Here is a 144179-nt window from a genome sequence, read left to right on the forward strand (position 1 = left end):
TTCTTCCCTCAAAGGGATCCTCTTCTCCTTGTTTGACTATTCTCGAGCCATATACTAACTTCCACATTTGAGTGGATTTCTTGACAACATCCTCTATATTATTTTGGAGGGTGTTGAATGCTCTATATTTTGGTGCAAATTTGCCACCATACTTCTTATTTTCCTTGACAATTTGACCTTTGGTCCAATCTAGCATTACCTAGGCTAGTGTGGATTCTCTTATTTGTTTATCTAGGTTGAGGTAGTAATGCCACTTATTTTTAACAATTGTATACAAATCCTTTGGCATGGTATTGTCTAGTTCAAGTGGAGTATTCTTGAACTTATACATCATTGCATAAATTGATTCTTCAATCAAATTTTTCTCTATTCTATTAAGTTTTCCAAAATCAATATTCTTCAAACCTGTCATATCTACAATATCCTTAATATTATCACAGATGTTTTCAAGATCAGATTTAGGTGTATGACTTAATAATCTAAATTGACTTGTACCTTCATATTTTATCTTTTCATCATCTAATTCAGGTTGTGCAATGTACTTTCTCCTTTGTTTCTTTTGTACTTGGCCCTCTTTCTCAGTAGCCTTTATTTTCTCTTTTGCTTGTTCTTTGGCCTTGTGAGCAATATCCCTTGTACTTTCCCTATTTGTTGGTGTTGTTGGCTTTTCTGGGTTGGGCTTCATTGTTTTCTTTGCCTTTGGTTTGGCCACATGCTGAGCATTGGCCTTTCTCTTCTTTGGTGTAGATTGAGCTAGTGCTTCTTTGATTTCCTCTTCCTCCTTGGCACCTTCTTCTTCTTGGTCCTCTCCCATGCCTTGGGTCAAAGCTAGAGGTTCTTGAGCTTGAACCTCTTCTTCTTCTTCATTGTCTTCTTCCTCACCAAATTGAGCCTCGAGTTTCCTTACTAGTTTGTCCTTCTTATTTAATGTAGAAGTTGTCTTTAGCTCCATTTCAACCTCAGACATCATTACATCATAGCTACCAAATATTTTAGCACCTTTACCAATCTCCTCTACTTGGAGTGTAGTAATGGTAGTCGAGGCTTCATCAACATTTATTTTGTATCCTAGGGGTCTTAACCATCTAACCCTAGGTACTATTGCCTAAATATAAGTGTAGTCAATGTCCCAAAGAAAATATATATCATTGTAGTGTTGTTCTACTAAGGAAATAGGTATCCTTAGTCTCTTCTTTGTAGACTTCTTAAAGTCTTCAAAATAGCTTGTCATAATTGACTCAAAGTTCTCTCCCATTTTCTCAATATATTCATTGATTTGGATAGCCACAAATCTATTTTTCTTCCATCCAATTTTGCATTACATTGTCTTACATTGTGCACTTTTTCTCTTTTTGATGGCACCTAGGTTTTCATTGATCTATTGCAATTGAAGTTCTACAAGATCATAGGTGTGATATTTCTTAACAATTTTGCAACCAACATCCACTACTATGCAGGGCATACTGTTTAACCTGCTTGATTAATAGAACTTGTGGGAAATAACTCTAACAGAAAAAGCAAGTAAAGGATCTATAATGGTATCTATGGTCATACGATACTTGTTCTATTTAGCACTTGTATTTTTCTCTATTGCCTCTTTGGAGTCGCTACATAGGGTCTTTGGTTGACCTAGGGTTGGAAAACCTATTACCCTATGGACAATCTTTTTTGAAATCTTGATCAACACACCCTCTAACCATAGACATCCATCATGAATTCTAGTCAAAACTATTTTGATCCATTCAGTTTTGAAAATAGTGGGAAAATCTAGGGCACGGTTCAAACCCTTTCTCTCCACAATCTTGAATTCTCCCTTTAGGACTCTATTTTCACATAATTTATCATATTCTGTCCTTATCTCCATTTCACCTATGGCTCCTACTTTGTAGTTGTAACATTTCCTCACATCTTATACCATTATTACTTTAGGCGGGATCATGAATAATGCTCCTATTGGGTCTTGTTTATACACAACTTCTGGAATAGCTTTGAAATCTAGTTGTTTAACTTCATTGCTAAGTAATTGAACATCAAATACCTCTTTCTCTTTCACAATTTTTGAACTAGAAGCCATTCTGAAAAACTAGGGTTTACCAAATTTAAAATTAGGCAACTTGGCTTATGAAGAATACCTTTAAGATTTGATGAATTGTTTCTTGATTGTTATTGGAATCCTTGCAAATTCTTAGAACTAGTTTTTGAATTGCTTATTTTCTCTTCTCATTATCACTTTGAATTTGTAATGACAAAAAATAAGGTAAAAATTGACCTTATATCCTTAAAAACTCTGCAATTAATGCTTGGTCATGTACAACTGTAAAACTCAACATCAACACAATTACTATTTCATTTGGCATCTTCAAATATTTCTATTCACTTGGCCTCTACTACTGACTTGGCTCTAACTGTCTTTGATCAGCAGCTCAACATTAACTATTTTTTCACTAGGCATACACAGAATACTTTTTATGTTTGGCAACATCATGAAAACTTGAAAATTTAACCTTGATTTTTCCATAACTCTTTGCATCTTAATTTATGTTGATGTAATCATTTTAGTACTAATCTCTTTTGGAACTGATGTATAATGCAACACTTTAAGTATCAGTCCCACATACCTCTTCTTCGCTTAGTTTGATGAAGTGTGACCACTTGACCCATTGGGTGAAGTGATCACTTCTCCATTTGATGTACTATCAACATCTTTCTTCTTCCATGTCTTATTCATTTTGTTCCTGATGTGCTCAACATCTATGTTGCCTTTACCTTTGTCAAATTTAGAATTGGGTTCCTTTGACCTAGTTGGACAATGCTTGCTAATGTGACCAGTCTTGTGACAACTAAAATATGTGGTTTGACTCAACCATCTCTTGTAGCTACCACTGAAGTGTGTTCTAATGCAATTCTCAGGGATATATCCATATTCTTGATAGTAATGACAGCTATATCTTGTCTTTTAATCCCAGTTATAGGAGTTTTCATAGCTTCTTTCCTTTGTTGGCTTTCTTGATAACCATGTGGACTTGGATTTTCGTTCAAAGGCTCTATGTCCATACTTTTGACAATTGTAGCAGTTTCCTTCAAATTTTGATGGATGCATGGTTCTGGTTCTGCATTCATGTGCTTGATGACCTTATTTATTGCACTTGTGACAATGAGTCATGTTCTTAGACTTAGAATTCTGAGTTGCATTCTTGCTCCTGCAAACATTAGCCAAATGTCCTTTCTTACCACAATGATGATAAGTAGGTTTAGAGTTCTTATCTTTATTGTTCCTTTCCTTAGCAACTTTGGATGATTCTCCTTCTTTAGTGCTTGTGTATCCCAATCCTGATGTATCTCTACTAGATCTAGGGGATTTTAGTAGTTGCTCAAAGTAGTTGATGGCTTCATTTGGCTTGTTGAAACTTTCAGCAAATTCCTTTTCTCTTTTCAAGTCATTCTGCAGTTGTTCATTCTACAACTTCAAAGTGGTTATTTCAATGTCCTTGACATTCAACTCATGATGAGCATTCATCATTTGGATTAAGGTGTCCAATTGCATGTTTGAGATCCTAGATAGCTCTATTGATTTTTCTTCCAATCTATTTGCCAAAATTCTTTTGGCTTTGTCGTCCATAGCTTTCTTATTTTGTTCAATCACCTCACATAGCAGTATATCTTTTGATTCTTACTCCAACTTGAGATTTCTAATCTCTTCAGCTTGTGCTCTATTCTTTTCCATTAGATCTATAATTTCTACATCGAATTCACTGGATTTTCCATCAGAAAATATCTTTGTGGTGTCAATCTCTTTGTATTGTGTGTCATTTTCTGCTATAGCAATCTCTTTCTTTGTCTTCAGGGAACTCTTCAAAGCATCTCTAGCTTCATTCAATTGATGTAGTATGAGATGTATCTCAATCTCTTGGTTTTTAATGGTCTTTCCCAACTTGTAGACTTCCATTTCAAGATCTTTCCTCTAACCTACAAAGCTCCTTCTTTTGAGAACTTAGCTCTACTATCAATTGATGGAATTACAAGTATGAAAGATGAATTGTTGAGGAGGGCATGAATCAACAACTAAAACATGAACCCATAAAATTTTCCACCACTCATCCATCTCATGCATTCAATAGATAAACTTGAAATAACATGAAAAGCATAAACATGTAAAACATGTAAACACATAAGAAATCACACATTTGACACCTGATATGATTACCCAGAAATCGTCCAAATGAGAAGGTAAAATTGGGCTGGGGATGACACCCACAATTCTTCACTACTGTAGCAATAAAGTGTCACCAATTAAGGTTACAATGTGTTGACCATGAGACATGATCTACCTTATGAAAGGCCTCCCCCATTAAAGGCTTACAAGGATTGTTAAGTCCTACCTTGTTAGAGGATTTAAACACCCTGTTAGAAGTGTGCCTAGTTAAAGGACTTTAAAACATCCACTTGGAATGTCACCCTGTTAAAGGATCTACAACAGTCTGTTAGGACTACTCCACTTAGGAGGTTTAACCAAAATCACCTATTAGGATGTTTCAGCATAGATCTTGTGATTAGCTCTGGTAGCTTGATTAAAAATCAAATCCATACTGTGTCCTTCTTGATCCTCTCTGATCTTATATGTCAATGCTATATCCTCTATCTTTTGTTCTTCTCAAACTAATTCTACAATTCACTCTTTTACACCTTCTAAGTCTCCATGCAAACTTCGTTGTTCTCTTCTTTTAATTCCTTGCACACACATACGCATAATGAAGTTTAGGGGTTTTTCCTCCTTAAGAAGACTAGAAGACATAGGGTTAGGTATGAATCTATGACTGAGATTCATCCTTTTTTATGCTTAGTCCTTTCCTTTTTTTGATTGGCTGCATGTAATTACATGGAAAATCCGCATACAGATTCATCCTTATCTTAAAAAGATATTGTTTTATCTTTAGGTCAGCTGAAAAACAATTTACATAGTTGTTTGTGTAATCTCAAACAATTATGCCAAATCTGTGTTACTTGGAACTTAAGGTTACTGATGCTTGGCACATACTAAAATTCTATCTTTGACTCGACACTTGAACTGCTTGGCATCTACTGTTTGCTTGGCACTTGAATCACTCAGCATGTATTGTTTGCTCGACTCTTAAGTGACTTGGCACATGATTGACTTGGCACTCATTGGAACTCAGCATGTATTGCTTTTACATGTCATACTCGACATGTATTACTTAGTTCAATATGAACTTATTGAATGTTTTAAGTGTGTTGACACTCAATTGTCAAAAATAATCTGAGATCAAAAATGAGATCATATCTCATCTACAAGTACACCTAGCCACTGGAGCATATGTCTCCTCATAGTCTATTCTCTCCTTCTAAGAGAACCCCTTGGCCACAAACCTTGCCTTGTATTTCTCAATGCTACCATTTGTATCGTGCTTTATTTTATAGATCCAACGTGATCCAACTATAGCCCTATATGTTGGTCTATGAACTACCTCCCACACATCATTCTGCATAATTGAGTTATACTCCTCAACCATAGCATTCTTCCATACGTAATGTCATGTAGCCTCCTAATAACTAGAAGGTTCACTATCTACCAACTAACTAACTAATGCCACATAGTCTTTAAACCTTTTTGGTCGTCTTCGCTCTCTAGTACTCTTCCTAGGAGCTCCCACAAACTCCTGAGTATCCATTTGTGTCTCTTGAACCTCACGGTTCTTGATTTCAACTTTAGAGGATGAAATATCAACCTCTAAGTCTTCTAGATGCATTTTCTATTGCATCTATTACTCCATACTCTTTGAATCTTCACCACCTAAGCCTACACTTGTACTGGTAACTATACTTGTGCTTTGTTGCCCTTGAATAGGCCTTGGAGCTTCTATTGGATGCTCATTCTGATCATCTACTGGAAAATCTCTAGACCTTCTAAATGCCTTTTCCTCCATGAACTTTGCATCACGTCTGACAATAATTCTTCTAGTCCATAGAATAAAAATCCTATATGCCTTTGAGGTTTTACTGTACCCAACAAAGTACCCCCTCTTTGTAGTCTAATTTAACTTGGTACATGTATCACCTGGAATATGACAATATGCCAAACTCCCAAATATTCTGAACTGGCCAACATCTAGCTTCTTTCCTATGAAAGCTTCCTTTGCTGTCATCTTCCCTAGCACCTTGTGTGGAACCCTATTCTGAATGTAGACTTTTGTACTACATGCCTCTGCCCATAAATAGTGGGGCATGTCCTGGTCATGTAGTATAGGCCTTGTTACCTCTGATATAGAATAGTTCTTCCTCTCAGCAACTGCATTTTGTTGTGGATTGTAAGGAACAGTCCACTCTCTCTTGATTCCTTCTTTGGTATAGAAATCTTGGAAGTTATTTCCTTTTTTCTCATCTCCATTGTCTAGCCGAAGAACCTTCATCTTCCCTCCTATCAAGTTCTCTACAAGATCCTTGAACTCTTGGAATCAACTGAAAACCTCATCCTTGGTCTTCAAGAAGTATATCCAAGTCTTCTTGGAGAAATAATAAATTAAAGTGACATAGTAATAACATCCTCTAAGAGACTTTGTCAACATTGGTCCACATATATGTGAATGTTCTAGATCAAGAACACCCTCAGATCTAGTGTCACTCATTGGAAAAGATGTTTTTGCAAACTTCCCCAACATGCATCCTTTACATACATCATCATGATCCAGTTATTGATTCCCCTAAAGAATATGATCTAAGTAAGGTAGAATCTAGCATAACTACTGAAGTATAAATAGAGATTGAATTAGTTTATTTGTCAGCAAGGCATGATGAACCTATGAAAACAGAGCAAGTCAATAAAACCTAAGTAAGATTAACCACCCAAGAAAGTAAGACATGAATTCAAAGTTAGATGTTTCATATGCAACAAAGTTAGTCATATGAAAAGAAAATGCATAGGTTAGTCTTTTAAACCTATTACTAATTTCTATTGTTATAATTGTCATGGTTATGGAAGTAAATCAGTAGATTGTAAGAAACCTATGTTTGATGGTAATAATGCAAATAGTAGAATGTTTAGGAACACTAACCCTACATGTAATGAAAGAGGGAGATCATAGAGAAAATACAATAATCGAGAGAAACCTAATGGAGAAAAGAACCAATTTGTGTGTTACAAGTGTAACAAACCTAGACACATTGTAAGAAATTGTAGAGCACCTGAAAGTTAGAATAGAATCAATCGTAGAGCACCTGAAAGTTAGAATTGAACCAATCAAAGAAGAAATGCACCTATATGTCATTTATGTAATAACTTGTGAGACAACAAGATATTGTGGAATGGATAAAAGAAACTTCAATATCCTAACTACAAAAGGAACAATAATAGAAATGATAGAAGGAATGGAAATGGCAGTGATAACAGTTAGAAGAAAGAAGTCAAGGAATGTGTTGATGAATTCAAAGAGGCATTTGTGATAGCTAAGGATCCAGAAAGCTCTTATATAGTTTTGGAGGAATAGTATTTTGATGCACCTGATGAGAGATTGAAGTCACAGATTGTTTGTGACTCATGCTACCTTATTTAAGCAGTTTCAAAAGAGGCAAAGCATCAGTTGGTCAAAACTGATGTTAGAGAGTGAATTGGAAGTTGTGTAGTTAACAAGAGGTAGTTGACATAGAGAGGAAGCTATGGTCAAGTGCACAAGCTTAGATATTATCACATTAAGTGGGAATTCAGAAATCAAGGTTAGTGGTGAATAGAGATAGTATTTGAATTTGTAGTAGATACACATTTAATGCACAAACCAATTTGAAATTATTTAAGGATCGAGAATGAGATTGTGTGTACCATTTGTTCATGTGAAGTGTCTTGAGAAAATTGAAGAGCGATTTGATAGCAAAGTATAGTGCGAAGAAAGGTGTTTGAAGTAAAAAATTGTAGAAGCACTAAAACATGATTATAAGGTATTTTATGGACCTAAAACTAATTTTTTCAATGCATACAGTTGAATTGCAATGGCTAGTCAAACAGTTTATAATGTAAGTGAAAGGCCACAGTATGTATTCAAGAAACATCTATTTGTTTCATTATGGATGACCCGTTAGGGGCATTTTTGCAAGTTTCGTAGAATGTGCTTCATGTTGAGGACATCAAAAGCTATATATATTGTAAATTTGAGAGCATAGGTGATGAAGATATACACAAGGACTTAGGGACTACATGTAATAGTGATCTATCCTTGAAGTCTAAGTATGCATACCTAAACAAGTTGAATGTGGTAAAGTGTATGTTCTATATGGAGTTTGAAAATAATGATTGGACCCAAGTCATTCTAAGTAGGGTACATGATGATATGTTCCGGTTAGGTGATGTGCAAGTTGAAATTGATAATGACCTAATTCACAAGGTCACAAGATTGGGTAAAGAGGGATGCAATCCTATAAATGAGAAGAATGTCAACAAGATGGTTGAGACAAACCTAAATACAAGATTTTATGGAAGGAACATGAAGGTAGATCTAATTTACGAAAAAGGAGTGAAATTGTTGAGTAAGATATTAGGGTACAAGTTTAATCATGGTTCAAGGGTTAACTCAGTATAGCTAGATTTTTACATGCAGCTTATGTAATGGAAATTCAAGGAAGAAAAGTAAATTCATATGAGATTATCATATTGCAGTTGCTAGATAACATTGAAAAAAGTGAAGAAGACAAAGAGAGAAGTCTTCATATTTGAGTCCTTACTAGCTCATTTATTCTTTTATGCAATAAGGAAGTTCCCAGGAGTAACAAATTGGGATAGCAATGAGTGTGCAACTAAATTGGTGACTCAATACTATAGATCAAAGCTAGACAATGTCAGAGATGATGATATTAATAGATTGATGAAGAATTTCCAAATTGAAATGAAACAGAGGTACAAAATACCTCCATCCATGGTAGAGAAGCACAAGGATGATTTATGCTTCATGGTGGAGATAGACTACACATGCATTGAAGCTATAGAACCAAGAGTTAAGTTCATAGAGCCCATGGGATATGAGATGAGCGTAAAAATTCTAGAAGGGTATGTACAAATCATACTTCAATCTAAGAGGGACACAAAATGCCCTAGATGGGGAACCTATGATGAGACAATGAGAATAACTCATTCTGAACCACATAGCAAAGAAAGCAAGAAGAAAGTAGAGAGAGTAATTGATTCCATCCTTAAGGAATCAAGTATGACTCAAGAAGTGTTTAATGAGGTGAATAAAATTGCACTAGAGATGAAGACAAGTGGGCAGCCTAAAGTGCTAGTAGAAGATCCTATTGTTGTTGCAGGACCTTTAGAAGGTGTAACCATTTCACAACCATGTACACAAGCCTCTATTGTGTCATATGCAGTAGTTGCACAAGTGCGACCAATAAAGACAAGAAGTGAATAGGCTAGGAGGCAACCAGAGGTGGAAACACCTATTGCACAAATGAAATCAGAGAGATTGGTGAAGATTAAGAAAGAACCTACACCATCCACCAAGCAAAGGGTCAAGTAGACCACTAGCATACTCAGAAAGAGAAGAAAGACATTGCAAGTCAGTTATTCTAAAGAATCTAGGGATGAAGTTGAAGATAGGCCAATGGAGCAAGCAGTGCAGGAAGGAAAAACTCCAGCGGGCAAGAAAGCATGGAAGCCAAAGGTAGAAAACCTTAATATACAAATTATTAAAGATGAAAATTTTGTATAGTTGAACAAGTATTATATTTTGTGCAATAATATGGATAGAAGGTAGAGAATTCCATAGTAAGGAATATGATACTGTGGAATAAGAGGTTTGACAGTATACCGAATAGGATTCCAAAAGATCTACTTAATGGATTGTCAAATAGAAAGAAGAGAGTGTTGGAAGAAGACAGCAGCTTGAGAATAACAATGATAAAAAAGTTGTGTGAAGCCAACTCCAAAGAGGACTCTAACAAAATTTTGAAGGGTATTGAGCCCTTGTTGAGGAACAAAACAAGAGCAATTCTTCTAATGGGAGGCAATTATGAGGATGTTAGGAAAGAAACAGTGGTGGCAATTGTAAAATACATGACTACAATACCAGAGGTGAGTGTACAGTCCAAATCCATGAGCCCAATTTATGTGTAGGCAAGCACACCTTCCAATGATGATGAAGTAGAAGAGACATAGTAGGTGTAGAACCAGAATCAGTATGCAAAGAACATTAACAAATAAAGTAAACATTCACAAACCAAAAACTAAATTCACATATATGCTTAGACTAAGAAAGAAAATAAGAAGTGCAAACCTCACGAGAGAAAACACTCCATGCTTTCTTGATTCTGTAGATGTGTCATTTTGCTGTGGATGTATGCTCAAGATGCTCAAAAGTTGCTTCAATGGAGATGGGTAATGGCAAATTGGTAGCTTTGTGAGCTCTCAATTTGGCATTATAAGGGTATGGTTGATGGCTTTGGTTCTCAAAATAGCATGGTAACTTTAGCTCAAAGATTGTTGATGAAATGGCTTGGGATGGGATTCAATTTATAGGCTAAGGGGTAGAGGGATGGAGGGCTTAGATGCAAGGATGGATGAAGGCTTAAGGAGGGCTAAGATGCACTCAAAGGGGAGCACATGGATTGTGCTTGTTTAGCACCAATGGGAAGGTGACACTTGTCACAAGGAGGATGAGTGTGAGAGGGTAGGGTTAAGGGTTGGTTAAGGGCATGATGAGTGGGGTTGAGTATGTAAGAGGGATGTAAGAGGAATGAGTGTGGAAGAGGGAAGAGTGTGGAAGATGGGTGTAAGAGTCATGAGTGGGCTTGTAAGAGTCTTTATGTTTTGTAAGAGCACTCATGACTTAGTGGTTGGGTTTTTTTGAGGGGAGACTTTGGTTTGGATTAGGAAAGTCTTAAACTTGTTTAAGGAATGTGACAACATTAGGGGGTGGATTAGGCTTGGGTTTAGGATTAGATTAGGGATGTTAGAGATGTGCAAGTGGATGGCATTAATGAGGGTGGGTGAGTTAGTGGCTAAGCTTGGTTAGTATGGGTGGATGGGGTGGATTAGGCTAAATGGAGGATTAGAGATAGGTTAGGGTTTTTTTGAATTTGAGGATTTCATTTATCAAATAGATTTATTTAATAAATGGGGATTTTTGGAATTAGATAGGAGAAAAGGATTTAATTGATAAATAATAGATTATTTGATTTATCAATTAGGACTATAGATGATTAATTAAATTAATCAACTAGGGGATGACAAAGGATTAATTAAATAAGAATTTAATTAATGATGCCTTTAGAGATGGCTAAATTAGATTACCAAAGTAGTGTAATCAAATTTAGGTGTCTACATTTTGCCCCTCTTTGACATAGTGTCGAGACAACACTATTTCAAAGAAGTTTGAATGAAGACAACATGAGGAAGATGTTTTAGCAACAATGTTGCCCCAGTCTTGGATAAGAAGAGGAGAGACTAGACTTAGATGATGCCCCCTCAAGAAGGCGGCAGGGAGAGAAATGAGGCTTGATGACTTCTTGAAAAGTACAAGAAATTGAGATGAGCTGAGACGCTGGTTGGCGAAGAGAAGGGGCTGAATTAGCTCAAACTCTCACTACGGGAGAATGATAAAGGGAAATCAGAGGCACAATAGTAAAGCAAGCTTAAGACTTTCCAAGATTGGGGGGGGGGAGATGGAGGAGCGGAGCGCTATAAAAGGAATCCATTGAAGCTTTTTGAGCGGGGGGATACTTCAAAGAGAAGTACCACCATGTAGTTGAGCACTAGATTTGCTATAGGACTGTTGGTTAATTGCCAAGGTTACCAAGAACATCAAGGCCTTTTCACCAACCGTCCAGAGGACTAACGAACTGACTCAAAACAAACACACAAGGATTGCCCCAGTATCACACATGAATCCCAGAGGAGGTAGCGTGGAAATGACACTAGGTAACCCACAAGCAGAAAAAGAAAACAAGCAAAAGACCTGATCAAGACCTTACGCTCTAAATGCCCCATTCGCAGCATACCATGATATGGAAGATCATGGCAACCTTGAGGAGGGAACAAGGAGATTGCTTGGAAAAGATATTTCAAGACCCAAAAGGGAAGATCCCAAATCAAAAGAAAGTGAAAATCCAAAAGAGAACTGTTTGCCAACGAGATGGGTAGGACGAGGTACTAACGGACCAAGATCAGACATGAGGAAAGCTATATCCTGCAAAAATCTATCAGAGAGCACCTAAGCTGATGGATCTGGATGAGTGATGCGTCTGGCAAGCTGAACTAAGAAGGATAACACTTTGGTGATAGGAGATCTAGCTAAAGGATGCATTGGAATATCTAACCAAGGTGTACGATGTGTGCAAGATGTTGACCAAGGATGAACTAACACGAAAGCCGGATAGATACAATGATACTAAGCTAAAGAGGATGTACAAGCTGACAGACCAAGATATGTTACAAATGTACAAGTTTGTTCATGTTTTGGTTTTTTGTGAGATGGAAATGTTTGTGAAGGATGGGGTGTCTATAATAGTTGATAGGTGGATAGGTAGATGGTTTGTGAAAAGCTTAAGGAAAATGGGATTCTGTGTGTGCATGTGATAGGATACAAGCTAGGATACAAGATCATTTACAAGATGGAATATGGTACAAGCTTTGGACAAGAGAAGGCAGCAAAAAGGTTATCTAGTCTTAGAGAAACCTTGTCTCCAAAGATTAGCATTTTGTAGAGGCAACTAGAGGAATGTCTTTCAACAAAGACGTCTTGTGACAAGTTTTCTTATATTGACTTGAGTGCAGTTGAAGTGGCATCCTATGCACTATGTTCTCTACTAATTATCTCTAATACGATAAAGGAGAACTAGAAGAAGGAACTAGATAGGCTAAAACTTGTATATGCATATTTTTTTCAAGAATAACAAGTTGATCAGTAGCAGGCCACCCAATTTTTCATACAGTTTTTGACACCTTTGTCATTGGTGTCAAAGGGAAAGTAATATGTAAAGGAAAATTGTATGTATATATTGTATATGTAAGGGGGAGTACACTTATGTATCAATGTAAAGGAGTGATAAGGAATGTAATGATCCATCAAAACATTGATAAAATTATTATGTTTTGAAGGCAATTTTGTGTAGTTACTTTTATTTATTTTTGTTATGTATGACATCATTTTGGGACTAAGCCAATTTTTTCAAATGTTTCCATCAATGCCAAAAGGGTAGATTGTTGGCAATATGGTCATATAGATATCCTGAGAGTTGTCATTTATGGCAACATGTATTCAGTATTTCATTTATGCATTTAGAGTTAGAAAATTGTCTAAGTGTTAGACAGTTTGTAGCAGCACAAAGACAGATGAGATGTGTACAAACAAATCATTGAGAGTTAGCTTATGTGTAGTTGATAAAAGATCTATGACAATTTCATGATGACATATACTAGTGTGCAGATGTGTATGGATAGAATGACACGAGTTATGATTGAAATACCAGTACGAGTATTTGATAGAGCATGGTAGAGAATTGAGTTGTACAACCTCAAGAATTATTTTGGTTACAAAATAATTAATAAGTCATGATGAGTCAACTTTGTGGGTTTTATTCCATAAGTTATTTTATATTATGTCAAGCATGTGAAGCCATGAAGGCCGACTAAGCAAAGATTTACTAATATAAAGGTATAAGTAAAGATCTTGTCTTGCGAAGATAAGTGTGTGACATATGTGTGATCTATGCGATATTTGTGATAGATGTGAAGTCGATGAGATGATATGCGAACTATATATGATGTATGATCAGAGAAAGTGTGAATTCAGCAATCAAAAAGTATTGTATGAATATCTATTCTTGTGAATAACTTTATTGTATAAATGCATGTTAGGGCAGTGAGCTCTTCTTGCATACATTGTATTTGATCTACCAACTCTTAATAGGGTTGAGGCTTCTAACAAGGCCTAGTCCTCTAACAAGGACTCAGGACACTATATGTATTTCATAGACTCCTAACAAGGTCAATATCCTTAACAAGATTCTTTTGTTTAGTGGATCATCTAGTGGGTATCATCCCCACTAGGGTTTTCCCTTGGCCAAGGTTTCCCTAATTTACAAATAATGGTGTTATGAGTTCTCTATGTGCATGGTTATATTTATTGTTCAGCATTGCTAGTTTACTTTCATATACCAGTTATAAAGTAATTAACAATATTTAGTTGTGGAAAAAAGTTTGTAAAATATTGATTCACACCCCCCCCCCCCCCCTAGTATTATCTATTTCTAACAATTATTGTTGCTCATGAGTGCCTTAGGATATCAAAATGCAACCTATAAAGATAGTCACTCTTAACTCCAATAGTTATGGGTGATTTCAAATCCTTATGCTTAATCAACACATGTGTCCCTCTAAAGAGTACATTATACCCCCCTATCCTAAAGAACAGATACAAAAATCAAATTCATACCTAAGCCTGGCACATGCAACACATCATGAAGTGGACTTATCTTTCCATTCTCCCTCTGAAATTGAACAGTTCATTTCGCAACTGGTTTGAGTTTGGACAAGTTTCTCATAGAGATTTGGATATTGGTTCATCCTTATAATTAGAGAAGTACTCTCTAAATCCTATCATATGAAATGAAACCTCACTATCTATATACCAAACACACTGTGAGGTTGAGCTAACCATACAAGCTATGAGTGCAAACTCATCTTCCATTCTACTGGAGAGTTCTTCTGCACTTGTTGAAGCTGCCAAATGCTTCTTTGGCTTTCTTCCTTTCTAGGCAATCACTGACATAGCGACTATACTCGTGACAACCAAAGCACTTGACCTTAGAAAGGTCCTCCTTATTATCGCTTTGCGAATTTGATCCTTTCCTAGACCCCTTCTATGCTTTCTCTTTCCCCACCAAGGAAACATTTCCTATTCCACCTCACTTTTCTGACTCTTATTGGCCCCATTAATAAGACTTGGTCTAAAATCCTCCTGAGTGAAATCAATCCATAGTCGACCCCAAATCGATAAGGTGTCTCTTCCATTGACAACTTGAACAAAGACACTCCACTTCTTAGTAAACCCATTTAGGGCTATTCTTACTAGCTTGTCATCACTAGGGGTATCTCCAATAGTTGCTAACTCTTTCTTGACAATTCTAAGCTCGTTGAGGTAACTTGTGACGTCTTCTCCTTGGTTCATCTATGTATTCTTCAATTTCTCTCTAAGAATCATCTTCCTGTTGGTGGTAGCATTTTGGTATAGATTCAGAATGGCATCTCGCATCTTCTTTGATGTATCTAGCTCTGAGATATGTGGAACAATATGATCCTTAACACCATCAAGGATTATCCTCCTCACCTTGGCATCTTCCTTCTTGTATGTTGCAAGATGTGTCGCATCTCTAGGTACAACTACAATAGTGGTAACATAATCCTTGATACCATTCTCTTCCAAAAAAAAAAAAGTCAGGCATTCCAAACACCAAAATTCAAGGCACTGTCCAATATGTCCTGATCTCTCAAACTAGCTAAATCCATCTCAAGGGATTTAAAGAAAAATTAATCTAAACAAATCAATCTAGGTTTTAATAAACCCTTAATTTCTTTCCTAGGGCAAAACTATTCTACCCTCAACATCGTTATGATACCATGTGAAAATTCCTATTGCAGTCAATGATTATTAATCTCCTATCTTAAATGATAATTCAACTACTGAAAATAAATTCACAGCTAATATCAAAAAATAACACAATTGCAACTTCACCAATAAAATAAGAAAAGAAATAAGCAACACAAAGAACACAATATTTTCAAACAAATTGTATGTAAGAAAACTCCTAAGGGAAAACCAATTCTACAGATGAGGAATTATATTAACTTCAACAAATCAAGAGATGCAAGATTCCTTGCCTCTTACTGGCAGAACTCTGACAACCTCCCAATTTCTCCCACTGATATTCCATCGTTGTTATCCCCAACGCTATCACTGCGCCCTTGCCAACACTACAAGATAGGTTGTTATCACTGCAAATGCTTCTACAAACTTGTTCACTCCAAATGACCCCTCTGATCTCTTTTTATACTATTCTTGTTGGAAAACCAATAGCCAAGATTGATTCTCAATCAACAGTCAAGATTAAAATAACTTAACAACCCTAATCAAGTCAGTTTCTAGTTGCTTCTAAAAGTGGCCAATTAAATAACACATATTTGTCCCAACTCTAACTATCTAGTAAGTAAAATAATTATTTGCTAAATAATAGCATATGGATGAACACTTGTCCAAGCTACCCAAAAAAAAACATAGTAGACCAAGATTTTGGGTTAATGGATGGAGTTGCTACATGGACCAAGGATGAAGAGGCATTGCAAACAATTTAGGGCCAGAGGTACTAGATGCTACTAGATATTTATTCTACAGAAGAGTTAGATAAAGTAGATGATTGGATTGAGAAGAGAGTGGCAGGAAATGGGGTGATAATTGGGTTGTACGAGGATATTCAAGATGTAAAGAATAGAGCCTTGGATCAAATTTTGGAAGTTGATAAGATTTATAGTGTGGTCAGTCTAGACATTTTTGAACATGACTCTAGGACTCAATTGTGTTTGAGTAAAGAAGTGGTGCAATAGTTCAAAGCTTTATTTGAGACTACATCCTCATAAGATGATGTTAGGCATATTTTTAGAATTGAGGTGGCACTCACAGAATTAGACTCCAAATTGAAGGATTTTGTAGAGATCAAGCAAGAGTTTAGCATTTATTGTCGAGAAATGAGAACGAAGTATGAACCTTTGAACTTGTTGAATACCCTCAAAATCATTGCTATTATTCAAAATTTCAAAGTGGCACACCTAGACATCATTTTGGTACAAGGATCACAAAACCCAGATGCTAGAAATTGAAATTTTGACACTAGCAAAATTTTTGTAAAGTTTAGTCATGCTACCTAAAGGTGTGTGAGTGCAAAGGTGTACAAAACACATAGGTGCACTTTTCATAAGGTGCACCGAAAATTTTGATCAGTTACAATGGCCTCAACAATTAATTGACAGTTCTTATTTTTGAGCATTCCATGCACCGAAATTGTGTTTTGACGACAATTTAACTCCTAGAAACACCTAGAGAAGGTCAATCTTGTATTTTTTTGAAGCTCCAATAAATCCTAGATCATCTCTTGACTTCTCTCTTCTTATCTTCTATTATTTTTTTACGTAATGTAAAGCCTCATGCACCCATTAATTGATATAAATAAGGGTGGAGACCTATTTAGCACCATTTATAGAGTCATTTTGTATATAACTAGCTTTATTTTATCAGTTTTTAGCATTATGTTTGCATTAGAAGATCTCTCACTCCTAACACAAAATAAAGAGAGGCTTTCATATAAATACCGAGATGTAATATGTGTTTCAAGCTGATATTTTGATGCAATAATAAATGGTATTGGTGTTTTCATTCTGAGTATAGTAAATCTTGCCAGAGTCTGTTATTTTGTATGAGTTTACATTCATGAATAGTAATGGAGCCAATGGTTTTATTGTGTTATGATAATTTTGTGATCTTTAGTTCTATTATTTGCCTTGTGTTAACAAATTTTTTTGTTGTGATGTTGGAGAAAGGATCACTATTGTCCTTGCATAGTGTTTTGTCTCGTGTGTGCACACTTTCTGTGGCTGTGTGTAATTGTGAAACATCTTTTAGTTTTCATTAAAGTTCTCATTGACGATTGCATTAGTGGAGTTAAGGAAGCGTTGCTCCTAATTTCATTGGTTTCCTACCAGGGCCTTTTGATAATTTAATTTGTAGACATGTTGTTGATTTGTCCTATGTCTGTTAGGAATTCCTTTCAGTGATTTTCTTTAATCTCTCATTACTCTATCTTTGTTATTTCATTTTTCAAACATGTATAGGAATTTATATAGTTGCATTGATTAGAATCTCCATTCATCATAAAGTGGAAAATACAAAAATACATTGGTTTTGTGGTTATGTTTCATCAAAGTTGTGTAGAATTAACAGATATCGGCAAAGGTCTCCTTGTGAACATCCACATTTATCTTCGATTGAGCTACCCAACGGGTTGAAAAATAGTCATCCAAAATCTTGAAGTCAGTCATTGATCATCTTTTCAAGAGAGAGATTCATGAGAATTTCTACCATTGGCCTCGTGAGAAACGACCAGTCAATAGATTATCAATAATATGAGATGAAGAGATGATTATGTTCTGATATTTGTCTCGAGTGTCAAATCCATTTGAAGAGGAACACTTGTATATTATTAGATGATTATCGCATCCATGCATCTCATGTTGTTCAATGGACAAATTGTGTGAATCGGGAAAATCTTCATGTGCAACATAATCATTCATGTACATAGTGGTGTTATAATGAGTACCAAATAAACTTATGTGTTCAATAATAGGTTATTCATCAAGCTATGTAATTGCTTCTATTTCAATATCTTTACATTTCTCATACAAAGGATTTGTGTATGCTCGTATATTTCCCCATTGCAATTCCATACAAAATTCTTGATCAATATTCTCACTCTAATCAAACAGATGATTAATCATGTCAACATCTATTTCCAATTCCTAATCCATTTCATCATCAAGTAGAGAGTCTAAGTCATAGTCACTTTCAATTCTAGTGTCTTTGTGGTCATTCACTTATGTCGTGGAAGCAGGAGACAACTTCTTCTTTATTATGAGTCATGGGAGAACAAGGGTTGATATATATGTGAGGGATCTCTATACTCATTGTATAGGTAATTCACATTAATCCAAGCCATAAAATGATTTTGTGATTCCTTCATCACATTTGAATTTCATCACTCAGCCATACTTTTCAACCTTTCAATATTACTATAAATTTTAAATACTTCACACTGTAATCACCTAAAAATGGTCATCTAGACTATTAGCCCCCTTTTCAACATTTTGGCTAAATTAATTTAATCATTTATCTAGACCAAATTGCTAATAATCAATTTATTTGATTATAACCTATAGTTTGACTATGTTATCCTAAGTTCATTATTTGATTAAAAGAACATGTCCCCTTTTAATTAAATAAAAGACCCCATTCTTCTAACCCACTTAAAGTGCACACATAAAGTCCTTTTTCTATTTTGCAATTAAAAGAAAAGGCTTTGTGACTTTTGTCTTATATGACAAGTCAACTTATATTCTATTGGTTGATTTGTGTGTGCACATGGATCACTCCTCTTTTCAAATTACACCGTTGATCATCCACCATCTTCATCTTGATCTCCATTGTTCGTACATCTTTAAAGGAAGAGAGCTTTCCCCCTCAATCCATCTTTTAAATATTGTCATGCTACAGGTTTTCTAACAGGTTTCCTTGGAGCTTTGTGGAGAACTTCTTTTCCTTGTCTCATTCTCTCATTTCCTTCATATTAGTCTTAAGATCATATTGCATGATAGTGTAGTTTCCTTTGCAAATAATTAGATCACATAGATTAATATTTGGATTTGTAACATTCCCATCTCATTTTTAGCATAGCTTGCATTGTGCATCTCATCCTAATTTAGTTTCATTTTTGCATTGCATGATCCAAGAGTTCTTTGACACTAGCACTCTTGCTCTTGTCTAAAGAATCTCCCATTTTGTGGTTTACTAGCAAGGGCTGTATTTCTAAGGCTCAGCTGAGAGCTCCTATATGCTCATTTGTATGCCCCTTGCACTCCATGACTAGGATTATAACACTCTCATCCATGCTTAGAATAGCTGCACTTTTCATATTCATTCTAGTTTAATCTTTAGTTGCATTGCATTCTTGAGGAACTCCTTGGGACATTTGCATTCTTGCATCTTGTCTTTGGAACCTCCCATTGCATGGTTTACTAGCAAGAAGAGTATCTCTAAGGCTCATCTAAGAGCCTTATTATTCTTGAAATATACTCTCTTGCACTCCATGGATAGGGAGCTCTAAGCCGGCATCCAAGCATTCCCAACTCATGGAATCGTTTGGATAGAAGGGTTTAGAATGTGACACTTTCGAGTGTGCATTTTTGGCGCCCACCATGGGGCTTGAATCAAGTTCTAGCTCCATTTGCTTTCATTTTTTATCTCTAGTTTTTTACAGCAGAATATTGGATCTAATCAAATGCTTTTGTAGAATAATCACTTTGGTTTAAGGCCAACCCATAAGTAGATTGGTTTGAAGGCCAAAAACTTAGTTGGTTTAAAGATTTGATCATATCTTTTAAACCGCTTGGATTTTGGTTCTAAAATTATTTTTTCAAGTTGGGTATGTGCTCAAAATGTCTCAGTCCGATTTTTAGAGCATTTTGATGTGATTTTTGAGAGTTATGAGTTTTTCTTTATTTTTCATAAAAAGTTGTTTTTGATCACAAATCAGTGCATTTTTTGGAAAAACTTACATTTTCAAAAAAATTTTTGAATTCTAATAGGGGCTTTTTCTTTGTGTTTTGAATTTTGAGGTCGTATTAAGGACCAAAAACTCGATTTGATAAATTTGGCCTATTTTGACAAAATCGATCTCTAGGGAGCAAATGAAGAGATTTTTTTGAATTTCTTACATTTTTGGAAAGCTCTCTGATTTTTAGTAGGGGTCTCTTCTTTTCATTTCTGTTTTTGGATCCGAAATCATAGCAAACAAGTACAATCTTGTTGACTAGGTCAAAACCAAAGAGTAAAAATGAGAGCATTTGTGATTAACTTGCACTTTCTTTGCATGTACTTGGTTGGAAGATAAATTGGATTTTTGAGGAAACTCACCACTTTTTATTGCAGATTTTTATGTTATTTCACACTAACTTTTGGTGCTAACAAGTTGTGATTACAGGTTGCCATCCTTATGAAGAAAAAAAAAAAAATTTGAAACATTGCATAAAAAGAACTCATGTCAAAGCTTCAAATGCACAAGGGCTACTAACGATTGTTTGCAGGGCTGCCCAATGCATAAAAACCCAAATTTTCTTGTTCTTTACTTTTACATGTGCGACACATACTAGTTGTTTATTTTTGGGCACATTAAAACTTACAATTGGGATCTTTTGGTGATAGGAGAGTATGCTCTTCACCCTTGTGGTGAATCAGAAAACTTGACTTACAATTTGGTTTCAAGAGTAAGAGGCAACTAAATCTTCTTGGCATGTTTTGGAGAAAACAATTGGAATAGGAGAGTATGCTCTTCACCCTTGTGGTGAATCAGAAATCTTGACTTCCAAAAGTTGATCCACTCTTTGTGTAGTTTAGAATCCTTTAGAGGGCCTGCTCTCAGACAACCTGAGAGGAACGACCCAAGTGGGGACAAGCCGATTACCTGGCTCTTCCAACCCACTATAAACTCAAGGCTACCAAGGACACAAAACTTTGGTAGACGTAGTGTTTGTCTTCGCCTAGTGTGATTGCTTATGGGATTTCGACCATAGGGAGATCACTAGGCAAGAATGCTTAAGGTACTCTTGTGATCGCGAGATCGGTTACTCATCGCAAGGTGAGGTGTCCTGTAATTGGGAGCAAGAGGAACACTATGAACGGAAGCCTGATCTAAAAACTCTAAGTTAGTAACTACCTTTTTTTAGCCGCTCAACTTCTTGGTGCAAGGATCGATCCTAGTGGACTACCCGGATCACCCCAAGATTTTACACTCACCATCTGTGTTCCCTTGGTTATGCTTATGGCATTTCCATGACAAAGCCAATATCTCTTGTGGGAAACCACTTGGTGTGAGGAAAAGGAGCATCAATCGTGGGCCAAGTTGTTGAGTAATGAACCATGTCCTTTAGGTAGATATTGCTTGATGTGTTCTTGAATGTGGAGACCTATGAAAATCTTTTGAACATACACATGACGATAGTTCTAGGGATTTCTTTTAAGACCTCACATATGCTTGTATCATGCAAGGTTGCTTTGTCTCTTGCTTGATTATTTGAATACTACTCCATGTGTCACTATCTTGCTTGGAAAGAAATTGCTTTTGAACATCAAACTTTCTATGCTATCAACTATTGTCAAACTTTGTCAACCAACTCAAAGCATCAAGTCTTAACATTTTTCTTGTGTTACTTGCTAAGGGGGGTCTCATCATTTGACTTTGATTTGCTATGTCTCTAGTTTTTAAACATGCTTAAAGTGGCTCTTTGGTCTTGGTGCTCTTGGTCTTTCTATCTTCATGGTCTATGTTTGCTTGCTAGTTATCTTTTTGCTGAAATGGTTACCTTGATTTCTTGACTACACTCTTGGGTTGGGAAAGTTGTTCACTTGTCACCCTGCTTGCTCTATTTATTTGGCTATTTGGGCATCTTGCCTAGCTATTGACTTGAGTCATTCATGTTGTAAGTTTCTTGGACATATTGTTTGACAAGTCACTTTAATCTCTCTCTACTATCTTGGCAAGTGAACACTCTACCTCCTATAGTTTCAACATCAAGTTATTTTCTAGACTATTTTATGCTTGGCTTTGCATCTAAAACTATGGGATCTAAAACTTGTGCTACCAAACTTCAACCAAATCTAGATGATCATGATATCCTCCATGTCACTAAAGAGTTTCAAGTTCTATATGCACAATACAAAGAACTAGAAGAGACAAATGATCTTTCTTACCTTCATCTTTCTAAGCGCATGATAGAAATGAAGTCTAAACTTGAGAAAAGGTTAGAGGAGAAGATTGCATCATTACATGAATCTTCCTTAAGGTCTTTACATGCATGTGAGTCACCTTCTTTGAGGTCATCCTCTTCTTCTAGGTCTACATGCTCTACTTCAAGACATCAAATGTCTTCATCTTCTAGATCTAAAGACCTCTTTAGAGGTCAAGCAAGTGATACCTACTTTGAGCCTATTCCAAAATTTCATGATGGACCTATCTTTGACCAAGATAATGATGAAGACATGAATGCATTCTATTCACTTGAGAAACAACAAGAAGATCCTAGACATACTTCTAATAGAACTTTTGCTCCCTTGGAAGATTCTTATGATGACACTTTGCAAAAACTTCTTGGCAATAAGATCATCATGTTACCTAAGTCTAGCTCATATGGAAATCCATTCTTGGATACCTATTGTGCCTATCATCAATCTAATGACCATGCTACTTTTGATTGTATAGAGCTGAAACATAAAATCCAAGATCTCATTGATGATGAGATTGTTGATCTTGGAACCTATAGTGACTCATGTGGTGAAGATACTTCTCTTGAGCAAGATTACATTGATGAACCTATGTCTAGTAGTGGCTCCATTACATCTTCCACTTCTTCCAACACTCATGCATCTCCCAACACTTCAAAGCTTTCCAACATGCCTCCATCAAACAAAAAACCTAGTGCTTTTCATATGCAATATGTGTACCCTCAAGGGCTACCTCTAAAAGAAACTCAAGCTAACCTTCACTTGGTTGCAAACCTTTTCCATGCTACTAATCCTAAACATCCTCAACCTTCATGCACTACTATGCCTAATCCAAACACTACTCCATTCACTCTTCATTCTCCCTTGTCCTTAGAAGTGGCTCCATGTCAAGAGGACTCTCAAAAAGAAAAATCTATAAATGTTAAGAAAGATCAAGATCAAGCACCCTTTCATCTCTTTCAAGATTTTTCCCCTCCATATCATATATCTTGCCCACCTCCTAAGTATGATGAAGATACCACTTCCATTTCCCTTGAGCTTAGTGAAAATTATGAGAAAAGTTCTCTTCATATGCTATCCAAGGCTACTTGTCAAGATCAAAGCATCCCCTCATGTTCTACTTCTCCATATCCACTTCAAAATTGTGCTCAAGCTTCAAGTGCTATTATTAAAAATGTTGTTCCTATCAAAGGTAATCATGAGTCTATTGATGGCTTTGACCATGTTGCTCATTCTAAAGATGTTGATATCCCTTCCCACTATCCCTTTGCATCTTCTAAATCTATCCTTGGTCCTTATCCATCTAGGCTAAAGCATTCAAACCTTCCATCCATATTGGGACCTTATGTTCCTCCATCTCCTACATTCACTCCTAGCTCATCCCCTAGCTCTCCTATATTACCTCAAGATCAACAAAGACACTCATCCTTGATGACTTTTCACCCATCTATACATCTAAACCAGTCATATCATCCTTATTCATCCACAAATCCCAAGTCCCTTGGAAGTGAGAATAAACATAAGAATCCATTGAAAAAGAAAGATCACTATGTCCCATCTAATCGACATGTGAATGCTAAGAAGGAAAATGCACAAAAGAGACTACAAAGGTCCACTATTAAGAGAGCTAAATCAAAGAAAATGTGGGTTCCTAAATCCATCATTGAAGAAATGCACTCTCAAGCACCCAAAGAACAAGGAAAATCTAAAGCTATGTGGATTCCCAAGTCTCTTTTAAAAGACTTGAATATTGAAAATACTTCAAAGTTGATATTCAAGCTTCCAAAGGCTTCCATTCCATCTTCTTCCAAAAATCTTTCTAAAAATATTCCAAAGCCTTCCACTCCACTTTTTTCCAAATCTCTTCTACCAGCTCATACATCTAAATCTCAAGCTATTTCATCCATGATTCCTCCATCATTCCAATACCCTTCAAGGTGTGTGTCAATGTTGATCTTGTCCAATATTTCAACTATCCTCATGAAATCCTCTAAAGCTTACACTTACTTTCCATACATGAACTCTTATCCTCCATATATTCTTCCTACTACCATTTCCCTTTCATCACCCTATCAACATCTTTGAGCATACCTTTCTATGGTCTTGGCTTATCATGGCTTGTCTTTTCTATAGGAGCATTATCTACATTCAAAGCTTGAGCTCTTTCTAAAAATTCAAAAAAGAAAAAGAAAAAAGAAAAAGAAAAAATGAAAATGTGCCTTGGTGAAAACTACTTCTTGTGGCACCTTGGTAGCAAAAATAAAGAGAAATAAATTTATCCTATGGTGAAAACTACTTCTTGTGGCACCTTGGATAAGTACCATGATGAAAACTTGGCAAACAGGCATCATGCGTAATTCTTCCATCATCCATCTATCCCCTCTTCTCTCTTTGATCTTGACAATGTTGAGCTATCTTTGCATATTGGTTATCTTATCCATGAGAGTTTTTATTGTGCTCTCCCATTCACTCATAGCCTCTATCTTGAGCTTTATTCTTATTGCTCTATCCCATTGCTATACTATCTAGTTGACCCCTTGGTCTTGATCACGATAAATCAAACATGGTTCTCATAGGCCTCTTGACATGTCTACTCTCTTGGATTGCACGCTTTCATGCTATCTTACTTATAGGCTTCCATCGCTTATCTTATATGCTATCGCACTTGTTGGCTTCACCGCTTATCCTACACACTATCTTGCTCATTTCTTCCATTGCTTATCCAAAACATGTTTCATATGACTATTTCACCTCTTTCCCTTGCTTGGGTACTCTTGAGGAGTCAGTCCTTGAGGATCACTTTTACTTGCTTCATACTCCTTTCTTATCCATTGGCTTGTTTCTCCATCGTGTCCTATACCTTGCTAGACATTGAGAGAAAATGATGTGATCTTGCTTGAGAACTAGTGATCTCTAAATTATTCTAAAAAATTCCAAAAAAAATCATATATGATCTTGAAAAATCCTAAAAATCAAAAAATGTCCTGAAAAAAGATCATCTTAGTGAAAACCTAGCAATAGACACTTTGATGTATCACCAAAAAAATCAAAAATACAAAAATACAAAAAAAAAAAAAAAGTCCTGAAAAAATCTGTCAAGTGGTGAAAATCTGGAAACAGGCGCTACTTGAAACCCTTGCACCTATGTCTATCAAACTCAATCACCTATTTTGCTACACATTTCTTAGCTTGAAATTGTTTCTTGTCCTCATCTTGGGGGCATAGTTACTTAGCCTATTGAGGTATTCTTGTGCATTAGGGTTTCTTTGACAACTCACAAAATAGTGTTTCTCAACACTTCCCCCACCTTGACATCAAGTGTTTTTCAACACTTTTCAGATAGTTTACCTATGGTCTCCAATGTCACAATATTTCTCACTATCAGAATCAAGTCTTGAAGAAATGGCCAAGTGACTTGCACACATGCACTTTAACACTTAAATGACTGAGCTATGCTAATATTTATCTACTTTCTGTGTTGTCTATGATGATTTCTTTGCCATGTGTTACCTCCCTAATAGTCTTTCGAGGATGTCATTGACTAGAAGACTGGGGGCATGGGGCATGTCTTCTTGATTTCTGCTTGTGGGTATACTTTGTTTGTCTATAGTGTTGTAAGCATTTATGCTGGTCCTATTCAACACGTTGACTTACAAATGTATCATCCTTGACTGTTTCGCAAGATCGCACTTGGGGTTTATCCTGGCACTTATGCCTTGATATAGGTGTAATCTTGCTAAATTAAACTTAGGGAATCTAATCACGTAGTTATCTTGACTTACATGTCTCTGATACTTAGATTGGATTTCCACATACCTATCTGATATCGATTATATTCATATTCTCATAGTTATACTAGTGATGCTTGTATGATCTCATGATGTCCCTAATAAATGCTCAATGATGAAATTAAGAGTCTAAATGTTATGCACTTCTTGCTGGTAAACCACTTTGCATATTAGCTTGCATTTTAGGTTCATTTTCTAGCTTAGTCTTGCATTCTTGCATATGGGGAGAGCTCTCTCTTCATCTTTTTGTGGACACATCAGCTAACTCCTTTCATATATTTCTTTACTTTCTTCTTGTTCATGTCTTTTCACCTTCTTAATCTTCCGCTTCATCTCTTTTCTATCTTGTCATCACATTATATAAAGTTTTGACCTCTTAAATAATTTTGACGTTCTAGATTCATTTTCAGGATCGAAATCCAAATTTGAGTTCATCTTGATGGTCAAAATTGTCTTTTAAAATTCTACTTTCTTCTGAGCAGTTAGCTGACCTTTTGAGGTCTAATCTCTGAATCATCACTGGGGCATCTTCATTTCTTCATGTCTTCATCAATTCCATACTTCATATCTACTTAAATTCACTATTTCATGTCTAAAATCACCTTTCTACTCATTTTGACCTTATTTTTATGCTATATCCTTCAAGGTCAACTCTAGTCAAACTGGGGCATTTTATCAATTTTTTTATATAGTCATTCTTTGGTTCTAATCATCTATCTGTCATCTTGGACATTGCTATATTCTAATTTTCTCATGTCTAGCCAATTTCTGCATCCCCTTACCTCATTTCAATTTCAATCCCGAGGGGGTAGAAATACTCTATTGCTGATTGTTACAGCTATCTATTTCTTAGGAGCATTTGTTTGACCTTATCACTTGCTCTCGATCTATTCGCTTTGCTAGGTGTTAGAATTCTTTTCGGATCCTAACATCATCTTCCTAGTGTTCAGTACTACCACTATCAGGTTGTACATTCAGGACTTGCTATCTATTTCTGCATTTCACTCTTCGGAATTAGACATCTATATCTATCATCGCCTACTTGGCTTCGATTTTCTTTGACATAATGTGTTCCCAGATCGATCACGCATTAGTCAAAGAGGGGCAAATGTAATCACCTAAAAATGGTCATCTAGACTATTAGCCCCCTTTTCAACATTTTGGCTAAATTAATTTAATCATTTATCTAGACCAAATTGCTAATAATCAATTTATTTGATTATAACCTATAGTTTGACTATGTTATCCTAAGTTCATTATTTGATTAAAAGAACATGTCCCCTTTTAATTAAATAAAAGACCCCATTCTTCTAACCCACTTAAAGTGCACACATAAAGTCCTTTTTCTATTTTGCAATTAAAAGAAAAGGCTTTGTGACTTTTGTCTTATATGACAAGTCAACTTATATTCTATTGGTTGATTTGTGTGTGCACATGGATCACTCCTCTTTTCAAATTACACCGTTGATCATCCACCATCTTCATCTTGATCTCCACCGTCCGTACATCTTTAAAAGGGAGAGAGCTTTCCCCCTCAATCCATCCTCATTTGAATATTGTTATGCTGCAAGTTTTCTAACAGGTTTCTTTGGAGCTTTGTGGAGAACTTCTATTTCTTGTCTACATTCTCTCATACCATAGCATTTTAGCTTAGATTCATGTTGCATGTTAGCTTAGCTTCTATTTTGCAATAATTTATCTCACATAGCTTAATATTTGGATTATAACACTCTCATCCATGCTTAGAATAGCTGCACTTTTCATATTCATTCTAGTTTAATCTTTAGTTGCATTGCATTCTTGAGGAACTCCTTGGGACATTTGCATTCTTGCATCTTGTCTTTGGAACCTCCCATTGTATGGTTTACTAGCAAGAAGAGTATCTCTAAGGCTCATCTAAGAGCCTTATTATTCTTGAAATATACTCTCTTGCACTCCATGGATAGGGAGCTCTAAGCCGGCATCCAAGCATTCCCAACTCATGAAATCGTTTGGATAGAAGGGTTTAGAGTGGGACACTTTCTAGTGTACACACACAAGTCTCTTGGGTCTTCCATTATTATTAAGGTGACTTGATGCATAGTAAATGTAGTTGCATATTGTACCATAAAGTGGTCACGGCAAGGATTGGCAGCTGGGGTAGTGGATAGGGTGGTGTAGTGGTAAATTGTCGTGCAGTCACCCTACTCTACACGCAAGGCAAACTCTTGTGTCTAGCTCAATCATTGTGCAATCATTGTGCACGTCTTAATAGATGCATCAAAATGGCAAGTTTTGTGGAGGTTCAACCAATCGTGCATGTGGCGAGGTATCTCAAAATGAGCTCAACTTTAATTTGGGGTTTCTTGGCCAAGGGGGGTAGCAATAAAATAATATTAGGTGGGGTCCACATGGCGATGCATGTGGACACCCAAAATTAGGGTGTGCACATTTTCTCCCCTAAACCGTGAGCTCCATTGAGAAAAAATCATCAAAAAATAACCTCTCATACCTTGAAATGATAATCCATTGGTATTCAATATTAAACAAAGGAGAGGAAGACTACTTAAACAAGAGTTGCATGCAATTAGAGTCTCTGCCTTAGATATGGAAGCAACAAGGCCGGTCATTTGGGTTTAGTATTGCACAAAAAAGTGATCAACATCACATAGTAACTGAAAAGAGTGTGAAAATGGTCTTAGAAGCGATTCAAATAGCAACTAAAAAGCAACTATGAGAATAGTCAAAGAAGTGAATATTGAAATATTTTTTACTTACTAGAGTCATTTTTTTTTAGATTGAAAAACTAGTAAACAAAAACATAGTTAATATTGCAGCATACGACTAGACGCACATTACACAATGGAACAAGTGAATCCGAACAATTATGCATGTTCACAGTAACAATAGTCAATCAGATTTAAAAGAAAAAGAAAAATAGATAAGTCTCTTGATATATGAATAAACATTAGGGTCTCAAAGGACAATGCTCTATGGCAGGTAAACGGTAATATATATACTAGATAAACATTTTGCAGAAAAGGAAGCAACTTACCCATCATTACTTAAGACTTTGAAAGGATTACTCCAACAAACATTCATTGAGATGTGGGCTTTCCTCTTAAGTGCTTTCTAAAGATCTTTTTCCAATTGAACTCATTTTTCATAGTATAAAACCTTTTTCCAAATATAAATGAAAACAATAGTTTTCATTGTTCTAATGTCTGTCAATAAAGAAAAAGTTGTACTCCACGAGATTTACAAGTGGCAAATTACTTGGCCATATTTACTATTAGATTTAGTTGCCCAATTGTAGTACATTTTTCAAAGTATTAAACTACTTTTAAATATAAATGCAAAAAGATGTTTTTCATTGTTTTGATCTCTGTCAAAATGGAAAAAGTAGTACTCATCTAGAACTATAGGTGGCAAATTAGTTGACTATATTTACTATCATATTTATCAAATTTCTACAACCTACTATGATTATTGATATTACGATTACGGATAATGATAGATTATAGGATCATAGAATTTGATCCCAAACATTTAAGGAAATAAATAATACATCGCATAATTCAAGAACACAAAATTACATTTAAAAACCTGCCAACTATAAACAAATCCACACATCTATTTTATAATATGGGAATAGGAAAGAATTCGAATTTGAAACACATGCAAGTTTTCAACTATCTAATGCTCAACATAATTACTTCTTGTAATTTGTCTACAATTTTACAGTGGTCTTGGCTTCTTAAAATGAGGACGATGAAATCAAGAGAATGGCAATAAAAAATTACAATCATGATATTGCTTTCACTTTTTCATGCTTGCTTCAGAGTTATTAATGAGCTTATAGTCTTTTGACCAAATAACAAAGAAATAGACGATATGGAAAGGATTAGTCGAATAGTAGGCACCTACCTTACATTAGGCTTTTTCTTTATGATCACCACCAAAAACCAAGACGATTCATCAGCTCAACAAATATTACCAAGTTGAGCCAGAGTCTTTTACGGAGAAGATAAACAATGTTTCAATCTTCAATATATTAAGGAATGGTCTTAAAGGTAATGATGACTTCTCTAAAGTCAATATTCATGTTTCTCAAATGGAACAAATCGGAATCGGTCCAAACCTTCTAAACTAATGCAATATGTATGTCAGGTCCAGGTTAGCCTGTAGATATGATATTGAAAAATAAAGTTATGCTCGTGGCTCAGCTGATATCATTAATGCAAATACTCCAATTAATGGTTTTTGCAAGGTAAGTGGAAAAGATGAGGCCACTAAACCACCATTCTCTCATTAATAGCCAATTTAATGATATCAAGCAATGTCTAGGGTGATCGTGCATGTTTAAATTAACCCAAAAGTATACGAGTATGGACCAATTTTTAGGGCAAAAAATAGAGATATGTGCTGATCACCCTCTACATTCAAAAGAGTTTAGACACTTTCCTAAAATGAGATTCCTTCAAAAAATGGTCATATTTGGAGATATGCTATTTGGATCACAGAGAGAATGTTAAGGAGGGTCCAGGGCATTGAAGAAAAGATATATAGTTAATGTTCAACTAAAGATAAAACATATATACCTTGAATAGCTCCTAGCCATGTAGAAAGAGTTTTTATTCATATTTATTATTCTATTACATCCATTAATTTAAAAGCCTCTAAAATCGATCGTTAAACCAGAAAAAATATGTAGGAAGGCATTTTTCAAAAACGGAGTTCTTGAAAATCATCAAAATACATTTATAAACATCTGGAAAATATTTGTCTACTTTATTTTGTTCATATTATTTCAAATAGTTTAATTAATAGATACAAATCTAAATGTAGGAGTTTCTATGAAGTTCAATTCTCTAGAATGAGACATAAAACCAACAATTCTTACAGCCAATAAACTTTTCTCCATCTCCTCACATGATGAATACTCTCCCAACTTTACATCAAATATCTAGTAGCAATGCTTACACAGCTAAATACTACATATTCTATTTTTCGAACTTTAAGATAAAAGACCGGTTGTCTCCATCAATAGAAATCAAATCACGTCAAAATTTGATTTCTACATCAATAGAAATCAAATCACCTCAAAATCAACTACAGGCAAAAGAAACTGGGTAAAAGGTGCAGCAACAACAATTTCTTTAAAATGCAGCACAACAAAGAGTAAACTGTAGAAATTATAAAAAATCACAAGGGAAGAAATATATTGATGCAAAATGAATATTGTATCTTTAAAATTTGTCAATGGATATCCCCTGATGTTGTCTTTCTATCACACAAAGAGGGCACAACCTTCAACTACAACTATCAAACATGAAAAGGGGGAATTTCACTATTTACCAAAAAGATTGTAAAAGACTAGCTTACTAGTGCTTTTTGCAAGGAACTAATAGATAGCTTCTAGAAGAGCATGATTTGGGAACAAAATTGTGGCTATTTTTTAAGGTCTAACAGTAGACCCCATCCACAATATTGATACAAATTAAATGGCATACAATGTCCCCATCTTACACCATTGATAATCCATATCACTATCAGGATAATGACGGATCTAAACAGAAAAGGCATCCTTCCAATGATATGGGTAAGGAATAAAGAATGGCTTATCTTAGTTTGAGTTTTCACTCAGATTTAAGACTTGATAATGCCAATGTTATAAGAGATTCACTAAATCTGAGACTTTAAGTAGGATTCCAAAAGAAAACCTGGGCTTTTCTGTGGTATCTATTGGGAATATCTAGTAGAGCTGGGGATATTTTTCACCTGGACAATTGTACTCCCAATTTTCTTTCTCATGGCTTCAACAATATTCATATCTACAAGATTTCCTCGGGCATTTGTAACTTTAAAAACATAACAAAGTAATTATGCATGTGCTAATTCTCCATGACTATATAATTGCTGGAGGTTGTAGCCCAAAGATGAATGGAAATGGTAGTACCAACCTGTTTCAAACAAGGTTCTCTCAAAAAGTAAAATCATGGGGTGACCAATACTTCACCAATGTCCGGCAATCAAATCAAGATAAAACAAGGTTTAGCATTACAAGTTTCTCTGCATAGGAGAAGTGGAAAACATGAGTCGAAAAAAAGTGATGTCCTCTAATAGTCTAAGCATGACAATACTGTAGATTTGTGGTTACATGCTGAAATGAACTGCATTCCTAATTCTCTGCTATAGTGCTACTTAAATGAGAAGAGGTATTTTGAGCATTATATAGCTATGTTTGTCAAAAAGCCAATCTTGGAAATTGTTTCTCTAGCGATGCTGAGATTATTGAGTATACTTATATATTTCTCGAATTTCAACATAAAACACATTTCTCAAAGCAAACATTTTATTTAACAATCTATGCATGCACTTTTAAGTGTTGCTGGGGGAAAAATTATTCAAGATGGATCTCCCAACAATCATTGGCCATAATAATTTCATGTTTATTACAATGGCATACCAAGTATCAATTGCAATTCTTGTGAATTTATCCTATTCTTGCATGCTTAACAGTAGTCTCAGTAGTCTCTATTTAAAAGATACCAATAAGCATCAGAGGATAACATTTGTCATAAGAATCTGGATGTGTTATGTGTGTAGAAGTAATTTTAAGAGATTAGCAATGATCAAAGAAGCAAATGAGAGATATTTAAGTAATAAATAAAAGTTTATTTTTCCATGGTTTATGTAAGCAGCATACTTTGAAGAGAGAAGTATGGTTGTTTTTCTGTCATTAGCCATGTCTTAGCTATGAGTTTATGACCATGTTTATTCTTATTGGAAAATATGACATTATATATTATTGTACAAAGTCATCAAAGTTCACCATTATGAAAATTGAATAGTTCACGCTCTTAGGATACCACATGGCTATATTTCGGAGTACAGCAGACAACAAAACATAAGAAAATAGTATAGCGAGCTATGAAATGAGCTTGGCCCCATCACTGGACTTTTTTTTAATAATCCAACATGGAAATCAATTATATTAAGAATCATACATCATAAACAAAGTTGTATCTACATACTGTTTAATAATCAAATATTCAGGCACTAGCAATATCAAAGTTTGGCATTTAAAGAAAACATATATGTATATATATAACAAAGATAAGCAGTGTGTAAATAACATGAATGCTGGAAAGATAAATAACATGAATGAGTTTTACACTTTTCATGCAGCTGGGCCCGTGGATGCTCCCAGATGCTTCTGGAAGCTCTGTGGATGCTGGCCGGAAGCCACCCGCAGGCTCCCGGATGCGTCTAGAAGCTGGATACTGGCTTCCAAACGCATCTGGGAGCCTACAGGTGGCTTCCGGCCAGCATCCACAAGGCTTCCAGAAGCATCCCGCATCCGTCCGCATCCGATGCGGAAGCCTCTGCATTTCCAGACGAATCGGTATCCTAGGAAATCATCATAGTAATGAAAACTTTTTCCTTCCTAGAATTGTTATTTAGCTATTCAAACAATTCCGTGACCTGTCATAGCAATGGCGAGTTTTTGTTCCTCAAATACTCATATACTGTTTGACTATTCAACCAATTCCTGTAAGGATAAATTGGTTATGATTTATAATATCTTCCACCTTTGGTAAAAGAATGTAGGTGTAAGTCATCCTAAGCTTGTATATAGAAATTTTCTCCTTGTCAGTGTTCTCAAAGAGATGTCTCAATTCTTGTTCAAAATCATCTACTTCACATATGCCAAAATATAATTACCTTCTTTCACAAAATTCCTCAAATCTACCAGCATTGTATCTTTTTACCGATTTGCATCCTCTTCTTCACTTTTCAATTATCTGTCGGACCCTGTAAATTTCCTGATTGTCCTGTAGGATTTGTTGTGAAGGCTAACCGAGTGACAACACCCTTGGTCTCGTTCAGTACATGCAGCGGTTGGTGACAAGGGCTTAACCGCCTCCTCGGTACTATAAGTCAAGTGGCTGTATTGGGCATTAACAAATCGGTCTTTTGATGCAACGACAACTCCACTATAACAAGTGGTATTAGAACGAGGTCACAGGTCCAAACACCATGCATGACCTGAGAGCGGGATTGTTGCAAAGGCTAACCAAGTGACGGCGCCCTTAGTTATAATGCTTGCCCGTTAAAGATTCAATATCTTACGTGGATGCCACAAATGGAACTTAGACTTATTTAGCGAGATGTGTGCCCTTTCTGCCTGCGTGTACAGATATTTTTAACCTTTCTCTATAGATACCTATCTTGGATGTGTGGGGCCCACAGATACTTATCCTTCGTCTCTCAGGTCAACTCAAAGTTAGTGTGTGTTGCATGTACAAATTGACTCCTGCAATGTATATCCTTTGCATTCCACATCCTATTAAACTTTCGTTGTTCTTTCTTGAATGTCATCCTCGGGTGATGACTAGGATGATTCCCAAAATCCTGTTTCCCTCCTTACTACGTAGGTTTGATGATGACTCACTTTCCTCCCTCTCTCTTTAATGCTGACTAGGATGTCTCGGTTTTTCTTGACCAAAGTATCTGCTTCTATTTTATAATTAAATATAGACTTACAGAATTGGTGTCCATGTGTACCATGAATTTCCCTTAGACCCAGTACATTTCTGTTGATCCTCCACAAAACTGAAATAGAAGTTTGGCATTTGAAATTAACAGAAAGGGATCCAACAGGAATGCAAGCAGAAAATGAACAAAATAGAATTCAAATCATCAAAATGGTGATGATAATCAAATTGTACTAAAGATTTTCTAAATCCATAAACAAAATATGCCTGAATTTCCCCAAAACCTTAAAGCTATTTCTATACGGAAATGGAAGTATATTATTAAAGTCGACAAAATTCAACTAAATTTAGTGTCTGCTCTGCAAGAAAGATAGCTCACCATTTTTCGCAGGAAAAGAATTGACATACATAAAAAAATTCAGAGATTCAAAAAGTCAAGGCTAAAAGGCCCTTCACAGTGACGAGCATACAAAAATATAATTTGAGGAGACCTTGTAGTACATATGTCCACCAGAGGAGGAGCTGTATTGTAACATGAACACCTGGGACCTGTTATTTGAAGAGTTACTTGTAACAGATGTTTGGAAGACATGTGAAACCACTTGCCACGACTCTCCCAAGTTTGATTTCCAGATAAATTTCCTGTGCGAGAAAATAAAAATAACACTGGGAAAGAATCAGTTGGGCCAATGAGAAATACCTGCACATGAAGGGAGAGCATTAATCTAATCATTAGGAAAATTAGCCCCAATGCCAGCTGGTTCCTGCACACTTGACTCGTCTGAAAGGCAGCTTCCATCTGCCCTAACATGCTATTTGCCAACTGGACGATGCTAAGTATTGCCACGACTCCCTAACTTTATGTCTAATTTTTTTTTGCCAAAAATTAAAAAGATTGCCAGGAAAAATTCATTTGGCGAATAAGAAAACAGGAAATTTGAAAATAGAAATTCAGATTAATACACAAAATTTTACAAACAATAGTATATAATGAATGCTGAATGATTTTTATGATTACCAAGACGGAGACTACTGCAAAATAAAGACTCGAAAACTTTAGTCCCTGCCTTAAATGGCAGGGACTAATAAACAACTACAAGAATTTATTTCCATAACCAATTGAGAACTAAAAACAGACCAAACAGCTAGACAACTTAAAAGAAAGTTGCGACCATTAAATTAAATATTACAATATTACTTTCATACAATTTAGTTTTATAAATGCTTACCAGTAAATTGGGAAAACCAAATTCAAAAAATTGGTTTTAGCTCAATGCTTCTCAAAACCTGTCACTTAACACCAAACTATTGAAGAGAATTATCTTATATATTATTACAAAAGTTCTACTCCAGTCTTATTAAAACTATTTTGGCCATCCAAAGACATTAATCAGTTCCAAATTGTCAATTTTCAGTTTTTCAATTCCATCAAAGTATTTTGGCCATCCACAGATATTATAATCAATTTCAAATTTTGTATTTTTCGTTCTTTCTGCAAGCAAATTAAGCATGGAGGCACAGAATCTTTAATCTTTAAAGCATAAGACTGATGGGATTGAAAAAATGGAAAGCTTACAGCCAAATCTCAGGACCCATTTACATCTGAGACTGCAAAATCTATATTTAGATCTGAAAACCAAAATGAAATTTTCCAATCATACGAACTTGTGTTACATGAATTATACACTTTTGCCAGACATCCTCTATACCATCAAAAGGTTGGTACAAATGTATGTTCAGATAGTTTGTCTTGAAAGAAAATGGGCAAATTATACATGTTTATGAAGGCAACAGTTTAATGCTACAGATTTTGGAATGATTAAAATGATAACTGCACAAGAAAATAATGGTAACAAGGAAGAAAGAAGTTATCACTCTAGACTAAAGATGCCTAAAGCATATCGCTCCATGGAAGTTTCAATTAAGATTTGAGCACTGGCACTCGTGAAAGATCACTATTAGATGATCACCTAATTGTACAGGAGATTCTGAACTGATCTAAGTTGATTCTGCTGCTCTCTTTGTGGCAAAGTACTCATTGGCACGGGCCAGGTTCTTAGCCACTGAAGGTTTGACCCACTTCTTCCTCCTTGGTAATGTTATCAAAGTACATCCGATACCTTCTAATTTCTCTTTTGCAGAAGCAGAAAAGGCTCCTGCTTTTATTATCAGCTTTGTGCTTAGCTCTCCATCGCCAAGGATCTGCTAACAGAATGCAAACATCAGGCCCATACCTTGCTTCATCTAAATCTACTTATTCATGAGACTAGAATTATGCTGGAACACGTAAAACTGTTTGTTCTTACCAAACCCATTCATGCAAAAAGGAAAGATATTGTAAAAGACCACCAAAACCAGAAGGGTGATTGTACATCTTTTCTTGCTTTAAAAAACTTAAATGTATATTCAAGTATAATCACTTAATTGTTTCGATTGTTTCTGATCCTGCATGTTAGGACATGCAACAGTGCTGTATTTTCCCCGTGGTTTGGATTGCAACAATTAGAATGATATTAAATCATGGAAAAAAATTCTCATAGCAAAATTTTAAGAGGACTAAATATCGTCTTAGCCACTATTATGAGCTTGAGTTTACTTTTCTTAATTGGAATGTAAACAACACTTGAATATCACATAAATAGGCTCTAATGTTTCCTGTTTACCATTGTAGTTGAACTTCATTTTCTCAAATAAGTATGCATTTAAATTTTAATCACACCTCTACTACAATTTTGTTTATAACTCAGAAGAGCCACTTTTAAATTTGGCCAATCCAAGTTCATCAAATTAATAGGGAAGAACTCGTGCTAATTCAAAAGCCCAGGGAAAAACATAGATACAGAAATAAAATCCTGCCTACAATAAATATATCAACTCAAGGTGTATTTTTGGTGCCTCCTGTTTAAGAGTATTTTATTACTTTCAGAAATTTTATCAAAACATGTGTTAGATAAATTAATATATACTTGTGTTTGGTGTTACCCACAAACAGATTATTGATATATGCATTTATAGCAAGTCATAAATAACAATATAAAGATTGTTAGTTAACAATAATGCATAGGCCGTGACAATATCACAATAGCTGTTATTCAGATTATTAGATGCTGATTATAACAAGTCCAAATCAGATAAGTGAGAGTCCCATCCCGTATGTGTCTGCTATTTATATGCTTCTGAATTGATTATTGTTCCTAGTTAGTTGATGGCAGTTCTTCTATTTGATACTGCTGTAGGTACTCTGACTGCTGTGAGGACAAATCTCATCTATATTTCTTTTTCTTCCTTTTGTCTGATGATTCTTAACCACTGAGGGTTTTGTCCATACATATTCCTTAGGAGGAATAGAAAGACATGTCTTTTGTGCCAATAGCCAAGTGAGGCGCCTCTTACATCTGTAGATAGCTCTTTGGAAACTGTATTATGGTTAATAGATGTTGTAGTTGCATCAAATAAAGGAGATGACAGTTCCTTGTATTAATTTATAAAGACCATGTTTCTAAAAGAGACAATCGTGAAATAAAGATAAAACATAGAAACTACCTAATATACTAAAGACTAAGATGACCATTAAAGAAACATTGTGATATTTTATTACCACCCCTTAATGGTCATCATCTAACTGCTGTCTTTTGGTCACAAATTCTTCAAAACATTCTGTTGTTGTTGAGACCCTCCCTGGATCTGCAAAATATTAATGACAAAGAAGCCAAATCTGTCCAGAAACCAACAGAGAAGGTTGCCCCCTTCTTCAGAAAGCTTTGCAAAAAGAGACAAGAGCCTACCACTTCCTTTGCCACTAACCCTCCAAGAATTAACAAAACAACTGACCATAAGTCATCACAAAACATCCAACCTGATGTTGGATAATAGAGTTGCTCTTCCCTAGAGACCAAGACAAACACTAAGAACAATTAGCACAATTTTGAGGAAAAATCGACAAACCCTCCAAACTTTGCAAATGAGCATGCCGCCCCAAAACAGATTGCAAAAAACCACAATTTTTTAAGAGAAAAATCGGGAAAACTAGACACAATTTTTGAGGTGAAAATTTGATCAAAACTAGACAATAGAATTCGAGACACGGATCAGACAATACAAAGCTTCATTTTTGAGGAAAAACAATAAAATCCAACATATAAATTTTTCGGAAAAAATTATAAACCCATAAAGGAATCTCATGCAACTTTGCAAATTACAAAATCCAATTTATTTTAATGGGAAAAATTATGAAAACTCATCAAAGAAACCTTCTCATTGCAAAACATGAGACTTTGCATGGTAAAACAGCAAATGCAAGTGCACGCAACTACAAGCAACCCTCGATATCTCATTGTGGCACCATGTCTGCTAATTGTCATCATATGGTGACTGGTTGTATTTGCTCGGATCTTGTCCAATGGATATGTAATATGTGGTCAAGTACTATTGTTATTTGGAGATTAATGCATTGGTGTCACTAGCATTTTGGCGACTATCTCTAGAGTTCTATCGTGTGTGCGGATATACTAAATAGTGTTGGCAAATATCATACATCTAGAAATCAATTGCTTCTTTAGGTGTGACCAGCCAGCTTTGTATTGCTACCATTCCTCACCGACGGTCCCCCTCCATTTAGCATCCACAAGCTGCCCCTACTAGCCGAAGAGCTAGACATCATGCCATTGTGCCAACATACGCCAATTCCTCCCAATCTCGACCATACAGAAACACCAAACTCATCCACCGTAGGCTGCTAGCATTAGCATCATTGTACAAACTGTTGGCTCTTGATTTAACAGTGTTTAAACAACCAAGTATGCAAGGCAAGAATGCGTCTATGGGCAGCTATCTCCAATAATGGACACACTTCACCAAGAACCTGAGCCAACTATAAGGCTACACTCCTTCTGCACTTCAGGCTCTGCAAAACCTAGGCAGGTGGACCTATAGATTCTTTAAATGGTACCAATTATCAAAGCATACACTGAATCTAATGTAAAGTAGATAAAAACCCCTAAATCTTCTATACTTAACCAGGAATCACAAGCATGAAATAGCTAAGAACATAACTCATGAAACTGGCAAGCTAAGTGCGGGTTAACATTGAATAGCTTTCAACATAAAAGGGAAAATTGATTTAATATGTTGATAACAAAAAGACCCAAGTATGAGCAACAGAACTTAATGATCCTATCTCTGACCAGTGCCTTATCTATTAGGTAATTAAAATGAATTACAACAGTACATCTCCTAGAAACCTCTGACATAATTCCTACATCAAGATCCCTGATCTATCTTTCACCTTGTGAATAGACATCTGCTTCATATTTGAATCTCATAGTCAGACAATCCTTTCATGAAATCAGTAAACCCTGTGATAAACACCAAGCAATTACATGGCTCTTTGTTCCATAAGCAAGGTACTTCAATCACATACATCACTAAATGAGATGCAACCTAATCTATGGTCTTTGATCACAAACTAGAAAAGATTACAGATCCACAAACAGGAGACAAGATTCAAATTGAATTTGAAACCATTCCTGCTCTTTATTTGCTTTCCTTGAAACCAAATACATGAAATGTATAGAAATTAACTCATAAATCACCTAACAAACCAGAACTATCTGCATAAAACTTAATTGATGTTCATACAAGAAAAAATGCTGAAGAATGGTATCACAGTCAAGGAAACACATCAAAACTGGAACCAGAATATGGTCTCACAGTAATGTGCCAATTTTCTCCCCAGAACTGGAACCTACTGGTTTCTCAGTCACAAAAAACTGGAACCCTTACAAAGAGAAGGAAAAAGATAGATATAGCAAGAAGGAATTCCCGAATTCAATCTGCAATTGACATCTGTCCACTCAAAAATCCTTTCCAAGAAGATCAAAAGCCTCTCTCTACCTTCTCTCTGTAACTGAAAATCAAATCCCATCATTCTAGCTCTACAAGGCATAAAGAATCTCAGATATTTGGTTCATCATCATAACCGCTTTTGATGCCAAGTTGAATTCATGGTAAAAAGTGAAAAACCAGTTGAATATGGCCTTCAAAATGCAATATAATCTTTCCCAGCTTATTTTTACCACATTCAAGCTCCAAAAAGTCATCAAATCCACCCTCTAACAAACTCTGATGATTAATGATCACATTTGCCTGTTCTGTTGCCAATGCCCTGGATTGTACAAATTGACCTATAGCTCAAACTGGTGAGCACCTGTGCATAAACCAACCTCAAATTTGGAAAGTTCGTCTCGTTCTGGTTCCGACGGCATATTGAAGTGTCCATTTTGGTTAAAAATTGCTCTAGTTATGCTCATTTGAAATTCAGGTCTCTGTTCATAGTTCCACATTAAAATGCCAAAAGATTGACAACTTTTTTTTAAAATACTATAGTCTGAACTATAGATTATTGATTTTTAAAACAAAATATTCTCAATTCTTAACTGAACGTGAGAAGAGGATATCATTATAAAAACATTACTTATTATTTCTTTTTTTTTTACTCTCATATCCCCTCAACCTCTCAGAAAGCTCCACTTATCAACCTCTAATTTGCTCTGACCATCCAACAGCGCCACGTGTCACGTCGTGATTGGCCGATGACCCTGTCCTTTCTTGCCACGTGTCGTCACCACATCAACCCTCACCATGTCACTATAGTTAACCATCATGCATCTTCCTATGACAAGATAGCGACATCCACACGATCTTACACGTGTCACAATCTCAACACTAGGATTCCACATCTCTTTCGTCATCTGCCAGTTGCCACATCTATGCCCGCTCATCGCCACGTCAGCTCCACCTACCTTGGTCGCTATGTCGCTATGGTTATCAAGCGAGCAACTTCCCTTGGCGACATAGCGACAGCCGCAGGATTGTCCACGTGTCAAAATCTCGTCGCCCGGATCCACATCATCGCACTTACGTTTTCGATTAAAATTTAGCATTGGTTTCCTCCTGCTAACGTCATCCACAACTGCCGTGCACAGGGCCCACTTACAAGCCGCGGCCTTTCAAAAGGCTCTTTCTTCAATTCACATTGAGTAGTGATTGCAATTGTAATTATAGTGCAAAAAGGCCTTCCCACTGGCCAATGTGGGATTTATGTCTTTCAGTGTTTTATCCCTTTTTACTGCGTCTCTTTGTGGTCTTTGACCGGCGGGAAGTCCCTTCTTCGTTTGTTATGACCCCTCTTCATATCTTCCATCTCTGTGTTTTCCTCTGACTTGCGTATGGAGGTAGGGTTTCTTTCTTAACGTGCAGTGCTTCTCCATTTCTAGCCCCTGCGGCTTCCTTTTTATTGCTAGGTTTCTCCATATGCCTTGCGTGAGCTCTATTTTTATGCTCTACTGATGCTCATCGCGTGGAGTGCTTCATATGTTGAATGCGTGGTTCCTCTGTGCACAGCGTGGAGTTTTATCTAATTGCACGCTTCTCTTATCCTAACTACCTAGTCTTCTTGTTTTACAATCTTTGAACGCTGGTCATCTCTTTGCTTGATTGATTGCATTTTTTATGGTAGCCGCCTCCTTCCTTCATATGCCGCCCATGTTGGATGCTCTCTGCCTTCTTGGAGTGGATATGGGCTCTGGCTTCTATGGGCTTCCTCTATGGCCTGCAAACTCTGTTTGCTTTGGCATCTTTAAAACTCACGGCTTCCCTTTTCTGTTTGGCGGTTCTTTCTTATCCTTAGCATCCCCTGTCACACATGGAGCTATGGCTATGGGTATAGATCTAAACCTCGATCCCGATCCCAAAACGATGACTCTTTATCTCGATCTTGAACAGTAGTTGTGAGGGATGCGTAGCAAAGTGCTGGTTATGCATGCAGAGTGATGCTGCTTACTTGGTCGCCTTAGCCATTGCTCTCTTAATTGACTTTGCTCCTGGATACGGGCGAAGGAAAGCTACTTGAGGATATGCATAAGATGGATTAACACTTGCATGTTCTGTTTCAAAAAGTTGATCCCTCTTTTTATAGGCAGCTCCTCCTTGTTTGTTGGTTGATCCCCTTTTTTAGTTCCAGATGAATTATGATATTGTAATACGTCTTTCAAAATGGACCTGACATCAACTTCAAAATAGTCTTTAAAGTAGCATCTGTTGCCTTTCATAGTCCATCATTCAAGGTATATCTCACTCACTTTAGTGTCATCAACTATTACCACTCTTTCAATATTTCCCTTTTCTACCAATTTACTTGCAATGATGCCCTCAGATCATAATATTCTAAACACCATATCAGTTTGACAGGATTAGTCGGGCCCCAAAGTGGGTCTGGTTAAAAAAAATTTCGTTTTCAAACACCTGAACTGTCCAACTGATCCATAGAACATCTGATACCGATTTGACAAAAAATTAATCAATTTGCATCATTTTTTAACCTTTTAAAACTTATTTCACCTCTTTCTGCAACTGTGATTTTTATGCCAGAAGGTTTGTTGATTGGCCTTAAAAACTGATCTAAACATCTGATAAGGCTCTAAAAACTGGCACACTGACTCTCTGTTCTGCATACTTGCACCCTGTCAAATCTCGTCTCATGACGAATTCGGAGTGAAAATATATTTTCTATCAAAGTTGACCTCTTAAAATCACCTGCAGATAAACACATCAGAAAACCATAAACTAAGTTCAGATTTGGCTTTGAAAACTGGGCAAATGGACACTTGGGAAAACGAAACTTGGGGCGTTGGTTCTCTGTCATGAGGACAATATGGATTTGCGATTTGGGCTCATGATGAATAACTGGGCGCAGATGGCGAGCAGTCAAAGTGAGCTACTCAGAATTTGCAGATTAAAAGCACTAACAAAATACATTTTTTGCAAATGGAATTGACCTGAAAAAGTGTGCATACGGATTCGTCAAGACTTAAAAACTGACACACTTGGAGTATTTTCAAAAAAAAATACAGTGGTACAATCCATTCGACTTGACCTATCACGGATCAGGGGATATAACATCATGAACAGGGCTACCGATCAATCTACAAATATTGATACCAGTAAAACTATAGAAATTGCGTTTGGAATCGCGTTTGAAAATTGATCAAACAGATTCGTCATGAGCTGAAACTTGAAACATAACAAGTCTCTGACGTCTACAATGCAACGCAAAAGGAATTTTAGCATTCGGGTCAACTGGTCAAAAGTTATAATACATCAAACAGGGCTTCCCAGTATTCAAAATTAATTGCAAAAGCATGAAAACAGTAACTGACCAACTTTGAGGGATTCAAAACCTAGACAAATGGACTCGAAACGACTCAAAATCTGAAACACAGGTTCTCAGGTATGGATATTAGGTACTCCCAAAGCGGAAAATTACAAAACATTGATGGGTGCGAGATATTCAATCGCAAACATGGCCTCCTGTTGCTTTTTGACACTTAGGGCAAAAACGCAGATTTAACAATTGCTTACAACAAGACTTCACGGGATGGCTCGAAATCTCAATTTAACTTCATGGAACAAGTGGACGCACTAAAAGGAAGGTGCTAGAAGCATTAAACACCTCTTGGGGCTCAAAGGTACAGTCGAGTACATAGGCATCAAAAAGCATTTATAGGGCTCAATTTTTCAAAACTGCTCAAAATTTGGGCTACAATTTTGAGCGCCAACACAAACTTTACATTGACTTCCCCACCATACGTCTTCTTCCTATTTAGTCGTATAGCCCACCTCCATTTTCCCCGTCACACTCAAACTGCACTAACCAAACACTGACCTCTATCTTAACCGTACGCTTGTTTTTGCCTAGATCGTACGTTAGACTATATCCACCTACTTGTCTATGCCCTAGTCGTACAACTTTTACCTACATTGGTCATAAAGCATTACCTTGTCCATACGCCAACAAAGAGACCTACAAAGGGATTCTTACAAGTAACTGAAGGACTTCAAAAAATCACAGTTAGGAACACCACAGTGATATCAAAACCAGTGATCTTGCCAGCCTATCGAGTATTGAGATAGAATCATGGCGTTGAGTGAAATGTTGAGAGATTTAAGAAGAGTTCAATGGAAGTTCCACAAAGGAAACAATCAACCTCTTGGCGGGCACAAGGCCTTGGGCAGAGCAACAGGAGGTGAGAACTCCCACTTTGGCCGAGTCACTGAAGCAAATCAAACAAGATTGGATTACTGGTGGATGGGAAAAGTACATCCCTCTAAAGATTTTATAGACTTGCAAATGAAGTATCTGTCATCTCAACACAATATACTCTTAAAGAATGGTTTGAAGCGGAAGATTGATAAGTGGCTATAGGATGAAGTCATAAGACGGAAGAGGATATGGACAATCAAAAGACTCTAATTGCCCCTTCCAATGGAGAACAAAAATCTCAAGACAATCAGAAGGTTCATGATGGAGAAATCATTGAGTTAAGGAAACAAGACAAAATAGGAGCTCTGAAACAGGATGATAACCAAGCCAATGTTGGTGTGGACCCTCGTAATACTGTTAGTATGTGGAAGGAAAGCAAGGCTACAAATCTTCAGGAGAGTTTGGGTAATGATCTAGAGTCACATAAACGGAATCATGAACCTAGAGGTGTAGGCATTACCAACACTTGTTTGCAAGAAAATTTATTGTTATTTGATTATGAAGTCTATCCTTTGGTGGCAATCAAGAAGGATTACATCAATGAATTTCAAGATTGGCACCTTTGGGATCCTAGTGACTACGAACACAACAGTGTTTATATCAGAGTGGTGCAGCATAAGTTTGTTGATAGTGTGACATGACAAAGGTTTAATGTCAATTCATTGGTCTTTCATTGGATTTGGGACCCTGGAGTTGTGGCCTTTCGTTTGATGACGAATTGTTGGAGGGCAAGCAATCTCTAGGCGGCAAGGATTTATCATGTCCCCAAATTTTAATGTAATAATTTAATTTAATTAATTAATTGGTCCCATAATCTGAATAATATAATAAAAGGACCTTTAATTAATCATTTTTAATTAATAAATATGGGGCCCAAATTCATAATTAATGTCAACCTGTTGTAAATCTCTAGATGCCTCTTGGAGGCCTTTATATGGAGATGGTTGGGCATTGTAAAAATCATCATGGATTGGATTTGATTTGACTTTATATTTCCGGAGGCTGAGGTTGAGGAAGTTGTGCGCAGTTTCGTAGGTGGAAGACCCTTCATACTCTGCCTGTTGCAGTTTTGGCAGTGCAACCCCACCCTATTCTGTCATTGGAGGCATCACTTAGAGATCTCACTGTGTACTAATTGTCATCATTTGGCGACTACTTGTATCTACCTAGATCTTGTCCAATGCATATGTAATATGTGATCAAGTACTATAATTATTTGGAGATTAATGTATTGGTGTCACTGGCATTTTGGCGACTATCTCTAGAGTTCCATTGTGTCTGCGGATATACTAAATCGAGTTAGCAAATATCATACATCTAGAAGTCAATTGATTCTTCAGGTATCACTGCTCCACAACCAGCGTTATACCACTACCATTCCTCACTAACGGCCCACTTCCAACTTAGCATCTGCAAGCTGCCCCTACTAGCCATATGACTACACATCACGCCATTCCCCCACCCTATCCTCACCGTATGACAACACCAAACTCATCCTGCTTCTTATTTGGTCATACAGCCCACCTCCATTTTCCTCTTTGCGCGTTGCATTGACCATACACTAGCCTCTATCTTAACCATACGCTTGTCTTTGCTTTGACCGTACGACTTGTCTCTGCCCTTGCCATATGGCTTTCACCTGCATTGGTCCTAGAGATTACCTTGTCTATACGCCAATAGGGAGACCTACGGGGGATTCTTATGAGTAAATGAAGGACTTCAAAGAATCGCAATTAGGAACACCACAGAGAAGAGGCATGGTTTTCAGAACCCAGTTGGGGCATCAGTTTGCAGCATGAGAGTCATGAGTTATCATTGATTTGCAATGAGGACAGCTACACTACATATTTGGATTTGTCAAATATTCCTTATGACATGGCAGCATTGGTACATGGTGATAGTAGTGATATAAAATTTTCATGTGATGATACTTCATGCTTGGCAATGGGACTTCATAGAGATATTGTTTCTGTAATGGCCCCTGCTGGGACTTAGATAATTTTCTATTAAGCTGGTTGCAGACTTATTTCATAAACGTTCTCCATATTTCTCCATATATCTCAGTATTTCTGATTTCCCAATGCCCCCTTCCTCAAAGTCAATATTATATATAGTTTTATTCTCAAAAGTCATGCCTTTTCATAATTGATAATATCTTGTTAACAATTATATTATATTAATAATAATGAAATTATCTTAATAACATATATTATATATATCAAATATATTTCTCATTATTAATATTATTTATTTAATTAGTTAATTTATATTATTATATAGGGCATAATATTTTAATTATCAATATTATAAATATTGATGACAACTTTATTAATATTATATTATTATTATTTTATTTATTTATTTATACCCTATTTTGATGGGGATATCACAGTTGCTGCAGATTCATTGGACTCTATGAATACTCATGTGAGGTCATATATGATCAACATTCATCATGGGAAACAGTCCATACATGTTAATGGCTTGCAGCTGAGTAGTGATCCATTGGATGATAGTTTATTTTTACAGACACTGTTGGGTGACTAATTCCATCCCTCCTTTGAAAGGTGGAATGGAGTTGGAGCTACGTTGCTTCTTAACTTGGCAAGTATTCGTTCCCTCATATGGAATAATGTATTTCACTGATTCAATGCTTGGTAATCTTGACTGATTTTGCACTCTTGTTACTGAATTTAAGATACGTGGGAATTCTTATAGGTTGTTATGGTATGTGGATTGATTTTGTGCAGTTCTATTATATGGGGTTCTTACAGTGTGCTTTGTAGTTTTTTGGCATTATCATGTTTACATGAGAGAAGCACAGCGGATTGGTGAAGCAGTGTTCCTGAGTTTGGCATGGGATCCAGACATTTGGTTTAGAATGTAGGTGCAAATTGCTAGAAGGCAAGCAATCCTAGGAAGGGAGGATTGTAATGTCCCCTTCTTTCAGTAATCACATGAGAGATTAATTAGTCTATTTTCTCAATTTGATAGGCTAATTGAAGACTTAGGGGATGCTATGATGGTCACATCATTTATTTTGATGGAGAAAAGGAAATTGGAATATTGATTTATGGGGTTAATATAATTAAAGTCACTTAATGTTATAAATAACATTATTAAAATAACCTTGTAAGGTAGAAATAAAAGTAAAGTGAGTTTTATCCAACATTGAGAAACAAAGGTTCATTGACCGCTTAAGAAGTCTTTATAAAGGAGCTTTGAATCCTCCATTGGCATGTTATGTGATTACTTGTTATTCAATATTTGTTTGTAGTTGCTGAACCAACTATGACAGCCATTTCCGAGGACAAAACCCCTTGGAAGTTTAAAGATTGTACGAAACCCTAGTCTTCCTTCAGAAGTGGATTCATATCAGTATTCACTGTTGAATTCATATTGCAGAAGTTCTGGAGTAAGGTTTGTTGGGATTGGCAAGAATTTTAATATTCGTATATTTGAATTTGGATTTATTCTCTCGTATATGCTGTTGAGTCAGATAGAGGGAGCCAGCATAAGTGCCCACGGCAAGGTATGAGTGGATTGCACAGCTGCAAGAGCCATGAGAAACATTCCTCCCATTGAATATCAATGCATAAGAAACTCCTCTCAGCGTGAACTAAGGAGATGTATCTGAAGAGAGATGAGGGTTATCATTGATGCAAGTCTGAACATTGAATGATGCACTTGGGATTTGAGGAGTAGAGGATGTGCGATCTGAGGTAGAAGAAACAAAGCTGCTGGAGTTTTCCAAACAAGCAATTCATATGGGTGTAATTGCAGCAGATACAAGAATGTGAGTCTTGAGAGACTATCGATCAACATAGTGAAATGTCCTTATAAAAATGGATTGCCTTTTAATGTTATTCACTCGCCGTATTTAAAACAAAAGGTGAAAGCAATTAGTGAGACTCCAAAACGAAACAAAGGCTTGGGTTTTGAGAAATTTGATAGCATATTATTAGGAAAGAGGGTGAATTTCATATGAATTTTGTAATGCCCCGCGGGGAGATCCTTCAAACAAGGATTCAATACAAGCCAAGATATTTTTATTTTTACAAGTATGAATGCACATGACATCATACAGGGATCACAAAGATCGCAACGGAAGACTTCACCAATAATCTCAGCAGCCAACGGGTCTTCAAACGCCACAACCTAACTGACACGACCAAACCGAAGAACAAAAGCCAAAGACAACATCATAACACAAAATCTTTGATCTGTCAAATAATGGAACCACAAGCAATCCTAAAGGGTACTCAAAAGTCCAAATTGCATTCTCCAAAAAACAACGGAGAGGCCCCCTGTTTTTCGCGCAAGAGAGTAACAATTGACAGTCTCACGCGAGAAAGTACAATGAGCCACACGAGGAAACACCATCTCGCGTGAGGACATGCTTGGCCCAGCAGCCAAAACACCCAAAACTGGTGTGGGGTTTCGCGCAAGGATTCACTATAAGTCGGGCGAGGAAACCCAGCACACCATGCAAATATTTGCATTCTTGCACGAGAAAGTACAATTTCGCACGAGGATACAAATCAGCAAGCTAAAAAACATAAAGGTAAAAAGCTAGGAAATAAATTTCCTCCACACCAGGGAGCACCAGATCCATGTAGATCGAGGAACAAACACTCAAGTGCATAAACAACAAGATGCCATGAAACAAGAAAGAGGAACATCTATCCCTCTAAACCATAGCAATAAAAGAACGTACTGAAAGCAACATTGCAGTGTACTGAAACAACATCGCAATGAACTAAACAACCAAACTAAGTACGCAGTTCCTCCCAACCGTTAATAGCATCATAAGACCATCATGGATCCTAGCCATCCCCTATGCATAACATCCCAAACCACGAACCAGATCACCGGAGCTATCTTATGAGGACGTTACTACTAAAATGTGCTACAACATAAGAATAAGAAAATCTAACATGTTAGAAGTAAAGCATAAGATAATCCAATAAATCAACCACATCATCCATCATATGCTAAACATCATACGAATAGGAAATCTAACATACTAAACCAATAAGCAATAGATATACCAACGAAGCAATTCACATCATTTAACCAAATGCTAAACATCATAATATAGGAATGTGTCAAATAAACTAACATCATCTAAACATGATATCCAAGCATTCTAGTGAAAGCATAAATCACAAGAAAGCATACTCCAAAACCCGAAGTATCAAGTGAAAACATCCAGCAACGATCGCACTAGGGAAAAAGACCATCTCTGTACACCAGTCCCCAGCAAGGGTGAAGATAGCTACGCCTCCCAACCACGTAGAACCCGTAGGTCCACTCCCGTCGTGCTGATGGAGATAATGACCCAACCACAAACACACATAAAGCAAAACATCCATGGCTAACGCTCACACCAGATAGTGATGATAAGGAATGAAACAATGCAAGTACAACAAGTCCTGGTCAGACACTGAATGGGCTACCAAGTAGGGGTTGATATCATGGAGAGTCGCTTGGCATCCAAAAGCCCAAGCCAGTATTGGCAGCTGAACTCCCCAACGGGAAATGCACACTTTGGACGGCAACTCTTCCCAATGGAAGGTGCACAATCCCAACTTTTTAATTATCTTAAGTTTTATTACCATTCACACACTTTTATTTAGTTATCACTTATATTAAACTTCCTCTGCCAACCAAAGGGAAATAGTCACCAGTGCGAGATAGAAGCCCCTCCATGTGCTACCCTACCCTACCCATGCTCATCTAACGATGAGTGCTTGTAGGCATGCATATTTCCAACCCAACCCCAATGATCATAACTCCCGGAAGTACCATGGAAGATCAGGTCTCCCAACTCGTCCAACAAATGCACGCGCACGTGCTCGTGTGTGGCACACCACCATCATGAAGATCATCGCACAAGGACTGGATGAGAAAACAATGCAAAAATACACTCAACCAAAAAAAGACTCGAGAGGACGGATTCTACACGAATCCCAAAGACAATAAAACCATACATCATGAATTCACTCAAACGGCCACAATCTAGGAGTATGGATTTTACACAAATCCCAACGATGCAACAGGACCAAACATCATGAACTCACACAACGGGCCTCAATCCAAGAGTATGGATTCTACACAAATCCTAGTGTCCACGAAACAATAACAAGGGTCCAAAAGAAACAATAACATCGAATATAATATCACTCAACCGAACACAAAGTCGAGAGTACAAATGCGACAGGCATTCCAATGCAAACATAAAAGTGCAACAATGTTCTGACTAAAATCCTATGGATAATCCAAGTCCACAACCAACATCGTGCCAAGAAAACCTGAGAAAATAGGGTGGCATGCAAAATGAGGTAAAAACCCCAAAAACTGGAAAACTTCAAAATTAAAACCCATTTGGTCTTTGGGCACAAAAACCCCAAAAATCCAATAAAATTTAGGTTCGAACATTGCATGCAAAAACGGCTAGCATAATGGCACAAAATCCCAAACTCCCATCCCAAAAACAAGGAAAAATGTTCATACCCAACCAACCGGGTAGAACCAACAAACAGAAACAGAGGGGAACACTAGTTCTCAGCCTCCTAACCAACGGCTACCAAAAACAGAAGCTAAAACGGAGCAGAAACAATAAGACAAGAGAGCACTACCTCACAGCCAAAAGGGCAAAATAGAAATCTGAACCATAAAATAAAAAGCCCGTAGAAGTAGCTGAAAATCATAGCAATCCAAAGTCTCCTCGAGCTAGATCCAACGAGACCAATCTCGCAACGATCCCACACCCGTAGCTCCCACAACGAACAAAACAGTAATTCCTCATGAAGAGGATTTTGGATTTTACTCAAACTTTCTAATTCAAAAGTGAGAATCCTTTTTCAATACTTATTCACTTTTCAAGTGAATAATCGATTAGGGCAAATAACTAGCCAACATAGTTAAACCCCGAATCGACCCAAACGAAAACAAGCTATTCCTAGAAATAGGAATTCATCTATGGAAAAATTGCCAGAAATTAAATTAAATAAAATTAAAAGCCCAAAAACCCAAAATCACCGAAATTTCCTTAACAACTTTCGCAACAATGCGAACCTCTAAATGCACAGACACGCTCACCGGTTTAATCACATAATGCAAATGAGTTTGGATTTAATAATCACCGAAAGGATTAATTAAACAATTAAAATAAGGATAAGTCGACCATACAGGGGCGACATTGGTGAAATATGAATAGTTGAATCACTAAATCCATGTGCCACTGCTAAGGATATAAATCCTGTACACTAAAACAAGTGATCAAGTGCAATCGCATATAATAACATAGCCAAAGCAATAAATGCATTAAATCGCCTAATTTAACCATTTATTCAATTATACTGAAATAATTTATTTACATCACTCACGTTCAAATACAGCATAATGAAGCAAGAATGAAGTTAAAAACCATAGCATTAAATCCATCACATAACAAGATCAGAGATATGTCCAAATACCGGATAACCAGATATCATCATAAACATAATGTCATCTCAAAATGGCATCATCATGCAAATATGATCAACTGAACAGCATAGTAGTCTAACGTCTATGATACTGAAATCAAAGTATAACATCTAACCCTCAGGTCATCTCAAATTTAAAACATAACATGAGTAACAAGTATATCACGAATCAAAATATAACAAGGTAAATGTCCGCAGCACATAACCAATGAATCCAACATGGATAATCCATTTCTAATTATTTAAGCATTTAATAATGGTTGTATAAACAACGTGAAAAGGCACTTAAAACACATAAGCGAACACAGTCATATACATGACTAACCACTGCTACAGGAACCTAGTCTAGTGTAGAAGGGTAGCAATACACAGTGCAATCTCTGCACACATCTTAGGGTAATCACAAAACAACATCATGATACCACCTCAATCCTACTAACCACTGGCACAAACCTCAATGAACCAAAAATCACATCATAATCTCAAAAACCAGCCATCAGCATAATCAAAGCAACTGATACAAAATAAAAATCTAAATCACCTCAAGGGTGTAGACCACTCATGGTCCCACACATGATCACTTTACACAAAAAGATCAACAAGGTTACATCCATCAGGATGACTTATAGAAATCAAATGGGAGAGGCACTACAAATTTCATAAGGAGTCATTGATGCTCGTAGGGGATTCATGATCAAGGTATGGATATCCATCATTTTTGAGGGATGAGGATGCAAGAAATCAACCGTTGATCAATGTTCTTGCAATATCCCAATAAGGGGCAACTTTTTAGAAAGCTAGGGGGGGGGATGGCGCACACTATGATGCATCTATTGCCAAATGGCAGCCATTGAGGAAGTGGGGTCTCAAACTTTTGTTCAAGTCAGAGTTATAGGACTCTCACCTAGACTTGGGGCTCACCTAGACTTGTCCAGACTCGACAAGTCCCAAGGCCAGCAAGGCTGAACAAATCCTACAGACTTGAGACCTAGGTTCAAACAAGTCTTTGAGGTGTAAAATTTATTGTGAGTGATAAAATTTATTTTGACAAATATGTTTCACTTTAATAAAATTTTGATTTTAATTTTAGTAAATCTTGATTTCATATAGGTTGTTAAGACTCATTATTCCTCCAATAAAATTGACTTGAAATGACTTCTGAATATTTTAGAGAATTTTCTAAAATGGTCATCAATCAAAACTCGTCCATGTGGAGGGAATCTAGCACTACACGGGCAGCAAATACTAAATGGGTAGTTGTAAAAGATATTTGGTGGGATTGTAATATATTGCTTCTCATTTACCGAACTCCTATTGAATACAATCCATTATAAAGACATGGATAGGCTTTGGGAGCATGATTGAGAAGAAGACCATAAATGGGAAAGAGCAAGATCCTAAAGAAGTGGACACAAGGCAACACATTGAGTCCAATATATTTTAGTTTTGGGTTCCTTTCTGTCTCAAGTTCTCAACAACCAAGGGTACGAGGCAACACTTCAAAAATTCTTCATTGATCCTATCATGTGATGCAAATTGGATTGAGTTCATAGATTTTGTAAGCTCCAATGACTTTCATATTGATGCTCTTCATGACAAGTTTAACATTGACGATATTTCCTTGGCCAGCCAATCATTTAAACACCTGCAACCTACTGCAATCAAGATTTCAATGCAAGTCTTACAAATATATTATTTTATCTTTTAAATTTCAGTTATAGTTTAGTTCATTTTAATCTGATAACTTTTAACTCTCTAATTTTGTCTTAAAAAGTTGCTTCTTCATCTGCAGCAGAGAGTTCATCCAGTCAATAAAGTGCAATCTACTACACTTTAAAAACATAGGGTAGTTAAGAACTCGGACTCAATTTTTTATTATGGAAATGCTTCAAGTAGTTGGTTTCATGCTTTCAGATTTGCTTTGGTTTCCAGTAGTTACTTTTTGTTTATGTCAACTTTTTAGTGATAGTTTGTTGGTCGTTCTTTCTAGTTTTTTTTTTTTTTTAAATTGTGGCCTACGTGCTACTTTTGGTATATTTGTGTAATTTGATTGTTTCAAGTATGAGGGTCCCTATGGTCGTCATCTTTTAGTATAGGAAAATACAATGCTGAATATGATGTTACTACTTTATGACATAATGATATTATCATAGTAATTTTCCAATAATATTGATAGGTGGGGTGTTACAAATTCTAGGTAATTTCTCTCTTCTATAATGTCTTGAACAGGAGTTGTTTTCAGTCAGCATAGCATTATTTTTGTCATTATTTTTGTTTGTGTTGTATTTTTTGGCCCTCAAGATATCTTGTTGGTTGGTAGAAAGCTACATTATTCTTTTTCATGGTGCCAAAAACTTCCGCAAAAAATGATTATTAGAACAGCATATTGACAGAGGTAACCAAAAATGTTCTACTTTAAAACTAACTCTGATATAGCTCTAATTAATCTTCTTCTCTAAAGTTTCAGATGCTCCATAGTGAGAATTTAAACAAAGTTTCCATAGCTTATGGGAAAAGTGTCCATAAAGGATTGACATATTGTGCCTCCAACCATGGATACCTAGCAAATTAACCCAAAGATTTTAACAAAATACATTTTAAAAGAAATTATTCTGAAATGTAATTTAATTATGAAAGAAAAATAGATAGTATACTTGCATGATAGATCCTTGCTAGAATTTACAACTAGTTTTCAGCCGATTTACATGATCATACACACCTTGAGTGGAAGTTTCCTCTCCCTTCCAGAAGGATTAATCAAACGTTTGCTCTTCAGACTCTCCATAGAAACCTCCTCACCTTCCTTAAAGCCAAGAGCTTCTATTTCACTTAAATTTATAGGGATATACTTTGGTAGTCCTGCACCCATACCTGAATACCAAGAATGAAGGTGGCATTAGATTGGATACACATGCTTTTCTTTGGGCTCAATCTTAGTTAAACTAAAATACTCTTTCTGTGTACTAGGCTAATGATTTCCTTGGTTTATAAATTATAATACATCTTATGAAAAGTCGGGTTCTTGGAGTTTGGAGAGAAAATTCATTTTGAATTACTCTTAAGTTCATTTTTATGTTTACTTTTTAACCCAAACCATGAAAGCCAAGTCCAGGTTCTTTGGAGGTTAATGAAATTGAGCAACTATTAATCTAGCATGCAAAAGTCAACAGCAATCCATACAGGAAACTACTTTATGTGGTGAAACAAACACATTCCTTACCTCCCTGAATAATTTCTATACAGGGCCATCTGTGAAGATCAAATACAAAGTCATGTGTTAATTTGTATATTTTAAATATTTCAGCTCTTGTTGTAGTCAAAAATATTTAAAAATTACATAATATTTGATGGGTCGTATTTTGAGAATCTTTTATGCCTTGTCTAGGTATATATAATACATAAAGTGCATCTATGTAGCCCTACTGAACATATGTTTTCTGTGCATTTAGCCGATGTGGTCTTTTCTATTAAGCAACATTTAAGTTTATAACATTTATTAACCACGACTTTGAATTGAAATGCTTAAAAGGCAGAAAATTACATATCCTTCATCTTCATAGATTCCATTTTATGTTTGTCATTTTTAATTTCCTTCATTTTTTCTCTCTGTTGTGTTCATTGAATGGATAACAGTGAGGTTATTAATTTGATGATTTATGTTTGTTATTCCCACTTTTTTTTTCTCTGTTGTGTTCAGTGAATGGATAATAGTGATTTAAGGAGGGTTGTTTATATGATGGATATGTGTTATGTAAGTTGTGGGGGATGACAAGAATAAGCATTGCTAGACTTTCTTGTAGTTTCCCAGCAACTAAGATAAGAAAAGGAGGATGCCAGGAATAAGTATTGAGTTTTGCCTGTGATTTCCCAGCTGCAAGGCAATCCGTACATAAAGTTAAGGTACATTTATAAATAAAAACTTGCAGAATGTCTAGAGCTCCACTTCCAAAAGAGTTGAAAACAATTATTATCTTTCATACTTCTTTTAATCTAAAGATTTTGTATGTATTGGAAGTTAAACTCCAGAGTGCATGAGTTTGTAACAGAACCATCACAAGTTCTATTTTTAATCTTGTTAAGATTCAACCATACAGATGACATTTTTCATTTACAATTCTTTCCGAGTTTGCATTATTTTTAATGAAGGGTTCTACTAGTTTAAATTATTTTTACCTAAGGGAATGAAGGATAATTTTTAATAGAATAAAGGATTTTATTCATGTACAGAATTTACAAAAGAAACCAGCAATCATAAAAGTATCGAAGAAGATTCAAGAACAAAGAGCTCACAAGCCATGTTTTGATAAATTACATACTAAATTCTCGGATCAGGTTTGGAGATCGGTTCAGATACGAGAACCCGGTATGTGGGTTCATGAATTTATTTTTCACTATGGTTTGTATGGGTTCATGTGTATACATATATATAAATATATATTATATATATGCATTATATATAAAAAAAAAAGAGAAATATACAAAATTGTAAAACTAAATCATTTCATATTATGACGCTTGATTATTGATAAATGCCAAGTGCTAAAGATAAAAATTAAAACACAGTCATAATTAAAATCATTACATTGAATTACTGAATTACAAAATGAAAATGTAGTTCATGAAAGTTTAAAAGTTGAAACATGATTCAATGTTTAATGTTCATGAATCATCAAATGGATTATCAAAATAATTATTGTCTATGGCATTTACAGCAGAAGCAAGTAGATCCTCATCATTGTTAGAATAAGTGAGAAAAATTGAAATAAAAGTGTGATGGAGGCTTCATAATGGATCATTTTTGAGTTATAATTTTATTTTTATTTTAAATGTATTTTTTTGTGTTTTTTTGGACCCACTTTATAAGCTGGACGTTGTGGGTTCTCTCAAGTCCGCACAGGTGCCTACTTGGTCCACCCAGGTTCGGGCTGGGTTTGGGCAAGGTTTGCACCCAGTCTTGTGGGTCCAACCAAGTCCGTGGGTCAGTGGACCCACTGGGCTTGCTGTGGACCCTGCCTAAACCTAGCCCAAACCCTTAAGCGTACCTAGACCTGGTTTGCACCCAAACCCAGTTCAAGGGTCCAGGGCGTGCAAACCCAGTAAACTAGATTACATACCAAGACTCTCCATTCCAATTGTCACAAGACAACCATCTTGCATAAAAAGTTAAAAACACATGGCACATAGACCACATTCTAAAACTCACTAACACAAGGATAAAAAGGGTAGGGAAGCTCAAACGAAAGGAAAAACTGCAAAGTAGACTGATGGTCTCATCAAAATCTGACTCAGGTAGCCAAAGGACACCCCCATTTATGAACAACTCCAGAACGTAAGTTTATAAATGTGCTAGTGTAATGGGTACCCTGGAAATGCCCAAAAAAATGAACCAACTGCTGATAGTGATTTTAATGTCTTTGCATAGATTTGAAACCACATAACATGAACAAGAAGGAATTTATGCAAAACTGAAGATTGAACTACTATTGAAATAATATTAGTTTTCAAGCTAATAAAATCAAATACTAGCAAACTTTCCAACTCACTAATTACTCCAGCATTATAACATGTTATTCCAGTCATGATTTCCCACTCGCTACTACAGTAATATGAATAGTGTCACACTATAGTGCTGGTACAGTAAAAACTGCCTTCAATCAGTCCATGGCCCTCATAAAAACATTCCTCCACAATGGCATAAGTATCGGACAAGGAATGAGAATGGAATGAGCAAACACCCAATCCGCCTATAGCTGGAAATGCGCTCAAGCTGCCTGTTAATGAAGCTAATAGCAATGAATTCCAAAGGCCAAACTCCAAGGGTATGACGTCTAGAATGTCACAAGAGAGGATAGACGTCCTCTAATGCCTAGAACACATCCATAACTCACGCATCCAATTTCTTCTCATATTCAACTTGCCTAACAATAGCTACAAGCTCTCCTTTATTCCTACTTCATAGGGTCAACCACTTTTCACAAGCAATGTGGGATAAATAAAATAAAATAAAAGGCTAACGGTCACACACAACCAGACAACTGCTAAAGTGGGGACATTACAATCCACCCCCTCGAAATTGCTTGTCCTCAAGCAATCTCAGTCCTGTTTGTTGTAACACCTGCTCACTCTCCCAAGTAGCATCTTCCTCTGGCAGGTCTCTCCATCTGACTAAATATTTTTTAATCACCCTGTTCCGCAGAGTCCTCTCCATGGTATCCAAAATAGCCTCAGGAATCAATATGAGCTTCCCCTCCTCATCTAATGGTGGTAAATCTGCAGAAAGCACAACTCTCTAACCGATGGCTTTCTTTAGCCTCGACACATGAAACACATTATGCAACCGACTGCCCTCTGGAAGCTCAATCTCATAGGCAACCTTGCCCACCCTACGAATCACTCTGTAGGGCCCATAAAACCTAGGCTTTAACTTCTATGCTCGGCTCTTCTTGAGTGATGACTATCTGTATGGTTATAGCCTCAAGTAAATCATATCTCCAACCTCAAAGCTGTGCTCTATCCAGTGCTGGTCAACATACAATTTCTGCAGATTTTGGGCTTCTTGTATATTCTCCTTAAGCACCCTCAAAATATCCTGACTATCCTGTAAGAAGTTTTTTGCTTTGGGCACTCTACTATCCCCCAAAACTAGATCCATGAAACTAGGTGCTTCATAACCGTACAGTGCCATAAATGGAGTCATCTTGATGGACATATGATAAGTGGTGTTATAACAGTACTCTCCCATATGTAGCCATTTGACCCAAGCACTCTGTTGTGCAGTCACATAGTTCCTCAAATATCCTTCCACCCATTTATTCACAATCTTTGTCTGCCCATTTGTCTACAGATGATAACTAGTGCTAGGTGTAAGATATGTACCACACAACCCAAACGATTCCTGCCAAAAAGAACTCATAAATTTACTATCCCGATCACTGACAATCAAACTAGGTAGCCCATGTAACCTGAATATCTCTTTGAAGAAAAGATCGGCCACCTGTGCTACTATGTAAGTGGATGGAATAGCAAAGAAGTGAGCAAACTTCGTCAACTGGTCAATTACCACATAGATGCAATCTCTCCCTTGTACTCGTGGTAACTCGATGATAAAGTCCATAGAAATACTTTCCCTTTTCCTATCTGAAATGGGCAAAGGTTGTAACAACCCTACAGGATATGTGTGCTCTCCCTTATTCTGTTGACAAACTGCACACTCCTTGACATGCTTCTGAACATCATCCGTGAGCCCTTTCCATGTGCACCACTCACGGATCTGCCTGTAGGTCTTAAAGACCCCTGGATGTCCAGCTGTAGGTGCATCATGAAATGCCTTCATTGTTACCTCCCTAAATTGCGATGAAGGAATCAAATATATCCTACCCTGGAACTTGATCAATCCGTCCATCACCACATAACGATCATCCTGTATGGTGCCTATAATCACTCTAGAAGCCCAAGTGTCCCTTGCATACTCTGTCATAATCTTATTTCTCCAATCTCCTGTAATCTCAGCTAGAGCACAAATACGAAGTCTCCTAGATAAAGCATCTACCACCACATTCTTCTTACCTTTGACAAACTCAATGTCAAAGTCATAAGCCTGCAACTTCGTAATCCACTTATGTTGTTTATCATTCAAATCATGCTGACTCATGAAGTATTTGATGTTGTTGTGATCAGTCTTGATAACAAACTTCCCCCCAATTAGATAGGACCGAAACTTGGCCAATGCATGCATAATAGCCAACATCTCCCGATCATAGATGGAATAGCTCCTCTCCACTCCACGGAGCTTCCTACTCTCAAAAGCAATGGGATGCTTCTCCTGCATCAAGACTGCCCCAATCCCATCACCTGACGCATCACAATGAAGCTCAAATGGCTTCATGAAGTCCGATAGAGCTAATACTGGACATGATGACATCACCTTCTTGAAATGATCAAAGCATCTCTAAGCTGCCCCTGTCCATGTGAAGGCCCCTTTCTTGGTAAGGTCTGTCAAGAGTGCAGCGATCTGTGAAAATCCCTTAATCTGCTATAAAACCCGCAAAGCCAAAGAACCCCTTAAGCTGTGTAAGGTTCGTAGTAGGCCAATAAAAAATAGCTCTAATCTTTTCGAGATCTACCCGAACTCCATCTACGCTGATGATATGCCCAAGGTATAGTAACTCAGTCAACCCAAACTCGCACTTAAATTCCTTGGCATATAGTGACTCTTTCTCCAAAATGGACAACACCATCTCAAGATGTTGAAAATGCTCCTCCCAAGTCTTACTAAAGACCAAAATGTCATCAAAGAAAATCAAGACAAATCTCCTAAGTTGCCCGCTAAATACCTAATTCATGCAACTCTGGAATGTAGCAAGGGCACTGGTTAGCCCAAATGGCATAACCAAAAACTTGAAGTGGCCATAGTGACACTGAAAAGTTGTCTTCTCAATGTCCTCCACCCTAATCTTGATCTAATGATACCCTGACCATAAATCAATCTTCGTAGAAAAGCATGCACCATGCAGCTCATCTATCTGTGGGATGGGATATTTGTTCTTAATGGTCTTCTTATTTAATGCCCTGTAATCGATGCACATGTGCATCGTTCCATACTTCTTCTTTACCAATATTTCCGCTAAAGCAAAGGGGCTCTTACTAGGCCTGATATGCCCCATCTCCAACAAATCCTTAATTGCCTTTTCTATCTCATCCTTGTGTTTCTTGGGATGACGATAGGGAGTAATCATAATTGGTTTGGCTCCCTCCTTGAGTTCAATAACATGCTCCATCCCTCTATCAGGAGGAACCCCATGCAGAATCTCACCAAAAACTTTAGCAAGCCTATTAAGTATCTCCTGGATATCTACTAGATGACTCTTCATCTGTGGTTCCTGTGAGGCTGGCATAGTAAAACATTTTGTCGCCCACTCCACATCATCATGCCGAAACAGTCTGCATTCTCCTCAAGGAGATTACTCTACAACTCCTATCTGAAAGTCCTCGAACTACAATAGTTCTGCCCTCATGCTGAAACCTCATCTCCAATTTTGCTAGGTTGAGTGTGAACTCGACTAGCAAGGCCATCCACGTTATGTCGAGGATGACATCATAGTCTCTCATGTCTACTACATAGAACTCATCCTCCAACTCATAGCCATCTCCAAACCTGATGTGAAGATTAGATATCTTCCGAGTGCATAATAATTTGTCACCATTAGCTACCATGACTCTAAACTCGGCGTGCTCCTCGATCTGTAAACCTCTCTTGGCTATCAATCGTGCATCTATGAAATTATGTGTAGCCCCAGTGTCAATGAGTGAGATCACTTTCTGCCCCTGGATAGTACCCCTAGCCTTAAATGTGATTGCCTTCTAAGCCCCCATTAATTGTGCCAACGACTTCTCATCCTCAAGAATGTTGCTCTTCTCTGTAGTGCTATCCTCGTCTAAGTCAGAGTGTTGATCCTCCCTCTCTGACTGTGACTCCTCTGCTGAGAAATACTCCATTTGAATTGCCTTAGACTTGAGAGAACACTTATAAGTCCCAAGGCTCTTTGCAATGAAAACATAGCTTCTTCTTCCTGAACTCATTCAAGGTGTCATTATCCAACTTATTATCCCTTTTTGGCTGAGCATCCTTGTGAAAAGATTTTTTGTCCTTCTTGTCCTTTTTCATATATGAATCCCTATGTTGAAATTTGCTCCTAAAAGAAGAAGATGCTACGTCACGAGCCTTCTTAGTAGTCTCCTATAATGTAGCTGGGTCATGCCCCTTGACCCAACCCCTCAAGGGATCTGAAAGTCCATCCATAAACAACACTACTAACCTCCTCTCTGAAATATCTGTAACCAACACAGCTAACCTATGAAATTCACTGATATACATCTCAATTGATCCCCACTGCTTGAGTTGTGCCAACTCCTTCAACTGTAACTCGACATCTTTGGTATCAAATCTCTCTATGAGTCTCTTACTGAACTCCTCGTAAGATGTGATCTGATTATGTCCCAAGGTTACCATGCCATGGTGCCACCAGTCATGCGCTGGACCAACCAAATGAATAGCCACATACTTGATAGCCTCCTCCTCAGGCATAGGATTCAATTGGAAGTACGTATCTACCTTCTGCACCCAAGCTCGTGCAGTCATCTTCCCTGAAGCATCATAATAAGGTAAAGAAAGTTTCCCAACTTTCTTTCTCAGCTTAAAGTTTTGATTTCTCCCTCCTGATCTGAGCATGTGTCTCATCCTCAAGTCCATATAATCTCTGAGAGAAATATCCACCTAAAACTCCGGTCCACTAGCCTCCCAATCCCTCCTGAACTGATCCTGTAACTCGGCAATCTGCGGTTCATTAACTAGTTGAACCGGATCTTTGAGTGCGAAGGTGGGTAGAAGAGGTCTCAAGCCCGCTGTTTGAGCTGGGCGTACAACATATCTAAAGTTATCATTGCCCCTATTGTCATCGTTTCCCCCATTGTTATTGTTTCCATTGTTGGCATCACCTGGATTAATATTGACGCCCATCTGTCTAGCCAGAAGCTGCAACATTGCATACGCTGCCCCTCCTCTAATGTACCCAGTAATTGTTTGAACATTACCTCCTCCTACTCTGGACTGGTATTCCTACCTCCTCCTAGTCCTGTATCCCTATCATCTCGATCACCCATACTGTTGTCTTGTTCAAAGACTATCTCCTCTATGTTTGTATGACTGGATTGTATGTCCCTCTGCACGGATGAACTAGATTGTTCGCTCTACAAGTCTGAACTCCTACTTTGTCTTGCTATGATATTGTGGAAATTATACAGCCCCTATTGCATGCTCAAACATAAATGCTTAGCCCTTTTAATTTCTGATTTTAGTGTTTTGACATTTTGTCAAACACTTTTCCCTCGATCCGGTTGTCCCAATTTCTCTATAAGACCTCCACAAGATGGCAGGACTTATAGCTCTGATACCACTGTAATGGACACCCTAGAAATGCCCAAAAAACCGAACCAATGACAAATAGTGATTTTAATGTCTTTGCATAGATTTGAAACCACATAACATGAACAAGAAGGAATTTATGTAAAACTGAAGATTGAACTACTATTGAAATAATATTAGTTTTCAAGCTAATAAAATCAAATACACAACAAACTCTCCAACTCACTAATTACTCCAGCATTATAACATGTTATTCCAGTCATGATTTCCCACTTGCTGCTACAGTAATATGAATAGTGTCGCGCTACAATGCTAGTACAGTAAAAACTGCCTTCAATTAGTCCAAGAGCCTCATAAAAACATTCCTCCACAATGGCATAAGTATTGGACAAGGAATGAGAATGATATGAGAAAACACCCAATCTGCCTATAACTGAAAATGTGACCAAGCTGCTTGTTAATGAAACTAATAGCAATGAATTCCAAAGGCCAAACCCCAAGGATATGACGTCTAGAATGTCACAAGAGAGGATAGAGATCCTCTAATGCCAAGAACAGATCCGTAACTCACGCATCCAATTTCTTCTCATATTCAACCTACCTAACAATAGCCACAAGCTCTCCTTTATTCCTACTTCATAGGGTCGACCACTTTTCACAAGCAATGTGGGATAAATAAAATAAAATAAAGTAAAATAAATGGCTAACGGACACACAACCAGACAACTACTAAAGTGGGGACATTACAGCTAGCCAAGCTGTCAACTTCTTTGTTGAGCTGTCATCAAACATTATATAATTCCACATGAGAAGATTGTTTAATACGAAAATGATTTGACCCTAACAATATGTCATTCCAGTCATTTTTTAGTACGTAGTGACCCTTGTTCTTGCATCAAGAATTATTTGGGAGTTCCGGAAAACCTTCAGGGCCTCAATCTTGTTCTCCTTAGCCAACAATAAACCCAGTTCAAAGGCTGAAATTCAGTTATATAAGTTGCAGAGGACCAAGTGCCCCCGCATATTTAAGGCAAGTTTCCCTATTATAATACAGAACTCCACCCCTAGCAGTACCTTGGTTTCCTTAGAAGACCCATCAAAGAAATATGCATATCCAATTAAAAGGGGGTTGAACATCTCGCTGAGAGAATTTCTTCTTGCTACATTTTCCATTGAACTGGTTGGCAGTTTGTTTAAAAAAGTTTGAATGTGTAGTTAGCAGTGCAGGTTCCAAAGGATCAAAGCATTCCTAATTCCCATATTCCCAAATATATTCCTGGGAATAAGAAAACTGACTTATGGAGACTAAGCAACACTATACAGAAGCCCCTGAGCATCGAGATCATGTCCATAGCATCCAGAAAAGAAGTAGACCTGCAAAGAATGATTGGGATTGGAAAGCATAAGCTTCCATACCTCTTTACCATTATCACGGTGAATAAAAAAGCTGCTAGATTGTTATGATTTGCCCTTCTCATGTTTTGAACCTTTGGCACTCGAACATAACAAAATCAGACTTGCTTTTGTAATTTTCTCCTTCTGTCAGGCACGCTTCAAGACTATTATTAGTATTTCAGGCTGCTAATGATAACTAGTTTTAGGTCATTATTTAGGCACAACGTTGGTCTTTAGATTTAGACACTGTTTTATTTTTATTTTTATTTTATTTTGGGCACTACAGGCTTGCCTTAAGTGGGTCTCTTTGTAATGAAGATACCTAAAAGTAAAGCATGATTTTTGTTTGGCCAAGTTGGAATATTGGTCAGACTTGTGATAAGTTGCTGATCTGATTTATTTTTAACTGATCCATTCAGTTTTAGGATGTTCCAGCAGCTAAAAACCATTGCCAGTCTCAATCTCAGAGAATGTGATGGCCTAGAAGTTGCTTCCAATTCTATCCATCGAAGTTCAAGTGGCAAATGCTATTGGAAGAAGTGAACCTTTGGGTTTATATAGAAATCATTCTTGTACTCCTCTTGATCTTGTTCCATTGGCTGAATATAACAAAGAGATGACCAAAGTAAAGTGTATCATCTTAATTTCTATGAAGGATCATTTGATTCCTGACATTGCATGAAAAAAAGAATCAGAAAAGAAAACATCTAATGCCTTGACCACCCTTTATAAGAGTATAAACAAGGTTTGCTAAAAGAACGAACTCAGTGCCACATGCAAAAGTAACACAAACATAATTGCCACATTCATAATAAAAATCACGTTAATATTGGTGTGAAGCTGGACAATTAAAAACTGGTGCCTATTGAAGAGCACACGATTATCAGTATAATAAAAACTATGCCAATTTAAAACTTCTATCCAAACAATTGCCTTTAATAACTTTAATTGCTGAAATCAGTAATTATGCACAAAAACACAAGAGCTCAAGATTTGCATGGAAACCCAATGCGGCAGAAAACCACAGCAAATAAATGCTTTATATAAAAACTTGTTCTTTAACAAATTGGTTTGTAGGCTCCAACCTACTAGAGGCTAAGACCTCTATGTTTATGAGCACCGACACACTGGAAGCTCCAACTCCCACACTTCATAGGCTCCAACCTACTGAAAGCATCAACCCCCGCTGCTGCCTTCATGAGCATCGATCCACGGCACACAAACTTCTTTTCCACCTTGATTGTGTTCCATACTCAACTGGTAATGGATATTTTTCTCCACAAATCTGAATACTTTTCCTACCTTTATCTAAAAGCTTATTGTATTCAAAGCACACTCTTCTCATACCCAATCTATTTTCTTCTATCTCAAATTTCCAATTTAATATATATAACCAGTGAAACAAGGGAATGCATCCCCCCGCCAAAACTAAGCGGCACCCAAGACGATGATGCACCCGAGACAAGGGGGCGTCGTCTCGATGTCTCGGGCGGCGCCACTCAAAGCGCCACCTCCATCGAAGACGGCAAGATGTCCTTGCGTCCCTTGTGGGTGCAGGGGGATGCAACCGCGTCCCCTTTGGGTGCGGGGGGGCGCCTGGACGTCTCCCACGGCAACAAGATGAGGCAAATTTAAAAATATTTTTAAAAAGGCATTATTTAAATTTTTTTTGTTTCTATTTTTGTTATAATGGGATGTGGGCCCCATTCTTTCTGCCTCCTTTATTCAAAAGCCTTCTAGTCTTCATTTTTTTCACATTTAAATTTCTCATTGTTTGCAACAGCAAGAATAAGAAGAGTGAAGAGCTGAGATAAGGGTTTGTGCAAGAGTGAAGAAAGTGTTTGCAAGTGAAAAAGGAGAGCCTAGGAGCAAGAAGAAGAGGAGGAAGATTTAGCATCTTGTTGGAGTTTTTCAAGCAAAAGATAGGTTTTTTAACTTGTTTTTCTAATTTTCAAATGCATGTTTATAAATTATTGTTCAATGTTTTTAGTTTTAAATGTGTGTTATTTCATTTTGTTATAGTTATTATTCATTCATTGAATCATTTATAAATAATAGATTAAGATTCTTGATGTTTCATTTCGCATATTATTATTATTTAGTTTCAAATTTTAGTAACTTTAAAGTAGGGCATAAGCTGAAAGTTTGTTTTTTCATTTTATGAAATACAATGTCAAAATGAGCTCCCACATTGATTCTCATAGTGATGATGAGATAAAAATTCATTCAGATAGTGGTAGTGAATCAGAATATGAACCTGAGCCTGAGGTTGGAGCTAAGCATGATAATGACACTGTTGAGAGGGGTCAGCATGAGAGTGACAATGGGGCTGGGCCAAATCAGCAAAGGGCCCAAACTAGTTCCACTTCCATGGGTAGTGCATCTGAACTACCTACTACTCCATCTACTAATTGCCCCTCCCCACGTTTGGCACAGTGGGCTAGAGGTAAGTTTGATCCAAAATCTCCTCTAAAACAATTTTCCACTAGAATAACAAGCGGATCAGCATCAGGTGGCACAAGAAAGTGGAGATGCAATCTTTGTGCTAATGAATGGTGTATGGTAGCATCACTAGAGTGAATGCACACCTCTTTTGGATAGGTAAAGGTGTTGGACCATGTAAGTTTTTTTGTGAACCCAAAAACATGCACTTGAGAGTTGAATTCAACAAGAATTGGGGGGTTCCAGAGGACTTCGGCATTCCAGTGCCTACTACCTTGGCTGGTGGGCAGCAAGTTCAAACTATACAGCAAGTGCATTAGCAACAAATACAGGGGCAGAAACACTAACACATGTCTTCTTCTAGACCACGGTATAGAGCTTCAGCTACTACATTGCTAGGGCAGCCTCTGCACCTTCCTCTACTTATAGCTCTATGGGTGTAGCAGAAGCCCAGTCGAGCAAGGGGAAACGCAAGGCACAGTCTAGTGACAACAACCCCATAGCAAATTTGTTTGCAGCCCAAATGAGAGAGAGGTTAGATGCATGCATTGGGAGAATGTTATTTGCCAATGGCATTCCACTTCATATTGCTCGGTCTCCTTATTTAAGGAGGCATTTCAGAATGTAGCAAAGGTGGGGTTACCCTCATATGTGGCACCAGGTGAGCACAAATTGAGGACTAAAATCTTGGATGATGAGTGTTCCAAGATTAGTGAGTCCATGGAGAGCATGAGGGTTGTTTGGGAGGATTCAGGGTGTAGCATTATCATGGATGGGTGAACAGACATTGGACACCGTCCACTCATCAATGTCATAGTCACATGCACAAAGGGCCCATTCTTTCTTAGGGCGATTGATTGTTCAAGGCATTGAAAGGATGCTGATTTTCAGTTTCAGATTCTTTGGGAAGCCATTGAGGAGATTGGGCCACAAAATGTGGTTCAACTAGTGACAGATGCAGCTCATGTGTGCAGAGCTGCAGGGAGGTTGAGGCCACATATCAGCATATTTGGTGGCCTCCTTGTTGTGTGCATGCTATGAACAATGCTCTAAAGGACATGGGGAAGATTACCTAGATAAAAGGAACGGTGAGTGATGCTAGAGATATGCAGATGTATATCTACAACCACCACACCTCACCAAGGAGTTCCTGAAGCCAATTGAGACACAGTATGCATCCTATTTCATTCTCTTGGAGAGAAGGATTGAGTTGCAAGAGCCACTACAACTAATGGTTATGACGAATGAATGGAATAGGTGGGATGGTTTTAGCTCAGAGTAGGGGATGAGGGTGAAGGAAATAGTTAAGAGTGATGTATTTTGGAGCGATGCAAAATACATTGTCTCTATCATCAAGCCACTCTACAAGTGCATTGATTCTATGCTTGGGCAGATGAGGGTAGTTGTGCAAGAGGACCCCACATTAGCCTTCTACAATGATCACATTCGGCCTATTATTCAGCGTAGATGGGACAGCCTTAACACACCCTTACACATGGTTGCATATGCAATGAATCCGAAGTGGTACATGACTAGGCCTAGTAGAGTTGCACCACTTCACGATGATGGGGTGATTATTATTATTATTATATAACACTACTCATTTTAATCATCTTTGTCTTAGACTCTTATTATTTTATAAATCATTTACATTACTAGCATCTTGATTCTTCTATTTGCTAATAATTTGTACTTAATTTTTTCAGGTGAAAGAAGGATTCTTCAAGTACATAGATAGGATGTATGACCCTAAGATAGCAGCTAAGGTTCGCACTGAGTGGACCAAATTTGTTACTCTTAGGGATTATACTCAAGCAGCAAAGGTGGATATCAAGACTAGCACAAAAGGATCTCATTTTGTGGTGGTCAGCTCACGGACCGAAATCTACAACCACCACAGTAGCTATTCGTTTGCTGTCCCAGGTACTTAGTTCCTCAACTTGAACCTATTTAAGTTTTCACTTCTCAAGTTTTCAATGATCATTGTTCAACTTCTAATTTCTTAGTCTCACATTGGCCAATTGTTTTTCATCTCAGGTTTCTAGTTATCAGCTTCTGAGAGGAATTGGTCTACAAATAGCTTCATCCACTCTCTTAAGAGGAATAGACTTACCTCTCAGAGAGCAGAGAAGCTAGTGCTTGTACACAGTGTGTTGCGTATTGATGACCAGAAGACACGTGTGTACAAGGAGAGCCCAGCATCACAATGGGATGTAGAGGCTAAGGAGCCCATCGTAGATTGATGAGGAGGATGCTTCAGATCAAGCCACAAGGCTAGTTTGTGTTCCCTTTTTGGCTCTTGATCTTGGAGACATTGATAGTTCCAGTGGCGATTGTACACTCGAAAGTGTCCCACTCTAAACCCTTCTATCCAAACGATTCCATGAGTTCGGAATGTTTGAATGCCGGTTTAGAGCTCCTTATCCACAGAGTGCAAAAAGGTATGTTTCAAGTTTGACGGCTCTCAACCAAGCCTTAGAGATACGCTTCTTGCTAGTAAACTATGCAACAGGAGGTTCTTTGAGACAAGAGCAAGAATGCAAGTGTCTACAATGAGTTCCTCAAGGATGTAATGCAAATGGAGATTTAGCTAGAATGAAATGCAAAGTGTAGCTATGCTAAGCATGTATGAGAGTGTTACAATCCAACTATTAGACTATATGATTTAAGCTAAATGTAAAAATGAAAGCGAAGCTAAGCTAGAATGCCATGGATGAGAGAATGTAGACAAGAAAGAGAAGTTCTTCACAAAGCTCCAAAGAAACTTGTTAGAAAATCTGCAGCATAACAATATTCAAATGAGGGTGGATCCTTTGAAGGGGAAAGCTCTCTCCCTTTTAAAGTCGTACGAACGGTAAAGATCAAGATGAAAATAGTGGATGATCAACAGTGGAACTCGAAAAGAGGAGTGATCCATGTGCACACACAAGTCAACCAATAGAGTATAAGTTGACTTGTCACATAAGACAAAAGTCTCACAAGCGATTTCTTTTAATTGTAAAATAGAAAAAGGACTTTATGTGTGCACTTTAAGTGGGTTAGAAGAATGGGGTCTTTTATTTAATTAAAAGGGGACATGTTCTTTTAATCAAATAATGAACTTAGGATAGCATAGTCAAATTAAAGGTTATAATCAAATAAATTGATTATTAGCAATTTGGTCTAGGTAAGTGATTAAATTAAATTAGCCAAAATGCTGAGAAGGGGGCTAATAGTCTAGATGAACATTTTTAGGTGATTACATTTGCCCCTCTTTGACTAATGAGTGATCGATCTGGGAACACATTATGTCAAAGAAAATTGAAGCCAAGTAGGCAGTGGTAGATATAGATGTCTGATTCCGAAGAATGAAATGTAGAAATAGATAGCAAGTCCTGAATGCACAGCCTGATAGCGGTAGTACTAAACACTAGGAAGATGATGTTAGGATCCGAAAAGAATTCTAACACCTAGCAAAGTGAATAGATCGAGAGCAAGTGATAAGGTCAAACAAATGCTCCTAAGAAATAAATAGCCGTAACAATCAACAATAGAGTATTTCTGCCCCCTCGGAATCGAAATCAAAATGAGGTAAGGGGATGCAGAAATCGGCTAGACATGAGAAAATTAGAATATAGCAATGTCCAAGATGACAAATAGATGATTAGAACCCAAGAATGACTATAAGGAATTGATAAAATGCCCCAGTTTGACTAGAGTTGACCATGAAGGACACAGGGTAAAATTAGGTCAAATCTAGTAGAAAGATGATTTTAGACATGAAAAGGTTGAATTTTAGTAGATATGAAGTATGGAAATGATGAAGACATGAAGAAATGAAGATGCCCCAGTGATGATTTGGAGATTAGACCTCAAAAGGTCAGCTAACTGCTCAGAAGAAAGTAAAATTTTAAAAAACAATTTTGACCATCAAGATGAACTCGAATTTGGATTTCGATCCTGAAAATGAATCCAGGACGTTGAAATTATTTAAGAGGTCAAAACTTTATATAATGTGAAGATAAGATAGAAAAGAGATGAAGCGAAAGATTAAGAGGGTGAAAAGACATGAACACGAAAAAAGTAAAGAAATATATGAAAGGAGTTAGCCGAAATGTCTACGAAAAGATGAAGAGAGAGCTCTCCCCATATGCAAGAATATAAGATTAAGCTAGAAAATGAACCTAAAATGCAAGCTAATATGTAAAGTGGTTTACTAGCAAGAAGCGCATAACATTTAGACTCTTAATTTCATCATTGAGCATTTATTAGGGACATCATGAGATCATACAACCATCACTAATATAACTATTAGGATATGAATATGATCAATATTAGATAGGTATGTGGAAATCCAATCTAAGCATCAGAGACATGTAAGTCAAGATAACTACGCGATTAGATTCCCAAAGTTTAATTTAGCAAGATTACACTTATATCAAGGCATAAGTGCCAGGATAAACCCTGAGTGCGGTCTTGCGAAACAATCAAGGATGATACATTTGTAAGTCAAAATGTTGAATAGGACAAGCATAAATGCTTACAACACTATAGACAAAGAAAGTATAACCACAACCAGAAATCAAGAAAATATGTCCCATGCCCCCAGTCTTCTAGTCAATGACATCCTTGAAAGACTATTAGGGATGGAACATAAAGAAATCATCATAGACAACACACGAAGTAGATAAAGATCAGCATAGCTCAGTCGTTTAAGTGTTAAAGTGCGTATGTGTAAGTCACTTGGCCATTTCTTCAAGACTTGATTCTGATAGTGAGAAATATCGCGACATCGGAGACCGTAGGTAAACTATCTAAAAAGTGTTAAAAAACACTTGATGTCAAGGTGGGGGAAGTGTTGAGAAACACTGTTTTGTGAGTTGTCAAAGAAACCCTAATGCACAAGAATACCTCAATAGGCTAAGTAGTTATGCCCCCGAGACAAGGACAAGAAACAATTCCAAGCCAAAAAATGTGTAGCGAAGTAGGTGATTGAGACTGATAGACATAGGTGCAAGGGTTTCAAGTAGTGCCTGTTTTTAGGTTTTCACCACTTGACAGATTTTTATTTTTATTTTAGGACTTCTTTCAAAAAAAATTTGTATGTTTGTATTTTTTTTTTTTTTTGGTGATACATCAAAGGACCAATTGCTAGGTTTTCACTAAAATGATCATTTTTTCAAGACATTTTCTGATTTTTAGGATTTTTTCAGGATCGTATATGATTTTTTGGATTTTTTAGAATAATTTAGAGATCACTAGTTCTCAAGCAAGATCACATCATTTTTTCCCAATGTCTAGCAAGATATAGGACACGATGGAGAAACAAGCCAATGGATAAGCAAAGATGCATAAGAAAGGAATGTGAAGCAAGTGAAAGTGATCCTCAAGAACTGACTCCTCAAGAGTACCCAAGCTAGGGAAAGAGGTGAAATAGTCATATGAAGCATATTTTGGATAAGCAATGGAAGTAATGAGAAAGATAGCATGTAGAATAAGCAATGAAGCCAACAAGTGAGATAGCATGAAGTGTGTAGTCCAAAAGAGTAGCCATGTCAAGAGACCTATGAGAACCATGTTTCATTTATTATGATCAAGACCAAGGGGTCAGCTAGATAGGATAGTGATGGGATAGAGAAATAAAAATAAAGCTCAAGATGGAGGCTATGAGGGAATGAGAAAGCACAAATAGAGAATCTCATGGATATGATAGCCAATATGCAAAGATAACTTAACATTGTGAAGATCAAAGAGAGAAGAGGGGATAGATGGATGGTGGAAGAATTACACATGATGCCTGTTTGTCAGGTTTTCATCATGGTACTTATCCAAGGTACCACAAGATGTAGTTTTCACCATAGGACACATTTATTTCTCTTTACATTTGCTACCAAGGTGCCACAAGAAGTGGTTTTCACCAAGGCACATTTTCATTTTTTTTTTTTGTTTTCTTTTTTGAATTTTTAGAAAGAGCTCAAGCTTTTTGAATGTAGATAATGCTCCTATAGGAAAGATAAGTCATGATAAGCCAAGACCATAGAAAGGTATGCTCAACGATGTTGATAGGGTGATGAAATAGAAATGGTAGTAGGAAGAATATATTGAGGACAAGAGTTCATGTATAGAAAGTAAGTGTAAGCTTTAGAAGATTTCATGAGGGTAGCTGAAATATTGGACAAGATCAACATTGACACACACCTTGAAGGGTATTGGAACAATGGAGGAATCATGGATGAAATAGCTTGAGATTTAGATGTATGAGGTGGTAGAAGAGATTTGGAAAAAAGTGGAGTGGAAGGCTTTGGAATATTTTTAAGAAGATTTTTGGAAGAAGATGGAATGGAAGCCTTTGGAAGCTTAAATGTCAACTTTGAAGTATTTTCAATATTCAAGTCTTCTAAAAGAGACTTGGGAATCCATATAGTTTTAGATTTTCTTTTGGATACTTCAAAACACAATTCTTTAATAATGGGTTTAGGAACCCATATTTTCTTTGATTTAGCTTTTTTAATAGTGGACCTTTGCGCTCTCTTTTGTGCATTCTCCTTTTTAGCATTCACATGTAGATTAGATGGGACATAGTGATCTTTCTTTTTTAGTGGATTCTTATGTTTATTCTCACTTCCAAAGGACTTGGGATTTGTGGATGAATAAGGATGATATGATTGGTTTAGATGTATAGATGGGTGAAAAGTCATCAAGGATGAGTGTCTTTGTTGAACTTGAGGTATTATAGGAGAGCTAGGGAATGAGCTAGGAGTGAATGTAGGAGATGGAGGAACATAAGGCCCCAATATGGATGGAAGGTTTGAATGCTTTAGCTTAGATGGATAAGGACCAAGGATAGATGCAAAGGGATAGTGGGAAGGGATATCAACATCTTTAGAGTGAGCAACATGGTCAAAGCCATCAATAGACTCATGAGTACCTTTGATAGGAACAACATTTTTAATAGAAGCACTTGAAGCTTGAGCACAATTTTGAAGTGGATGTGGAGAAGTAGAACATGAGGGGATGCTTTGATCTTGACAAGTAGCTTTGGATAGCATATGAAGAGAATTTTTCTCATAATTTTCAGTAAGCTCAAGGGAGATAATGGAAGTGGTATCTTCATCATACTAAGGAGGTGGACAAGATATAGGATATGGAGGGGAAAAATCTTGAAAGAGATGAAAGGGTGTTTGATCTTGATCTTTCTTGACATTTATAGCCTTTTCTTTTTGATAGTCCTCTTGACATGGAGCCACTTCTAAGGACAAGGGAGAATGAAGAGTGAATGGAGTAGTGCTTGGATTAGGCATAGTAGTGCATGAAGGTTGAGGATGTTTAGGATTAGTAGCATGGAAAATGTTTGCAGCCAAGTGAAGTTTAGCTTGAGTTTCTTTTAGAGGTAGCCCTTGAGGATACACATAGTCAATGTGGAAAGCATTAAGTTCTTTATTTGATGGAGGCATATTGGAAAGCTTTGAAGTGTTGGGAGATGCATGAGTGTTGGAAGAAGTGGAGGTATCAAGGAAACCATCACTAGACATAGGTTCATTAATATGATCTTTCTCAAGAAAAGTATCCTCATCACATGAGACATTAGAGGTTCCAATAATTCCATTATCAATAAGATCTTGGATTTTATGTTTCAGCTCAATGCAATCTGAAGTACTATGCTCATTATGTCGATGATAAGTACAATAGATATCCCATAATGGGTTTCCATATGAGCTAGACTTAGGTAACTTGATGAGCTTGGTGCTAAGAAGTGTTTGCAAAGTGTCATCATAAGAATCTTCCAAGGGAACAAAAGTTCTATCAAAATTATGTCTAGAGTCCTTTTTTTGTTTCTCAAGTGAATGGTATGCATCCATGTCTTCATCATTGTCTTGGTCAAAGATAGGTCCATCATGACATCTTGGAATAGGCTCAAAGTAGGTATCACTTTCTTTCTCTCTAAGGAGGTCTTTAGATCTAGAAGATGAAGACATTTGATGTCTTGGAGTAGAATATGTAGACCTTGAAGAAGAGGATGACCTCAAAGAAGGTGACTCACATGCATGTAAAGACCTTAAGGAAGATTCATGTAATGATGCAATCTTCTCCTCTAACCTTTTCTCAAGTTTAGATTTCATTTCTATCATGCGCTTAGAGAGATGAAGGTAAGAAAGATCATTTGTCTCTTCTAGTTCTTCGTATTGCACATATAGATCTTGAAACTCTTTAGTGACATGGAGGATATCATGATCATCTAGATTTGACTGAGGTTTGGTAGCACAAGCAGTGGTAGATAGATAATCAAGCATGAAGGAGACTAGAGGAAGCTAATAAGGTGACACAAGATAACTTGATGTCCAAACTAGAGAGGTAGATTATTCACTTGCCAATATAGTAAAGATAGAGTAAAGTGACTTGTCAAGAAAGTGTCCAAGTTACTTATGACACTAGTGACTCTAGTCAAGAGCTAGGCAAGAAGCCAATAGCCAAGTAGATAGAGCAAGTGAGGTAACAAGTGCACAACTTTCCCAACCGAAGAGTGTAGTCAAGAAATCAAGGTAACCATTTCAGCAAAAGGATAACTAGCAAGCAGACATAGACCATGAAGACAAAAAGACCAAGAGCACTAAGACCAAAGAGCCACTTTAATCATGTTCAAGAACTAGAGACATAGAAAATAAAAATCAAATGATAAGACTCCCCTTAGCAAGCAACACAAGAAAAATGTTAAGACTTGATGCTTTGACTTGGTTGACAAAGTTTGACAATAGTTGATAGCATAGCAAGTTTGATGTCCAAAAGCAATTTCTTTCCAAGCAAGATAGTGACACATGGAGTATTCTTCAAACAATCAAGCAAGGGACAAAGCAACCTTGCATGATACAAGCATATCTGAAGTCTTTAAAAGAAAGCCGGATAACTATCATCATGTGTATGTTCCAAAAATTTCCATAAGTCTAGCACATTCAAGAACACATCAAGCAATATCTACCTAAATGTCTTGGTTCATTACTCAACAACTTGGGCCACACTTGATGCTCCTTCGTCTCACACCAAGTGGTTGCCCACAAGAGATATTGGCTTTGTCATCAAAATGCCATAAGCATAACCAAGGGAACACAGATGGTGAGTGTAAAATCTTGGGGTGATCCAGGTAGTCCACTAAGACCGATCCTTGCACCAAGAAGTTGAGCGGCTAAGAAAGGTAGTTACTAACTTAGGGTGTTTAGATAGGGCTTCCGTTCATAGTGTTCCTCTTGCTCCCAATTACGGGACACCTCACCTTGCGATGAGTAACCGATCTCGCAACCACAAGAGTACCTTAAGCATTCTTGCCTAGTGATCTCCCTATGGTCGAAATCCCATAAGCGATCACACTAGGCGAAGACAAACACTACGTCTACCAAAGTTTTGTGTCCTTGATAGCCTTGAGTTTATAGTGGGTTGGAAGAGCCAGATAATCTGCTTGTCCCCACTTGGGTCGTTCCTCTCAAGTTGTCCGAGAGCAGGCCCGCTAAAGGATCCTAACTACCACAAAATGGATCCACTCTCAAGGGTCAAGATTTCTGATTCACCTCAAGGGTGAAGAGCATACTCTCCTACTTTGATTGCTTCCCCCAAACACACCAAGAAGATTCAATTGCCTCTTACTCTTGAAACCAAATGGTAAGTCAAGATTTCTGATTCACCATAAGGGTGAAGAGCATACTCTCCTATCACCAAAAGATCTCAATCATAAGTTTTAATGTGCCTAAAAACAAATAACTAGTATATGCTGCACATTTTAAAGTAAAGAACAAGCAAAATTGAGTTTTTATGCGTTGGGCAACCCTGCAAACAATCGTTAGTAGCCCTTGTGCATTTGAAGCTTTGACATGCGTTCTTTTTATGCAATGTTTCAATTTATTTTTTCACAAGGATGGCAACCTGAAATCACAACTTCTTAGCACCAAAAGTTAGTGTGAAATAATATAAAAATCTGCAATAAAAAGTGGTTACTTGCCTCAAAAATCCAATTTATCTTCCAACCAAGTGCATGCAAAGAAAATGCAAGTTAATCACAAATGCTCTCATTTTTACTTTTTGATTTTGACCTAGTCAACAAGATTAAACTTTTTTGCTATGATTTTGAATTCAAAAATAGAAATGAAAAGAAAAGACCCCTAATAAAAATCAGAGAGCTTTCCAAAAATGCAAGAAATTCAAAAAAATCTCTTCATTTGTGCCCTAAGGACCCATTTTGTCAAAACAGGCCAGATTTATCAAATTGGGTTTTTGATCCCTAATACGACCTCAAAAGTCAAAACACAAAGAAAGTACCCCCCTTAGAATTCAAAAAAACTTTTTGAAAATGTAAGTTTTTCCGAAAAAGATACTGATTTGTGATCAAAAACGACTTTTTATGAAAAATAGAGAAAAAATCATAACTTCCGCAAATCACATCAAAATGCTCTGAAAATCGGACTGAGACATATTAGACACATACCTAACCTGCAAAAAAAAATTTAGAACCAAACTCCAAGCGGTTTAAAAGATATGATCAAATCTTTAAACCAAGTAGATTTTTGGCCTTCAAACCAATCTACTTATGGGTTGGCCTTAAAACCAAAGTGATAATTCTATAAAAGCACTTGATTATATCCAATATGCTGCTGTAAAAAAATCAGAGATAAGAAATGAAAGCAAATGGAGCTAGAAACTTGATTCATGCCCCACGATGGGCGCCAAAAATGTACACTCGAAAGTGTCCCACTCTAAACCCTTCTATCCAAACGATTCCATGAGTTCGGAATGTTTGAATGCCGGCTTAGAGCTCCCTATCCACGAAGTGCAAGAAGGTATGTTTGAAGTTTGAAGGCTCTCAGCCGAGCCTTAGAGATACGCTTCTTGCTAGTAAACTATGCAACAGGAGGTTCTTTGAGACAAGAGCAAGAATGCAAGTGTCTACAATGAGTTCCTCAAGGATGCAATGCAAATGAAGATTAAGCTAGAATGAAATGCAAAGTGTAGCTATGCTAAGCATGTATGAGAGTGTTACAATCCAACTATTAGACTATATGATTCAAGCTAAATGTAAAAATGAAAGCTAAGCTAAGCTAGAATGCCATGGATGAGAGAATGTAGACAAGAAAGAGAAGTTCTCCACAAAGCTCCAAAGAAACCTGTTAGAAAATCTGCAGCATAACAATATTCAAACGAGGGTGGATCCTTTGAGGGGGAAAGCTCTCTCCCTTTTAAAGTCGTACGGACGGTAGAAATCAAGATGAAAATGGTGGATGATCAATGGTGGAACTCGAAAAGAGGAGTGATCCATGTGCACACACAAGTCAACCAACAAAAGTCTCACAAGCCTTTTCTTTAATTGTAAAATAGAAAAAGGACTTTATTTGTGCACTTTAAGTGGGTTAGAAGAATGGGGTCTTTTATTTAATTAAAAGGGGACATGTTCTTTTAATCAAATAATGAACTTAGGATAGCATAGTCAAACTATAAGTTATAATCAAATAAATTGATTATTAGCAATTTGGTGTAGGTAAGTGATTTAATTAAATTAGCCAAAATGCTGAGAGGGGGGCTAATAGTCTAGACGATCATTTTTAGGTGATTACAGCGATGAGTTTCAATTTCTAGGGGATGATCATTGATCATTCATTTGGCATTTTGATTTGGACTCTTGGAGACTTGTAGTTTTTGTTTGCATTATATACTTATTTTGATATCATGATTCATGGCACATGATACTTATTGTTATCATCTTTATGTCATGACTCAAATGATCATTGATTAGATAGCAGATACTCATACTAATCATCTGATATATATTATATAATTTGGACGCTCTTTCATTTGTTGATGTTTAATGTTCACTGTTTGATCATGAATCATGATGTTCCAGTTCAAAACTTCAATGCAATGTTCAATGTTCAAGTTTCTTACATCTTTATATCTTATATTGTAGTACATATTTTCATAACTAGAATTTTAAGTACCATATGTATAGTATATACACCCCTACTCCCCCCATCCCCCGCCGTTGTCCCCAAATCAAAGCCCTATGTCCCCCTCGTCTTGGAAACTTGTCCCCCTATCCCGCCATCCCTTGTCCCGCAAGGCGGTGTAACTATGTATAAAACAAATAAATAAATCCATATATATATATTTTTTACACTTTCTTCACAGTTTCTTCATTTCAATTCTTCTTCCCTCATACTCTATCGCTTTTCTTTTATTTTCACTCACTTCACTTCCATATCTTTTCATTTTCACTTCATTGCTTATATCTCCACACATTATTTCAAAAAGAACCAACTCTTGTTTATATTTGATAGTATTAAGAGACATGACTTCTCAGAATTGAGTCATGTTATTTCTTAACAAGTTTAAACAATACTTACAAATTGTATTTTGCTAAACACCAATTTAATTGTCTTATCAGTTTATATTTACCAATTTCCAAATGTTATAGTCTGTCTTCGATATAGTATAATTGTTTCAGTTTAACCTTCATGCCAGAATTATTTCTGTGAAAGTATAATGACGTGGTGGATAACACGATACAAATCATTCAAGCTTGATAAGTTTCGATTTAGACTTGGCTACATGCTCCCGAACATTGGGCAATGAAATCACTCACTCGGTAAAAAACATCCAAACTTTGGGTAGTATCAAATTTCTGCTTGTTCGATTATTAATGTATATAATCTCAGTCAACATTAAAATTGTGCTATCGATAATCATTTTTTAATGTCTGTCTTTATAAGCGTTGTCCATCATAATCACAATTGCTGGATATCAATTATTTAATTTCCATCATAGGTAATCGCCCAAACATCTGTCATGTGCCACCAATTATTGATGCAGTATTATTTCCATGGCAATTCCTGGTCTGACGTGTCTCTATCCTTAGTTTTTTATTGCTGACTGCGAATATTTGTTCAACCCTGCTTGCATAGCATTCATGTCTTCAATATGGTTTATACATATGCTGCTTTTGATACATCTTCACTCTATACTTTCGTAAGAATGGTTTTCATCTTTTTCTTTTGCTATTGCATGATATTCTATTGCTGTTTCTAAAATCCAGGACATATATATGTTCGATAACCCAAAGAACCCTTTGTCAAAGAGGTTGCACATAAATGGTCACCATATTTGTTTTCTTTCGCCATCTTATCATTTTATCGCTTTTATATATTTTCTTATTGATTCACATACCAAACACTACAAATTTGCAATCGAATAAAGATCATACCATTTAATTTTCTGTGCAGGCTTAGATGCCTATCGGGTTGCATAAACTTAATACTCTTGTCTTTTAATCTCAGAATAACGACACTTCTTGTTCCTTCTCGGTCACTCAATAGTTCAAACACATCTGACGCTGCCACCATTGAATTGTTGGTCTTACCAACTACTTTGTCTTGCCACTGAAGACTAACATAGCATCAATTTTATTTAATTATTTTTCCTTCTCTGACTGTGATAAACACCTTCCCTGCTGTAGAGTTAATAGTTGATGTTCTTGTTTGTAATATTCTTTCCTTGCATGATTAGATACTTTGCTAGTGATATCCATGGCTTCCAAAATGTATGTTTCATAAATGATATACTTCCACTTTAATTTAACATATTACTCATGATGAACTCGTGTATCAAATAATACACAGCCGCATGGATCATATTTTTGTTGATGTAAGTATATCACTGCATATATCACGATATGCACCATTATAATTGCAATCCATTATTCTTTAAGACTTTCATGATAGTCACTTGTCAACCATCCTAATAATCTCTACTGCCATGTTTCATTATCACTAGTTGCTGCTGTGTGTTTATAAGATGATATTATTCATTTGATGTCACAGCTATATTGCTGCACATAACTTCAATATTATTTCTGAATATTAAACCTGTTGTGTCTTCTAAACTTATTTATCTCACACACTCTTGACAAGTCTGAAATAATTTCCCTCATCTTATTACTATCTTCTTATTGAATCCGTATGCTTCCCATTGATTTGTATCTGGACTTCGTGTTACATCCCAAACTTTTGATCTTTTAAAATAATATTATAGTTGTAATGGTTGGTTAGAAAATCTCAAAGATATCATGTGAAATGGAAGTTATGATTAACTGAATTGATTCATATGTAAAGGACTTGTTACTTGATTATTGTTATTGCGACTAAAAATGAATACTTATATTTTAAGATAAAGGTTAGTGGTGGTTACCCGTTGTGACAGTTATCAGTTATTGTGTTTTCTTGATATTCCAATTTAAATCGAGGAATATATTATTATTGTGGAATATGCATTTTTGGTTGCAGAAGCAGACGACATCAGAGCATCAGGTATCGGCTCTACCTACCTTGATGAAGGATTTAATGACTAGACAATGAAGTATACCTTGGATAGTCATGAGCTCATTGGTCAATTTTTGTAACAAGAGAAATATTAAACATTTAATATGATGAGAATAACTATTACCTCTCTCTTATTTTGAGACTCTGGAAGTTATATATATATATATATATATATATATATATATATATATATATATATAATGTGTTGATGTGATTTTTGTATCACTTACATAACATATTAGCAATTGAACATTTGATACGGAGTATCAAACATACAATTCCTCTCTTGAAAAGTTATTACTCATGAAGACATAAGCAATAGCTCCAATGTTCCTTACACCATTGGATACTCACTCAATTTTATCGATGTGATTCGCTGATAATCATATAGGCGGCTTTACGTAAATTGTTGAGGATGACTTGAACTTTGGTGGGATGAAGATGATGGTGGCTCGGTTTGTGAAATGTGCGGAAGCAGATAATGTTGATGGTCGCGTTCATGGAGGGTGTGTCTACTGATGATGATGTTGATGGGAAAGCGATGGTTGTGGAAGGTGAATGGATGAGTTCTATCACTTGATCTACTCTAACTTTCTTCTCTCTAAACTTCAACTACCCAAATACTCATTGTTCTACTCCTACCCCTATGAATGGAAGGTTAGCAAACGGACGGGGATTGAACCTAATGAGAGCTAACCAGCGGCCTCACTTCCACAGGTGCAATGATTCGAAAGAATAATAGACTAGTTTACCACACAAAGCTTTCCAACCAGCCGCTAGGATGCTAGTGGCCTAGTATTGATCCCTATCAAACATTTACCAATGCTACCATACAACTATTCATCTACTTTAACTTCACTTAAACAACTTCAAATGCAACCAACTTTAACAACTTGAAAAAGAATCTAACTAAGTGGAAGTAGAAAACATGCAATAACACCCAATGTTCTTGATCAACATGCCAATCGCAACAATGAAAAAGAGAGCATTTTGGTATTATCTTCGCAACAATTTCTCCAACACTTTACAAATGAGAGAAAATGGCCTTTTATAGGGGCCAAAAATACAACAGGCGATGGAGATCAAAACAAGATCAATGATCCAGATTGGATACTCAAAACCCTAATTAGGGTTGCCACCCCATCGGCCAATGAGAAGCTGCCACCTCATCAATGGACCAATGAAAAAAGTGCAAAAAGTGGCAACCAATGAGAAGGCACCAAAATGGTGGCCAATCAGAAATAGACACTTGTCCTATTCTAGAAGAAAGGGAAATTGAAACTTGGGCTTACATCAAATGATCTTCTAATATAAATTTTCCCTTTTCTTTCATTTTCTTAGCTAAGGCAATGAACTTAGCTAGCCTTTCATTAACTTCTCCCATAGGAGGACAGGGTGTGTGCTTTGCCCTGAGTTCCACTGATTTCGCCACGCCACTTGCTGCTTGTAATATTCTTTCGTGATCCTTCTCATATTCTTTCTCAAATCCAATAAAAGCATTGAGAGAGGAAAGGGTGCCCAAATGCTTTTTCTTGATAGCAACCTTTCCCAACTCATCCAACTTCGATCCAAAATCTGTCTTGTTGACATCTTCTTTGCCAAGGGGGATTGTCCTTCCTTCAGTCTGTCCCTCATCCGTATCATGTCCACTGTACAGATATTGGTGTCGATTATTCACTTCATTTTCGAAAAGAAGGAAGTTTTCGGCGTCATATCCTCTTTGTCTTTCTTAGTGTTCCCCCACTTGGTATTCTTACTTGCACTATCATCCTCCATGCTCGTCACCCTCTTACGGGATGGTAGAGTGGTGGACCAAGAGGCAAGAAGAACCAAGCGGAGCAATCCTTAGATTAGAACGAAAGATGGATGTCAGCTTAAGCACTCCTTGCAACTCTAGATGATGAAAATTCACCTTAACTAGTAAACTTACAGCGACTTTTTGGAACCTAGGATATGACTTTCAAGAAGTTCAAATCCCTTTGCAAATTAGAAATCTATCATGCAATTCACCTCCAAATAAAATTTCCCAACCTAGGGCAAAAATCGCAGCCACTTGCAAAAATCAGAATTTTATCTCCCACAAATTTTGGCTCCCACAAATTTCGGCTCCCACAAAATTCGGCCTCCACAAATTTTAGCTCCCACAAATTTCGCCCTCCACAAAATTCACCAAGCAAGAAAAGTGCAGATTTGCTCTTGCAAAATCACCAACGCCTTGAGAAGGAGAAGTGAGAAGTGAAGAAAAAATGGGAGAGAGGCCTCCTCTTATACCCAACTTTCTTCTTGGACCCCGGGAGAAAAAAAAACAAATAATTAATGCAAAATTATGGCCCACAATTAAATACTTAACCAAAATTAATTTTGCCATGATGAAAATTAACTTTTAAAATTGCCAATTAGTGCTAAATTGCAAAAAGAAATTAAATGGTGCCTTGGAGATGTTAAATATTTCCATTTAATGGGGGTTTAGTAATTAATATGTCATTAAAATTGGATTTTGGCTAACCAAAGTCCATTTTTCAATATTAAATTACCAATTTCATTAAAGGCAAAAAGCTTTCAAGACAATTTTAATCTATTAAAATCATTTTTTTGCAATTTCTTACCCAAATCGATTTTGCTATGCCAATAAATTTTATTTATTTATTTCTTTATTTTTTTGACAAAAATAAAATAAAATTTCTTCTAAAGCCAAAAATCGATTTTTGCAATTTTATTTCACCATCACAAAAATTAATCTTTTTCACCAAAAATAATCAAGATTTTCCAAAAGACCAAATTTAACAAAATTTTCATTTTTGAAAATTATCCAAATTTACACAATTATATCCAAATTTTCAAAAGAAAAATGTCTAAGTACAAAATTTGCAATTTTATCCTACCAAGTGTTGCTCTTTAAAATTTGTTCGACTCAAGGATGAAATTGGTGGCTCTAGAAAATCAAGTTGAAACCGGGTGAAAATAAATCTAACCTCCTCCCCACTGGCCCTGAAGGTGTCCAAGGCTCAATTTTCAAAACTCAAAATTGTTGGACAATTCAAAAATTTGCCAAGGCGATTAGAAAAAAGGGGGTCCCCAAAAATTTTGGGGCGATGGTGTGAAAACTTCACAACATAACGCCACCACGATACTCTAATAATATCTATGAATTGCACAAATATTACCAATCAAAAAAAAAAATCTATGAATTGCACTTACATGTATATATACATATATATGTGCGTACCTAGAGAGAATATAATGATAAAAAGGAATTATACGTACTCTCAGAATTACACACACATATAGATATATGTATATGTAGCTACAATTATAGGTAGAAATCAATAGCATGATGACATAACATATATATATATATATATATATATATGTTTTAAACTATGAAAAAGTATGATCTTTATGCTTTAATATGACTCCAAATCGATGAACGTTTACCACCTTATCGGCATCAACTTTTAAAATTTGAAATTATAGAGTTCTTGTAACCGATATCAAGCTCCTTGTAACTGAAAGCCTAGGACGCTTTATCTCCCTTCCCCGCAGCTAAAGGATCATTCTCTTTTTCACTCCCTTCTTATTATGTGATTACTCTATGAACCCAAGTATCCTCTCTTTCTTTCCACCTGTATTTTAGAACATAGTACCATACTTAATCTGCAGTGTTGAGTCGTGCTGGTGGAAGCCATATCACGTGAGGTCGTTGCCCCAACGAATCACGTTAGCGATTGAATTGTTTATTTTTCTTAGGTCATGAAACATTTCGCAAGTTGTTGCCCCAAAGAGTCACATTAGTGATTGAATTGTTTATTTTTCTTAGGTCATGAAACATTTCGCAAGTCTATTCTTATTTCATGCTGTCTTTTTCAATGAAAACTTCTCTTTTTATATATATCACTGCCAAATCAAGGAGTATGATGATCGCAAGCTTGGCTATGTATCTGGGTCGTAACCAAGGCTCAAAAAGTAGTGAGAATTTTTTAGAAGCATTGGCCCTGCTCATTCTTTATTTATAACTAGTTCTTATCTATGCATATCGGGTGCATATCCATAGGGACTGAACTGTTATAATTCCCTTAAAACTGAATGCTCAGCCATTGTTTAATGCATAATATTTTATGGTGTACAAGGTTTGTTCTATCTTTTGGGTTGAAGTGTTTTTCTAACTTATACATTGGTATTTGCTATATACTAGGTGTGGTTATAATCAAAATAATATTCACAAAATCTGATTGATAAGAATCTCATAATTACCAATAATCTCCTAGGATGCACCCAAGGCTAGCAAAACCAAGTGTAAATAGGTGAAGAGGAGAGGTATTCCTACAAGAAGAATAAACTATTAATCAATGTCTTAATTACTTGAACATTTAAAAAAAGAAATTGTTTAGTCCAAGTCAGCTCATGATTGTTCAAAAATATTCAGTTGTCAAGTCAAGTGGTGGTGATCAGGCTATTCATTTGCTCACCTAAATCCTTGGCCAAGGTAGATTAGAGGCATGCCTACCACAAATGATCACTAGAGGTCAAGAGTGCTAGCTAACAGAGGGAAGGTTGGTGGAGGAATTCATCAGCCTTGTTTGTTGCTTACCGACACTCACTGGTATGCTCAGGATGGCAGGACTATGGTGTCCCAAGCCTAACCCAGTGTAGGGAGGGTCTTTCTCGTAAGAGATTGCGTGGGGATATGTTAAGGTCCACGGCTGGAAGGTTAAGCCTATGTCAATGCTTCTCCACTTCACCAAATGCCGAGGCTTGCACAACACATTAACTGTTATTTCAGTTCATGTATGAATTCTAAATCTTTTACTTATATGTACTTTCAGATTATTTTGAAATGTATAGTTGTAAATACGGTTAAATTGATTTGATTCTTTCAAATGTAATCGTAGAAGTCAGTTATGGAAGTTAGTTAAGTTGTTTTTCATATGAAATGGATATAGTCGTTACTTAAATTTGATTTTATAGCCTGTATAATAAATTCAGAAATAGTTCCATTTCTGTATGATGTATTGTTTCTAAATTACTTCATGGCATTCCATTATGATATTCAGCTATAATTTTTGAATGTGTTCTTTAGTTTCAGCTTAGTAAAAATGGTATGCTAGACTTTGGGTTATATCTGTACACACGATCTTCTTGTGTATCATTCCTTGTATTAGATCTTATCTTATGTGGCTCCTCGGTTTTAAAACTATCTAACATATCTTGTACAAATTGTTTCTCTTTGTTTATTTATATCATATTCTAATAGCTGATATCTCCTTCTTACTTTGACATCAATGACAATATCTCAATAATCTCCCCTTTTGTCATTGATGGTAATAACAATTTTCCTGAAACTCCTCATTTCTTTCTCTCCCCTTTGACATCAATAGCAAAGGGATAACCAAACAAACTAGTCATCAAATGCTCCCCCTGTGAAAATTCTCTCGTACTCCCCCTGAGAACTATTCCTCAATGCTCCTACATGCTCTAGTGTTGTCATTAACGCATCTACCTCTTTGAATGATCCTCTAACGAAATTTGAGTTATATGCAATCAGCTTTCCATCTTCAAGACATCAATTATCTCACTCTTTTCTCCAAGGGATTAATAGATATCTCATATGTATCTCCCCTTGAGATCATGCTTCTTTTTCAAACTAGGAGGTATATGAACTGCAAGTTGCACTTGCACTAGTTTCTCCTTCTATGGTTATCTTTCTTCTCCAAACCTTTGTAGTTTTTCTCTTTTTATTACTTTGCATAGAGGTCCATAAAGATTCACTATTTCCATCCTTATTGTCAAGTTTTTTTCTCCAAACAAATATAGATCCTTGTTATTTGTTCTTTGTATGATTCATCTTGTATCCTTTATGCGATTCCACGATTCCATATCTGCAGTGTTGTGTTAAGTGCCCATTATGGTTTCTTCTTCTCCATGGGTAAACACTTCCATTCCTTGTTTTGCATTACCTTACTTTGTGACCAAAATAAATGCATGAGTAACAATATCCATAAAAGCTAGGTTTATCTCCTTGCTTTCCATAATTCTTTTTAAGTTCAACTCCTTTGAATTTGTCAATGAATCTTATGTACAACAACCTTCCTTAACAAAGCCTTTGAATCTATGATCTTGTTTGTTATCCTCTCCTTCATATCCTACTCCCGTCTTTCTTGTGAATGGTCTTTGACTATCAATTATATCCATTAGAATTTCAGAGCTCTTTTCAAATTGAAGGTTGGTATTCAATTTGACAATGGTTTTCTCTAAATCACTTTTCAACATGGTGACTTCCTCCTCTAATTTGGCATAGTATGTTTCTTTAGCATTTAACTTTCTCATTATCTCATCATGAAATTGTTTCACTTCTTCTAATTGTTCTTGCAAAGTTCCAATTACTTTGCTTGATTCCTTTTGGGATTCATATAATTCTTGAATTTTTTCTTTCAGTTTCGCATTCTTCTTCTTTAGCTTTTCACTTTCATTGTAAGCATAATGAAGTTCTTCCTTGATATTTGTTGAAACATTGGTATTTGGTTTTTGATTGTTGTCATTGATGTCAATAATGAGCATATGGTATGGCTAACATCATGAAATTATCTTATTTGATGTCTTTTAATATTGTTCAAAACATATTCAAGACAAATACTTAAGTGTTATACAATTAACACTTAATGTTCACATTGTTTTTGAAAACAGATATAAAAAAACAGTTTTGGTCTATTAGAAAGTCGACAAGCTTTTTTATCAAATAGACCCCAACTATCATACCTTTTTGGAAAGGCCTCAGAGTTAGCTAAAATGAGTCTTCATTAGTTTTTGCATTACACATGTACAGAAGGAGAAAAAGTCTATTTATTAGAAAAAAAAAATTATGACAGTTTTGGCAGTTTTGGTCTAATGGAAGTTTGGGGTATGTAACTGCCTCCAAAATTTTGAATTTCTTCATTTATAAGTAGAGGATATATTCCTCTAAAACATCCAATAGGTGGTTTTGATAGAAGTTGCGGAATTGGTGTGAAATTTCTTATAGACAAAACAATTTGCAAGCAGATTTTTAACAACAAAGAAGAGGGTAATGCTTTATGTTTCCATTCTCACATTTGTGATTTGATTTTTATTGAAGAAGTTTATCAGAGGTAGAAGAAGGGTTATATATTGCTGCTTCATTCATTCATATCAGTATTTGATCGGATCTTTTAATAGAAAAAGAAAATATATTTGAATATTGGATGTTTTGAGGAGAATACAAGTATATCCTGCATTGTGTTTTCAACAAAAAGTTGAAACTAGTGATTCATGATTTGTGTTGTAACAGAGATGATCCTCTGATTTTATATCTCATTTGTTCATTTTGGAAGTTGGTGCTTCTTGTATTCATGAAGTTGGTGCTTCAAGTGTAAGTGATTGGTGTTTCAAAAACAGGGTGTTAGTGCTTCCTAGAGTTGTAGCTCTAAAAGATTTTCCCAAGAGGCCAATAAAGTTTCAGACTCAAAAGTGGTTTTTTACCCTAAGGGGTTTTCTACGTTAAAATATTGTGTCACTTTGTTATTTATTAACTATCTTGCTCATGTGTTAAATTTTTATAACTTGTAATTGTTTCAAGTTTTTCAAAGTATTGTAAACCACTGATTCACCTCCCCCCCTCCCCCCCCCCAGTGGTGTTTGTATTCCAACAAGTGGTATCAGAGCAAGGTTCCCTATATCAAGTTTAACAACTTTGGGTAGATTTTGGTTGAGTGGAATACTTATCTTTTATGGCTCAAGATAGTGCTTCAAAGGTTCCTATTTTGATGGATCGGATTATGCTTTTTGAGAAGTAATGATGCGAACATATTTGTTATCTATTAATGTTGATGTTTGGGCTTCAGTTGTTAATGGTTATAAAATTCCTAATACTTTACCTACAGATCCTGATGAAACTAATATGAAAGTTAAATTTACTATACTTAACAATTTATCTAAAGATGTTTTTGTTAAGGTAATGCATTGTGGTTCTTCTAAAGAAGTATGGGACAAATTGAAAAACACATATCATGGTAATGATAGAGTTAAAAAAGCCAAGATACAACATTTGAAATCAAGATTTGAAGACCTTAAGATGGGTAATGATGAAAAGGTAGAAGACTATCTCCTTAAGATAGATGAAACTGTAAATGGCATCAAAGGACTTGGTGAAAAAATTAATGATATTGATGTTGTAAAGAAAGTTTTGAGATCTCTTCCTGATAAATTTGATTCTAAGATATGTTCTATAGAAGAAACTAGAGATATTTACAAGTATACAATGAAAGATATTCATGGAGCACTTGTAGTTTATGAAATGAGAAAGTTTGGCAAACAGGAATCCACAAGCAAAGAAGCGGCATTCAAGGTGGAAAAGAAAGTGAAGCAAGTCTCTTCAGAATCAGAAGATCTTGATGTTCTTGAAGCGCATTTATCAAGGAAATTAAATAAAGGAGCAGGTAAATACAAAGGTAAACTTCCTTTCAAATGCTTTAATTGTGGTAAAATAGGACACTTTGCATCTAAATGTCCTTATAATAGTCATGATGAAGTAGATAATGAGAAAGAGAAATCAAGTAAAAAGAAATTCTATAACAAAAAGAAGTTCTTTAAGAAGAAGAAGAGCTTGATTGCTGATGTATCAAATAGTGAATCTAGTAGTTTTGAATGTGATGAAAATGAAGTTTCATTCATGGTTATAGAAACTACTTGTCAAGAATCAAATAGTGATGATGATGTTGAACTTGTTAAGGCTGATTTAGAATGTGAATTTCTTTATGCACTTAAAAAGATCAAGGAATTAAAAAGGAATTTAAGTGTTCAGAAGATCAATTCTTAAAAGAAAAAGAGAACTTTGAAAAAGAAAATTAAAAAGGAATTTAAGTGTTCAGAAAATCAATTCTTAAAAGAAAAAGAGAACTTTGGAAAAGAAACTAAGGACTTAAACCAACAAGTTATAGAATTGAAATTACAAGTTGAGGAACAAAAGAGAATTGTCTTTGTCACTAAGGAAAAGTTAAGTTCTAAAGATCGGGAATGTACAAGGTTAATGAATGAAGTAGTATCATATAAAAGAAAGTTAGAAAAATATGAGAACACTACTTTGGATGATATGTTAAGGAAACAAAGAACTAATGATCTAATAGGAATTGGTTTTGAACTTGGACAAAGTTCTAGTGACAAGAAAGATAAATCTTTATTCGAGATATTTAAATCTAAAAGTAAGGATACAAATCAGAATGCTACCACATCAAATGCAGGTAAAAATGCAGATTTGAATCAGATTTATAATGATAAAAATCAGGTTATATCAAGCACTTCATTCATGGGTAAAAGATACTCAAACGGGTTCACTTCTTTCTTTGATGGGTATTGCTTCATGTGTCTTCAATATGGACATAGAATAAGTAATTGCAGAAACATGTCAAGGAGCTATTCAAAGTTTCATTTTGCTTATTCCTTTCCTAAAATGAATAGTCTAAGATGTTACAAATGCAATCTCTTTGGTCATGTTATGAGTAATTGCAAAACTAAGTCAATTCAGAATGATCAATCTTATGCTAGTCTACAAGTTGATAAAGAATTTGATAGTAAAGAGACTAAGATATGGAGGCCTAAGATAAATAAGTCTATGCTTGTTCAAATGGCTCTACATTCTGAAGAAAAAGACTTTTGGATAATTGATAGCGGTTGTTCTAGACACATGACAAGAGAGAACGAAGTTTGACAAATTGATTAACTACAAAGGTGGCAATGTTAGTTTTGGTGATGATTCTTCAAGGCAAATTAAATGTTTGGGTTCTTTGATACTTAGTGACAAAATGTCCATTCATGATGTGTATTATGTTGATGGATTAAAGTACAATCTTCTAAGTGTTAGTCAAATTTGTGATCATGGCTATGAAGTTGGTTTTGATGACCATGGTTGCCAAATCAAATTAAAATCTGGGCAGTTGGTTGCCTCAGGTAAAAGATCTAAAGGGAATGTATACAATTTAAAAGATATCACAAATACTAACAATCATGAAGATGTTTGTCTTATGGGACGGGTGAATGAAAGTTGGTTATGGCACAAAAGGCTCAGGCACTTGAATTTTGACAACTTGGTAAAAGTTAGTAAGCATCAAAAAGTAAGAGGTATGCCATGTATAAGTAAGCCAGAGAATGTTATTTGTGAAGGGTGTCAACATTGTAAACAAACAAAAGGCATCTTTTCCTTTGAAAGAATATTTTGATTCTAAACCATTGCAATTAGTACATACTGATTTATGTGGTCCTACAAGGACAATGTTGTTAAATGGTGAAAAGTATTTCATGATTTTTATAGATGATTATACAAGAATGACATGGGTAACATTCTTAAAACATAAATCAAAGGCATTTAACAAGTTTAAGATTTTCAAGAAAATAGTTGAAAATGAGTCAGATATGAAGATTAAATGCTTACGATCAGATAAAGGTGGTGAGTTTACTTCAGATGAATTTGTTGATTATTGTGAAAAACATGGCATCAAAAGACAATATGCAGCATCTAGGACACCTCAACAAAATAGAGTTGTTGAGAGAAAGAACCAAACAGTGAAAGAAATGGCAAGGACTATGTTAGATGAATCTAAAGTACCAAATAGGTATTGGAAAGAAGCAGTTCAAACAGCAGTATATATTTTAAACAGGGCACAACTAAGGGTAAAAACTAAGGACACTTCTTATGAGTTATGGATGGACATCCTGCATCTGTTAAGCATTTTAGAATTTTTAGAAGTAGATGCTTCATTAAGAATTCTGATGATAAAATAGGAAGCTTTGATTCAAGATGTGATGAAGGAATTTTTTTAGGATATTCTTCTCAAAGTAAAGCTTACAAATGTTTTAATAAAAGGTTGAATAAACTTATTGAAAGTGTACATGTGAAAGTGGATGAAGTTGTGCAGGATAAAAGGAAAATAAGAATGGATAATACTTTCCTACAAGGCAGTGATAAAGACTTGAAAGAAGTAGGTAAAGAAGCAGATAATAAAGTTGATGAAGGTGAAGAAGAGATAAAAGATCAAATAGAAACACCAGAACCCATAGATACAAAGGCTACAAGAACAAGATTGAAGAAGTATCATCCTCAAGATCAGATTATAAGGGATAAATATGCAGGTATTCAAACCAGAATAAGAACTACATCTACTGAATGTGCTAATCTCTGTTTGTTATCTCAAATTGAACCTAAATCATATAAAGAAGCTAGTATGGATGAGGTTTGGGCTAATGCTATGAAAGAGGAACTAAGTCAAATTGAAAAGAATAAAACTTGGGAATTAGTGCCTAGACCTAAAGATAAAGATGTAATAGGTGCTAAATGGGTCTTTAGAAATAAACTTGATGAAAATGGAAAGATATCAAGGAACAAGGCTAGATTGGTTTATAAGGGTAATGCACAAATAGAAGGTGTGGACTTTGATGAAACTTTTGCACCAGTGGCTAGAATTGAAGCAATTAGAATCCTTCTTGCATACTCAGCTTTCAAGGGCTTTAAATGTACCGAATGGATGTTAAAATGGCATTTCTTAATTGTTATCTTGATGAAGAGGTTTATATGGATCAACCTAAAGGATGTGAAAACAAAGACTATCCTAATCATGTCTACAGGCTTAAAAAGGCTCTTTATGGTTTGAAACAAGCTCCAAGGGCTTGGTATTCTAGGTTGGATCAATATCTTAACAAAAATGGCTTCAAAAGAGGTGGTGTTGATAGCAATTTGTACATATATAGTACATGTGATGATGTTCTCATTGTTCTTGTTTATGTTGATGATATAGTATTTGGATCCAATGATGATGCTTTAAGTCAAGGTTTTTCAAAGCTTATGCAATCTGAATCTCAAATGTCCATGCTTGGGGAACTATCCTATTTTTTTGGGTTGCAAATTTCTCAATTGGAAAATAGTATATTCTCATCTCAAACTAAGTATGCAAAAGAAATGTTAAAGAAATTTCATATGAAAAATTGTAAGCCTATGGGAACACCAATGATAACAAGATGTAAACTTACTAAAAATGATGATTCTCCTAATGTTGATCAAACTACTTATAGATCCATGATTGGTAGTTTACTATATCTCATAGCTTCAAGGCCTGATATCATGTATGTTGTATGTTTGGTTGCAAGATTTCAATCTTCACCTAAAGAATCTCATGTTATGGCAGTTAAAAGAATTTTCAGATATATTCAGGGTACATTGGATTATGAGATTTGGTATCCTAAACATGATGATTTCAGATTTGTTGCTCATACTAACTCAGATTGGGCAAGTTGTCTAGATGAAAGAAAAAGTACTTCAGGAGCAGCATTTTTCTTGGGTAACAGGCTAGTGTGTTGGCATAGTAAGAAGCAAGAATCTACTACACTTTCTACTATAGAGGTTGAATATATATAGCCACATGTTCTTGTTGTCAACAGGTTCTTTGGATGGTTCAAACTTTATCAGATATGAAAGTATCTATTGTGATAATTAGAGTGCAATCAACATTTCTAAGAATCCAGCTATGCATTCACGCACCAAGCACATTGACATTTGTTATCATTTCATAAGGGAACATGTCTTGAATGGTAATGTTGAATTAGAATTTGTTCCTTCTTCAGATCAGCTTGCTGACATATTTACAAAACCTCTCAAAAGCTACATTTGAAGGATTAAGAACAAGATCGGGGGTGTTATCCCTCGCTTCTCTTGCATAAGTTCATAAATGAGTGATAAGTTTCAGGGGGGGCATATTTCGCTCATCTTTTTGTTACACTAAAACCTTGGTATATCTCCATTGTCATTGATGTCAAAGAGGGAGAAAATGAAGATGTCTACATGATGGATATACAGGTACAAGTACACATGGATATACAAGTATAGATACAGAATATACAGGTACACATGGATATACAGGTGGAAGTTGGTATTGACATCAATGCCAAAGGGGGAGTATGTTGAACCCTTGGTATTTGGTCTTTGATTGTTGTCATTGATGTCAATAATGAGCATATGGTATAGCTAACATCATGTAATTATCTTATTTGATGTCCTTCAATATTGTTCAAAACATATTCAAGACAAATACTTAAGTGTTATACAATTAACACTTAATGTTCACATTGTTTTTGAAAAGGATATAAAAAAACAGTTTTGGTCTATTAGAAAGTCGACAAGCTTTTTTATCAGATAGACCCCAACTATCATACCTTTTTGGAAAGGCCTCGGAGTTAGCTAAAATGGGTCTTGATTAGTTTTTGCATAACACATGTATGGAAGGAGAAAAAGTTTGTTTATCATAAACGGGTACCAAATTTTTATGACAGTTTTGGTAGTTTTGAGCGATTTTGGTCCAATGGAAATTTGGGCTATGTAACTGCCTCCAAAATTTCAAATTTCTTGGTCTATAAGTAGAGGATACATTCCTCTAAAACATCCAACAGGTGGTTTTGATAGAAGTTGCAGAATTGGTGTAAAATTCCTTGTAGACTGAACAATTTGCAGGCAGGTTTTTAACAGCAAAGAAGTAACACTTTATGTTTCTATTCTCATATTTGTGATTTTATTTTTATTGAAGAAGTTTATCAAAAGTAGAAGAAGGGTTATACATTGCTGCTTCATTCATTCATATCAGTATTTGATCAGATCTTTTAATAGAAAAAGAAAATATATTTGGATATTGGATGTTTTGAGGAGAATAGAAGTATATCCTATATTGTGTTTTAAACAAGAAGTTGAAACTAGTGATTCATGATTTGTGTTGTAACAGAGATGATCCTTTGATTTTATATCTCATTTGTTCATTTTGGAAGTTGGTGCTTCTTGTATTCATGAAGTTGGTGCTTCAGGTGTAAGGGATTAGTGTTCCTTGAAATTGGTGTTTCAAAAACAAGGTGTTGGTGCTTCCCAGAGTTGTAGCTCTAAAAGATTTGCCCAAGAGGCCAATAAAGTTTCAAATTCAAAGTGGTTTTTTACCCTAAGGGGTTTTCCACGTTAAAATATTGTGTCACTTTGTTATTAATTAACTATCTTGCTCATGTGTTAAATTTTTATAACTTGTAATTGTTTCAAGTTTTTCAAAGTATTTTAAACCACTAATTCACCCCCCCCCAGTGGTGTTTGTATTCCAACAATATCAACATCCTCTCCTCACTGTAGGCCTCTTCTTCATCTTCTGTAGATGTAGTGGATCCATTTATGAGTTCTCAATCATCTGGGACTTCTTTAGCATTTGATTCATCATCTCTTTTATCATTTTTTTTCATCATTCACAATGTCATCCTGATTTGTCACACCATCACTTTTCATTGCCATGTGTTTTCCAAGTGTTGCCTCATTATATACATTTGCCTCCATATAATCACATGTATTTGATTCTATAATGTCGATGCAATCATCACTATATATAGAGTTAGCTCCTTTTTCGAATAATTCATTATCGATCACTTCAACTCTATTACTTGGTGCATTATTATTATTATTATTTTATTTCCCTTCCTTTTTTCCATGTGTGCTCATTGGATCTACCTTCAAGCTGTTAGGCTTTATAGAAGGTACCCGCTCTGATACCAATTGAAGAGCACACAATTATATTGAGGGGGGGGGTGGAGGGTAAATCAGTATAATAATAACTTTGCCAATTTAAAACTTTTGTCCAAACAACTGCTTTTAATAACATTATTTACTAAAATCAATAATTATGCACAAAAACACAATAACTCAAGATTTATGTGGAAACCCAATACGAGAGAAAACTATGGCAAATAAATGCTTTATATATAAACTTGTTCTTTTCCAAATTGGTTTGTAGGATCCAAGCTACTAGAGGCTACAACCTCTATGTTTATGAGCACCGACCCACTGGAAGCTCCAACTCCCACACTCGTAAGCTCCAACCTACTGAAAGCATAAACCCCCCACTGTTGTCTTCGTGAACACCAACCCACTACACACAAACTTCTATTCCACTTCAACTGTGTTGCTTACTCAACTGGTGATGGATATTGTGCTCCACAAATATGAATACTTTTCCTACCTTTTTATAAAAGATTATTGTCTTCAAAGCATACTCTTCTCATACCCTGTCTATTTCCTTCATCTTCGGATCTGTTTGTTTGAGGTATTTGTGCTTGTGAGAAGATTCCCAACTTTAAGAAGTTTTGAAATGATTTTGTCTAGGAGTAGACTTGAAGCTAAATTAGTGATGATGGAAGATAATAAGAATTAAGCAAGAAGATGAAGAAAGATGACAAGAAAGAACCTAGGAAGGTTTAGAAAGGAAAGGAGTTATATTCATCTCAACAAGGGAAGAAATTTTTGAGCCATATTAAGTGTTTCAAGCTAAGTTGCCCGTTCAGATTCTGGTATAAATGCACGTTCGAGATTCGGGTTCGAGATTTGTCCAATTTTTTTTGGAATTGGGTTTAGGTTTGTTTTTAGTTCATTTGTACAAGATTTTTTTTAAACATTTGCATGTGAGAATATGCTGCAAAAAATAAGTTCATACACCAATATGATAATATTAAAGAAACTTAGCCAAATACATCACCATATATATTAATGTTTTAGTTCTCGTATCCTCAATCATGGAGTCAATGTCATAATATACCTCACCCAAGCAAGGCCTATCCATGCTTGTGTGTTGGATCATGCTCAATATAGGCTCAATGAACTTCAAAAGGTACTCAACAACATCCCGCCAAGAGTCATCTAGTACCAATGTCTTAATGGCATCTGCCCTAGCACTATTAGATTAGCTCCATATGCTCCAATTAGCACTAGTTACCATTCTAGACAATGCCTCATTAACCTTGACAAGACGTCTCAAAACAATACTCTTAACAACAGGTACTCTAACAAGCAATGAGTACTCTAACAAGCAAGTCTCGAGGGCTTGAAGAAAACTGAGCTTTTCTTTTATTCTGGAGCCAAGCCCCCCAAACCTCCCTCCTTGCTCAATGTCACCCTTCCCTTTGTTGGTGGCATTTCTCACAAGATCTCCAAGATTCTTGCTAAGAAAAGGTTGAGATGTGCCTTCTAGCCGATCTCTACCTTGAAGTGTTGTATTCCTCCTCTTAAAGACTCCAAGGATGCACTTATGGAATCTAGAGCCTACAAGATTGAGTGCTCATGTGGTGCTCCTTAGATAGGAGAAACTGGTCGTTCTTTCAAAACTAGGTTCAAAGAGCATGGTGTTGACATTAAACATGATAGAATTCTTAAGTCAACCCTAGAAGACCATTCCTTCTCCACAAAGCACCACATATGCTTAGAGAATGCTCAAATCTTATTCAAAGAAGAGAAATTCTTTAAGCAAAAAAATAGAGAGGCCATAGCTATTAGTAACCACCCTTCAAACCTCAACCGTGATGAAGGGTGGAACCTCTATCATTCCTAGAAGCCCCTATTATCATTCCTAATAAATCAATCCCCTCGCTCTTGAACTCCCCCCCACCTTATGTTGTCTCTCTTTGTTCTCTCATCCCCTCACTCTTAAACCCCCCCCCCACTCTTAAACCCCCCCCACCTGCACCGCCCGCTTCTGTTGCCTCTCTTCGTTCTCTCATCCCTCTCCCTCTTTGTTTCGCCCCAACCCCCCCTCTTCCCTTCTTCTTGCTGCCTTGGTGGTGTTGGTCGTTCCTTTGGTGTTAGCTTCCCCTGCCCCCATGTTTTTGTTTCTTGTTTTCATGTTTTAGGCAACTTCTTTCTTTCCTTTTTTCGATATCTTTCTTTGTAGACTATATATATATATATACATATATATATATTTCTTTCTTCTTTTTTCCCTTCTTTTTTTTCCTTCTAACTTCTTTTTTAATTCTTTGGTGTGCATTTATTTATTTTTCCTAGCTACTTTTAGGTTTGGATTTGCATTTATGTGTTTTTCTTTAATTTTAGTTTTATAGATATTGATTTTTGTACTCTTGCTTATATATATATATATATATAACTTCCTTTTTCGCTTATTTAGTTTCTTTTATTCTGTAGTGTAATTTTCTTTATTAATTATTTATTTATCTTTTTAGTTATTTGGATACATTATATTTAAGTGGGATTTAGACATAATATTTATGTCTTTATATTGTTTATATATTAGTTTACATAAACATATAACTAATATATACTAAAAATATTTATTAGTTTTAGATACATATTTATTCGCCTATATATGTTGTTGCTTTTTATACATAGATATTAGCTTGATTTATAGATAATAGTCTCTTATTTTCATTCTTGGTTTGTATTTTACTTGGTGTAGTATATTAAAGTTTTTCGTTTCCTTCTTGATTGTATTGGTTTCATTCTTCTAGTTATATTTTTGTATTTATTAGTTTTTACATGCTCTTTTATAAGTTATTTTTTTAATTTGTTATACTCTTTATATTTTTCTAACTTTTAATTTTAATTTTTTTCTCTTTTTGTTCCTTTGTTTTCTTGTTTCATTCTTTTCTTTAGCTTTTACATTCAATTTAATTTACCTTTTTTTGTTCTAGTTTTTTCATTTTATATTGTCCTCTCTTCTCTCTTTGTCCTCGATCTTTTAGCGTCTTTTTCCTTTTAACCCCCTTTACTCCTCTGTTCTGCAATTTATTTATTACTTTTTATCACCTTCAACTCTCTTCTAATCCTAATGATGGATCACAAAGTGTGATCCGAAACATTGATGCAAAAACTCAACACACTCAATTCCAGAAATTGCAGCTTACTATATGATGGAATGTGGAAAACAGATGACTTAAATCAAAACAATACTGTTGGAAGCAAAGCAGATCTCGACAATCTATTTTAAGATCAAAAGAATAAAAAATTTAAATCAAGATTAAAATTAAAATTTATTAGCAGTAAAAGTTCATTGAACTAAGGTGACTAGATTCCTAAAACATGTTTAAAGTTTAGACTTCAAACAAATGAATTTACCCTCAAGAGCTCCAATGTCGAGAATTGTCTAAATATGGTGTGTATCATAGCGGTTCGTGATGAACAGTTGAATCTGTCGTGCATCTTCATACATTTTTAAATCCACTCAATTTTAGTGCCATTTTTTTACAGCATTAGGTTAAGTGAGTGCACAACACAAGGTGTCCGAAAAATGTGTTTGAAGCGCTACTCAACCAATAAGCCAACAGCTCTACAATTCTTGGCATTGTTTGTTATTACCTGAACAACATTTTGAGAGCCAACTCACTCAATGGCTTGGATGAGAATGTTTGCAATGGAAGGATCATTGTTCACCTCTCCTTCACAATCCACAACTTCCAAAACCATTGCACCTCTTGTTGACAGTGCAATAATATTGACCAAAGGACGATTGCTCGCATCTTTCCATCCATCGAATACTATGGTCCGACTTGTTTTGACCCATAAATCCTTGATGGGCTACATGGAAACCTCTACACTAATTACCTCTCTATCCAATAAGGTGGTATACACCTTTTCATAACCCAAGCCCTTGAACCCCTTTGGAGCCTCATTAATTGCTCTCGCCATTTTTTGTCAATACGGTGAGCGAACATGATTAAATGACAATCCATTTGCATATATGCATCTCGATTTGGCTTCCTCAGCAATGCTTCTAGCTTCATTTTGACATGATGTTTCCAAGGGCCCATTGTTCTCTTATTTGCAACCAGTTCTTGAGCATGCAAGAATGGATGGCCCTCTGCAGATGGTTCATTGGGAGTGGAAGTTAAAGTCATATAATGTTTTTGCTTTTTTCCTAGCATTTTGCAAAGGATGAGAATTTTCCCTCCCAACTACTTCATCTACTTGCTTTTTTTCTCGAACATATTTGTTTACAATGTGGTTTGGAAGAAAGGTTTTAGGTGGCACCCCATCAATTCTTGGCTTCCCTGTGCAAAATTTAATGCCTTTTTAGAGAATAAAGCACAAATGTGTTTTCACTCTACTATAAGAGCTACTAAATTCCTCTTTGCAATGGCTGCAAATTCACATATAACCTCCTCAGCTAGCATTGATTAAACCATTTCCACATATTTCCATAGTTTGTCTATTTTGAAGTGGGAGGTTCTAGTGCTAAAAGCACTTGCAGCCATTCTTTGAATCTACAACAATGCACAGACAAAAAACAAAACTGAAAAAAAGGTCATCTTATTTCGTAACAAGCAACCAGAAACATTCAGAAATTTACAAAATGAACTTAAAAAGTAGATGCAGATGAAAGTTTGTTTGTTTCTATTTGTTTTTGTAAGTGCTTACCAAGCAACATATGTTTACAAAATGAAATTTTTGTTTGTTTCTGCAAGAGCTACTAAACAAGAACCTTACCTTTGGAGACGTCCAGAAAATGCAAAAGTTGTCATGTCTGGTTGTTGGAACTGCCTTTCATTGCCGTATATGGTAGCAACAAAGTTTTTGAAGCCTTTCTCTGCCTGTTGTTGTCGTGTGAAATGCATTCAGAATCTCTGCCATGTTCACTATACTTCTGAGCTCTTTGAAATCTTTGGAGGTGTTGTATTCTCTGTTGTTGTCATGAACTGGAACATCTATCAATGTTGTCGTTGAAGAGTATGCATGTGCATTTAGCCTTTACCAAATGATAGGTCATGAGTGTTTAGCCTTTTGGTAATCATTTACCCACTACTAATGTCATGTGTGCTTAGGTGAATGTCATGTGCAAAAAAAAAGTTAAAAAATATTAATTTTCAGTCAAATATCCACCCATGACCAAAAGTCTTTGCCCAGTCACTCGGGCAGCATGAAAGTTGTTCAAATTTGCTCCAATACCGTCTAGGGTCCTGCAGGACGATTTTAAGGAGAATGTCTCAGACTACTGCTGAATTTTATGTGATTTTGAACCGAATGTGAATGACCTGCAAACCAACTCACAACTTCCAATCTAGAGAAGCGAATGTGGTAACTTAGGTTTCAAGTGCCAACGGTATGGCTGCTGTGTTTCTCAATGTCCTGGGAAGAAGGGGAAGAGCAAGCAAATGTGGAAGTTGTTTGCAGAAAGTGCAGAAGCTTCATAGTGGATGAACTTTCATCAAAGCTTAAGAAAATTTCCTTCATGAGTCACCCTTATCCACAAACATCATTTTTGGTGTAGTATGTGGACAGAATGCCAACATTAAGTCACAGCATTTAATAAGATGACTTTTAACAAACTTCAAGGCTGGTATAGAGGCAGAGCTTAGAGATATTGCCACATATCATGTTGCTCGAATGGAAACTATTTTATTCTGCATACCTCTAGCGATAGTCTTGATCTTCATGCTCTCTTGTATGTTTCTTGATTAACAAATAGTTTAATTCAACTTCTGCACTGACAAATTTCAAGTGTGTTGTTAAATAAGATGATCAACAATTTAGAATTAGAAATCAGATACTAGTCAGGTATCAGCCAAAGGTATTTGTAAAGCTTGTCTTTACAGACTAATTGTTGATCTAATCAAGCATGAAACTTTGATACAGAACAAGGACCGATGTTGTGAGCTTAGGCCCAACATTTGGCCACATGCATTATGCTGTTCTACGTCTTTTGAAGGAGATGATGCATTGCTTACCTATTTCAAGGCAGAAACAACAGTTGTATGCAAGGAATGTCCATTTGGCGAGTAAATCAAGATTGTTTTCCTAACATGATAGACCTATGTCAGTAGCTTCATTAGCTGAAAATATTTATTATGTTTTCTTCATTCTTGAAGAAGAACTTGAATTTATTTCATGGAGACCAATGATAACTTTGGGGGAATTCAAGAGATTCAAGCTCATGTGAAAAATCAAATACATGGAAAAATTAACATGTTGAAGTCTCATACTGGATGAGAGTAAATCTTTAAATACTTTGATGCTTTTAAAAAGATTTAAGGATCCAGAATTAGTTGACTGTGGCTCACAAACCAACAACATGGAGCTGCAAAATAACAGATAGGTCCATCATAGAGATGCTATGTCTCTGATTTATGACTTAGATCTTCATCTTGTAGAGTTGGGTGGGCTACATATAAATAGATTTCCTTGCAAAGTGTTTTAAGGACAAGACTCTAGACAAAGCCTTCGCTGGAGAGAAAGCTTATGTTTCTCACTTTCAAGTGTTTGGAAACCATATTTACATTCATGTGCCAAAAAGAGAAAAGCGTCAAATTTGAACCCTCCAACTTGAAGGGTATCTTTGGAGGTAGGTGATTCTTTCAAGGCTTACATGATTTATTTTTCATCTCAATGAAGATATTAGTGAGCCAAGATGTGAAATTTGATGAGGATGCTTGGTGCCCCAACTCTTAGGATCCTAACATCAAAGTTAAAGACAACAAATAGCTTGCCATTCAAAGTTCTATTCTGCTAAATACAACAAAACAGTCAAGTTCTAATAAGACAAAAGAACCTAAGCCTCATCTGAAACAGCCAAAATGCCTAAGTGACTTACCCAAATCTTGTAAGAGAGACGAGAACAAGTCGAAGCACCAAAAATTTCTTTTCAATTAAGTAATCAACCTAAAAAGTTTCCAAGCTATGTTGGTTTATATTCTTCTGTTGTTGATGTTAACCCTTCCGCTTTTGAATGTGGTAAAGATGGAGCATGTATGACAAAATGCCATGACGAAGGAGTATTACTCCATTATTCAAATTAATCTTTGTATGATTACACCAAGGCCTAATGGGAAGCCAAAGGTTGTAAAAAGTGAATCATGTAGCAAATGGGAACATTCAGAAGTTCAAAGACAATTCAATTGCATGTGGGTTCATTTTGAAAGTGGGAGTCGATTGTGATGAGACTTTTGCTCCAATAGCAAAATATATTTCTATACATATTATGTCTCTTTCTTCTCATTTTGGTTGACCTTCATATCAAATAAATGTAGAAAACAACTTTTCCAAATGACACCATAGAGGAAGAACTTTATAAAAATCAGCCTAGAGAATTTAAGGTGCGTGGGTAGGGTACCTATGTATACTGACTAAAAAGGCCCTATAAAGACTAACACAACTGCCTTGTTATTCATACTCCCAGATAGACAAGTAATTATTTAGTTTGGGACTTCCCTAAAAGTGTTGCAAATTTAAATTTTTAATTCATTTTATAACCTTGCTTTGTCAGTTAGCTTTTTTGATTAAGCTAAGAAAATAATTTAAAAAATCCAATTTTTTGATTAAGCTAAGAAAATAATTTAAAAAATCCAATAAGTGTTTCTTTGCAAGCAAAGGACAAGAACTCTCGTCTGAAGAGGTTATTCCATTCAAGGATCACATTCGTACTGAATCTTTGTAGTATCTGACAGTTTGGTATTTGGTGTGTTGATTTCAGATTTGTTACAGACTTTGGGGTTTCAAATGGACTTTTCACATTTGTTAAAAATTGCTACCATAATCAATACTGCTATTACATTGATGCAACTGCTACAGTAATCTGTACCACTTTTTTGATCCATGCCACTACAGTTCCAAAGGTTTATGCGATGGTATTTTCAGTGCAGTGTGTGTTTATTTCACTTTGATTCAATATTTCAATCTGTAACAAATAGCATTTCAATTTGATGATTATGAGTGTCCATCCTATACTGGTGCAGCTATTGCCTTATCACAAAATTAACATCTTTGGAGATCTAGGTTGCTATTGAGCACCAATAACTGGATGCAACTGTATGTTAGTTATCATCATACAACTATAGTGCTGCCATATCATCTGCAGTTCCAGCCTGACTTTCAATGGTCCATTCTGTCTGTTGCAGCAAGGCTGTGAATCCAAACAGGATTCTATCAACAACATTATTGCCATATCAATCATACACGTGTATGTTATGGTCAATAAAACTTGTATATGTTCAATTGTAAAAGCTGATAGAAACTTTCAGAACAATATTATTAGTTCGGCAGTCATATATATTTATGGGTACTATTACAGTATTACTATAATGATTGCATATTATCATAGTACTGCAGCACCCATTGGCAACCTTTCCAAAGGTTGGAAAAATATGTACCAGCTGGTGTTTGGAACTCTGTGGTACATATGGTATAAGTGATAGACAGAAACAAAGGAGTGTAGATTTAACACTTATTCATTATATGGTGGCTGCTTAAGTTCCGACTTGAATCACAAAATGCGTAAAACATATTGCTTGGTGTAACCATCACAGAGGAAATTGCTGCATATTTGGAGTGAATGTCTTCTGCTATACGAATCTGGAAGGTGAAATGATAACCATCTGACATTCAATATTAAACAAAGGAGAGGAATACTCCTTAAACAAGCAATTACAAGACCTTTCCATAAAGGAAATGATCAAGAACTAAATGAAAAAAACAAAATTACTAAACCAAGAAAGAACAACTTAAAGAACAAAAATTTACTAAACACTGACTGACTTAAAAGAAAGTTACTTAGGAGACCACTATACTAAATATTGTAATATTTCTTTAATACCCCCCCCAACCTTAATAGTTCATTCTACTGACTATCCTACTTAAGACTTGATATAATATGCAGGTCATTTGGCCATAAATGCATAGAAGGTTGACTTCTCTTAGAATTTTATGCGACATGAGCCTGCCGCTGAGATCCTCCCTGGTTGGACTTCTGAACAGCCAACCAATTTCTACAGAATGTCTGGAAATGACCAAGTGCCTTCCAACCTGATGTTGGGTGACCAAGCCATGCCTCCCATTATTCAGAAACACAGAAACCAAGGTCAACTTCAGAAAACATCAATTTTCATTAATTAAAAATAGTGAAAAACACCAACACCACAATTTTGCCAGAAATCGTCAAGTTTTGTGGAAATATCATCAAACCCTCAATGCACAAATTTAAGAAAAAATGGTCAAAACCCCTTGTTTTGTAAACAGTTTTGTCTACAAATCATAAAAAGAGTAGCAAAAGAAAACAACAATTTTTTTGGAAAAAAAAAAATCCTCCACAAAGTTTAAGAAAACTGCAAAAAACCCTCTGAGATCAGAAAAACAAGCATTAGACACTCGCAAGAACAAAGAATGCTGCAGATCTTTAAAAAATATGTTTTGAGGAAATAAACGACAAAGAATTTTGCAGAAAACATGATTATTTATTGAAAAAAATCACCAAAAGCTGGAAACCCTTATTTTTATTTTTAAAAAACAAGCAAAAAATATTTTGAAAACTTCTTCTTTAAATCTTCACGTAAACCCATGAATTTTATTGTATAAAAAATATCTGCCAAAAAATCCCAAAATATTGTTTATAAAAAACTTTGGCAAAAAACTTCTAGAAATTTCCTTGAGATTTCTAAGTAGTTAAACCATTAATTCTATTAGAAAAAATTGCCAAAAACCAGCCTCTGCTCTGAGTTTGGAAGGAGAGACATGATGCATTCCCCTAAAGCCATTTCCATACCAATTCCAAGAGGGATGTATACCATAGCCCCCACACTTTGCGGCTAGTACCTGGTTTCCCCATCTTTCCTCAACTTCTGGAAAGCACACAAAATTTTGTGGAGATGGGGCGAGGTCGTAAGTGGGTTTGTACGCTCTCCGGTATAAAGACCCTTTGGCCCATTCTAGGACAGCATATTATGCAGCTTTGACAATCCCCTTGGGCTTACACCTCAGGCCCTTCCTTTCAAGATGGGATTCAAACAGTTGCATACATTTACATAAGCAATTTAGTCATCCATAATGATAATCACATATTTATAGCATTAATCATTATATGCATCAATATATATAAATACCATATGTTAGCGAATAAACATGATGAATGATCAAAATACATATATCAATAAGTTAAGGAGTTCTGTTGCATAGCCTCTTGCTGAATGTTATCAACCTGCAGATCTGTTGAGGGATAGAGCATAACAATAGTTTGATTATCTTATCCTTTAGATACTGTTGTATTCTCGTTTTTCTATTGATACCATTTTGATTCATATTTCTTTCCTATCTTGCTTGCTTCCATGCCTTTTCTCAAATGAATGACAGTTGATACATATCCCTTAAGAGGGACAAAGGGACACAACCTTTGTCATGATTAGGACCTTTCTGAAGAGAGGTGTCTTTTCTTATAATTTAATTCCTTAAAAAAATTGCTTCAACAATAACAATCTTTAATGACAATGATTACCTTCTCAATGTAAATAGTGATCATACTCTTAGTGCAATCAGTGATTAGAATCCAAAACAGATCGAAACTGTTGTTGTATTCCAATCAATCCAGATTATCAATGAAAATGTGAAGGCATATTGTCCTTATTACCGCAGGGACGTGACAATCCACCCTGCCCGAGATCAATTGTCCTCAAGCAATTTCAAATTGGGATGATAAAAGATCTCCTCTCCTTCCCATGTCCGATAGGTCTTCCTCCGACAGATCCTTCCATTTGATCAAGAATTTGGGAATAGTCTTAATTCTCAATCGCTCTAGTTGAGAATGGCTTCTAGTTCCAAGATTAGTTTATTCTCGTAATCAAGCAGGGCTAGCCCTACAAATGGGATAACTTGTTGCCCTAGCAATTTCTTCAGTCAAGATGCATGAAAGATGTTGTGGATATGGCTATTCTCAGGTAACTCCAATTGGTAGGCTGCCTCACCTACCTTAACATTTTATATGGCCCATAGAATCAGGGCTTTAGTTTTTCTTCTCTTCTTACCTTGATGGAGGATTGCTTATATGGTCGTAACCCCAAGAATACTTATTCTCCAAGTTTAAATAACTTTTCACTGCAGTTTGAGTTTGCATAGATCTGTTGTTGATTTTGTGCTTGATTTAAGTTACCAAGTTTGAGTCTCCACACTCCATATTGCTGTACAAAATCTTTTGCCCCCGGTGCTTGGTTTTCTCGTGAAATCAAACTCCTAAAAGTAGTCAGTCCATATCCATAAAAGGCTTTAAACAAACTCATCTAGATTGATATGTGACGAGTGGTATTGTAACAATACTCACCAAGGCACAAACATTTTGTCCATGCCTTCTGCTGGCTGGTAACATAATTCCTCAAATACCCTTCTATCCACTTGTTGACAATTTTAGTTTGCCCATCCATTTGAGGGTGATAACTTGTGATAGTATTAATTCAGTTCCTACTAACCGAAAGACCTATTGCCAAAATAGCCTAAGGAACCCACCGTTTGAATCACTAACGATCATCCTTGGAAGAACATGTATTCAAAAGAGTTCCTTGAGGAATATCTCTGCTGTTTGCAGAGCTTGATATTCAGCAAATATTCCCATAAAATATTGAGCCGATCTACCACCAAAATGATGCAATGTTTCTCTTGGACTTTAGGTAACCCTGTTATTTAGTCGACAAATATACTATCTCATCTTTTATCTAGTATGGCTAAGGGTTGTAATAGACCAATTGGGTGGCTTTGCTCCGTCTTGTTTTCCTCGCAAGTCATGCATTCTTGTGTACATGCTTCAAAACATATTTCTTAAGGCCTTTCCAAGAATATTCCTCTTATATTTGGTTGTAAGTTTTATAATGCCCTTGGTGGCCTGATAAGGGATTTTCATGGTATTCCCTACTGATTTTATCCTTCATTCTTGAGTTGGGCACTTGGAATATCCTATTCTATCTTCATTTGGCGAATTTCCTCTAGTATCTTATTAGCTTGTAACTCCTTTGCATGCTCTGCAATGATGTCAATATCTAGAAGTGCTTGTTATGGTGTTCAAGTAGGGTTGTCTAAACAAAGGCAAAATCATAAGATTGTATTTTTCTTATCCACTTTTACTAGAGTTCATTTATATCCTTCTGATTCAAGAAGAACCTGAAGCTACAATAATTTCTCAAATGTCTTGACATTGAATTTTCCACAAATCAAGCACTATGTGAATTTGGCCAAGGCATGCAATATGGCCAACATTCTTCATTGGAGATAGAATAATACTTCTCAGGTTTTTGAGCTTGCAGATATCAAATGCTATAGGATGCTTATTTTACATAACTGCTCCAATTCCTTCCCCCAAAGCATCACATTGTAGTTCGAAGGCTAATGTCAAATTAGGGATATAGCTAGAATAAGGTATGAACTCATGGCTTCCTTTAGCCTTTTAAAGGCATGTTGAGTCACACTCGATTCTACACAAAGGCCCCCTTTTTGGTTAGGTCCACGAGTAGTGTGGCTATTTTGGAAAATCTCTTTACAAAACGTCTATAGTAACTACACAGTCCCATGAAGCCCCTCAGCTGTGTAAATATTTTGGGCATTGGCCATTCCTTAATGGCTTTAATCTTCTCTTCATTTATACTTACCCCCTTGTGCACTAGTCTTGTGATTGCTGTAAAGAAATCTCCTCCAAACCAGACTTGCATTTCGAAGCTTTAGCGTACATAGATTCTTGTTCCAAAATGTTTAGAACTTCCTCAATGTGTTTGAGATGAGCTTCACATGTCTTGTTATACATAAGAGTGTCATCAAAAACATGAGTAGGAACATTCCTAGTTGTTTCTAGAAGATTTGATTCATACATGACTAAAATGTTGTTGGAGCATTTGTCATTCAAAAGAAATGGCTAAGAAGTTAAAACACCCATAATGACATCAAAAAACTATTTCAGGAACATCTTATTTTTTCATCTTTATTTGATGATAACCTGGTCGTAAATCAATTTTGAAGAAGTATTCAGCTCCATACAGTTCAGCAATCAACTCATCGGTTCTTGGTATGGGTTATCAGTTCTTTATGGTTTACTTGTTTAAAGCTCTATAGTCTATGCACATCCTCATGGTGCCTTCATTTTTCTTGACAAGTACCACAGATGATGTGAAAGGATAGGAACGAGGTTGAATATGTCCCATTTTTAGTAGCTCATTAATAGTTTTTCTCAATCTCTTATTTGAATTTGTGGGGGTTTTTGTAGGGTTTTGTGATCGCAAGTTTTGCCCCCTCTACCAATTTTACTGTATGCTCAAATCCACTTTTTGGGGTTAGTCGTAAGGGAATGTCAACGAATGCTTTCTTATGTCTTCTCAAGATTAGTTGGATGTCAATGTGGATTGTTTTGTCAAGAGTATGTGTCTTATTAAGGATCATCAATTGACCAGCCTGCTCTCCTTGACCATTTAATGATTCTATCCATTCTTTTGCAAGAGACTAGATTTAGGATCCAACAGGTAACCCTTCCAAGGTGATTTCTTGTCCTTCGTGTTGGAAGCAAATTTTGAACTTTGGAAGATCAACATGAAGCATCCCAAGTAGTTTATCCAAGAGGCGCCTCATATTACATCAGCTTCATATGAGGAAATCTTCTTTAATGAGGTGTTTCTCTAACATGATTTCCAATTGAGGAATCATTTTAGTATATTTATCCAAAGCTCTTATGTTCGTGGTTGTTGTAGATCCTTTAAAGTTTTCAGTTTTCAACTCCATCTTCACAACTAATCTTTGATCAATGTAATTGAGGGATGCTCCACTATCTACTAGTGTGATAACATTATGTCCTTTAAGGGTGCTTTGATTCTAAATGGATGGTGCCTGGAGGCTTGAGAAACGGCCAACATTCCATGTTCATCTTCATACCTTATCTTTTTGTTAGGATTCTAACTTCTCTTTGATTCCCTCATCAACGGTTGCTTCCATTTTATGGGCTTGGCCTTCCTCTACAAAACGTGTCCACATTCATATGGTCCTTTGCACTTAAAGCATAAGTTCCTCCTTTTTAAGTCATCTCTCTACTTTTGGGTGCATTCATCTCAACATAAATGTCTTCACTCCCATTTTTCATTACATTCCAAGCATGTATTTCCTTAGTGTTCCCTCTTTTGACTTTTATCTCTACAAGGATATTTGGAGTGCATTGAAGGTAAAACTTTTGGGTTTATCATTTAAGGGTATTAGTATTAATAGTCCACTCAACACAACTGAGAGGGGCGGGGTGAATCAACTGTGTGCAATTATTATGAACTTTAAACTTCTTAACCGAATCATGAAACAAGAATATATAACAGTGCATGACAAAATAAAATCCAACACCATAATTTATTCTCAAGGAAAACCTCAGTGGGATGATACCCACTAGATCAATGCACTAATATGAAAATGTGCCTGCTAAAAGACTTGACTCTGTTAGGAGTTGATACAATACATTTAGTACGTTTGTCCCTGTTAAAGGACCGAAGCCATGTTAAAAGGCTCCCAACCCTATTAAGAGTTGATGAGAATAAAAGGCTCATTGCCTAAGCACAATGCTCAAAGAGAGAAAGTTAAACCCACCTTAAAGAAGACTCATTGACTATGTTAAATCCACCTTCAAAGATATAAAAATATGAATGTTGAACTAATTGGTGACAACATACTTGTCTTAACAGTTCTAATGTAGTACACTTAGGAATGATAACAGATTCAACTCATACCTCTACCAAAGCATCTCACAATCCTTTCGCTCTATTCTGATATCTAGCATCAAGGCTCGCACATACATTCACATTCATTCCATATATTCCTCAAATTACGTCAAAGGAAATATGTTCCTTTCTACAAGTTACAAACAAGCAATTAGGTCAACTTATTAGGACTTCCCCAATGTACAAATAATTAAATAGACCCATGCTAAGGTACACATGGCACCTTTTACATTTGTATAACAATTCCAATTATCGAAATACAAGTCGTGATCCACAATTGACGCCCACAAATCCAACCAACATGCTACACCATCTTGTCAGCTCCCAAAAGCAATAATAATCCATATGCCACATGCTAGCGATCATCACAACATGAACCAAATGAGCCACAAATCCTTAATCATGCATTCTTCCAAGTCTTCTACCATGCTTTATGCTCGCAATACTTACATCTAGCTCACCAACAAGTTATACCCTAAATACAACAACCATGCCCGATATATTTCCATGTTACTGTCCTGCAACCAACCTTCACCAAAACAATTGTAACTAACATAAAGCATTACATCAAGAACACCAACCGAAGACATAAGGTCTACACTCATCCAAAAACAAATATCCAAGCTCTCATTCTCAGGAATGTCGCATATTGTCCATATTGTTCTGATCCGTAACCTATAGCACACAAAATCTAAGTCTATCTAACTCCTCTTTGAAACTCCTGAACATATGTTGACATCAATGACAAAACCTGTATGTCAACAACCATCTAACAACAATTCCAACTCAGCAATCCCTTATCATTAACAATCTCCTAAAATCTCAACAAAGGGGTTATTTTCAAACTTCATACCTGTTGCATTACTTCACCTAGGTTTGTTGCGTCCAAGGCACTTATTATGCTTCTAAGTGATTCCTTCAGTCCCTAAACAAGTAGATAATTGAATCTATCTTGAGAGATTTCCAATACCATGACAAATAACGTTTGGAATTTGATGGAAGACTATTCCATTGTCCCTTGTTGCCGCCTTAGTTGAGTTAATTCTTTTAAGTACCACTATGGATGTTTCCGATCAAATCTTTTGACGATTTTTTGTGTGATTTCATCATTAATAGTTGTGTTGCTGACCTTGGGTGATAAGGCCATGGTGTCCCTGCTCATGTGTTTTTCCTATCAAATGGAGCACCACAAAATTTAATGGCATTTTCCTCCATTATGGGGCTTAATGAAGGATAAGTGTCTAACTTTTGCACTCACAAGCATGCAGTAATTTTTCCCAATTTGTCAAAGCTAGAAAGGGTTATCTTATCCTTTCTTTAAGGTCCTCCTTATATGGTTGTCCCTTTCTTCTCTTATCAGAGGCAGCTTTCATTTTTGCATCACAATATCCTTAAAAGGGACATTTCTCCACAAGTCTTGAATGTACTTTGACAATTTCATCACTATATTCATGGGTGGAATGATTGTTTCTTCCTCTCCCATGTGTTGCTCCCTAGTTAGGAGGGGAGGTCTTTTTGGCCTAGGTTTGGGTATCCTTGGGAGTTATTGTTATTATTATTTTCAAACTAGTTAGAATTAATATATCTTTTATTGTTACTTATATTTTGAATGGCTTGAAAGTGATTAGTTCTCTCATTCCTCTCATTTCCATGAGAGCTTGAGTGGTTTGAGGTGTTTGTTCCATGAAGACCCTCAACTCATTGCTCATTTATTCACTCGTGGTGGATGCAAGTTTCTTTCTCTCTCTTTCCAATTTTCTTTGAGCACTTTGGCTAGTTTGCCTCAACTACCCTCCACTGGATGGCAGGAAAGATGCTTTGATACTAATTGTGATGTTTCCTTCCTAATTTGCCCTAGAATTTACCAATGAAACCACAATTGCAACAAATCAGGGTTAGGGCTACATCTCACCAATTAAATATCCTTGTTATAATGCATATTGAGATTTGAATCACACAACCAAAAGCAATATATACAAAGATTCAATACACGCGTGTGTGTGTATAATTATGGTTAGGCATTGTATTATATTCGTAGATTAATAATAGCCAACAAACATATTAGAGTTTGGAAGGAAAGACATAATTGGTCTAACCGAAGCCATTTCTACACCACCAAGTCCAAGAGGGATGTCTACAATAGCCCTCTCATTTGGCCACTTGAACATGCTTTCCCCATCGTGCCTCATCTTTCAGAGAACACATACCATTTGTAGAGTTATGAGGAGGTCATAAGTAGGTTCCTCAGCTCTCCATTGTAAAGACCCTCCGGTCCATTCTAGGACGGCCTATTACACAGCTTTGGCAATCCCTTTGCTTAAACTCAGACCTTCATTTCAAGATGGGATCCAAACAGTTGCATAAAATTATATAACCAAGTTAGTCATCCATATTAATAATCACAGAGTTGATCATTGTATATATTGACATACATAAATAGCACATGTTATCTAATAAACATGATGAATGATTGCAATAGATATACCAATAACTTCATGAGTTCTTCTATATAGCTTCTTGCAGAATGTTATCAATCAGCAGGTGTTGCTGAGTGCTAGAGTAAACTGATAGTCTGATTGTCTTATCCTTTCGATACTGCTGAATGCTCTCAGATTGCTCTAGATACCACTTTCTTTGGTATTTCTGTTTTAACTTGCTTTTGTCAATGCCTTACCTTAAATGAATCACTGCGATACATATTCCTTAAGAGGGACAAAGGGATATAACCTTTGCTGTGATTATGACCTTTCTAAAGAGAGATGCCTTTTCTTATATTAAATTCCTTAATCAATCTGCTTGAGCGAAACAATCTTTAATGACAGCGATTACCTTCTCAGTGTAAATAGTGATTATACTCTTAATGTAATCAGTGATTACAATCCAAAACAGATTGCAACTGTTGTTGTATTCCGATTAATAATTCTATGTTAGTGAAATAGGGCTTATTAAGATAGATTTTGATAGCTTTTCAAAGGCTACTCTTGTAATTTAAAAATTCCTCGGTAAAAGAAAATAAAGAGACAGGCAATGAGCAAGAATTGGGTAATAATCAGTTCATCTTTACATCATTAAATCTCAGATCGTTGTCTCTTATTCATGTGATTTCATTATTTTTATACATCATAGTAGAGAAGAATCCAAGTGATTTTTGTGTAACAGTCACGGGAGGCATTTCTAAGGTCGACTCCGGTTCAAATCCCTATCACCTCATTATGGTTGTCAACTCTGGTTACCAAGTGGTTATGCTGTAATGCAATGATGGGCCATAATTCAAGAACTCGTCTTTATAACCTTAGGAATGTGAAGTGTGGGGCACATACAGCATGACCTATGCTTAACAGTATGCTGAACAGTCTTTAGAATTTGGATTATGGGGTACATGGAGCATGATCCGTGGTAAAGTCTTTAACACTCTGGTACAAGCTTAACCTCACCCGACATTTACCAAGCATAAAAATAAAAAAGAACAAAATAGCATACAAACCTCCGGCAATGCCCTTCAATTTGGGAAGTCTGCGATATAGTGGCATCTGACCCCCCTCAAAACCATGTCTAACTCCAGGTCCAGACCTTGATTTCTGCCCCCTCATACCAAACCCACAACTGCCCCCTTGCCCTGCAGAATGCCCTCTTCCTTTTCTCTTGTTTTTCTTGCGAGAACCAGGCTGTGGTTTCAAATTGTTCAAACGAAAGCGCTCTGTAGTCAGGCAATGAGGGTGAATGAGGCTAACTTAATATATGTTATTTAATTAAATCATGATTATTAGGTATCAAACTGTGAAGACAGCTGATTGAACTAACCTAAGGATTGTGGTTTTTGAGTAGGAACAACAGCTGCCGTTGCTTGACACACCACCACTCCAATTTGAGCATATTTACTTAAACCTGGCTTTACTTGAGGACGATATGATGGTTTACACAGAGAGACCTTGCTAAGACCGCTTCCACTGCCCTGTAGGAAAAAGTTGCAAAGTCGTACCATTGAAACAAACTAAAAAGCATAAGCATGGAGGATGAAGTTGAAGTTGATGAATACCTTGAAAAAGCTCGACTCCGAGGAAGTTGTGGGCTTGGTAGATAAGGGTGAGGCTGCTGTTGCCAGTGCCAGTGCCATTGCCATTGATAGATATGATGAAACAATCGATTTGAATTGTTTTTATGATGGGTTCAGGAAGACAAGTGGATAAGGCCGAGTTGATTCTTAATAATATGCACTACTTTGCATTGCTTAATGGGCTATCCATACTGCTGTATTTTTTAGTTTATTTGACTGCTGAATTTGTTTTAGTCGGTGTGAGGGAAATAATCATGCTCTTTTTTTTAAGTGTTATTTATTTAGAATAATTGATGTAATAAATGTAAGATTGGAAATAATCATGCTTTTTTTTTAAGTGTTATTTATTTAGAATAATTGATGTAATAAATGTAAGATTGGAAATAATCATGTTCTTTTTTTAAGTGTTATTTATTTAGAATAATTGATGTAATAAATGTAAGATTGGAAATAATCATGCTCTTTTTTTTAAGTGTTATTTATTTAGAATAATTGATGTAATAAATGTAAGATTTGACAGAACTTTACATGATGTGTATTTCAATATTTTTAAAACATTACATATCAATTTTTAAAAGTAAATGTGAGGGATTTGTAAAGTTATTCAATATTTTTGAAACATTACATATCAATTTTTAAAAGTAAATGTGAGGGATTTGTAAAGTTACTGTCTTTGATTACATGTGTGAGATTTTGTGCTTCTATTTTGATTGAGTATGGACTTAATTTATTTGTATGTTGAAAAATATTTTTTAAATATAGTATGAATATTTTAATTTTTAGATTAATTTAATTTATCTTTTGTATATTTTAGTATTTCAAATAGTAATAATGAGAAAATTATTAATAGAACTTTTAAATCAATTTGGTTATACTTTTCCTAAATTAACACCAATGCAGATTATTTTTAATATCATTAAAAAAATCAAGAATAGTAAGAAATAGTGCAAATGCTTCTAAGAGAAAGAAACAAATTTAGGTTTGTTTTAGTACTCTCATATTAATATTATTAGCATGTTCCTAGTTAAATGCAAATTATATTTCCTCAATGTTTGGTGAAAATACATGAGTATAATTAAAGATCTTAAATTTAAAGATATAGCAATGACTTACACAAATTTGTGCTTAGTCAACTTGGATCATGAAAAGAAAAGAAGTGGTAGCAAGTCTCCAATTTTTTTTTTTTATTTTTTTTTTAATCTTAGGGGTTATATTCATAGTAACAAGATCAATCTCATTCCCATGCCAATGATTGGAAATGTAGAGATGATAAAATCAAGGTGGATAATAAAATAGGGGTGGGTGAAACAATAGACATTCTAACTTTGTATGTATAAGAATATGCATTTATATGGATAGGATGGGTTTAGTATATGTGAATGTGTGTTAATGATTAAAAAATAATAGGGAGAATGGTCTAACTTCACTCAAGATCATGTCATTGTTAATATGTAAATATATTAAAGTCATTCTCTTAAAATAGGCACAAAACTAAATGAGAAATAGCATAAGGATACAAATTGCATCATTACACCTTTACTTTACATTGAGAGGCTCTCTCTCTCTCTCTCTCTCTCTCTCTCTCTCTCTCTCACACACACACACACACACATATATATATAGAGAGAGAGAGAGAGTCATATCTAGGTTCACACTTTGGTATGCATGCTTGACAAGAACCTAGAAAATAGATGAAAAGTATGCAATTGGTAGTTTTTGTAATACATATTAAAAGAAAATCGATTCCAATCAAAAGTTATCTATTAACAATCAATGTAAGTAGCAAAAGAGAAAAGTGAAAGTGTTCGAGAAGATTTGCATGTGAAAAATGATAGTAATCCACCTCACTTGGTGGTCATTAAATAACAAGGTCTATAGGACATTAACATGTCATGTGACAATGATTGGTCTTTTGACATTGATGTGCCATTGTATAGGTAATTGTAATTATACATTCTTAGCATGAAAATAAATAGCAATAGAATGTACTTTTACAGTTGCTTGCATACATAGGATACAAGAACTAGAGGAGATGAAGAAATAGGCAATGAAATATAAATGCAGGCTAAGCATGTAAAAATGTAGATCATGATAGATGTTTAGTATGAACAAATGTATTTTGTATCAAATAGATAAAGTATGTCAAATGATAATCATGGGAAGCACATGGGTTAGAGGAAATGTGAAATGGTGATGTGACCCTTTGATTTGAATTAAGAATTTGGACTACAGTACTTGGTGTAGAACCTACAATATTGTAATTTAATTGAAAACAATTAAAATACAACAATAGATTTATGCAAGCCAAAAAGTGATCCATTGAATTCAAAAATAAAGTTCATAGATAGATTGATGGATCTAAAAGGGTCACCACTATCCCTTGGAAATGGAAATGAAAAGTCCACATAATATTTGATTACAAAAATACACTCTAAAAACTACTAAAACTATGAAATTGTATATTAAAATTTACATCTACTTATAGAAGTCATAACCTTCTACTCATAGCTTGAAATCGCAAACTATCAAATTTTCTAGAAAGATCTCTAAGAGTTATATGCTGAGAGCTAAAAGGTTTAAGTGTAGGAAGGTGGAAAATCCTAGAAATGTCCCAAATGCCTCTGAAAATGCAAAATACTAAAACATAAAAAAAAATACTAGAAAAAAATTGATTTCTATGTTTTCCCATTTCTGCTTGTGCCAACATCCTGTGCATCTTTCTAAATTGTGTTCTTATCATCTTTCATGTTTGCGTATAGAGAACTAGGAGAGAAAAAATTGTCTAAATAATAGAAAAATAGGAGGCATAAAGAGGCCCAAAAAGCTAACATATTGTTAAGTGTGTTCATACCATTTTTTGACATTCGCTAATTATTTTGTAAATCTATTTGGCAAAAAATAGATAAAATTATGTATTAATAAAAGTATTTTCCACAATTTTCAAAGTGAATAAATTTTCATAATTAAAAAATTAAGAATTATCCTATCAAATTTGAGAATAATTTTAGAAAATGAAGTTTGTAGAATGTGAAAATGTAATTTGTAAAAAGATTGGATGAACCAATAAAAAAGAACTTAATGAGTTCCTACCTTATAGGGCAAAGCCCTTTTCATTAATTAAAAAATGTTTATAAATTTGACAAGAAACTTGCATGAACTCTTTTCTTAATACATTAATACTCTCCATTTGAGAGACAAAGAACAAGTCATTGTATAACCTTTCATCATTAGCAAAGGGAGTGAGACAAAATCTACCCAAGTCCTTCCCTATACAAAGATAATACTTTAGCTATCCTCTTCTTTTTTCCCACAACCTCAACATCAAACACATCTACTATGAAATGCCACATGTGTGATTTGGATGTTATCAAAATGGTTAGTGCTCCTCCTAGGATCCCTGACAAAAGACTAACAACCTCCTATAGATTCTATAAGTCTAGTGATTATATTAGACATTAACAAGTCAATCTTTTGGTGCAATGTCAAGCACACTTCTAACAAGTGGTATCCAAGCTTGGGTAGAGGTTTGCATCCCATAGGGTAACACTAAGGGAGAGATTGTTGCAAAAATGGTTAGTACTCTGATCAAATTTTGTAACAAGGGACTAACCGCCTTGTTTGGATTCTATAAGTCTAATGGTTGTATCAAACATTGATAGGTCAATATTTTGGTGCAAAAAATACTACACTTCTGAGATAGGGGGGTTATTGGGACCAAAGTCACAATAAAAAAAATTTGAATTGTTCTTACAATTATTTTTATCTAGTCTAGATCTCAAATAGTGCAAATCCAAGGCCTTATAAAAGATAGTGTAGAACCCCAAACAATTTTTCATTTTTATGGCTTTCTTCTACAAACTTAATTCCCAGTATGCTCTTAATTGTTGGCAATGAGAATTATTCCTCTAGAAGCCTTTTATTTGATTGTTTATGTCCTCATATGAGCAAAAATTGATCACAACAAAATATGACCAATGTGCCACCATATCTTCAACCAACGTACAAACAAAATAAGAAAAAACCACTTGACTAGTATCAAGACCACACTTATGGCTAGTTTATATAAAATACCAAATAATATAGAAATCAATTTTGCAAACTCTAAGAAAATGCATTTGTCGAGGATTTTTCTTTTTCATCATCTTGTCGAATCTATGTTTTTTCAAGAAAATATTTACCAACCTACTAAGTACTCCAATTGCATAGAACTATGGATGTTTGAATTCATATCTCAATGTTGTAGTACCCATCTTTCATACTTAAATCAAGTGATATTAATGGCCCCTTCCATCTTTTTATTGTCATTTTGTTTGAATCAATCACTTTGGCAATATTCTCATTAACCTCTTCCTCTTCCAATAAATTTTTGTTCTATGTTAATTTCACCCTTGAATTAACCAATATGTTGTCTACATAATTAACCTCACTATGAATTTGTAATATAGGTAAATCTTCTTGTTCTTCTAGAAATTTATTTTTAGTTGTCAACCATTTATTTCATTTCCAATTTCTGACTTTATTTTATTGATGGAATTAATGCATATAAGATTCTAATCACCTTCTATGTTGATTACATAAATCCTTTTTTCATGGATAAGTTCAAACCATAAACTAACGACCTAAGTTACACTTTATTGTTTCTAGTCCTTCCCATACTTCTTACTAATGCACACACACACACTACACTTTATCATCTTTGATGATGCTATTAGCATGAATGGTGATGGTATTCCTATGGGGGAGTATGTTAGCATTGATGGGTACATGATTCAGTGGTTGCATTCATGGTAGAGTTTGTCATTGATCTCAACATATGTGTTATTTTGTACAAATTACTAGAGTTATAGAGGAAGGTTTGTTCGGCATGGTCAATGGTCAATTACTTATTTTTTGCACTCATAGATATATGCTCATTGATGTTTAAGGATGCTATAGTTAATTACTCACAAGGAAATACGAAGACATGACAAAGCTATACTTTATTTTCTGAAGGTAGCTTTTAGAGATAATTTCTAGACAATAGTTGTTGGTAAATCAATCGTGTCTTTTGACAAAGATATAATCTAGCTAAGTGAGCTTGGAGAAAGTTCAAAGACATGTTGAAGATGCTATGGTTGAGATAGCGAAATCATATATGTAGTTTGAGCTAACTTATTAAAGATTGTTCATAATATTATTTCCTGTGATTCGACTATTGCAGATAGCATTAAAGAAATAATTTAATTATAATGTAACATCTATTGTAATATCTTAAAGATAACCTATATTATTATTTTAAATTTGAAAAGCCTTTGGTTTGACTCAATACTTGTTATATTAGGACTAGGTATAAAGGAAAGGTCATTTCCTTATGGTAAAGTGTAAATGATGTGGTTTTGATCAGTGAGATTGTTGTGTGAACTTGAAGGTGAATATCTTTTGATCAAAGTAGAGATTGATTAGGATTGATGAGGATTGATGTATTTTGAACTTTAACAGAACTACATTGGAAAAAAAGTTGATGTTTAGTCAGTTCACAGATCTTGGATATTCTTATCTGGAAGATTGTTTAGTGAAGATTATTTTGAGGCTATTTGGAAAGTAAGTTTAGTTGTCCTCCTTTTAACCCCTCTAACAAGGTTGGTACAGCTCCTAATAGGGTTGGGATCTCCTAACAGGGATTCAAAGTCCCCTAACAAGGACTCAATGTACTGATTGTATTTCATTGACTCCTAAAATTTTCACAAGGAACTTTTTATTAGTACATCATCTTGTGGGAATCATTCCCACTGGGGTTTTCCCTCTAATCAAAGGTTTCCCTAGTTAACATACATTATATGGTTGTTGGATCTATTGTTTACATGTTTCATAATTAATAAAGATATTGAGAATTGTTTTAAATGCATAATTAATTCAACCCCCCCCCCCCCCCTCTCAACTATCTTGGTGGAATTCACTTTCTAACAATGAGTATTAGAGCATTAGGTTCTTGAAGAAAAATCTTAATAGCTTGAGCAGATCCATGCTTTTTATTTAATAAAAGAAAGTTTGAAGTTTGATGGAATCAATTATGACAACTAGAAGGAAAAGATTATTGATCCCTAAGGTGTGTTGTCTATTAGTGTCAAATACTTAGTCATTCATATGGTAGAGTTGGTTTGTTATCACTATGACCAAGCCATACTACAAAGGTCAAGCCATGTGTATTAGACTTGTTCATATCTTAGTTGAAGCCAAGCAATTGTTACTACCGAGCAAGTTTATGGTCATCGAGTACTCCTATACATGTACCAAGTGAGACATAAGATAGTATAAGACAAGCTATATAGAGTGAGTTCATGTTGAGTCATATAGTAAGATTCAAGCATATAGAAGTTGAGGAACAACATGAAGATTAGTTATGACTGAGTGTTAGAGTGTTCATGTGTCGAGTGAACCAGGTTTAACATATGTGTTTGGAATGACACAAACACTAAGGTAAACCATTTTTGTTGATGCAATGCATGTTTTAATGATCGATGATTAATTTATGGAGATGATTATGTGTTTTTGTATGGATCATTAATCCCTATGCAAGGTGTTTAAGAAATTAGAAAAATGGAAGGACTAAGCGATAATAGGGAGAAATTTAGATCTAGAACCTTCTCTAGTTAGCTATAAAAGGAGGATCCAAACCCTATTTTCATATGGTGTGTGTGTGTGTGTGTGTGTGTGTGTGTGTGTGTGTGTGTGCGCGCGTGTGTGTGTGTGTGCACGTGTGTGTGTGTGTGTGTGCGCGCGTGTGTGTGTGTGTGCACGTGTGTGTGTGTGTGTGTGTGTGTTTAGATGCTCGAAGCAAAGTTTGAAGGAGAATCAAATAGAGCAACAGAGAAGAGCAGTGAAGTTCAAAGAAAAGTTATATTAGATCAGAGAGAGGATTAAACATTGGAAAGAGGAGATCTGTGATCAACATATTAAGTGCAAACTAAAGGATCGGGTGCTTCAATACATTATAGTAAAGTAAATCAAGTTAAATGTCTTAACAGAGTGGTCCTAACAGACCTATTATAAATCTCCTAATAAAGTGCTTACTTAGTTGTAAGTTTAAATCCTTTAATCAAGGTAGACTAAATAAGTCTTGTAAGCTCTTAACCAGGAAGACCACTTATAGGATAGATCATCAAAAGTGATCAAATTTGTAGCCCTAATAGGTGAACTTTATTACTATAGTAGTGAAGATTTGTGGGTGTTATCCCCACCTTAGTATTAGCTTCACTGTGGAGGGTTTCTGGGTTACCAAATATTTGTGTTATGTGTTGATCATTTACTTTCATATTTATGGTTGTGATCAATAGATTAGATCTGATACATCATTGCAGTATATGTTTATGTGATTTATGTTATTATTATTGCAAGGGTTTAAGGTGAAATATATCACTTTGATATTTGTGTCAAAGGTTAAAAGTTTATAGATCTTAATTCACCCTCCCCCACTCTTAGCATCTTGCTTTCCCAATAGACTTCCAAAAATTGGTATTAGAGTTTTTTTCTCTTAGCAAAAGTCTAACCACTTGAGAGTCAACATACTAGAGATGGATGCTTATAAGTTGGGAAAGATCATTGAAATTAGAAGCTTGATATACAACTTGAATCAACAAGAGAGGAATTGAAGAAATTCTCAAAGAGAAGGAATGAGATGCTAATCTTGAAAAATGATACACAATATCAAGAAGAAGACACTAGAGGACTACTTGATGATGGAAATTCCAGTGAAAATTATATAGCAATAGCATATCTCTTGGAGAGGAACAATACATTGAATGATGAGATGAGAGGATTGAAGAGAGAGCATGTAATCCAATCAACTAGACTGTATGAAGTGAGTGAATAGAAAAAGAAAGTTGAGGAAGATAAGACAATGGTTGATGAAGACAAGAGACAAAAGGCCACAAGACTTGATGAAAGAATATCTAATGGGAAAAAACTCACACACAAGAAATTTGATATGCTCAATCAATTACTAAGTGAAAATCAAGAACTTAATAGGAAAGATGTGGAGATTGTAAATTTGAAATCCTAGAATGAGCATCTAAGGAATGAGTTGAGATATGAAAATGAATTCTTTGAAAGGTTGAATAAACCCAAAGAAGTTGTGAGATACTATGAAGAGTTGATGAGATCATAGAGAAGACCCCATGACACATTTGGACTAAGCTATGTTGAGTACCTAGCATCTACTAAGGAAGGAGAATCATCAAAGATGGAGACCAGAGGAATGCAAAGCCAAAGAACAAAAAACCTACATGTTATCACTAAGGGAAACCAGGTCATACAACAAATGTTTGCAGAAGCAAGACTGGTAAGCAAAACCCTAAACCCAAATTCAATGGATATTATTTTAATTATAAGAAGCAAGGACATAAGGCACATGAGTGTAGATCCAAAGCCAACAATACACCAATTGCACCTAGATTTGAAGGATATTTCTTTAATTTTTGGAAGTATGGACATAGAGCACAAGAATGTAGATCAAAGGCAAAACCTAACTAGACAACCAAGAAACAAGGAAATGAACCTAAGCAAGGTAACTCTTATAATTGGGATTATAAAAAATGGTACAATTGTCATTTGTGTGGTGAATATGGTCATTTTACAAAAAAATTATATTAAGAAACATTTCAAAGAAAATCCAAGAGTTGGATGAATGGAAGTATAGTTTGTTATAGTTGTCGCAAGATTGGACATTTGAGCAGATTTTGTAGGATCTGAGCACCAACACCAAGCAATGAAGAGAAAAAGGGAAAGGTATTGTTGATGTAGAACAAACAAGAAATGATATGAATCAAAGATGGAGAAAGAAGGATGAAGGCAACAATAGTGGAACTAGTGAAGCTAAGATCACCCAATCCAATGGATCAGGTGATCACATTATCTCAAACTAAGCAAAGAAGGTATGTGATGAACTGTATTTCAAATGATATATTATAGATTAATTCCTAACATGTGATGTGGTGAAGTCCATATCTGTGTAAGATTAGATGCATTAGGAGAATTGTGAAGTGTGAACTGAGTAAAGTATACATATACCGAGTTGGAGCATAGTTTATGTCAAGCATTAGTATAAATGTATGTAGTGACCAAGTCACAATATTGACCAAGCTCCTATGTCAATTGAGCTAATATGTTTGACCAAGCTGTAATTGAGAATTGGAATGTAGTTGCGACCAAGTTGGTGCATGGATCAAGCTAGTAAATGGAAGTATGAAGGCTGATTTATTTTATGGAAGCCAAGACAATTGTCATGCATTTTGAACCTACCTACTAGTAGTACAAAACATTAAGTAACAGGATATTTCAACCACTTGAAGGTATTTAGTCAATTTTGAGTTCATTTATTCATTTGTCTAGTGATTTGAGAGTTTACAGAGCGATATTAAGGGGATTCCAGAGTGATATGTTCAAATTGTAAAGGTATCTAGTGTGTGCCATTAGCAAAGTCAAGTAAATTTGCAAGTTTATTTGAACTAAGATTAAATTTTTTGTCAAAGTGCTTGAATTTCATAAACCCTTGTTTACAATAACATCTTCTACATCTAGAAGTGGAAAGGAGGCATCAAACAACAACGAGCCCCAGATTGTGTGTAATGGTGTGTGTCCTCCACTAAAATTCAAGGCTTATCCTAAGATCATGATGACTGGAGATGCATTTGGAGCATTATCATCTATTCTACCATGAGTCATTATGGTGCATGATGTGCGATCATGCTACATGTGTAAGATTGGAGAAATTGGAGATTTTGAGTTGAGGAATGCATATGATAAGTTATACAAGAATGAAGTTTTGAAGGAAGAAAATAGAGTAGTTGTTAAGAAAGGGCTAACTGATGCCCTAGTGTTTCCAAAGGTTTTCAAGGTGGAGTGGATCAAAATAGTTTTGAGCAAGTTACATGACATGAAATTATGGCTAGAGAATGGGGCAGTAAATATTACTAACTCAATCATCCATCAAGTTACTGGTTACCCTACCCTTAACCAAGTGAAGGTTGTTCGATGCCAGACCAAGAATACAATTGAAGAACTTACCAAGGTAAAGTGGAATGGATGAGGATTGTTTATCAATGCAATTGATGGTCTAGTCATTGAGTTTGTAGTCTAAATGATTGCACATAAATTCTATCAATCAAGGTGACTAAACAATGTGCCTTGTGTAGTTATAGATTTTGGTTACAAGATGGTCAAGAAGGACCATAACTATGACTTGCCCAAGTTGTAGTTGATTCAACTAGCAAAAAATCTAGGAGCCATCAGGAAAGCAAAGAACACATCATGTAAGTTTTGTTCACTTATACTATGTATGTTCTTTTATGTATAAAATTCATTTCCTACAATTGGAGATATAGTATGGGATAAGGGTAGACCCATAAGCAAGAAGATTATGTATATATTGAGCAATTAGGTGAAAATTTTGAGACTATTTTGGATGTTTATTATGATGAATTCAAAAGGAAGATGAAGAATAGGATGAGAATCCCCAATCCAGTTGTTGATAAATATTATGATCACATATGCTTCATAGTAGATATCAACTACACCTATTCTCAAGAAGTCATACCGAGAGTGGCATGGCTAAGGAAAATGCAATATGAAGTAAATGTTACTGAATATCTACATTAATAACAACATTATTATTAGAGGTGACTGACAAAGGTGTTGAGTCATTCAACACGCATGAAACTATAAAGATTAAAATGATGATGCAGAAAAAGTTCCCTAAGATGGACAAAAAGAGAAAGAAAATAATTCAATATCTAGAAGGAAAACTTGGAGAGGCACCCTTGCAAATTATCGAAGGTAAAGGGGAAGCTCAAGAGAGTGATGGTGACGATGATGAAGAAGAACAATCTAAAGGAAAATAACTAGTGGTTGCCGAGCCTCTGGCACCAAAAGGTGAGAAGATGTGATTGTTGATCCTAAGGTCAAGAGAAGTCTAAAGAAAGTGGTTGTACTACCTACTTATACACCACAAAGAAGAGTGAAAAGGAAATGATCAAAGGCAATAATCCTTGTAGTTGTCAAGCCAAAGAAAGGGACACTGAAAATAAAAAGGCCAACAAAGGGCAAGTCATCCAAGAAGAGGTCATCGAAGACCAAGGAGACTGAGGAAGGTTAGAATAAGAAGTCAGGGAGGAAGTTTATTGTTAAACCTAATGATGAGGAGGAGGATGAAGCCGAGAGGACAAAATCAAATGATCTGAGCAAATTTCAAATAGTACCTAGGCGAGCTCCTCAAGATATTGAAAAGATATGTGAGAACATTAGAGGTTCAACAAGCCTAACTAGATTCAAGCATGTTAAATATGATTCCTTAGCTATAGGTGACAAAGTAAAGGTTGAGCAGATAGCTTTGGATATAATGGTTAATTTTAAATACATAGCCATTGAGTTAGGAAAAGAGTTACTAGAGGAATTATATAATAAAATTGATTCTGAGTAGAAATGAGAATTAAGTACAAAAAGATAAATAAGGGAAATAAGTTTAGCCCAAACAATGCCTGATTTAGGCAAGACTCATATCTCTATAGCCTTAAGAGATTTTGCAAAGAAATTTGTACCTAAGACTAGAGCTTATAAAAATTTGAGAAATAGAATTGAAGACATTGTATAGGAAAGAAAACTTGTATGGAAGAAAGCATTTGGGCTAATGGCAACTCCAGCAGAAGAGGAAGAAAAAGAAGATGAAAGAGTTGAGTTGGATAACATAGAGGATTTGTACAATGATGCAATTAATTGAAATTGTGGAGAAATGGCTCGAGACAAGGAAAAGAAAATAGAGATAGTCATCATTGAGGATGAAACCCCTGCAAACTATGCCCAATATGACTCTAATGTCAACTGAGCCAAAGAAGATAGTGTCTACCAAGCAAGAGAAATGGTACAAAGCTCCAAAGTCTATTAAAGACACTTTGATGAATACCTCCAATCTAGTTATTTTTAAAATTATAAATACTCAAAGATTTAAGAGCAAGGAATAGATCAAAAGGTAACTGTATCAATTACTAAAACACATATTGTTGTTGTTGATTACAATTCTCAATTGCAACAAGAGACTCTTGTCATAGATGCTAAGAAACAAAGTGGATCGACAATTAAAGAGAAGAGAGAGGAAGAGCCTACTAAGGTCAATCAAATTAAAAAAGGACATGCTAAAGTGCAGAATGCTCAAGTAGAGAAAGCTACTATAGGTAAAGAAAGAGCATCATCCTCAAGACCTCTTGCTGAGGTAATAAAGGAGACAAAGACATCAAGTGTAGTAAGGAATGAGGAACAAGGAAAGAGTACAAGAAAATAGAGAAAGGACCGAGTGTAGAGCCCCCTACATAATTTGAAGCTCAGATAAGTGTTCGACCTACACGACAGGTGACTAAAACTTAAAGGAGACAATTTTAGTGAGTATTGATGTTAATAGTGCATAGGAGCTAAATAGATCGAGTGTAGATGTTTCATCACACTCACTACAACTAGCATTGTTGAGTAGTAGCGCCCCAAGGAAGAAAATGCTAAAGAAGAAGGCTAAATCACCTGGCAAGCTAGTGAAATTAGACAAAGTTATAGTGATCCCTATATTTGACATTAGTAACTTTACATATGATCAAATGCAAATTTTGCAAGAGTTATTGGTGAAGAAGACCAGACAAGAAGAATTGAAAAGGGAACATCAACAAAAATAGGTACTTCATGAGATAAAGGATATATTTTTTGATGCTTGTGATATTAAAGATGTTAATGGGCAAGCCCCAATAATGGACCTATTGTCAATCAAGATTCCACCTATATCGAGATATGAAATCTAGTTATCCTGTTGAAACATGGAAACTCTCTCAGGTGGTGGATTGTCCTAAAATGAGAGATGCATCTTTGAATCTGACCAGTTCCTAAATAGTGATCACCTAAAAACTTAATTGTATGCGAGAAAAGGGATAAAAAGATGAATGGTAAAATAAATATTAAATCCTAAATGAGGCGATACACTAGTGATTTGTATGTAACTTGAATTTTATCGACACAAATTACCCACAATACAAATGATTCATGATACCTAGACACACATGTAATTACAAAAGTATTTCTATGGAAGGACCTTAAGTCTTTTGCTTTGAAAGGAAAACCTAAGCTTTACCAATTTTCTGTAAAAAAAAATAAGGACACAAATAGAGACCTACAATTACAAGTATCAAGATTCTAACATGCAATAAGTAATATAGCTTGAATGGAGGATGAACACAACATAAAAAGAAAAGAACCCACAATATTGCAAACAAGAATTAATGAGAAGAAAGCAATGAATCTCTATAATCAATGCTAAAAAAAAAAATCTCCTACAAAGTGCTCCTACAATCAACTCAAAAAATTTCAATGAGCAAAAAATCAGAGCTAGAAACAAGAGAGCTCATAATGAGGAGAATGTACAATAAATAGATCTCGAAAACCCTAACTTAGATATCAGAAAAATGCATGACAAATAAGTCTCAAAACTGCTCCAATATGTGAAGAAACGCATCGTATCTTCTCTCCAGTACTTGTCCAACAAATAGTCAACTAAAAACTACCTTCAATCACTCAAAAACCATGCAAAAAACCCTAACTTAGACCTCAAAAATAAGCCAATAATCTAGCATGTCAAACTCCTTATCTTTATGTAAAACATGCCTAAAAGGGCCTTCAAAGTGATAATTATAAACAGACCCTAACTACCTCATATCTCGTCAAAAATAACACTTAAGTTATCAAAAAGTGCATAAGAAAATTAAACTGTCCCCTAACTAAAAATAAACTCCTCATGACAAGCAGTTGACTAAAATAGTCCTCCACTTCAGAAAAAGGACTACATGCTCAACTAAAAGATATTCCAAGTCTCTAAAAATAGCTATCAATTGAATGCATTGCGAGTAACTCCACAACCTTTGGAACATAATCTTTGGGATTCAATTGGTGTGCCTAACTTTGATTTAGATTGGCTCGTTCATAGTTCAGTTTCATGATTTGGCTATGGAATTCTCTTTTTTGGTCTCTGGCTCTTCTGTTCGTGTCCTTTCAGTTTGGGTAGAATTGCATAGCAATGGTTCTTCTCGACAATTATCTTTTTTCAATTGGAGGTTTCTCTTATGTTGCAGCTCTAAGTCTATTTGCTGCCAAACTTATTGTATATGTATTATGCAGAAGCTTAGAGTGGGTTATCTTAAGATGGGTGATAACCTTTTGTAATTATTTTCTATTAATTTATATATACATGTAAACTTTAGGGATGATGCTAGGTTTTCTTCACTGATTCTTTCCCAGTTGACCTCATCGAATCAGATTATTAAATATTGTAGTGGCTTGCCACATTTGCTTTAAAAAAAAAAAAAAAGAGCTATCAATTGACCCATGTTAATTAATTCTTCCCCCTTTCATTTTAAAATAACTAATAATATAAAGCACTTTATAATATTAATGCTTTATAAATTAGTTCACAAAGTATTATGCATGGGATATAAATAATTTTGCATTTTATAATTTTAATGCTTAACATATTAATACTACAATAATAATGCAAAATTATTTATTTGTATTTATCACTTATAAATAAATCTTAATATTCAATGTATAATCAATTAAATTATCTAATGAATATTAAGATTACCAATAAGAGATATGCATAGTGATAAATGAAATAAATAATAACTTATATATGCTATAAGATATTCTGATAAAGTTCAAAGCATATGTGATTTATTATTTATCTCCAAATAATAACATCCAAATCCTTCATACTGGACCCCAAATGTTATTTTGTTGGATTTAATAAAGTTTTAGGGTCTCAGAGATGAAAAAGGTATGAAAGCCCCCAAATTTTCATTTTGCAATCTTTTCGCTTCTTAAATCTTCTACCAGCTCCCCTTGGGATTTGAAGCTCTGATTATGATGGAGGAACTAGTGGTTTTCTTTTGTAATGTTTATACATTTCTCCTATATTTCTAGCAGCAACATCATATACAAGGGTTTTATGCATTTTACTTGAGGATTTGGGAATTTTATCTGTTGTTACTCATTAGATGCCAAGAAAGATCGATTCATCTTTTTGTGATAAGAATCAAGCATTTTCTACATAGTCCTTTGATTTATATTTGATGTTCTAGAAGCTGCCATCTTTTTTCCCAGGACCTAACTTTGGGTTTTCATTTATTTTTGTATTTTGGAATTAAGTTTCTTGTATTGAAACTTCCCATTGCTTTATTCCTTTGTTTTACTAATTTACACAATTTGATTTTATTCATGAGCCTTTTATCTATATAGATCTATGTGAACTTCCTTTATATCATTGTGCTTAAATTTGAATGCCCAGCTTGAGGTAGCTTGTTTGGCATTTGATTTATGAAAAAATTGTAGGCTTTTATAAGAAATAAGGGTTTGTTCCTTTTCACACTAGACATATTTCCTCTATGCTAGTCTCTGTGTGTGTGTGTGTGTGTGTGTGTGTGTGTGTGTGTGTGTGTGTGTGTGTGTGTGTGTGTGTGAGTGTGTGTTTTGGAAGACATTGCTTTGTGATTCAAAACTTTTTTCTTCAAAATCTTTAAGCTGTAGATTTATGATTTTGGTTCTGCCATCAACTATAAGCATTTGAGTTGTATTTTTTTGGAAGAATATAAAGAGTATTTCAATTTTGATTTCTTCTTATATGTCTCATGTTGAAACATTCATTTATGATATAAGTTGAACTTGCTATGCCAAACTTTGCTTTTGTTGTAGCAACTATAGTTGTTAGTGCACATTCATGTGACTTTTCAAGCATCTCTTATTGGCTTTCACCTTATGAAAATAATGTTGAAGAATCATTATTGTTATGTAAGAATAGAACATAGACCAAATTGATTATTCTTCCTCCTGCAGATTGCATATTACTTTGATATTTTTACTTGTAACTTTTCTATTTGAAAGAGTTATATCTCAATCATATATAAATCAAGAAAAAGTGCACATTAATTTATTTTTATTGTTTCTTCCTTGTTTGTAGATTCTATTTGCAAGAGGCCCTAAATCACCTCGTTCTGGACAAAACCCAGAAAGCATTTTTTGAGAGTCCTCACTATCTATGCAAAAATTGGCCTGAAAAATGACTTAAATGACTAGACTTCTGAATATTTCTCTAGCATTAAATTGACCCTTTTCCATACAATGAATTATTATATTTTGAATATGCAAATGGTTGTATCATGCTTCCCCTCCATGCTAGAAACCTTTTGAAGGAAACCTTATCAAAGAAAATATTTCAAAATCAAATGTGAAATAAGAGGAATACCTTACATCATTAGAAATATGAAGCTTCTATCTGACCCTTTGAAATATTTATGTGCACTGAGTGTCTCTTTGCATATGTTGATCCTTCTTTCCTAAAAGCAAAACCATCTCTCTTGATTGTTCACTTGTAGCCTTTTATACATGTTGAATATTTCTCTTGATTCTGATGGTGGTTCCTTCTCGACCTTGTCTAAAACTTAAAATGTGGTATGTTGGAAGGTTTCATAGTTGTAATACTATGTCCCTTCAATAAAAATTGAATAATGGTCCTCATCTTCAAATAACTACATAGTTCAACTGGAAGGTCTCATGCTCAAAAATTGTTCATGCCCCCTCAATAGTCTCCCTATTAGGTCTTCAATCTGCTACTTTGGCTTAACTATAAGGTTCCATATGTGTAATGAATGTATGCCCCCCTCAAAAATCTCCCCAAAATCTTTGGTCTTCACCTCTACATGATTAAGTCAAAAGGCCTCTTGCATGTAACTTATGCATGATCCTTCAACAACCTCAAGTCTTCATACCTGTATCTGCACATGAAACAAACTAATTAGTTTTAAAAATGATTTACTTTCTCCTTCTTTATCTTTTTGCACATGATGATGTATGATTTTTTTGTTGTTTAAGGAGAATAGATAACATTGATTGTTATGTTCTTTTTTTTTGAATTCAGTCCTTTTATGTGATTGACATCATTTCTTCTTTTTCTCTATAGGTGTGGCAGCAAGGATACGAAAACCTAGGATCTCCATCAAGTTCAACATGGATGACTCCATACTAGGCAATGATGGAACCATTGATCTCTTTCAATGTTTTATGTTCTTGCTAAATGATCAATGTTCATTGCTCATATATAGATTCAAGAACTTTATTGAGAATATATTCAATAAATTTTAAATTTTTATAACAAAACTTGTTTGTTTTTAGATTCTTACCATGAGTTGAGTGGAATGAACACTATGTAGTTTCCTTTAATGTAATAAAATGTCTTTTGTACATGTATTCCTTCTTATTTATCTACAAACTTTGAGCCTTCCAAAATACTTTAAAAGTATGTTTAAATCCATTCAATAATTCAAATCAATATGAAACAATGCAATTCCATAATCTATTATGCTTAACCAACAATGATGTATGAATTCAATTTGAAGCTATTTCACATAGGCAATAATATTAAGCAAAATTTAGAAAATTTTGCATATGTAGTGAAAATAGTTAACATTTTTGGCAACCTCTCAAGAGTATTTTCTTTCCAAACACAATTAGACCAGTTGCCTTATACATGTCCATTGGGCACACAGTCTTTTTCAACTTTAGAAAAATGTAAAACCCTCTCAAACTTTTAGAAAACTATCAAACTCTAAAAATTGAAACTCTTGCTGAAATAAACACACCACACCACACCAAACTAAAAATAAAACTAAAAAGGAAACTTCAACTTGTTGGAAAGGTATGTGGATCTAGGTGATTGAGAGGAGGGGGTTGGTGAATCAGGAACCAATAAAACTTTAACTTCTATTCACCAATAATCTGTCATAAGCTATTTTGATCTAATTGCATGCATGAAAGACTAAAAATGATAAAACATTCACAACACTTGACACAATATTTGGCAACCCAAAAACCTTCCAAATAGAAAGTAAAACTGGGGTGGGGATGATACCCACAAGCTTTATGACTATAGTATAAAGTTGGCTTGTTAAGGCTTACAATTGATCACTTCTCATGATCTACCCTATTAAGAGCAATAAGGATTATTAGGTCCACCATGTGAAAGGATTTATACAATACAATGAAGTATGCACTCAGTTAGGAGATTCAACATAAGACTATTAAGTCCACCTTGATAGAGGATTTGATTGATGCACCTGTTAAGATGAACCAGTAGTTGATTTTTGATCTACAACTTAGTTTGTTTTATGAGACTTCTTTGATGTAAAATGATCACCTTTATGTGATGTATGAGATCCAACTTTTCCTTATACTACTTGTAGCCTTGTCTTCTAATTCACATTCAGTCTGTTTCTTCCTTGTTATACATTCACACTTGAATATGGTAAGATGTATTACATATATACCAATCCAATTAATTACCAATTGGAATCAACTACAACACCAAATTCAAACAATCTTCACTAAGTTGGCTTACTGTTGTAACTCGAGTTCTGGAGACCACCTGGGTGATATTTTAACACTCAGCAATGTTGTCAACTCAAAAAGCTCTGGCATTATGTTGATATCGATGCTCAGGCCACATTGATCACTCGGGAGTAGGCATGAACTCGGTCAGCATTGGGTGACTCAACACAGACTAGAGAACTCGATAGATATTGAAGGGTGTGGTTGACACTACAGCTCAATCAACACTACCTTCCTTCTACTTGGTTAACATGGCTAACTCAATAGATAATGTTAACTTAGTTAACACAACATCCTACTTGGTTTACACTATTAAGCTTGGTAGAAATGTAGCCAATCAAATTGATTAAGAATTTTAGTCACTAACTGATAAAATAGTTGACCATCAGGTCAACAATCTCCCCCTTTGGCATTAGTGGAAAAAAAACTTATCGTACCAAAATTTTGAATACTCAAAATATAAGTCAAAACTCCCCCTATCAATATGCTTGGGTTTGCAACTCAGTTTTGACTATTGTGCTGACAACTTGGTAAACACTGACTTTATTTTTTAATTTTCAAAATTGGTTTGGTAGCTTTGTTGTACATAATTACATTTCCCCCTTTCTATATTTCCCTTTCAATGGACTTCCATATATACATATGCAAGTGTTAGTATGATAATAACTATTTCCCACTTGATTTTGGCACAAATGCCAAAAATGCATATTTACAAGGTAATACCAAAATGTGAAAGGAAATCACTATGTACCTTCAAAATTATGAACATGTTTTTGTCCCAATTCTCTTGCAAAAATTTGGAAGCATGAAAAGCAATCTGCACTTCAGCTAATAACTCCATCATGTGATCAACAATTGAAAAGTTGTTGTCATGGATTAATGTTTTTCCATGCACAACATGTTTTTGCATTACATCCATGTTGGGAATTTATCAAATTCTGAATATTTTCTAGTGTACCCCTTATTTTGGCTTCTTCCCTCAACAATTGTGTCTACAAGTCTATCAAATACCCGATCTTCATAGAATGTGTAGAGTTAGTGGTAGGGTCAAGTGACAAGTGGTTTGCACTTTCCTTTAGATCAACATCAATTTTTGACAACTTCTCCTTTATTTCCTTTGTAAAATTAGTAGTACCACTTAACTTTACAAATAATGAAACAACATCATTAATAAAATTTTCAAAATTTACAAGAATAGTGGACAATTCCACTTGATCAATGGCAATTTTCTGTGCCACTTTCTCCAAAACTTTGTTTTCAAATTTCCTTTCTACCCTTTGTAGAAGTTTTTCTTATTGACTCAATTCTTAATTAAACTTGTGCACAATTTCAACAAGTTGATCCAATATAGGTTGCTTCTCATTAACCTCTATTCTTAGTGCATCAACAAATATACCCTTAATGTCTTCAAGCACTTGATTTCTCTTCTTCTTTTCAGCTCCTAACTTCTGCTATCTTGCCCTTTTCTTCCAAAGCTCTCCTAAAGTGCCCATCTAATCAGGAGTTAAATTGGAAAGATCCCAATCTGCTATGACTATGTCTTCCTCTAGATCAATCTCATCATTGGAGGCTTCTATCTCTTTACCCTTTTCTTTCTGAATAGTAGAAGGAATATATTTTTTTCCTTTTCTCAAATCCTCTATGCTCGATTGAGCCTTAACGTCAACTATCATTGCACTTATTGTTGAAATAGAAATAGTATCAATTACAGAAAAAACAACAATAATAGCAAGAATATTCAGAATACCTTGCCGAGACTCGACCTTCCCTATTGCTATGAAGAGTGGAGCCTACTTCTCAATAGATGAAGTGGTGGTAATAAAACTCATCATTGCACTCAGTAAAATAGCTCCAATAGTCAATTGGATCCTTGACAGAACTATATTTACCTCAATTGATTGTGACTCAGTAGCAACCTTCTCTGAGCTAGATGGCACTAAGGTTTTGCTCAAAGAGTTGGGAAGGGAGGTCATTACTTCTATTTCTATCTTCTTAGGATTAGAATCTTGGATATCCTGAATCTCAGATGTTGGAAATTTGTTTAGCACTTCCCTTGAGATTCGTGATAAGGGCTTAACCACCTCTTGTGTACTATAAGTTGAGTGGTTGTATTAGGCATTGATAGATGGGTCTTTTGGTGCAAAAACAACCCCACTCTAACAAGTGGTATAAGAGCTTGGTCACAGGTTAGAATCCTCAGGTCTTAGAATCCTCAGGTCCTCGGGTAATGCTGAGAGGGAGATTGTTGGAAATTTGTTCAATGCTCCCCTCGAGATTCATGGCAAAGGCTTAACCACCTCTTGTGTACTATAATTTGAGTGGTTGTATCAAGCATTGAAAAATTAGTCTTTTGGTGCAATGACAACCCCACTCTAACATCAGGTAGATCCTCATGGATTGTATGATCATCCACATCTTCTTCATCATCTTTCTCATCATCATCTTCCTCATCATTAACATCATCTACTTGTACAACTTCCTCAGTAGGCTTTAAATCATGCAATCCATAGATGTTCTTCCATGTATTTGTATTTGATTGCACCATAACTTCAATATGTTTTGGAAAAATTAGGAATGCATTGAACCTAGGAATTAGTGTTTGTTCGTTCTTTTTTAATGATTCCTTTACTTCCTTTTCAAAAAGATTTGGCATTGTCTTTCTTAAGGTCTATTCTTTGATATCTCTTGCAATATTTACTAAATTTTCTCATTGATGTACAACAACCTTTAGTAAGATAGCAAGAACTTGCTTGGTCAGTTCTTCAGGAGAGTACTTCCACTTAGCCATTTTAGCCACTAGGGCTTCTTTAATATGCTTTTTCTCTTCTTTACTCCTTGTTTCATACTTAAGAATTTTAAAGTTAGCTATACCTCCACCATCTTGCAGTCTTCTTAGTCTTTCCTCAAAAGTGAGAGCATAACTTTTAAAGGTTACTTTTTTCTCTTCTTCATCTTCCTCTTCATCCTGCAATTGGAGTTTTTTCCTTGATTTGGCAAGTCTCTTTGTGAAGAAAGTAGGTGAGGACTTGGATGGTTTCTTTATTATAGCCTTACCTTTTTCTTGGGAGGCTCTTCTTTTTGTTCATCTTCTTCTGCATGTTCCTCTTCTCCTTCCTCTTCTTCAATATCATCACCCTTGCCTTCTAACAGTAGAAGAGGGGAACTAAATTTCTTGTTCTCCTTTTGAACTTTCTCAACCTATTTTCTTCCTCTCTTCAAAGCCTGAGGTAGCTTAATTTCCAAAGAGATTATGGTCTTAGCCTCTTCATAGGTGTCTTAGGGTCCACTAGCTCATTGACAAGAGCCTCAATGATATCTCTTATGTCATCAATGTTTACCTCATATCCAAGAGGCTTTACCCATGCTGTTCTTGGCCTAACTGCCTAAACATGCACTATTTCACAATCCACAAGAAAACATATATCTTGTTCATAATCATCAACTAATTGATTTGGGATTCTGAATCTACTCTGCATTATTTCCTTGAATGTCTCAAAATATGCATCCATGATGCTCTCAAAATTGTCTCTCATTTTAACTTTATACTCATTAATTTGATATACAATAGGTATATCCTTCTTCCATACCACAGTGCCTTTGGAAGGGAATAATTTCTAAACATAAAAGAATAGATAGTGGGCCAAACTTACATGAATTTATCTTGGACGCTTAGATGCTCTCCACATTCTTGCTTAGTTGATTTAACTGCAACTCGACAAGGTCAAATGATAGATTGTTCTTGACCACTTTGTATGCTAAGCCCACAACTTCACATAGAATGATGTTTAGTGTACTGGAACTAAATTTTTTTTGAGTAATCACATAGATTTTGAATTTGATTTCTATATCTATAACACCATTCAACTTCATTCCTCTGTCATCCCACTCGAAAAAGTCTTCTTTTCTAGTTCAACCCAACCTAGGGTTTTTGTCATCTTTGCTTTGTTGAGCATCGATAACCTAGTAACCCTATTAATCATTTTCTTTGTTATTTAAATAGTTTGATCAAGCCAAAATTGCATGTTGTGGACATGACTCAGGATAAATCTAATCCATTTGATTTGGAAATCCCTCGGCATATGTAAAATGTGAGCTAAACCTTTTATTTCCAAATGCTTATGCTTGGGTTTCAAACTTCCATCTACACATAACTCCTTATATGCTTGATTTATCTCAAAAGTACCCAATTCTAGAATTGAAAAATGATAGAATGACCTAATGCCATGAATCAATAGTACCTTCAGAGGGATTTGTGAATGATCTCTAACTGATTTAGTTCCTCTATGATCACTGGACACAGTTTGAATGTCGAGGTTCCACGTTCTTCACATATTCTGACTAATTAAATTTATTGTTCTCTTTTTAGCTTTTTGACTTCTTCATGAAGGGTAAGATTCTTTTCAAGTAGATCCTTGATTGTTGCATCAACTTCATATGAACTTCTATCTTGGCAAATGTCTTCAATTCTTTCTTCAATGTAGAGATTGTCATTCATCTGTACTACTGGGTCTTTTCTTCTTTTCAAGGATTGAGAGAATTGCTCCTTCATTTTCTTGAATTGATCCATGGCTAATTTTAGAGCCAACTTTTCATTCTCAATAGCTTTCTCTAGTACGTACACTTCCATTACCTTTGATCTTTTCTCAAGCTACTAAACTTCTAGTGTGATAACCAAAAGCTCTGATAACAATTGTTGGAAATGTATGTGGGCCTAGGTGATTAGGAGGGGGGGGGGGGGAGTGAATTAGGAACCAATGAAACTTTAACTTCTATTCACTAGTTAATCCTTCATAAGCTATTTTGATCTAACTACATGCATGAAAGACTGAAAGCTATGAAACATTCATAACACTTGACACAACATTTGGTAACCCAAAAACCTTCCAAATATAAACTAAAACTAGGGTGGTGATGATACCCACAAGCATTATGACTACAGTATAAAGTTGGCCTATTAAGGCTTACAATTGATCACTTCTAGTGATCTGGCCTGTTAGGTCCACCTTGTGAAAAGATTTATACAATACAATGAAGTATGCACTCAATGAGGAGATTCAACATAAGATTATTAAGTCCACCTTGTTAGAGGATTTGACTGATTCACCTATTAGGATGAACCAATAGTTGAGCTCTAATCTACAACTTGTTTTTTTGTATGAGATTCCTTTGATGTAAAATGATCACCTTTATGTGATGGATGAGACTCTACTTTTCCTTATACTGCTTGTAGCCTTGTCTTCTAATTCACATTAATTCTACTTCTTTCTTGTTACACATTCACAATTAGGCATGATAAGATGCATTTCATACATACCAATCCAATTAATTACCTTCTGGAGTCGGCTACAACACCAAATTCAAAAAATCTTTACTAAGTCAACTTATTATTGTAACTTGGGATTTAAAGATCACTTGGGTGATATTCTGACACTTAGCAACAATGTCAACTTGGCAAGCTCTGGCACTTAGTTGACATGAGTGCTCGGTCCACATTGATCACTCAGGAGTAGGCACAAACTCGGTTAGCATCGGGTGACTCGATGAACACTGGAGAACTTGGTAGATACTCAAGGGCTTGGTTGACACTACAACTTAGTCAACACTACCTTCCTTATGCTTAGTTAACATGACTAACTCAGTAGACAATGTTAGCTCAGTTAACACTACATCTTTCTTGGTTTACACTACGAAGCTTGGTAGACTCTATGAAGCTTGGTAGCAATGTAGCCAATCAAACTGATTAAGTGTTTTAGTCATTAACTGATTAAAGATTTGACCATCAGGTCAACACAACTAGATCTATAAGTTTCCATAAGATTCCACAAATGTTCATTTGGATAATCATGATATAGTTGTATCATAGTAAAGTGATGAATATAGTTTCATTTTTTTATGGTCTCTTTCCTATGATATAATTGTTGTATCTAGGTTGTGAAGACTAGCAATTGCTAGCTATTATGACAGTTTGTAGATTTCGTTGAAGACATATTGAAAAATGAAACAAAACCACAAAATCTAAAATTTGTGATGAATACATGTACATATCCATCATGATTATTATGATGTAGATGGTATATTTAGGACTACTAGCTCCTCCATTTTTCTTTCTAGTATGAAATGCATCACCTATGTGATGATAATGATGATTGGCAAATTTACCACTGGTTGTAGATTTTTGTACTTAAAACACGTATTTTTGCAATATGTCATAAGAGTATGTGTGTGTGTTTGTCTCCAAGGTTGTTGTATGAGTGTTATGACTGGAGTGAACAAAAATTCCTTATATTTCTACTATGAGGCATATCATTGATATAATAAATTTGAAGGGAAGCATATACATATCTTTGTAGTAGCTCATAGGAATGTCTGTAGCACACTTATTGAAAACAAGAACATGACTTTGGAAGTAAGAACCTAAAACAATTTTCCCATTTATGACATTATAAATGATCAAAACCAACTTTTGATATATATCAACAAAATAGATTCCATGCTAAATATGGATGAACTGATCTTACTCAATAATGTAGTGTACCAACAATAATGTTCAATAGCTCTACTTTCCAACAAATGAAAGTTGTAAGGTATGATGCATGATGGTGAACCTATTGTGATGTGTAAATGTTGTGCATAATTTAGAGCATCAAAAAGTGTTCCACGTCATGGATTATGTATGATATGCAGATTCCATAATACCCTGTCTATGAAGTATGGTATCTTGCAACTGTAATCTATACTAACAAATGACTACTAAAACACAAAAACTTGAAAATTGATTGTGCTAACCAACAGTTATTAAAATTTGAAAGCTGAAAGCAAACTAACCTACCCTGAGCTAATCAATTATCAAGATTCTCAAAGGCATCCATTTATTGATTGATTGAAATAGCTTCCTTTTCTTACTAACAGATTCTAAAAATTGATGCATCAATGCAACTAAAATGATAAACCATATTATTGAAACTATTAGCTATATTTGAAGCATATTTTGTATATAATAGGCTAGTTCACCTACCTCTTGAATTTGGTCAAAATCAATACATGTATGAGGTACATGGACTGGTAAGATTTTCTTTTGAACGTCTGAAAATCCATGCTTAAGGTCCATCCTAGCAAAATGTCTGATAGGGAAGCCTCTTGTAGTGATAAATTATGGCTTTTTTGTTCTAATTTTAACTTTATTAACTATCCTTCCAACCATAACATCAAACTAATTTGGAATATTAAATTCAAGAGAATCAAGAGGCATGATTATAATTTTGGGCACGTGATATTGTTGATCAAAGCTTGGCAAATCTATTGGTTTTCCTATACAATTATTATTACCAATAAAATATTTTTCAACCATTAAGTTCTCTTGAACCTGAGTATCCATAATATTTTCCTCAACAAAAAATTCTTACACTTGATTTTCCTTTTCTTTTGATATATGAGGAATATCTAGTTTTGTAATAAATGTTTCCAAATCATCCCAAAAAGAAGCATCATCATCATTTTCAATCTTACTAGGAAGAGGATTGTTACACACCTTATTAGAACTATCTTGAATGACCAAAATAGTTAAACCAATATCCTCTTCTTGTTACCCTAAAGCCAATATGAGCAAATTATGATTTTCCTCTTCTTCAGTATGAACCTCATGTTCTTTCTCACTCACAAAACTAGGAAGCTCATCAAACAAATCAAATGGACCTTGAAAACTGTCAACTTTTTCTATATGAGAAACTTCTTGTGGTGGATCAAATTTTTCAATTTCAACCTGTTGTTTAGGAAGAAAATAATTAAAACTTGGAAAATCAAAATTACGAACCTCCTTCACATGTTGAATTGGAACATAAAGAATTGATTGAGCTTTAGGAATGAGTTTAACATATGACAATATCTATCGAAGTATTGGTTCTTCTTCCTGATTAGGCTTGATGAAGCATGGGTAACTTGAATCCTAAGTTTAAGTCTCCTTTAAGGGCTCTTCCAAGAAACCTTGAATTACAATCTTGGAAGAATGTTGCTCAACAAGTTTAACTCTCATTTCTTCCATATGTCCAACAATCTAGTGATCAAGATTATTTTCAAACTCTATTTTATGTACTTCATATTGTTGATTAGAAAATTGAACCAACATTAAAAACAGTTTAACCTCTACTTGAATAGATGTAGGCTTTTGGATTGGTTTCTTCTTACGAGCTATGACATGTTTTTATTCTCTACATAGATTTGAAATATCATTATCTATGTGAGCTTCTTTAAAAAAATTATATGAGGAAGCCAACCTTTTGATTATAATATTTTGATCATGTAGCTCCTTGTCATGAAACTTCTCATGTGCTCTCAATTCCCTTCGAAATCCTTCTTCATAGTTTTGCATTTGTACCTAATATTGATGTTCTTTTTCAACAAGAAGCACTTCATATTGTCCCATTTCTTCATCCATATGATTACCAAAAATTTCATTTATTTTATCACAAGTTTCTTTCATTTCCTTCTCATGGATATGGGCTTGATGAGCTAAGTCATCTTGCTCATGAAGATAAGCATGATAAGAACACTCATCCAATTGTGCTTGAAAGTTAGGTTACCTCTTAAGCTCATCTATCTAACTGTTAAACTCCTACAACATATCTTTTAATTTGTCATGTTGTTTTCCAGTCTCTTTAAAATCTTGGATTTCACATTGAATCTCAAAATCTTTAGTTTGATAACAACTTAAAGTATTTTGGTAAACTGTTGTTGTAGGAGTAAAACCAACATTTTGACTATGTGTATATGGTTGATAAGGATCTTAATAGTCATTTTTTTTATAATATGGAGATTGGTACACTGATTGGCCATAATAATTTGACATATTTTCTCATATAATAAGCTAGAAATCTAAATTTAAAATTATTTTGAACATACCAGGAATTGATCTCTTGAAACCAATGAATATTCCTTTTCGAGTTGCTATGTGTGTTAATTTTGCCTCTAAACTTTGTAATACTGATCTTCATAGAAAAAATTAGTAGAATTGTGCAACTCAAATGAACTGAGAATCGATTTGTGTCCCACCAAGCATGCCAAAATATGTTGTCAATCAGGATTGTGCCTATAGTGAGATATGAAATCTATCTATCCTGTTGAAACATGGAAAATCTCTTGGGTGGTGGTTTATCCTAAAATGAGAGACGAATCTCCAAATCTAACTAGTTCCTAAATAATGATCACCTAAAAACGTAATTGTATGTGGGAAAAGGGATAAGAAGATGAATGGTAAAATAAATACTAAATTCCAAATGAGGTGATACACCAATGATTTGTATGTAACTTCCATTTAAACAACACAAATTACCCACAATACAAAAGATTCACAATACTTAGACAAGCATGCAATTACAAAAGTATTTCTATGCAAGGACCCATAATCTTTTGCTTTGAAAGGAAAACCTAGGTTTTACCAATTTTTTTCACAAAGAAGAATAAGGACACAAACAAAGACCTACAATCACAAGTATCAAGATTCTAACATGCGATAAGGAATATAGCTTGAAAGAAGGATGGACACAACATAAAAAGCATAGAACCCACAATATTGCAAACAATAATCAATGAGAAAGAACCATTGAAAATATATAATCGATGCTAAAAAAATTTTGCTACAAAATTCTCCTACAATCAACTCAAGAATTTGCAATGTACAAATATATGAGCGAGAAAAAGGAGAGCTCATAATGAGGTGAATGTACAATAAATAGATCTCGAAAACCTTAACTTGGATATAAGAAAAATGCTTGAAAAACAAGCCTCAATATTGCTCCTATTTTTGAAGAAACCCATCAAATATTCTCTCGAGTACCTATCCAATTAATAACCAACTGAAAATTGCCTTCAACTGCTCAAAAAAATGCAAAAAACCCTAACTTGGATCTAAAATATAAGCCAAAATCCTAGCAACCAAACTCCTTATTTTTATCTAAAACATGCCAAAAAAGGTATCCAAAGTGATCTGTAAATATAAACAGGCCCTAACAGCCTCATATCTTGCCAAAAAAAGAAATTAAGCAATCAAAACATGCATGAGAAAATCAAATTGCCCCCTGACTGAAAATAAACTCCTTGTGACAAGTAGTTGACTAAAATAGTCCTCCACTGTTGAAAAAGGACTACATGCTCAACTAAAAGATACTCCAAGTTTCTAAAAATAGCTATAAACCGACCTTAGTTAATTGATTCTTACCTCTTTCATTTTAAAATAACTATTATTATAAAACACTTAATAATATTAATGGTTTATATATTAGTTCACAAAGAATTATGCATGGGATTTAAATAATTTTGATTTTAAAATAATTAATAAATTAAGCATTTTATAATTTTAATGCTTAACATATTAATATTACAATAAGAATGCAAAGTTATTTATTTGTATTTATCACTTTTAAATAAATCTTAATACTCAATGCATAATCAATTAAATTATCTAATAGGGCGGGGGCCCTAGCTCGGTTGGCTAAATCTTCCCTGTTGCAGGGGGTTGGTCACAGGTTCTAGTCTCCCCCATCCCCATGGTACCGGTGGGCGTGTCGTGCCAGCGCTACCGGTCACGTTAAAAAGTTTACCTGGCGCATTGCAGTTTATAGGGGGGTCGTGTTGCACCTGATTCTTGCAGTCAAATAAAAAAAAATTAAATTATCTAATGAATATTAAGATTACCAATAAGAGATATGCATAGTGATAGATGAAATAAATTATAACTTATATATGCTATAAGATATTATGATAAATTTCAAAGCATATGTGACCTAATATTTACTTCCAGATAATAACATTGAAATCCTTCGTACTGGACCCCAAATGGTATTGTGTTGGATTCAATAAAGTTTTAGGGCCTCAGAGATGAAAAAGGTAC

At 35.5% G+C, this 144179-nt stretch overlaps 1 protein-coding gene across 1 annotated transcript; it reads right to left on the reverse strand.

The window, feature by feature from the left end:
- Positions 1 to 36482: 36482 nt before the first annotated feature.
- RPL15 (ribosomal protein L15) lies at positions 36483 to 115051 on the reverse strand. The gene is made up of 5 exons (XM_089828028.1): positions 114848 to 115051; positions 114613 to 114763; positions 114296 to 114508; positions 55169 to 55320; positions 36483 to 37062 (listed from the first exon to the last, which is right to left on the reverse strand). The coding sequence occupies exons 1-5, from the start codon at positions 114929 to 114931 to the stop codon at positions 36859 to 36861; spliced, it is 804 nt and encodes a 267-aa protein (XP_089684154.1). The 5' UTR covers positions 114932 to 115051; the 3' UTR covers positions 36483 to 36858.
- Between the last annotated feature and the right edge of the window lie 29128 nt (positions 115052 to 144179).

This window comes from Cupressus sempervirens, chromosome 1 (assembly GCF_028749045.1).
Source record: "Cupressus sempervirens isolate cs-2001-9-10 chromosome 1, ASM2874904v1, whole genome shotgun sequence".
Lineage (NCBI taxonomy): Eukaryota > Viridiplantae > Streptophyta > Pinopsida > Cupressales > Cupressaceae > Cupressus > Cupressus sempervirens.

Excerpts from the sequence above, each read along its gene's own strand:
- RPL15 (XM_089828028.1), bottom strand. The coding sequence starts at position 114,931 with ATGGCAATGGCACTGGCACTGGCAACAGCAGCCTCACCCTTATCTACC. Across the intron at positions 114,764-114,847 it reads CGGAGTCGAGCTTTTTCAAG|GGCAGTGGAAGCGGTCTTAG; the intron begins GTATTCATCAAC and ends TTTTTCCTACAG. Across the intron at positions 114,509-114,612 it reads TCAAAAACCACAATCCTTAG|AGCGCTTTCGTTTGAACAAT; the intron begins GTTAGTTCAATC and ends GCCTGACTACAG.